Source organism: Kogia breviceps, chromosome 6, assembly GCF_026419965.1.
Source record: "Kogia breviceps isolate mKogBre1 chromosome 6, mKogBre1 haplotype 1, whole genome shotgun sequence".
Classification (NCBI taxonomy): domain Eukaryota; kingdom Metazoa; phylum Chordata; class Mammalia; order Artiodactyla; family Physeteridae; genus Kogia; species Kogia breviceps.
In genome coordinates this window covers 113928629-114072807 of record NC_081315.1, presented here as the reverse complement: position 1 = coordinate 114072807, position 144179 = coordinate 113928629, and the positions used below count along the sequence as shown (strand labels likewise).

The 144179-nt window shown below is 37.9% G+C and overlaps 1 protein-coding gene and 1 pseudogene across 3 annotated transcripts; both read left to right on the top strand.

The window, feature by feature from the left end:
* The first annotated feature begins 45053 nt into the window (after positions 1–45053).
* Positions 45054–128879, top strand: PPA2 (inorganic pyrophosphatase 2). Of its 3 annotated transcripts, XM_059067442.2 has the most exons (12): positions 45054–45273; positions 61664–61728; positions 65621–65665; positions 69989–70042; positions 71489–71608; positions 76486–76572; positions 83765–83891; positions 104113–104240; positions 105865–105950; positions 114449–114518; positions 127557–127593; positions 128666–128879. In XM_059067442.2, the coding sequence occupies exons 1-12, from the start codon at positions 45093–45095 to the stop codon at positions 128692–128694; spliced, it is 1029 nt and encodes a 342-aa protein (XP_058923425.1). In that variant the 5' UTR covers positions 45054–45092; the 3' UTR covers positions 128695–128879. The 3 variants fall into 3 exon arrangements, with proteins under 3 accessions (XP_058923425.1, XP_058923426.1, XP_066892535.1); XM_059067443.2 differs by lacking the exon at positions 76486–76572 and having other exon boundaries at positions 45068–45273; XM_067036434.1 differs by lacking the exon at positions 65621–65665 and having other exon boundaries at positions 45093–45273.
* On the top strand, positions 50863–52139 carry LOC131758871 (26S proteasome regulatory subunit 8 pseudogene; annotated as a pseudogene).
* Positions 128880–144179: the final 15300 nt, after the last annotated feature.

Genomic DNA, 144179 nt, shown 5'->3' with positions numbered 1-144179 from the left:
TTTCTGACTTACTTCACTCTGTATGACAGACTCTAGGTCCATCCACCTCACTGCAAATAACTCAATTTTGTTTCTTTTTATGGCTGAGTAATATTCCATTGTACATATGTGCCACATCTTCTTTATCCATTCATCTGTCGATGGACACTGAGGTTGATTCCATGTCCTGGCTACTGTAAATAGAGCTGCAATGAACATTGTGGTACATGACTCTTTTTGAGTGATGGTTTTCTCAGAGCATATGCCCAGTAGTGGGATTTCTGGGTCATATGGTAGTTCTGTTTGTAGTTTTTTAAGGAACCTCCATTCTGTTCTCCATAGTGGCTGTATCAATTTACATTCCTACCAACAGTGCAAGAGGGTTTCCTTTTCTCCACACCCTCTCTAGCATTTACTGTTTGTAGATTTTTTGATGATGGCTATTCTGACTGGTGTGAGGTGTTACCTCACTGTAGTTTTGATTTGCATTTCTCTAATGATTAGTGATGTTGAGCATCCTTTCATGTGTTTGTTGGCAATCTGTATATCTTCTTTGGAGAAATGTCTATTTAGGTCTTCTGCCCATTTTTGGATTGGGTTGTTTGTTTTTTCATATTGAGCTGCATGAGCTGCTTGTAAATTTTGGAGATTAACTCTTTGTCAGTTGCTTCATTTGCAAATATTTTCTCCCATTCTGAGAGTTGTCTTTTCATCTTATTTATGGTTTCCTTTGCTGTACAAAAGCTTTTAAGTTGCATTAGGTACCATTTCTTTATTTTTGTTTTTATTTGCGTTTCCCTAGGAGGTGGGTCAAAAAGGATCTTGCTGTGATTTATGTCATAGTGTTCTGCCTATGTTTTCCTCTAAGAGTTTTATAGTTTCTGGCCTTACATTTAGGTCTTTAATTCATTTTGTGTTTATTTTTGTGTATGGTGTTATGGAGTGTTCTAATTTCATTCTTTCACATGTAGTTTTCCAGTTTTCCCAGCACAAATTATTGAAGAGGTTGTCTTTTCTCCATTGTATGTTCTTGACTCTTTTATCAAAAATAAGGTAACCATATGTGCGTGGGTTTATCTCTGGGCTTTCTATCCTGTTCCATTGATCTATATTTCTGGTTTTTTGCCAGTACCATACTGTCTTGATTACTGTAACTTTGTAGTATAGTCTCAAGTCCAGGAGACTGATTCCTCCAGCTCCATTTTTCTTTCTCAGGATTGCTTTAGCTATTTGGGGTCTTTTGTGCTTCCAAACAAATTGTGAAATTTTTTGTTCTAGTTCTGTGAAAAATGCCATTTGTAGTTTGATAGGAATTGCAATGAATCTGTAGATTGCTTTGAGTACTATAGTCATTTTCTCAATGTTGATTCTTCCAATCCAAGAACATGGAATATCTGTCCGTCTGTTTGGATCATCTTTAATTTCTTTCATCAGTGTCTTATAGTTTTCTGCATCCAGGTCTTTTGTCTCTTTAGGTAGGTTTATTCCTAGGTATCTTATTCTTTTGTTGCAATGGTAAATGGGAGTGTTTACTTAAATTCTCTTTCAGATTTTTCATCATTAGTGTATAGTAATGCAAGAGATTTCTGTGCATTAATTTTGTATCCTGCTACTTTACCAAATTCATTGATTACCTCTAGTAGTTTTCTGGTAGCATCTTTAGGATTCTCTATGTATAGTATCATGTCATCTGCAAACAGTGACAACTTTACTTCTTTTCTGATTTGGATCTCTTTTATTTCTTTTTATTCTCTGATTGCTCTGGCTAAAACTTCCAAAACTATGTTGAATAATAGTGATGAGAGTGGACAACCTTGTCTTGTTCCTGATCTTAGAGGAAATGGTTTCAGTTTTTCACCATTGAGAATGATGTTGGCTGTGGGTTTGTCATATATGGGCTTTATTATGTTGAGTTTACTTCTCTCTGTGCCTACTTTCTGGAGGGTTTTTATCATAAATACCTGTTGAATTTTGTCGAAAGCTTTTTCTTCCATCTATTGAGATGATCATATGGTTTTTCACCTTCAATTTGTTAATATGGTGTATCACACTGATTGCGTATAGTGAAGAGTCCTTGCATTCCTGGGATAAACCCCACTTGATCATGGTGTATGATCCTTTTAATGTGCTGTTGGATTTTGTTTGTTTTGTTGACGATTTTTGCATCTATGTTCATTAGTGATATTGGCCTGTAGTTTTCTTTCTTTGTGACATCTTTGTCTGGTTTTGGTGTCAGTGTGATGGTGGCCTCGTAAAACGAGTTTGGGAGTGTTCCTCCTTTTGCTTTATTTTGGAAGAGTTTGAGAAGGATAGGTGTTAGCTCTTCTCTAAATGTTTGATAGAATTCACCTGTGAAGCCATCTGGTCCTGGGCTTTTGTTTTTTGGAAGATTTTTAATCACAATCTCAATTTCAGTGCTTGTGATTGGTCTGTTTATATTTTCTATTTCTTCCTGGTTCAGTCTCGGAAGGTTGTGCTTTTCTAAGAATTTGTCCATCTCTTCCAGGTTGTCCATTTTATTGGCATATAGTTGCTTGGAGTAATCTCTCATGATCCTTTGTATTTCTGCAGTGTTAGTTGTTATTTCTCCTTTTTCATTTCTAATTCTATTGATTTGAGTCCTCTCCCTTTTTTTCTTGATGAGTCTGGCTAATGGTTTATCAGTTTTGTTTATCTTCTCAAAGAACCAGCTTTTAGTTTTATTGATCTTTGCTATCATTTCCTTAATTTTGTTTTCATTTATTTCTGATCTGATCTTTATTATTTCTTTTCTTCTGCTAACTTTGGGGTTTTTTGGTTCTTCTTTCTCTGATTGCTTTAGGTGTAAGGTTAGGTTGTTTATTTGAGATGTTTCTTGTTTCTTGAGGTAGGATTGTATTGCTATAAATTTCCGTCTTAGAACTGCTTTTGCAGCATCCCATTGGTTTTGGGTCATCATGTATTCATTGTCATTTGTTTCTATGTATTTTCTGATTTCCTGCTTGATTTCTTCAGTGATGTCTTGGTTATTAAGTAGTGTATTGTTTAGCCTCCATGTGTTTGTATTTTTTGACAGATATTTTCCTGTAATTGATATCTAGTCTCATAGCCTTGTGATTGGAAAAGATACTTGATACAATTTCAGTTTTCTTAAATTTACCAAGACTTGATTTGTAACCCAAGATATGATCTATCCTGGAGAATGTTCCATGAGCACTTGAGAAGAAAGTGCATTCTGTTGTTTTTGGATGGAATATCCTATAAATATCAATTAAGTCCTTCTTGTTTAATGTATCACTGAAAGCTTGTGTTTCCTTATTTATTTTCATTTTGGATGATCCATTGGTGAAAGTGGGGTGTTGAAGTCCCCTACTTTGATTGTGTTACTGTCTATTTCCCCTTTTATGGCTGTTAGCATTTGCCTTATGTATTGAGGTGCTCCTATGTTGTGTGCATAAATATTTACTATTGTTATATCTTCTTAGATTGATCCCTTGATCATTATGTAGTGTCCTACTTTGTCTCTTGTAATAGCCTTTAAAGTCTATTTTGTCTGATATGAGAATTGCTACTCCAGCTTTCTTTTGATTTCCATTTGCATGGAATATCTTTTTCCACCCCCTCACTTTCAGTCTGTGTGTATCCCTAGGTCAAAGTGGCTCTTTTGTAGACAGCGTATGTACGGGTCTTGTTTTTGTATCCATTCAGCCAGTCTATGTCTTTTGGTGGAAGCATTTAATCCATCTACATTTAAGGTAATTATCGATATGTATGTTCCTATTACCATTTTCTTATGTTTTGGGCTTGTTATTATATCTTTCCTTCTCTCGTGTTTCCTGCCTGGAGAAGTTCCTTTAGCATTTGTTGCAAAGCTGGTTTGGTGGTGCTGAATTCTCTTAACTTTTGCTTGTCTGTAAAGGTTTTAGTTTCTCCGTCAAATCTGAATGACATCCTTGCTGGATAAAGTAATCTTGGTTGTAGGTTTTTCCATTTTATCACTTTAGTTATGTCTTGCCACGCCTCTCTGGCTTGCAGAGTTTCTGCTGAAAGATCAGCTGTTAACCTATGGGGATTCCCTTGTATGTTATTTGTTGCTTTTCCCTTGCTGCTTTTAATATTTTTTCTTTGTATTTAATTTTTGATAGTTTGATTAATATGTGTCTTGGCATGTTTCTCCTTTGATTTTTCCTGTATGAGACTCTCTACGCTTCCTAGATTTGATTGACTATTTCCTTTTCCATATTAGGGAAGTTTTCAACTATAATCTCTTCAAAGATTTTCTCAGTCCCTTTCTTTTCTTCTTCTTGTCTTAGGACCCCTGTAATTTGCATGTTGGCGTGTTTAATTTTGTCCCAGAGGTCTCTGAGACTGTCCTCAGTTCTTTTCATTCTTTTTTCTTTCTTCTGCTCTGCAGTAGTTATTTCCACTATTTTATCTTTCAGGTCAGTTCTCCGTTCTTCTGCCTCAGTTATTCTGCTATTGATTCCTTCTAGATAATTTTTAATTTCATTTATTGTGTTGTTCATCATTGTTTGTTTGCTCTTTAGTTCTTTTAGGTCCTTGTTAAACGTTTCCTGTATTTTCTCCATTTTATTTGCAAGATTTTGGATCATCTTCACTACCATTACTCTGAATTCTTTTCCAGGTAGACTGCCTATTTCCTTTCATTTGTTTGGTCTGGTGGGTTTTTACCTTGCTCCTTCATCTGCTCTGTTTCTCTGTCTTCTCATTTTGCTTAACTTACTGTGTTTTGGGGTCTCCTTTGTGCAGGCTGCTGCTTCATATTTCCTGTTGTTTCTGGTGTCTGCCCCCAGTGGCTAAGGTTGGTCAGTGGATTGTGTAGGCTTCCTGGTGGAGAGGACTAGTGCTTGTGTTCTGGTGGAGGAGGCTGGAGTTTGTCTTTCTTGTGGGCAGGACCACGTCTGGTGGTGTGTTTTGGGATGTCTGTGAGCTTATTATGATTTTCGTCAGCCTCTCTGCTAATGGGTGGAGTTGTGTTCCTGTCTTGCTAGTTGTCTGGCTTAGGGTGTCCAGCACTGTATCTTGCTGGTTGTTGAATGGAGCTGGAACTTAGCATTGAGATGGAGATCTCTGGGAGAGCTTTTGCCGTTTGATGTTACGTTGAGCTGGGAAGTCTCTGGTGGACCAGTGTACTGAACTCAGCTCTCCCACTTCAGAGGCACAGGTCTGACACCTGACCGGAACACCAAGACCCTTTTGGGAAGTCTGAGGTCTTCTGCCAGCGTTCAGTAGGTGTTCTGTAGGAGTTGTTCCACATGTAGATTTATTTCTGATGTATTTTGGGGGAGAAAGGTGATCTCCACGTCTTACTCTTCCACCATCTTGAAGGTCTCCCTCCATTATGCCAATTTTAAATGAAGGAATAGAAGTTCAGAAAGTTAACTAAGTCAACCAAAGATACCTAGCTTCTGAGTGGTAGGAATGAGATTGAAATGCAAAGCACTGAACAACTCAACTGACATTTCTCACTGCAGATATCCACCTGCCTTCTTGATATATCTTTTTGAAGTCTTACAGGCATCTTAAATTGGACTGGACAAAATAGAGCTTTGGCTTTCTCTTCCTGTCCTCCTAATTCACTTCCCCACAGATTTTCCCAGTCTCAATTATGGTATCACACTCTCTGTCCAGTTGCTCAGGCTTCAAACTTAAGAGCCATCCTTGATTTCTTCTAATTCATCTAATTCATTGGTAGGATCTACAAGTTCTATGTCCAAAACATATCCTGCCATTAATAATGTTCAACTATCATTTTTTACCCCAACTATGGCAACCGCCTCTAAATTGGTCTTCTAACAGAAGAAATCTTTAAGTAGGGACGTCAGGTGCTGCTGAGAACTCTTGCTTCCTTAACAGTTCATCCTGCACACAGAAGCCAAAGTGGAGTTTCTAAAGTGTGATTCATACCCTGCCATACCTCAGTTTAAAATCACCCAAGGCCTTCTCTTTAGGACCAGAAAAAAATCCACTGTCATTGCAGTGCCCATGCGCTCATTCCCCTGCTCTCCACTCTCCCCTTCATTCCCTACTCTGAGCCAGGTTGGCTTTTCTGACTCTTAGACAGTCAGCTCCTTTCCATCTCAGGGTTTTGACATCAGCTTTTCCTTTTCCACACATCTTCCTCCTACTCATCATTCAAGTAACAATCAAAATGTAACGACAAAGAAGTGACTGTCTTAGTTAAAGCAACACCTTCACTCACTCTGAATGGCGTTTCCACATTTTATCTTCTTCTTAGTGCTATCACTTCTTGAAATCCCAAGAGATTAAAGTCTCATTGAAGACCTAGACTCTGTTTTACACACATTAATATTTCATGCCCATAATGGTACCTGTGTATATTGGTGTTTAATAAATATTATTTGATTGACTGAATGAATGGGTTATTTTCATCCTAAGGTAGCATTTCAGAAATGATGAACAAACTAGTGAAACAATAGAATATTCTCTTTCTAAATACAGGCATATGAACGTATTGCAAGTTCGGTTTCAGACCATCTCTATAAACCAAATATCGTAATAAAGCAAGTCACATGAATTTTTCGGTCTCCTAATGTATATAAAAGTTATGTTTACACTATGTTGTAGTATATTAAATGTGAAATAGCATTATGTCTAAATAAACAATGTACATACCTTAATTTTAAAATACTTTATTGCTAAAACATGATAACCATCATCTGAATCTTCAGCAAGTCATCATCTTTTTGCTGGGGGAGAGTCTTTTATTGATGTTGATGACTGCTGACTGATCAGAGTGGTGGTTGCTAAAGAGAGGGTGGCTGTGGAAATTTCTTAAAATAAGACAATGATGAAGGTTGCAACATTGATTGACTTCCTTTCATGAGCGATTTCTCTGTAGAATGCAATGCTGTTTGATAGCATTTTACACACAGTAGAATTTCTTTCAATATTGTAGTCAATCCTCTGAAACCCCTGGTGCTGATTTATCAACTAAGTTTATGTAGTGTTCTAAATCCTTTCTTATCATTTCAACAATCTTCACAGCACCTTCACCAGGAGTAGATTCCATCTGAAGAAACCACTTTTTTTGCTCATGCATAAGAAGCAACTCCTCATCTGTTCAAGTTTTATCATGAGATTGTAGCAATTCAGTCACATTTTCAGGCTCCGCTTCTATTTCTCTTGATGTTTCCACCACATCTGCAGTTCCTTCCTCCCTGGAAGTCTTGAAACCCTCAAAGTCATCCATGAAGGTTAACATCAACTTCTTCCAAACTCCTGTTAGTGTTGATATTTTGACCTCTTCCCATGAATCATGAATGTTCTTAATGGCATCTAAAATAGCGAATCCTTTCCAAAATGTTTTAAATTTACGTTGTCCAGATCCATCAGAGGAGTTGCTATCTATGTCAGCTATGGCCTTATGAAATGTATTTCCTAAATAATAAGACTTAAAAGTTGAAATTACTCCTTGATCCGTGGGCTGCAGAATGTATGTTGTGTTAGCAGCATGAAAACAACCTTAATCTCATTGTACATCTCCATCAGAGTTTTTGGGTGACCAAGTACATTGTCAATGAGCAGTAACAGTGAGCCCCCAAACAATTATAATAGTAACATCAAAGATCACTGATCACAAATCACCAAAAAAAATACAATAATAATGAAAAAGTTGGAAATATTGCAAGAATTACCAAAATATGACAAAGAGACATGAAGTAAGCACATGCTGTTGGAAAAATGGTGCTGATAGACTTGGTTGATGCAGTGTTGCCACAAACCTTTGATTTGTAGAGAACACAGTATCTACAAAGAGCAGTAAAGTGAAACATAATAAAATGCGGTATCCCTGTAATGGTAAATAATAAGAAAATCTTTGTTAAACTAAAATCTGTGGGTATTACACTTAGATTGCCTGTGATTGTTCAAAAGTAGGAAAAAATGTGGGGATACATTGTGATGTATTGCTCAAGTTAGTACTTAGATTGTAACCATATAATACTGTATCTTACAGTAAAGACCCACAGTCAAGAACAAATCACAACTATACAGCAATTTTTAGTAATTGAAAGGTCAGAATCTTTCATTTTATTTCAAAGTCAGAACCAAAAACACCAAGACTGATAATTCCTGAAATTATTCTTTGGAATTCCAAGAGAAATACTATGTACATACAATAATTTACTAAATTTAGTAATTTCCACTCTTTGTTCTCATAAGAGGTTAGGCTGAGCAAAGAGTCACCAATTTTATTATTTTATTGAATAGAAATTTTAAAAATGGAAATTGTTGCAGCAATTGCTGCTGTTATGAATTAAGCCAGCTCTTATTTTTAACAGACTCTCTAGATTTCTGAGACACTTTCCTAATCTGGATACATCATACTCTCTCCCTGTCTTCTCTATCATGCTGGTTTTCACAGCAGTTTTTGTTAACTAAGCAAACTTGGGTTCACTTGCCCAATGCACAGCAAAGCCAATCTACTGATACCAGATTGCAGTGAAGGAAAGTATAGCATTAATTACAAGGCAACAAATGTGAGGCCAAGGAAGGAGAATGGGCAGCTCATGCTAAAGGATCCAAACTTCTGGATGGCTTTCAGAGAAGGGTTTTTAAAGGCAAAGTGAGGGAGAGGGTCGCAGGGTGACTGATCAACCCATGCACATTATTCATATTGGTTGATGGTGAGGTAACTCAGTGGTAGCTCAGGAGTCAACATCAACAACCTTCTGGTTCCAACCGGTCTGGGGTCTGTGTGCTGGTGTTTAGCATGCAGTTAATTTCTTCCACCTGGCAGGGGCTTTAGTATATGCAAAACAACTCAAGGTTAGGGTTCAGGATATTCTCTATAGCCCTTGAGGGGGAACGAAAGGTCCTTGACTTTGTTTTATGGCTAAACTATTATTATTTTGTCTTGCTTGACTATTTTCCTTTGTTTCTCCATTTTCTCACTTCTCTGATTAAATTTGTTCTTTGGAACTCAGGGAAGGCCTAGGATGCTGAAGATTTTTTACAAACAAGGGGCAGGGGACACCAGTGAGAGGTGTCTGTCCCTGGGAAGACCCCTCAGGCTCCTGCTCGTTTTCACTTCTCATAGTGGAAACACAATATAGTGTTTGGGAGTGGTAGGAAATGAGACCAGAGGGGCAACACTGGGACCAAGTCTTGAGGCTGAAGGATCTAACTATGCTGAGGAGCTTGGACTTTATTGTGAGAGTTAATGTTTTGGAAAAGAAAAGGAGGAAAAGAAAAAGAAGAGAAGGGGAAGAATGGAAAAGGGACTCTTGTTTGTCTGATAATGCATTCTAAGTGCTATCTAATTTCTCTTCCTCTTTTTGCTGCCAAACTTCTCAGATGAGTCCTCTATACTGAGACCTATATAATAGGATGTCAAAGTAGGATAGTTGCTATTTTCTCAGCTTTAGTTGAGGCTCTAAACTTGAGAACAAAATGTTTTATTATCCACAAATTATAAAAAGAGGTGACTAAAAAGAGACAGCCTAAAAATTAATCAGGTAAATTCATCCTTAGCCTACATTGAAGATACTTTATGGAGAGGCTTGAAAATTAATAGAAATGGGTGAGTAGAACTTCCTTAGTGAGAGAATCATGAGAGACTGAATATATAAATGAAGTGACTAGATCATATATGTCAAAAGAACTCTCACCCACATCCTCTGCAGCAACCAGCCGGGAAAGCCATACCACAACCTCTGTAGCAATCAGCCAGAACAGTTAGGACTTGATCCGTGACTGCCAGCTTCCTAATTTTTGACCTTACTTCCAACTCAGAACCAGCCAGAAAAAAAAAAGCCAAATATGCCCCTCAAACCCATCACATAAGATGCTCTGCTTCTAGTTAGAGCTCCTCTGGCTTCCCCATACCAACAATCTCCAGTCAGAGCAAACCTGAAGGCATTCCTCTTTCTATACTCCGGAGCTTTCCTACTCCCCTGCCTGCCTTTGATTCTCTGCTAAATGCAAGTGCTGGTGATGACTTCCTTATTACAAAAGGCTCTGAACAAATAGCCTCAGTTCTCATTAAGGTGGTCTTTATTTACTTTCAGAGTGCTATGACATTTCTCCTCCACTCTGCCTGGGGGACAGGACAGTGGTGCTTCCCCCTTACCTATAGCCAAAGACTCAGGGACCAACATGCTATTCAGTTCCAACAAGTGTCTAAAGGGGAGGCTGGTTGAAGGGACCTGTGATGGCTGAAGAAAAAAGGCACAGCTATGATGACACAATCTGGTAGGGCAGGGATGCATACAGATATCATATAGACCAGGTGTGGATCACTTGGGCTATCTTGAAAGGGACCGTCCCCAGATGACTTCCTGGGAAAGTGAGTTGATCCCAACAGAAGGTGTCTTAAAAACCCACAAAAGCACCCAGTGAGAGAAATCATCAACTTTTTGATGGACCAAATGGCAAAAACCATACAAGCAAAATAACACTGTTGCTATCTTTATTTCTTTTCCCTCCTGCAACACCATCTTTAGAAAATCTGTGTGTAGAATAGTGAGTAGGAGAGGAAGTAATGAAATTTTCTTTTACCCTCAAATTTGATTATTTCAAATAGTATTTTTATTGGAATATTATTTCTTTATGCCAACACTTTTTTTTTTTTTTTTTTTTTTTGCCGAGGCTTCTGAAAGAGTTGCTGAGAAAACTACCCTGCCTCTCCTCTGCCGTGGGCCGTGACACTTTTCTTGGTTAAATTATGAGTAAAGAAGTTTTCCATAAAATATTAAAAGCTTAATATTAGAGATAAATTTGACGAGTCTGCTTTCTCCCATTGTGTTGTTCTAATGCAATTAAACAATGCATTGTAAATTGGCTTTGAGGAGACCACAAATTAATTGGCAATTTTGAACAAAGCCCTGTGATTGCTCATCAGGCCACTGCTATACCTACCCATTAACCTCTACTGACTCCAGAAGAGAGAGAAGAAAAAAACAAAAACCAAAAAGCTTCACTGGCCTTCCATCGGGAACTTTAGATCAGGGAGCCCTACAATGCTTCTCATCTCACTGACCTGACATCACCACCCCAAAGACAGGCCTCTCTGCACTTCATCCTGAATTCATGCCCCCATTCTTGTCTTTCCAACCACTCAGTGGGCTGTGAATAAGAGCTGTGGTAAAGAGTAGGAAATGCTGGCAGTGAGGGGAGAGGTTCTATTTTCCATAGAGTAATCAGGGGTGGCCTCACTGGAAAGGTGATAATTGAACAGAAAACTTCAAGAATTCAGAGAATAAGTCATGTGGATGGGGGCGAGGTGGGGAGGATGATAATATTTAAGTCAGAGCAAGTGCGCAGGATATGAGGACATAGGCTTGAGGATTCTAGCAATAGCAACAGACAAACATCACTGGAATGAAGTAAGTGAGACAGGTATTATGAAGAAAAAAGAGCTAATGAAGTAAGAGGTAGTGTGTGTATGGGAGTGGTGGGGATTGTACCATATAGGGCTTTGTAGGGCATTGCGAGCACTTTGGCTCTTATTCTGTGTGAGATGAGAAGCCAGTGGAGGATGTTGAACAGAGGAGTGATTTCTCTCGTTCAGAGAGAAAGGATGACTCTTGCTGTTCTCCTGATAGAGGAGCAGTGGTGGGTAAGGACTGATGAAGAGGAGACTATTATAACAATACAGCAAGAACTGGGTGGTGGCTGGATCAGGGTAGGTAGTGACAAGGGGTTGAAGTATGCATATATGTTGATACAAGCACTAGGATTTGCTGGAGGATTGAATATGGGGAATGGGAAGGAAAAAAAGGAATCAAAGATGATTCCAAAGTATTGTCTTAGGCAACTGGTGGGCTATTTACTGAGAAAGAACTGAGAACACGTGGGGGGTGAAGTAGGAGTCGGTAGTTGGCAGTCCATATGGGGGGTAGAAACAAAGAGCTAACATTCACAATAAGGAGGTAGAGACACTGCCCAAAGGTTCAGGAAGGATCCATACGGTACATGCTTTTAAGCTATGTTTTAATATATGGATGAGGTTTTCACAGAGGAGAAAGAAAGAAGAGTATCCTGTTTCTTAAGCCAGAAGAACCAAGGCAAAGGAAATGGGAAAACATGGGCCATTATTTGGAACCGTGATCATTGTGGTTTGGTTGGAACATATGATACACATAGGAAATTGCAGAGAAATAGATTTGGGAAAGCGGAATGGAGCAAGATGGTGATGGCCTTGCATTCTTAGTTTAGGAGTTTGGACTTGACTTGCTAGGCAACTAGGATATGCTGCAGAATTTTAAGCAAAGGAGGAAAATGACAATATTAATTTCCACTTTAAGATGTCAGTGGAATGTGGGATGGATTGGGGGGGCAGGTGAGGGAATGGAGTTGAAAGCAGGAAAGTAATGAAGCTGTTGTGATGGAGTTTCTATTTGCCCTTCCAGGTTCACTCTCTATCCTTCTTCAACCTGTATTGTGCCCCTGGAGTCTGACTGTTACAGACTATTTATACAGGCTACCTTTACCCTCTAATTTGTGATTAATTTGTCCAATAGGAAACACAGCAGGAGAAAAGAGAGCAGGTGTAGAGTGAGAACAGAGTGACTGTTATCCAGAGTCACTCACTCCCTGCCGTGCGTGTCTGCTTGAAGACACAACTCCTATCAGGAGGCCCTATTCTACAGCAACCTGTGGTCCAAAAACTTCTCTCTTCCTTTTTAAAAAAAATTTTTATTGAAATATAGTTGATTTACAATGTTGTGTTGGTTTCAGTACAGAAAAGTGATTCAGTTATACATACATATGTACAAATATCTATTCTTTTTCAGATTCTTTTGCATTATAGGTTATTACAAGATATTGAATATCGTTCCCTGTGCTATACAGTAGGACCTTGTTGGTCATCTATTTTATATATGGTGATGTGTATATTTTAATCCCAAACTCCTAATTTATCCCTCCCCCCCACACCTTTCCCCTTTGGTAACCATAAGGTTGTTTTCTAAGTCTGTGAGTCTATTTCTGTTTTGTAAATAAGTTCATATGTGTCATTTTTTTAGATTCCATATGTGATATCATATGATATTTGTCTTTCTCTGTCTGACTTACTTCACTCAGTATGATAATCTCTAGTTGCATCCATGCTGCTGCAAATGGCATTATTTCATTCTTCTTTATGGCTGAGTAATATCCTGTTGTGTATATATACCACCTCTTCCTGCCATTCATTTGCCACTAAAACTGTAACTGTGTGCCACAGAAAAAACTCCAATCATGGTATTTACTTTTTAAAAAAATGACATCCAGGGCTAGTGTAGTACTTTTGTGGTCATGCGGTATCTTGGATTGTATAATTCTTCACCACACTAGCACTGGCTACCATATGGCTCTGGGAACACTGCCCACCACTCCCATTCTACAGGCAGCAGGATGGAGAACAAAAGGGGTCCACTTCCCAACAACTTCAAGAAGTCTTCCAGGAAGTCTCCTTCAACGCTTTTGTTTCCATCTCTTTGGCCAAACTTCATCACGTGGCTCTGCCTACCTACAAGTGAGACCGGGAAATGATTTTTCTAGCTGGGCACGTTGCAGCTCTGAATAAATTTGGAGTTTGTTCATTAAGAAAGAAGAAGAAAATGGTATTATATAGGTAATTACAAGCCTCATTTCTGGTTAAATAATCCAGAAAAATAGAATAGGTAACAAGGGCCAGAGAATGTGTTGAGAGAAAGAGGAAGTAGTGATGGATACTGTGAGAGATGTACAAGATGTTAATGTTGGAATGGCCCTGATTAACATCCTCTTTATTTGACAATATTTTACTTAAGCCCTTTGATCGAATAAAATATTATTTATCTGAATACACAACTCTCTAAAACCTTCTTGTTGATGCCTTTTATAGAGTATAACCAAGAAAAAAGAAATGGACTTAAGTCTGAAGAGAAGTGAATAGAAAACAAAAGAATATTGGCAATTTCCATTACTACAACTTTGGTAATGTTAAGTAATTCTGGAGCCATATCAAAGACACAATGGCAGAATTTCCTTTGACCTAAATAACCTCCTGAAAATAAAGTGGTCACAAAATTAAAACTGTTGAATTATGATCATCACACACATACTTTTTGCAAAGCATGCCACTCAAAAGGAGCAAAGTTCAGTGTTACTGATAAACATGAACAACTGTTGATGTGTCAAAGGTCTAAACCTGTGGGACATAAGCTTCCTTGATGAGCTGAATCTTAGGAAAAGTAATAACTTAATTTTGTCTCCCAAACTTTAATTAACACACAACATGTTCCAAGATCTTACTTTTTTTATTAGTCTGTAGAAAGTATAGAAGAACTGTATTTCTTCTCTCTCTGAGAGTTTATATTCCTTGAGATATGAAACTGTACCTCTGAAAGCTGTGTGCATTTTATGTACAATATATTTGCAACACATTTTTCTTTCCAAAGTCCTCATGGTTGAGTTAATCACTAACAGAACATTGGTCTGAATGTCATTATATAGAAAAAAATTCCCACCTTTAAATACATTGTAATTTATGCAGTTGTTCTTGATTTCCAAACTAAGAAACAAATTTAGAACTATGTGAAAAATGTAAACTGAATTTTTCATTGAAATATATATGTTAACACCATCATGGTGACCGTCTTTTGGAATGAAGTGATAAACATATATTCTAATTTAGTCCAGCAAGTGCTAGATTTGATATTGGGAATCTTACATCTGTTCTTCCCAAGGAAACCCACTGTCTCTTAAATTTTATCACCATTAACTTGTCATTTGCTAAATATAAGCTAATCACATTGTGCTTCATTTGTAAAAAACTAATGAACATTCTAGGGTGGGGGGAAGGGATAGTTAGGGAGTTTGGGATTGACATGTACCCTCTGCTATAGTTAAGATGCATAACCAATGAGGATCTACTATAGAGCACAGGGAACTCTGCTCAATGTTATGTGGCAACCTGGATGGGAGGTGAGTTTGGGGGAGAATGGATACATATATATGTATGGCTGAGTCGTTTTGCTGTGCACCTGAAACTATCACAACATTGATAATCGGCTATACTCCAATATAAAATAAAGAGTTAAAAAAAATTAACATTCTACCTTGTCTTCCCTTTGCTATCCATCATGCTCTGTGGAGCCATTAGAAAATATACATTTATGAAACACGTCATGGCTTGTAAACCTAAAATTCTGTTTGTAATTCAATTCCCTCTCCACAGTTTACCTTGTGTTATTTATTTAACCAATATTTACCAGATTCAAAAATTTTTAAGACTTTTCCTAACTAGCCATGTCAGGCTCTGTGCTAGGAGCTAGGTGTTTAACCTTGAGCTTTATGTATTGATTAGCTCTCTATAAATTTGTTGTTGATTATATGTCTTTTGATGCCCAGGAGTTTTGTCTATGGAGAGGAACAACCAAAAGTATTTTTACTTCATTTGATTTTCCGCTTACTAAATTCATAATTTTACTTACTAGACTCATATATTCATATTGATGGTAAATTTGGTTAACTAAATTTACTTTAAAAAGATAAACAGCAATTCCATATTAAGCATGACTGAACACCTTAAACAGCAAATAGAATATGTATAAATACAAGAATTATACAACTTATTATTACATATACCTTTACATGTATTCTAAAATAGTAACATTATAAGGTTGGTTAACATCTTCAATATTCCTAGTGTTGTTGTATAATATTTTTACTCTACTTAATTTGATATCTGCCTAAGGTTTTAGTAATACTATGTTTAAATAGTATTTCCAGGGGTGGTAAATCTTTCCTGATTAAAAAAAGAAAAAAAAAACTTTTCCTAACTAGCCATGGTCACAGGATCTAGGTTATCAATCAGTTGATTATTGGATGGAGAATTTGGATATAGAATTTAGCTGTTTCTCTCAAGCAGATTAAAAATCAAGATAATTACTATCAGGCTATTTCCTTTTATGGTTAAGTTTTGCAACCATTTGTCTTTCTTATAAAGGATGTATTTTGAAACTTAGTAATTTCATCTATGTCTTGTCATCATAATATATTGACCTCGTCTGTTAACATTATTACAACATTTTTTATTCCTGAACTAGTATCTTATTATCATTTGTAGAACCACATAACAGTTTCATCTCTTAAGAGATGCAAGAACAGGAACATACATTTCTCTTTAAGACATTTTGCTAATTCAAATAATTTTGAACACTCCTACTTTGTTATAATGTGCTCATTACTATTAGAACCATTTTCTACTTGATATTACATAGAGCACAGGGAACTCTGCTATGAGGGCTGATTAGTTCTCCCTGTTATTAATATAATATATTTTATGGACCATGTAAAAATTGTCAAACTCTTTGCTAAAGTTATTGTACCATTTTACGTTTCCTGCAGCAATGTATGAGAATTTAACTCACATCCTCTCCAGTACTTAAAGTGGTCAGACTTTTTAATTTTAGCCATTTACTGGGTATTGTAGTGGTACTTAACTGTGGTTTTCATTTGCATTTTCCTGATGACTAATGACATTAAGCATCTTTTCATGTGTTCATTAGTTATTTGTATATCTTCTGTTTTAACGTATTAGTTCATGTTTATTGGGTTGTTGTTCAATTTACTATCAATAAGTTGCAAAAGTTCTTTATTTCAAATTCACATCTTTGTCAAAAACATGTAACATGAATATATTCTTCACTCTGTGGCTTACCTTTTCATTCTCTTGACAATGTTTATCAAAGAGCCAACAATTTTTTGTGTGTGAACACCAATTAATCAATTTTTTGTGTCTCATGCCATCCCAGAGTAAAAAACATTTGTTCCTATGTTTTCTACTAAAATTTTAAAGTTTTATTTCTTAAGTTTAAGTGTATGTTTAAGTCTAATTTTGACATTTGGTATGAAGTAAGGGTCCAGGCTCATTTTTTTTTCATATGTATATCCAACTGTTTGGGCACCATTTTTTAAAAGACTGTCCTTTCCCCTTTCAATTACCTTAATACCTTTGTTGAAAACCAAATGGTCATATATATGTGGGTCTATTTCCGAACTTTCCATTCTGTTCCATTGATCTGTGTGTCTGTTCTTTCACCAATAGCTCACCTTTGGTTAATTTTTTAAATAATAAATCTTAGAGTCCAATGGTATATGTCCTCTAACTTTGTTCTTCCTTTACAAAATTACTTGATTATTCTAGGTCTTTTGCATGTCCATACAGATTTTATAATCAGTGTGTCAGTTGCTGCCAAAACAACATGTTGGGATTTGATTTGGATTAGTTTAATCTATAAATTAATCTAGATACTGGGAGAATTGCCATTTTAACAGTGTTGGATCTTCCTCCATGAACATCATACATTCCTCCATTTATTCAGGTCTTTTAAAATTTCTCTCTGCAATGTTCTGTGGTTTTCAGTAAACATATATGCAAACACATATTTTGTTATATTTTTTCCCTAAAAATGTCATGATTTTTGATACTATTGTAATGGAAATGTTTTATGATTTATATTTCCAATTGTTTGTTGTCAATATATAGAAATGTAATTGATTTTTGCATGTTAGCTCTGATTTGGGGACCTTGCTAAAGTCACTCATTAGCAAGTAATTTTTTTTTTAGATTCTTTAAGATTTTGTATGTATATGATCAGTTTTCTTATAAATAGAGTTTTGATTTCTTTCTTTGCAATCTCTATGGTTTTTGTTTCTTTTCTTGCTTAATGCACTGGCTAGGATCTCCAGTAAATGTTGAAAAGGAGTAGAGAGGGACTTCCCTGGTGGTCCAGTGGTTAAGACTCCGTGCTCCCAATGCAGGGGCCCCAGGGGTCAATCCCTGGTCAGGGAACTAGATCCCGCATGCCACAACTAAAGATCCCATGAGCCGCAACTAAGACCTGGTGCAGCCAAATAAATAAATAAATATTTTTTTAAAAAAGAAAGAAAGAAAAGGAATAGAGAAAGTGGAGACATTCTTGTCATGTTCCTGATCTTCAAGGGAAAGTGTTGAATCTTCATTGATGCCCTTTATCAGGTTGAGAAAGTTTCCTCAGCTCAGTGAGATCTCTGTGCTTTACTTGTGATCTCCATATCAGTACAGCCAAGTGGAATGTCTTCAGGCAAAAAGCCAGGTAATTCTAGGGCTCATCTCATTTGTTTCTCTTCTATATCAGCGATAATAGTTCTACTGTTCCTGTTATCCCATGTCTGAAAACACTTTTTCTTATATTTTATCCAGTTTTCTAGTTATTTATTGTGGGCTGGCAAATCTGGTCTGGGTTATTACATTATGGTGCCACATTCAGGGGAGATAGATAAACATCCATATATTAATACTCTCTGTTTATTTAAATCAATAAAATTAAAACAGTTCTGTATATATATATATATATATATATATATATATTTTTTTTTTTTTGTGGTACTTGGACCTCTCCCATTGCGGAGCACGGGCTCCGGACACGCAGGCTCAGCAGCCATGACACGCAGGCTCAGTGGCCATGGTTCACGGGCCCAGCCGCTCCGCGGCATGTGGGATCTTCCTGCACCGGGGCACAAACCCGTGTCCCCTGCATCGGCAGGCAGACTCTCAACCACTGTGCTACCAGGGAAGCCCAGCTCTGTATATTCATAATTTTTGTTGTGACTTTTATTATACACTTCAATTAATTTTTTAACTTTTTGTTTTTAAAATTTTTTATAGACATATAGTTGATTTACAATATTATATTAGTTTTGGGTATACAGCATAGTGATTCAAAATTTTTATAGATTATATGCCATTTAAAGTTATAAAATAATGGCTATATTTCCCTGTGCTATACAGTATAAGAATATCCTTGTTGCTTATCTATTTTATATATAGTAGTTTGTATCTCTTAGTCCCCTACCCCTATCTTGCCCCTCCCTTCCTTCTTTCTCCCCACTTGTATACACCAGTTTGTTTTCTATATTTGTGAGTCTGTTTCTCTTTTGTTATATACATTCATTTCTTTTACTTTTAGATTCCACATATAAGTGATAACATACAGTATTTGTCTTTCTCTGTCTGACTTATTTCACTAAGCAAAATACTCTCTAGGTCCATCCACGTTGTTGCAAATGGCAGAATTTCATTCTTTTTAATGGCTGAGTAATATTCCATTGTGAGTGAGTGTGTGTGTGTGTGTGTGTGTGTGTGTGTGTGTGTGTGTGTGCGCGCACGTAGCACATCTTCTTTATCCACATGTCTGTTGATGGACACTTGTGTTGCTTCTATGTCTTGGCTGTTGTAAACTATGCTGCTATGAATATTGGGGTTCATGTATCTTTTTGCATTAGTGTTTTCAATTTTTTTCCAGATATATAGCCAGGAATGGAATTTCTGGATAATACGGTAGTTTTAGTTTTAGTTTTTTGAGGAATCTCCATACTGTTTTCCATAGTGGCTGCACCAGTTTACATTCCCACCAACTATATACAAGGGTTCCTTTTTTCTATATCCTCGTCAACATTTGTTATTTGTAGACTTTTTATTATGGCCATTCTGACTCGTGCGAGGTGATATCTCACTATGGTTTTGATTTGCATTTCTCTAATAATTAGTGACGTTGAGCATCTTTTCATGAGCCTGAACTTCAAATAATTTTTAGCTTTTGAATATCTATTCAATTTATTATAAATTGAAGGCTTTTGAGTAACTCAATCTCTTCAGTTAAACCTAATGATAAACAGAATAATCCTACAATGCATAGAACAACCCCTATGTAAAGACAAAGAATTAAATTCCAGGAAGTTCTGGGTTATCCTCCTGATGGGCTGACTAAGCTTTGGTAACACTGGAGAAAGTCCTCAGAAAGAAAAGCCAAGAGACCAGAATCCTGAGATAGAAAGCTGTTAGTTTATAGGAAAAGTGTCCCATATAGCTTGTTAACCCAATGGTTCTGTCTCAATAGCTTCCTCTAAAGTCGAACTTCCATGCAGCTTGGGACTGTGTCTTCTTCTTGTCTGGATTCCAGCAGTTCTAAGCACAGTGCTTTACACCCTGTAGTGCCCAGTACTTTTTACTGAAAGAAATTGCAAAACTTTATAATGCATAGTAAAGCATTATTTTACAAGAAAACAAATTTTAAATGAATTGCATAATCAAATTTTCCCTTTTCGTAATTTAGATGATAAAAATTAATATTTTCAGTCAGTCATCCACATAACATTTACTGGGCACTTCCTATAGGGCAACAGGTATTTGTCCATTATGACAGAAGTTGCCTCAAAGTATCTATTCTCCCCTTCTTTTTGGCAATAGAACCCTGTAATTTTTGCTTGCACGTCGTTATTTAGCTAAAAGACTGTATTTCAGCCTCCTTTGCATCTAAGTATGTTAATTTGACTTAGTTCTGGCCTATAAAATCTCTGCAGAGATTCTGTGGAAATTCTAGGAAGTCTCCGTAAAAGAGAGAGCATGTACCATTCTTCTTTTTCTTCCCCAATCTTCTTCCTGTCTTTGATGCAGAAGCTCTCCTAGCAATTTTAGGCCATTAAGACAAGGGTCATATCCTGAGGATGGTAGAGTCATGCACAGGAAAGAGCCTAATGACTGCAGAGAATCACTAAACGATTAGTGTGAATTGCCTGACTCTAGACTGCATTTACTGAAGAAAGTAAAATTCACTTTTGATTAAGCCATTGTTATTTAAGTTTTTCTATTATATGCATACGAATTAAATTGCAGCCAATTCAATTTGAAAAAAATATTTGACTATTCTACCTTTGCTGATCTTTTATGAGACTGTATTAATCTGATTTTTCACTGTGATAGTACTGTATAACAGATAGCCCTCAATATCTCAGTGGCTTAAAACAGCAAAGACTTTTCTTGCTTATGAATTGGCATGTGGGCTGCTATTCATCTGATCTTGGACATGACGATGGTTGGCTGGGCTTGCCTGGACTCTAGACTCCAGCTGTGCTCCACATGTCATCATCTGGGTCCAGTGGCTGCCTATCTATTTCTAATGATGCAATGGCAGAAGTGCAAGAGGATAAACCAAATCAGGCAAACACATTTAAAGTTTAAGCTAGTATTTTATTGGCAAGTCACATAGCCAAGCTCAACGTCAATGTGATGGAAGAATATGCTTCCACCTACTCTACTGAGAGGAATTACAATGACACCTGGTCATGGTGTGTGGATGAATAATTTTTCAACAGGAAGAGAGTAAAGAATCTGTTATGGAGAACGTGGAAAAGTTATAGAGATCTTGGAAAAGTTACTTTGACCTCTCTGTGTCTCAGTTTTTTCATTTGTGAAACAAAGTGTCAGGTTAGATGACCTATACCCTTTAGTTTTAACGGTTTGTGGCCATAATTCTAGATCATCTTGTTTTCTTCCTGGTTCTTGGGAGACAGAGATATACCAAAGCATAATACTAAAGAAGACATTTTATTTAAGTATAGATTAGGGTTATTGAACTTTAATATAAATGAAGGAACATAAAGCAGATATCAGCATGTATATCAGGGATTTTTCTCCGTGAAATATTTTGTCCTCTTCATCTCATCCTACCCTTAAAATAATAAAGGGTACAGTCCATATAAATGTTCAGATTCAGATGGTAAAGTTTTGTTATCAGAAGGTCATTAACATCACATATCTTGACGGTCATATCTGGCTTGAGGGTATGGATACGCTGAGAATCTTCTAAATTGGGACCAGAAGTGGAAGTCCATAGTGAGGAGGAATCACAACCTTTCTATGTTTTCTTTTTTGCTCACTGACAGAAGACTCTTTTCCTTTTTGAAATGACTGTTTAAAGAGTACTTAGTTCAGTTAAATCATAACAATAAGCTAGAAAGAATAGATGACATCTGAGCACAAATTAGCCCCCAAGTCATTCCCTAATGATTATGAATATTTTTTCTAATATTTAATGTTCTACTTTAACAGAAATTCTTAATGCAAAGACCACAGACACTTAGGTCAGTGAACAACCTAAAATTTTAAGCAAATTTATATATATTGTACACTTGGTGGGGGAAAGGGTCTATAGCTTTCATCAGATTCTGAAATGGGTCTGTGACTTAAAAAAGGACTGACCCCCATTGACACTAAAACAAGCCACAAACACCCCTGATTTCTCTCCTTTGGGCTTCTTTCTGGCATTAAGAATCATATATGGTCTTAAAATATTAAATTCATTCATTGTTAAATTTTTGTTGAGTCTGCTATGTGTCAGACTGTTTGAAGCATCAAGAATCTGGTGCCTAAATTTCTCCTCTGGGGATAGCAAGCCTTACAGCAAAGGGGCTGGTTTAAGTAACATGGGGAGATGCTGAAAGTTGCATGTCAAGTTTTTGATCTCACATCAACAGAAAGGAGAAAATCGCATTATAAATGTGCAAAAAGTTGAGAGGCTCCTGCAGGGAAACATAAGACAAGGTTTTATGGAACGTTGTTTGGAAAAATCAGTCGCATTTGGACCAACAGTATTAATCACTTGTGAACTATGGCTACTTACTCAGCCCTAAGTAGTCAGAATGAAGAGACCTAATTTTTATAAATATTGGTGGCTCCCCCTCCCTGCCTCTAGAAGTCTCCTGATTAGCAGAAAACAATGAGGGAGATAACATTCCTGGCTTTTAGACTGCAAAATCAAAGCAGAGCTGTTGGAAGGCACCGACCAGTTCATATTTGCGGAACTACATTTGATACAGATGTAATTCTATCCCTACCTCTCTCCACCTCCCTCATCCTCCCCCCCCTTCTACAAAATAAGTCCATATCCCCACAAGCAGAGTTGCAGAGACCGGGGACAAATAATTTCCTTTATCCTTGGTCAGTAGGCTCCTCAGACAGGCTTGGGGCTCTGGAAAGAGAATATAAACATTTATTTTCTTCCCACAGACACTCCTGGCTGAGAAACAAAAATCAAAAGATTGCTCAGATCTCTGAGGAGAAAAATGCATATCAATTAGGTTTGTTTAGGGTGATGATTGGTGTCTTGGTGCGTTTGGGCTACTGTAGCAAAATACCACAGACTGGGGGGCTTATAAACAACAGATATTTATCTCTCACAGTTCTGGAGTCTGGGAAGTCCAAGATCAAGGCACAGCAGGGTTGGGTTCTGGTGACAGCTCTCTTCCTGGTTCATAGCCAGTGCCTTCTCACTGTGTCCTCACATGGTGGGAGGGGATAGGGAGCTCTCTAGAGTCTTTTTTTTTTTTTTTTTTTTTTTTTTTTGCGGTACGCGGGCCTCTCACTGTTGTGGCCTCTCCCGTTGCGGAGCACAGGCTCCGGACGCGCAGGCTCAGCGGCCATGGCTCACGGGCCCAGCCGCTGCGCGGCATGTGGGATCTTCCCGGACCGGGGCACGAACCCGTGTCCCCTGCATCGGCAGGCGGACTCTCAACCACTGCGCCACCAGGGAAGCCCTGGAGTCTTTTTTTATTAGGTCATTAATCCCATTCATGAGGGCTCCACACTCATGACCTAATCACCGCCCAAAGGCCCCACTTCCTAATATCATCACATCAGGCATTAGGATTTCAACATATGAATTTAGGGGAGATACAGAAATCCAGATCACAGTGAACGAAAACTTTTGGAAGAGTGCACATCATCTTGAGAACTCTTCCAAGAAATTAAAGTCCGTAAACAATGAAGTGGTGAGAGGGCTGAAATGAAGAATGACTTCAACATTATTAAGGAGAAAAACTCAGAAGGCAAATCATTCTCCTCTTCTGAAACAAGTTGCTGATTATAGACAGAGGACCTTAGGATTTATGTTAGATTAGACAGTGCAGGTGGTCAGATATGTGGGTGTGACCCCTGACTTCACTAAGGCGAATAGGTGTGACGGGGAAAAAATTGCGGGTTCTGAATACTCTGAACCTTGACACTGCTTGTTTGACCCAATGACAGCCACTTGCTTTCTAGGAAGTCAGGACTCAATTGCAAGTGACAGAAGTGTAACTAAAGCTAGAGTAGTAAAGAGGATGTGTTGGCAGGGTACTGGTGAAGCTCCCAAAGCCAATATAAGATGAACAACCACCTTTTGGAAAGTCAGGGATTAGAGGAGCTCTAGGAATTTCAATAACTGGAACAAAGGGCTCAAATACTATTAAGGCTGCCTCTGTGCCCCCTTGTTTTTGCTGCTCATGTTTGCGGACATGTTTCTTCATACTGTGGAGTGGTGGGGTAAGACCCTGGACTCGCATATTTATTACTTACTGCTCCAGTTTTAACAATGTCAGGGAAGGACTCTGATTGGCCTGCTTGAGTCATGAGCCCATGTTTGGCTTCTTGTAACCCTGGAGACAAGATCACATAACTTGCATTGGACCCTATGCTAGAGTGGGAGTGGGGGACAGAAGAATCAGTCCCCCAGAGAAGAGGAGCATCAGAGACTGACAACTGGAAAGATCATTGTGAACCAGATCATCGCCCCAGATAATGTCTACTCCCTCTGTTTCCTGAAGGTCCTCTGTGAGTTTCTCTGACTGGAAGAAACTTACCTTTCCATGCTGATGTAATTCTAATACTCAGGAAGGGAGGGCAGAAAAAACTTTCAAGGTTCTAAATGAACAGCTGAAGATATAATCCCTACCTAAGCTGAGTTTCAGACTGTCCCCAGATTGGCTCTCAGAGAAAAGTCCTATCCAACTCCTAGTGAAAGGAGAAGGGCAGAAAAGTTGGGTCCTGGCTCACCAAAGTTCTGAATATTACATTATCTTCTCTTCACCCACCTCTTGGAGAGAACTAGGCAAGGTGACCAAGATTTCCTCAGGGGAAGGTGAGATTTAAAAACTGCTTGTTATTTATAACATCTGTTTTGCTAAGAGGGGAAAGGGGATAGGAGTGAAGTCTGATAATTTGAGGACCTTTGGTTTACTTGTTACTGTTTGGAGTATAGAAATTTATCACTTGGGAATTTTCCCCACAATTTTTTAAGTTGGAAAAAGTGCAAGTTTCTTTCTTTAATTTTTTTCTAAGTATGTTATGTAGAAAGATACGTCTTCTAGTATATGATCTGTTTTATTGCAATATGTATAATTTACCTTCTAAGTCATGTGTACAGAGAGCTTAGTGTGATTTATTTAAGTAGAATAGACACAAGACACTATTTGCTAATTTCATTTGTTTCTGTGATAAAAGGTACATCAGGTCTGTATTAGTCACGTTTCTCCAGAGAAACAGAACCAATAGGATCCAGACATATATAGAGAAATTTTTTATGAGGGACTGGCTCGTATGATTATGGAGGCTAAGAGATATCATGATCTGCCATCTGCAAGCTGGTGGTGTGGTTCCAGTATAAACCCAAAGACCTGAGAATTCTGAGGCTGATGGCTTAAGCCCCAGTCAGAATCGGAAGGCCCATTCAAAGGCAGGAGGAGATAAAGTCCCAGCTCAAGCAGAGAAAGCATATTCACCCTTCCTCTGCTTTTTTGTTCTATTCAGGTCTTCAGCAGATTTGTTGATGCCCAACTGCACTAGTGAGACCATCCTGTTTACCCCATCTACTGATTCAAATGTTAATCTCTTCCCGAAGTGCCTTCACAGACACATGGAGAAATAATGTTTTACCAGCTATCTGGTCATCTGTTAGCCCTAGTCAAGTTGATACGTAAAAGTTACTATCACAAGGCCTGTAAAGGGAATTTTAGCCAACAGTGTCTCAGAAAAAAAGAAAAATCCCAAGGTTTCACTGACGTGTCCAAATCATACATTATCAAGAAAGGTCTATTAACGTGCTATGTAACACTTGAGCGGAAGATGAATATCAGTAGAAACTAATATTAGGCTGCTTTGCAATCATGGGTTATAAATTAGGCATATGGATATTAGACGATGTGCTCAGTGATGATTATTGACAATGTTGAATCTTTCAAAAGATGCTAATATATGTTCTGCTTTTACCATAAACTAGCCACTGTGCCAAATGATTTGCATGTAAAGTAGCCATCGAAGGAATTCTTTTACCACTGCTCCCACCTTTTCTGGGTCTAGTGCCTCTTTATAATGGAATCTACTATTCTCCACTCTCTGCCATGTAGTATGTACAAGAGCTGCTGTCTTACAGACCATGCCCCTTGGCCACAGTTGGTTGGCTCAAGGTAGGTCCCCTGACTCAAGAACATCCAATTAGAGCCCATCACTGAGAATTCTGAATTTAGGGGCAGAGAGATTATGGCAGTGGGCAGCACAAAATCTCAAACTCAGGAGCAATTAGCAGCCATTGTTCTGTTTTCCAGAGAAGCTGGTAAGGAAGAAGAAAACTGATATGTCAAGAAAAATGATGGGGGGGGGGGGCTTCCCTGGTGGCGCAGTGGTTGAGAGTCCGCCTGCCGATGCAGGGGACACGGGTTCGTGCCCCGATCCGGGAAAATCCCACATTCTGCGGAGCGGCTGGGCCCGTGAGCCATGGCCGCTGAGCCTGCGCGTCCGGAGCCTGTGCTCCGCAAGGGGAGAGGCCACAACAGTGAGAGGCCCGCGTACCGCAAAAAAAAAAAAAAAAAAAGAAAAATGAGGGGGGGGAAATTTGGGTAGAGAACAAGAGTCCTGGACTTATTCAAAGACATGAGCTTCAATTGTTTTCAAGGCCCAGCTGCATCCTTGTGGCTCAGTTGTTCAATATTTCCTTCTACTGTATGAGATATCTTGTCAACTAATTTCCATCTTTGCTTAGATTAGTTTGAGTTGTAGTCCTGTTACTTGTAACAAAAGCATGGAACTAACACTGTGGATTATCTCATTTAATTCTCTCCATAATCCTTTGTGGTAGGTCCTATTCCCTTTTTATAGATGAGGAAACTGAGTTTAGAGAGGTTCAAATCTCGCCCAGGTTAAGCAGCTTGTGAACAGCATAGAAAGGAGTCACACCCCAGGTAACTCCAGACATACTTTCTAAAACACAGGATTAGTGAACTATGGCTTTACAGCCATAAGATAAGAAGGCTGATTTTTCAAAAAACAAATTAGACCTTACACATAATAGTACATATTTTTCTTTTTTGCTTGTCTTGAGAGGATATATGTTTTCCAAAAAAAGGTTGGTGTATCAATTAACCACTCCTGCAAAACAAATCACCCCAAAACTCAATGGTTTAAAACAACAATAATCAATTTTCCACGCTTCTGCTGGTAGGCAGATATACTCTGGAGAACCACAAAAACATGTGAGAGAAGGCATGGATACAGGGAGGGATAAAGAATTTGGAGTAGTTCATGCAATCTACCATGCAGACAGTTATCACAACTGTTCTGGATTTTCCAAGTGATAGTGTTCTGGTTAATTATTACTCTGGATTAGGAACTGAGAAAAGGTTCCTCATGCAGTTGCAGTCAGATGATGGCTAGGGTTGGAACAGATGGAGTGTTGAAGCTGATGGTGGCTGGCTGGGTATCTTGCTCTCATGGCCTGACCATATAGTCTTACTATAAGACTTCGTTTGGGTTCCTTACTGCATGGTGGCCTCAGGGCACATGGACTGCTTACTTTAAAGGCAAGACTTTAAGAGCAGATATTCTACCTCATAGCCTTGGAAGGCAATGTAACTTTACTTCTGCCACTGTATTCTATTAGTTACAAATGCATCACAGCTGGTCTGGATTCAAAGGAAGGATAATTCTCTATTTCAACTTCACTTCTTGACAGGGCAGCAGCAAGCTTCTAGAGCATGTGAGGTAACAGATATTGTTGGTGATTTTTATATTTTGGAATATATCATCTACCACAGGCATTATGATATAGCAGAAAATTGGACTTGTGCTGTACTTCTGGTTTGGCACTTGTTAGCCATGTAACTTTAGACATATTCTCTGATCTTCCAGTGCTGGCCAATAGTAAACATCACATAATATTTATCAAATGAATGAATGAATGACTTCAGCATTCAGTTTCTTCCCCTATATGGGATTAATAACACCTAAAGAAAGTCATAAAGAATAAATGAGATGAGAGACTTGAAGATGTTTTGAAAATTTGAAAGGACAACTGTCTATGGGTATTCTTGTCTTTTTTCTTCAGTGCCTATGACATTCTCTTTGGAATATTCTTTTTTTTTTTTTTTTTTTTTTTTTTTTTGTGGTACGCGGGCCTCTCACTGTCGTGGCCCCTCCCGTTGCGGAGCACAGGCTCCGGACGCACAGGCCCAGCGGCCATGGCTCACGGGCCCAGCCGCTCCGCGGCATGTGGGATCCTCCCGGACCGGGGCACGAACCCGCGTCCCCTGCATCAGCAGGCGGACTCTCAACCACTGCGCCACCAGGGAAGCCCTGGAATATTCTTAATAATGACAAATTTTTGTCCTCTGAATAATTTGGCTTTTGAAAAGAGTCATTTGAAGCAGGGAAAGGACTTATGATTTCAGTGAGTAATAGCTTTTGGGGGTCTAAAATGAGATATCATCATGGTATGATAAGACTGATATTTTCAAAGTAGCTGGTAACCTGGTCTGAATGACTTTTCTAAGAAGATGACTGAAAGTGTTTTAAGCAAAGGCAGGGGAATTGAAATAATCATATGATGGCTGCAAATAAGGAAAATGTTCATTTGAATGTTTGTTTAAAAATAGGATTAGGGCTTCCCTGGTGGCGCAGTGGTTGAGAGTCCGCCTGCCGATGCAGGGGACACGGGTTCGTGCCCCGGTCTGGGAAGATCCCACATGCCGCGGAGCGGCTGGCCCATGAGCCATGGCCGCTGAGCCTGCGCGTCTGGAGCCTGTGCTCCGCAACGGGAGAGGCCACAACAGTGAGAGGCCCATGCACGGCAAAAAAAAAAAAAAGAAAAAAAAAAAAAAGGATTAAAAGTTTATCATCATCACTCTTGTCCAGTGTCTGAGGAAAGACTCAAGCTTCCCTTCTAAGATGGCAAAATTTGAATTTTACTGGTGATCAGTTTTAAAAAAAAAGCCAATAGGAATTAAGTGAAATAATTGTATTTCCAGGTAAGGGCCAGCTGTAGATTTCCAAAAGTTACATAAAAAGCACCTTAGTTCAGCCACCTCTATATTCATCTTCTTAAGGTTAAATTACCTTGCTATTCTTACTTATATGTGTTCTTTTTATTTTTATAATCTTGGTGATAGTGAATGAGAAGTTACTTTTAAGTATTACTTCTGAAGGTTTTTTTTTTTTACTTACAAAACGCAAATTGTTTCTCAGTCACTAAAGCAAAAATAATTAATAAGAAGGAAAATGATTTCAGCAAATAGGGCTAATCAGTTACCAGCAGTTTATTTCTTAAAGACATATGGTAGTAGTTGGTTTTCTCTAGGGAAATCTTATGTATCCGTGATTAACGTGGATAGCACTATGCCATCAAAGTCAGCCAAGAAAAGTCAGAGCAGACTACTTAGGTAATTTTGATATTATTTTCACTTAGAGTAAAGTTAAAAAAAATGTTCTAAGAGAGAGAAAATGTAAAAGAAAAAGATTTTAAAATAAAATTATGTATACTAAATATTATTCTATATGTTATATATATTTTATAATAGGATAGATATATTTTATGTGCATATATAATAAAATTAGGTGAAAGCTTTTAAAAGTATATATACTAGGATCATGCAGTGGATTAACAGTCTAGCTGATTGCATTAGGTCCTAAAAAGATCACCAAAGAACATTGCATGCTCATTTCTTCTCAAACCTGAAAGGTAGTGAACAGCTATCAGAGATTTTTTGGTGGCTTATAGTCTGCTTGACTTTATGGGAAAGGTCTCCTCTTAACTTCAGTTACCCACTCCCCTTTGCCCTCTTTCAGATGAGGCCAAACTCAGTCCTAACCAGTTCAGACAGCCCACAGGCCATTTTTGACTGAGCCACTGGCTGGTCCAGAAGAGAAGGAGTTTTTTGGTTTTTGTGTTTGTGGTACGCGGGCCTCTCACTGTTGTGGCCTCTCCCATTGCGGAGCACAGGCTCCAGACACACAGGCTCAGCAGCCATGGCTCACGGGCCTATCCACTCCGCGGCATGTGAGATCTTCCCGGACCGGGACACGAACCCGTGTCCCCTGCATCGGCAGGCGGACTCGCAACCACTGCACCACCAGGGAAGCCCAAGGAGGATATTTTTGACATTAGCCTGAAAGAAAGTTATAAGCCCTGATTGGTCTTATTTGAGAAGGGCTGGGGAACACAGGACCCACGAATGGCTCTGATAAATGATGCTGGTTTCCACAGCATGAATAGGATGTATAATTGCTGCTGCCTTGTTCCAGGTCCTTAGAGAGTACAGATGCTAAACTCAAGTAGATCTCTCCTTGAGGGTCTTCTAATGTGAGACCCAGATGGGTCTGCAGAGTCATTTATTCCACAAAATTTATAACTCTGATTGTCTTTTAATTTAATTAAGTCATTCTTCTTTGTGTTAGAGGTATTAGTATTTATCTTGTTTGCAACGGAAAAGTCCTTTATCTTAAAGAATACAATGCTGTCTCTATGAGAAGAAAATTTTTTTAAGTAGCTTAGAAGGTAAGTCAAGAAAGATACAGTAGGGCTTGCCTGGTGGTGCAGTGGTTGAGAGTCCGCCTGCCGATGCGGGGGACGCGGGTTCGTGCCCCGGTCCGGGAAGATCCCATGTGCTGCGGAGCGGCTGGGCCCGTGAGCCATGGCCGCTGAGCCTGCGCGTCCGGAGCCTGTGCTCCACAACGGGAGAGGCCAAAACAGTGAGAGGCCCGCGTACCACACACACACACACACACACACACACACACACACAAAAAGATACAATAAACTAGCTTCAGAAGTATCTTCCGCAATTACAAAGTCTGTTCAAATGTGCTGCATCACACCAAGCACCACTGAGCAGATGTTACATAACTTTGATATTTTGTAACAAAAGAGATACTTTTTCAATAACAGGAAAATAACTGAAACCTGCTTAAACGTAGCGGTAGTTATTGGTTTTCCTAATTGAGAAGTTAAAAAGATATAACATTTAGTTTTTTTAAAAAGTGCACAATCATTTAAATTTTTTATGAATTGGTGCTCAAAGATATAGATCACTTCTGTTTTATGGCCTCCAAGTTATAGCCCCACTCATTTTCCTAACTTTTTTCCCCAGGTTACATTTTGCCTCATTCTTCCTCAGCTGCACAGTTCTTAGTTCCTTTCTTCCCCTCCATGTCCAGTCATCTTTGTCCTTCTTTCTCTCAGACTCTCCTGTCTTTCTGTGTGCTGGATTTGTTCTTTCTCCTCCACTCTGGAAATCTTTTCCTATTTCAGCTTCTCTATGTTTCCTGGAGAAAAAGACCACAGGAGAGCCTTGTGTTTTCCACCATTTCTGCTACCACTCCCACTGTTCCCATTGTTTCTTGCTTGGATTCTTCCATTGGCCTCCTAATCAGACCCCTAGATGCTATACTTGCACCCCTCTAGTTGATTGGCCACACTCCAACCAAGGAGATAGCTATAAAACAGATTGAATCACAGCATCCCCTGCTTAAAACACCTCATTCGGTTCCCACTGTATTTAAGATAAATTCCAAAATCTTTAAAATGACCCATAAGGCTCTACATGATCTGTTTACTACTCTCCTCTGTTACCCACCCACTGTGATCCATCCAGTGTGGACTGTTTTTCGTCCTATCTTCCTCCCTTGCTTTTTTTCTGCCTAATTTTTTTTTTGGTGGGGGGGAAGGAGAGGGAGTCAGAGTGATGGTGATTCTTAATGTCTTAGGCTTATTAAAAAAAAAAGAGAGAAGGAGAGAGAGATACTGTCCACATAGGGGTTGGATGAAGCTCTGAACATTGTTAGCTATTGGAGGGCTCAGAAAATGCTTACTATAGTGGGAGGCATTTCCTTTTGCTGCAAGATCATCTAAAGCCTTTTAAAAATACTAAAGTAATACGTGCTATTGTAACAACAACGACTACTACTACTGCTACTCAGAAATAAGCTTCAGAGATGTCTTTCCAGATTTTTCTCTGCATTTATTAACATATACAAACACGGGTAAGCTCTTTCTTGGACAAACAAGCAAAAATTATAACTTCTCACCCCAGGATAGCTGAACCTCAGAATAGAAGGCTAGAAATTGAGATATTTTTATGATGAACCCCTATAAAATTTTCTGCTTGCTTTTCCTGTGGACTGTAGAGACAGTTAAAGGAATCAGTCCATTTAACAGTTTAATTTTCCTCTTCCCCCTACCCCAACCTAGTGTGGAAATTCACCTTGGTTACTGCAAACTCTGATACACTGTCTAACAGGGATGCTCCTTCACCGGGGAAGGTGTATCACGTTGAGAGGGACCATCGTTTAGCATCAGTGTAACTAACCACGCCTTCAGCTACTATGGGTATTATCATCATTAAACTCTAGACCATGCAATGCAGGACAAAACAAAAAGGCTGCTCGTTCTAGTTTTCATTTTCCTTGTTGCTAACAATGGCTGAGCATGTTTTTATACATTTGTTGATAACTTGTGATGTTTCTGTGAATTGCCTACTTTTGTCTTCTATTCTGCTGGTTATTGAGTTGTCTTTTATTGATTTGTAAAAGCTCGTTATAATATTGAATATTGTGCTGGATGTGGAGATGTCCCTCCCCCCCGACCCTCCCCTTCAAGGAGGGGTTTGTTGCCTCAGCTGCAGAAAGTACTATTGGCAGAGAGCCTTCAGCTGTCAAGCCCTTCAGGGATGGCGTCAGCTGCAAAGCCACCTAGCTCAAAAGTCACACTCTCACCACAGTAGCTTACATCCAAAGACTGACGTGATGGGCGGAAGGTTATAAAGGTCCAGCCATTCTGGCCCACTAGGAGACAATCCAGACAGGCCAGTTTACCTCTAGATCTCCCTGTGTGGTCAGCCAGAGCTGTTTGGGTCTGTGTTGCAACTGGACTTTTCCCTTGGCCCAATCCTGAATACTTCCCCTGCCTTCACAGGGATTGACCCTAGGGCACTTCCTAATAAATATTATGTCTCAGGCTCTACTTCCTGGAGAATCTATCCTGCCAAAAATATATATTTCATATATTGTGGCAAATGTTTTCTCAGAAAATATTTTTCAGACAAATATTGCCTCAGGACCTTTGCACATTCTCTTCCCTACATCACTTTACCCTTGGCTCTCTCCTACTTGCCCTTTAGGTACCAACTAAAATGTCACATCCTTACCAAGGCCTTCCCTGATCTTCAGCCTAAATCAAGTCTCCCTATTATTTTCTGTCATAGCTTCCGATATTTTCCTTCATGGCACTTATCTCAGCTTTTAATCCTATTAATAGGTTTATGTGATTATTCGTTTATGCCCAAATTCTTCACCAGACTCTAAACACCATAAGGGCAATGATTTTCCTAGTTTTTCATCATTCTTCATCCAGTTACTATCATAGTTCCTGACACATGGTACATCTTTAGTAAATATTAGTTAATGAATGAAGGAGGGAGAGAAAGGACAAGTTCTCTTTCTAAAAACATTATTTTCAAATGAAGAAAACTCCTCAGCTACTGAATTTCTAATACAAGAATCATTAACTTAAATTATGAAACTCTTCTGCATTCTTTTATTAGGCCCTGAGATTCTTTTGTGGTGTAAGCATGAGGTTTGATGTAAATTAATCCTGTCCATATTTTCTTGCAATGGGTGACTTTAAATTTATTTCAAGGAATTGCCTTTGGAACCCAGGGTTCTTTTGAATCCAATCGGAAAACCGTTATTCCATATAATTAGAATAGCATAAAAGAGGAAAAAAATAAATAAGTTCTATGGTTAAGCCATTTAAAAGCAAAATTCATTCCCACTGCTCAAGGCCTAAAGGGAAAATCTAGAAAGAGGACAGAGAAAATGGGTTGTCTCATGAGATTTTGTTCAGGACCCATTATTACCAATTTAGTAGCTCACCCTTGAATTGGATTAGAGTATTACTATGATTACTAGATTTATAATATTACAAGGGATTTATAATGTGTCATTTGGAACTGAAATTTCTCATGATTATTTTAGCCTAGAAGCAGTAATAATACTTAATCAAGCAAAACTTTCTATTTCTTCATGCCATTTAACAATGTGTAGTTAAATCACATGTGATTCTTGTATGATGGATACATTTTATTACATCCAATTTAGTAAATAGCCAGAAAGACTGAAAGTTTAATACCGATGTATTCTGCACATCACTGGGACTTGGTTAAAAACAACTTGATTGTCTTCTACTCTATTTTTAAGAGGTGTATGGGCCTCAGGACCTGGACTTATTTTCACATATATATGATCATTCAGAAAAGAATTTCTACATGTTAACAACAGCAACTTTTTTTTTTTCAGACAAAGGGGAATAAAACTAATTTCTCATCTTTCAACCAATTATGTCTGTACTTGCTGGGTGAGTCTGCTTCTTGGGCCATTTGTTTCATCAAAACTTGGATCAGGGGCTTCCCTGGTGGTTCAGTGGTTGAGAGTCCGCCTGCCAATGCAGGGGACACGGGTTCGTGCCCTAGTCCGGGAAGATCCCACATGCCGCGGAGCGGCTGGGCCCGTGAGCCATGGCCGCTGGGCCTGCGCGTCCGGAGCCTGTGCTCCGCAACGGGAGAAGCATAGCAGTGAGAGGCCCGCGTACCGCAAAAAACAAACAAACTTGGATCAATATCTTTTGAAAAATAGGAAAGAAAAACGTAAAAAAAAAAAAAAAGGACAGACAGATGTCTCATTTGCTCTTCAGTCATGACAGTTTTAAAGAGGAATCCAATATAACAACATACATTTTTTTTCTTTGTCCTCTATTCTTCTAACCAGCTCTTCTTAACCACTTCTACCAAATTACTCCTAAGGGCAAAGGGGAGAGAATATATGCCCCTTCCCTTTACTAGATGTTTACCACCAGCAATTCTGAGGTAGAATTTAGGGGGTCAGTGAACTTGGATTTTTTAAAAAAGATTATGTCTTTATTTTCACTTACTTTAATTAAAATTTAGCATTTATAAATGCAGGCAACAAACTCTATAGTAATGTTAGTACTATACATGATTTTTGCTTCCAATAGAAATGGTATATAATTGTTATATTATTTTTCGGATATTGCAGATGTCTCTAAATATCATTTATGTCCATCACTACTTCAAAATTATGGTAGTTATTAGATCTATTTCACTTAATGCTTCTGTGAAGAAGCATGTATCTTATTAGATCATGATGATTTTTCTAAAATATTTTTGTAAATACATTTCAGTGTAATTGTTTTCCTGTTTAGCTATGTATTTTATTTTATGCATTTACAAACATCATTTGGGGAAGAGTTTCATAGGCCTCATAGGTGGCTAGTGGGGTCCACTGAACAAAAATGGTCAGGCACCTCTATAGCATTTATTTTCAAACTTATTAGACCTAACTTTTCCCTTTTATAAAAATTGAGGTAAAATTGGCATAATATACATTTAACCATTTTAAAGTATACAGTTCAGTGGCATCTCATGCAGACAAAATATTGTGCAACCATCACCTCTTTAGTTTTGAAATATTTTCATCACTACAGAAGAACACCACTTACCCTTTGAGTAATCACTCCCCATTCCTCCCTCCCCCAGTCTCCTGACAACCACTAATCTTTTTTCTGTCTCTAAGGATTTGCCTATTCTGGATATATCATATAAAAGGAATCATACAACACAAGACCTTTTGTGTCTGATGTCTTTCACTTAGCATCAATGCTTTTGATGTCCAACTCCTAGAATATTTCAGAACTTCATTGCTTTTTATGGCTGAATAATATCCATTTGTATGTATATACCACAACTTGTTTTTCCAACTCAACAACCAAAAGACAAATAACCTACTCAAACAATGGGTAATGAACTTGAATAGCCATTTTTCCAGAGATCTACAAATGGCCAAAAAAAAAAAACCCAAAAACAACCCACAGGGAAAGATGTTCAACTTCATGATCATTAAAGAAATACAAATAAAACCCACATGAGATACCACTACACACCCACTAGGATGGCTCTAATAATTTTTTAAAAAAACAAGAAATAATTTTGACAAGGATGTAGAAAAATAGGAATCCCTGTACGTTGCCGGTGGGAATGTAAAATGGTGCAATTGTTATGGAAAACAGCTTGGTGGTTCCTCAAAAAGTTAAATATAGAATTGCCATCTGACCCAGGAGAAATGAAAACATGCGTACACAGAAACTTACATAGGAATGTTTGCATCAGTGTTATCTGTAATAGCCAAAAGATGGAAATAATCTAAATGTCTATCAATGGGTGAATGGATAAACTAAACTTCCCTTTTAATAAGAAATCTTTTGTAACAGCATCTTTACTTTCTTGAAATGAAATTGATAAGAAAACTTATTACACTGATAATTTTCAAAAAATCAAGGTAATGCCTATCATATAAAAGAGACATAAAAGAAAAGTAGTTTGTAATAAAATTATGCATATTTCAATATGCAAACACTCAGGTACCAGTACTTGAGACTTATGAAGTAGTCCTATGTTTGCATCCACATATAGACTCACTGTGAATTAGGAGTTATAAGTGCAGACTGATGCAGTATTAGAGATTCAAATACCACAAACATATTAAAACAATGCAAAAAACACTTTGTGTTATATACAAAAGGACCTTAGTTTTTAGATGGAAATAATTTTGGAAAAAAAACCAGATTTTCAGATTTTGCACCTACTTGAATGTCCGATGGGAGTTTTGAGAGCAATGAAGGACATAGGACAATACTTTCCTGGGTAGGCCTATATAAGTGTTGTAGGATGGTCAGCATCCCTGGGCCCTATACACTAAATGGCAGTAACGCTCTTCAATCATTGTGACATCAGAAAACACCCTGACAATTTCAAAAATGCCTCCTTGGGGGCAGTACTACCCCTTTGAGAACATGTGACCCAAAGTTTACTCCCTGAATCGTGAAGTTTCTCTGAAGATTCATGTTTTATCCTGAAAATTGAACGCATATCTGCATTCTATGATACAGTATAAGTGTGCCTGTTTAAAAATATTTGTAACTCTCATGGATCTGAACTGCATGGAAGCCAGTCTCAGTATATTTCATCTTCCCTAAAACACTAACTTAACTCTGAAAGTGTTAATGCGTAATATAGACGTCCCTGTAACCTTCAAAGGACGTCTCAGGAAAGAGTTAACACTTCACCACATATGGCAAAACTTCTTTAAAATCCTTTTTAAGACTCTCTCCTCTTTTCACAAAGTTCCTCTGTCTCCCCCAGATGTCTATCCTTCAGCTTTTCCAGCCAGGCTGGTTTCAGAACTTTTCACAATCCTCTCTGAATATTTCACCTTAACACGCTCCACCAAACAGAACAAATATTAGACAATAAAAGCCAGTGGCCAAGTTTCCTGGTCCCTCCCTCCAAATGGACACAGACTCTGCAAGGAAGTTATGATCATATTTGACCTTTTATCACTTTACAGTAGAACAAGGAGTTCTGGCATTTGAGATTTTGTTTTAAAGGCTTCTGGGCTTTAGGAAAGGACCTACAGGAACACATGGGCCCTCTGATCTGCTCTCTGCACCCCTGGCTCCGGCTTCCTCCTAAAGTGGCCCTGATTCTGATTGTGCAAACAGCTGTGGAGTTGACAGCCCCAGTGCCTACCTCCAAGTAGCTGCTTAACAATTACAACAAACTGATGTGTTCTCAGGGACTCTTCTGCGAGTGTAGAGTTAGGAAAAGAACTTTGAAACAGTGTCACTTCAGAAAATAAAACTCACAATTTGCGGTTCGGCATCCTGATGTCTGAAAAACCAAAACTGAGGTTCAGAGTACCACGCTTTGCTTTTGGTCAGGTGGTTAGATGCGTCACACACAATGGAAATCTCTTTTTCACTTAAACCAAATATATAGGATAGTTGCTTTATTCAAGATACCCAGAGCTATGTCCTACTATTTAGATGTCTACAGGCACTATCTCCACTTTTTCATATTCTTCCCTCATCTCAGTCCAAACGGCTTCCTCCACCTTCACGGGATTATCAATGACCTCCTTGTCAAATATGAAGGTCAATTCTCGTAATAAAGCAGAATGAGAGAATCCAGAAGAGAGCATTAAATAAGACACTTTTTAATTAGAAATTAAAACTTTTAAAGAAAATCAAATATTTCAGTTGTTTCACCTGTAAAAGTGCAAGCAAGAAGAGTAGTAATTTTATGTTGTACACCCGAAACAATACCTCAATAAATGTTTAAATTAAAAATAGATTGAAAAATAAAAAGAGAAGAATAGCAATTTTACAAAAAGTGGCAAAAAAGTTCACTTACGATCTTTGCAAAAACTAAGTGAAAGAGTTTTAATGAAAAGAGAAGCCATTTTTAAAATAATAATCAAACTACTGTAATAAAAATTAGCTAATAAGTGAAATGTTAATAAGCACAATGAATACACAAATTCATGAAAAATATAATCGTAACTTAAAATTCTGGCTCTTGCCAGAGAAGACAAACATCTTTATGTAAATTATGTCAATTAATTTATAGTAATTAAGTCACAATTACAAGATCTGATCCAATTCAAACTAGTTAACCTCTCTCTGTTCCATGGCTACAGACAACATCCTCTGGTTATTAATGTTACCAAGATAGACAAGATTTTTTAAAATTGATGGAAACAAGCTTTTTTACTCACAAACATCGGAAAGCAGAAATCTTACCAAGATGACTCTATAGTCATCATGTGACTTTATAGAGAGAGGATAGTACTTACATCTACCTAGGCAGTGGTCAGGATTTTGATCAGCACCAGTGTCTGGAGGTAAGTGATACAGGGCTTTCCTATACGAGGGAACCACATTATTTCTATCCTGTTGCTCTGATGTATTCGATCTCCATTGCTGAGGTAAACTTCATCGTTCAAAATGACTGCTACGGCTCCAAGCATAGCATCTTCAATCTACCTGGCAAGAAAGAAGAAATAAAAGAAGGATGTATCCTTCTCTTAACAGCACATCCCAGAAACTGCATACACCACATGTACTTGCATCCCATTGAGCAGCACTTAGTTGACTGTCCATAACTAACTATAAACTAGCAGTCTTTTTTCAGGGCAGTCATAAGCCCAGATGAAAATTAGGAGCCATGCTACTACAGAAAAAATGGAAATTGAATATTGGAGAATAACCAGCAGTCTGCCATAAATGTCATTTTCTTTTCCTATATCCAACTTCCTTGGAAATGTCGGTGAAAGGTTTACATATTTCTACTCCAGTTGTGGACAAGTTTCACATTATTGGGCACGTGAGTTCTTTCAGCATCTCCAATTAGTTCATGACAGTTAAAATTAGGAGACTGGTCTACCCAAGTTCCCAAAAAGATCTCTAGGAGATATCACCACTAGTTAGTTAGACTCCCTACTTAGATCTTAGATCCTAAAATGTTTTTGTCAACAGTAGTGGCTTTGTAATGTGTCAACCTGGTGCGGCTAAAAACTATAAGGCAGACTCTCGCATAAAAAAGAGGCAAATTTCTTTTGTGCATATACCATGATGGTTGTATCATTTTACTGTTTCCTGACGTAGAAAAAAAGCTTAATTGTTCTTTTAACCTTTGAAATTCAGATGTTTCAACAAAACAAAATCCTGTTGAGACAAAATTGTGGGCTAATTTCTAATGATCTATATATTCTTAGAATGAGATCAAACATTCCAGGTGTCTGATTCTTAGACATATTATTGCTCCATAGCATTAAACACAATGACTTTCTTTTAAAAAAAAAAAAAAGAGAAATTGAGGTATAGTTAATGTAAAATATTATATAATTTTCAGTTGTACAACATAGTGATTCACAATCTTTAAAGGATATAGTCCATTTGTAGTTATTATGGACTATTGGCTATATTCCCTGTGTTGTACAGTACATCCTTGTAGCTTATTTATTTTATACATAGTAGTTTGCATCGCCTAATCCCCTACCCCTATCACGCCCTTCCCGCCTTCCCCCTTCCCGCTGGTAACCACAAGTTTGTTTTCTAGATCTGTGAGTTTCTTTTTTGCTATATTCACTAGTTGGTTGTATTTTTTAGACTCCACCTATAAGTGATATCATACAGTATTTGTCTTTCTCTGTCTGATTTATTTCACTTAGCGTAATGCCCTCCAAGTCCATCCACGTTGTTGCAAATGGCAAAATGGCATTCTTTTTTATGGCTGAGTAGTGTTAAACGATGCCTTTCTTTAGAAAATGATGAAGAGAAGAATTTTCCCCTGAGAATTCTTCCTCAAATTAACACCATAAAGTCTCCTAATACTTGTAGGTACCCATTGGGAGAATCCAGCATATAGTTCTAAGGGCCCTCTTGCCAATGGCTTTCTTTAACTCTGGCAACATATTTATTCGTAACTGCCAACAAGTTATGTGCATCCTGATTTGAGGAAACCGACAAAAATATTAAGCATTTTTAGATTATGAAATGTTTGCTTAAAATGAAATATTGATACTTGTTATTTTGTAAATTACATTTTAGAGTGTTACCTAGTTTATCTTGCATTCAGAAAAGTAAGTAAGGAATTTTATTAAATAAGTTTCCACTTATTGTTAATCATTTAAATCCTCATCTTTCACTCCCTACAATTTACTGAAATATTTAAGAATCAGAATTAAGAGTGTGTTATAGCAATAAGAAGAAATAATAGGTAAACCAGGTTAAAGTTCTTTAAAGATTTTAAATATGCATTTCTGAAGGTAATATTTATTACATAATATTTAATTATTTCAAATTTAGCCCAATGATGGGCTTGCATCACTGACATCCCCTGCTATTGTCAGGCAGCAAGTCTCAATTCTAGGAGTTTACAAGTTGGAGAGTAAAGACAAATACACACGAAACCATTAAATGACATTTCCAGAGTTTATATTGATAAAACACACCAGAGGTTCTTGAATAGAGAATTGATTCTATAAACTGATGGTTTAGGAAAACGTTTAGAATAGCATGCAGGAGGAGCCAGAATAGGGAATAGAAGACAAGGTGTGCCTGGATATTGACAATGACTCAAATATCAGGTGATAAGGACCCAGACGTTAGTTAGTCCTGGCCATGGATATAGAAAGGAATGTTGGATTCGAAAAAATTTACAAAATTTGATGCCTGATTGGAAGTAATGGAATAATGGGAGAAGAGTCAAAAAAAACCACTCAATTTTCTCTACAGAAGAAGACGAACAACAACAGCAACAAAAGAAAACACATGTGACGTTATTCTCAGATAAAAGGAAATAAAAGTGGGAGATTAACTTGCAGATAAAATGATAAATTTGCCTCAGGACATGTTGAGTTTGAAACAATGCAGACAACTCTTATTGAAGATGGAACTCTTTTCACGGGTTGGATTCTCTGAAGAGCAGACTTTGAGATCAAGTGTGGTATGTACAGGGTTGACTGGGTTGCACCCTTGGGACTGGTACGCGGAAGTGTAGGCAAGAAAGCGATACTGGGTAGAGGGACAAGTTGAGCTGTGATGCAGGCCCAGCAACAAGTTCAGCTGATCCTGCAGGACACCCTAGAGCTGAAAAGGCCAGTTAGATTCGCCCAGTGTAGGGTCCACATCATTGGCCTTTATAACCCAGTGATTGGATGGGCTTCCCTGGAGGGGGGCATGACTTGGACAAAGCAGCTAAGGCTGTTCCTGGAGAGGCTGACAGCCGAAGCCAATAGCCCTTCGTTAAAGGGGGCACATCCCAGTAACTCCCACAATTACGAAACTGTGGTGGAGATGAGAGTTGGAGCTAAAGCAAAGTTACTTAATTAGTGAATCCAGTTTTGTTTCTGCTTCTAACATTGGTAAACATAACACAAAATCCACCATGGTTGTAGTAGTCATTTTCTGAAATGCTGGATTATCCTAGCAGGAAATAGAAGAATTTTAGAACTGTGGAGTAGTCATTCATGTGTTGACTTTTATAAAAGCACGTATGTCTCTAAAATGAATGATTATCCTTACCTACAACATGATAAATAAGCAAATTAAAAAATTGCGAATTACCGTTGCTCATGCTTGCTAGCCAACAGCTAGCTTCGGGGGCTGGGCCATGAAGTACAGCAGTAGTCAATAAAAGGAATGAGAATTTTAAAACAATTCAGAACATTTTCTAATTTATCTGTTTAGGGACACATAGACTGATATTTCACTGGCTTTTTGAATACTTTATCTAAAGGGGTAACTTTAAAAATATTTTTATGTTACCAAACGTTTAAATTTTTGTCATATTATCAAATAAATGTTCAAAAATATTTTCCAGAGTTCATGTTCATCCACCACTATTTGTCAGCCACACTTTTTCCTTCTAAATACATGTCAAAGTTCTGTATCATTTCTCACTTAAATACTATTATTCTATTGAGAAATCTTAAGCAGACTGGCAGAAAATCTTTGCAAAACACACATCTAATAAAGGACTGGTATCTAAAACATGCAAAGAACTCTAAAAACTCAACAAAAAGAAAATAAGCAACCTCATTAAAAAATGTGGAAAAGATCTGAACAGATGCCTGACCAAAGATATACAGATGGCAAATAAGCATATGAAAAGACGTTCAACTTCATATGTCATTAGGGTATTGCAAATTAAAACAACAATGAGATACCACTGCACACCTATTAGAATGGCTAAAATTCAAAGCACTGACAACACCAAATTCTTCAAGAGTGGAAAGCACCAGGAACTCCCATGAATTGCTGATGGGAGTGGAAAAATGCTAAAACCACTTTGGAAGACAGTTTGGTGGTTCCTTATAAGACTAGACTACTCTTACCATATGATTCAGCAATCATGCTTCTTGGTACTTACCAAATGAATGAAAAACTATATCCACACAAAAACCTGCACATGGATGTTTATAGCAACTTTACTCAAAATTTCCAAAACTGAGAAGCAACTAAGATGTCCTTTAGTAGGTGAATGAATAAATAAATGGACTATTACTCAGTGCTCAAATGAAAAGAGCCATCAAGGCATGAAAAGACATGGAGGAACCTTAACTGCATGTTACTAAGTGAAAGAAGTCAATCTGAAAGGCTACATACTGTATATTCCAACTATATGAATTCTGGAAAAGATAGAACTAGGGAGAGAGTAAAAAGAGGAGTAGTTGCCTTGGTTTGGGGATGGGGGAGGGTTGAATAGGATACCAGTCCTTTATTAGATGTGTGTTTTGCAAAGATTTTCTGCTATGCTTGGAGCCATAGCAGTCATTTTGAACGATGAAGGTTACCTCAGCAATGGAGATCGAATACATCAGAGCAACAGGATAGAAATAATGTGGTTCCCTCGTATAGGAAAGCCCTGTATCACTTACCTCCAGACACTGGTGCTGATCAAAATCCTGACCACTGCCTAGGTAGATGTAAGTACTATCCTCTCTCTATAAAGTCACATGATGACTATAGAGTCATCTTAGTAAGATTTCTGCCTTCCGATGTTTGTGAGTAAAAAAGCTTGTTTCCATCAATTTTAAAAAATCTTGTCTATCTTGGTAACATTAATAACCAGAGGATGTTGTCTGTAGCCATGGAACAGAGAGAGGTTAACTAGTTTGAATTGGATCAGATCTTGTAATTGTGACTTAATTACTATAAATTAATTGACATAATTTACATAAAGATGTTTGTCTTCTCCGGCAAGAGCCAGAATTTTAAGTTACGATTATATTTTTCATGAATTTGTGTATTCATTGTGCTTATTAACATTTCACTTATTAGCTAATTTTTATTACAGTAGTTTGATTATTATTTTAAAAATGGCTTCTCTTTTCATTAAAACTCTTTCGCTTAGTTTTTGCAAAGATCGTAAGTGAACTTTTTTGCCACTTTTTGTAAAATTGCTATTCTTCTCTTTTTATTTTTCAATCTATTTTTAATCTAAACATTTATTGAGGTATTGTTTCAGGTGTACAACATAAAATTACTACTCTTCTTGCTTGCACTTTTACAGGTGAAACAACTGAAATATTTGGTTTTCTTTAGAAGTTTTAATTTCTAATTAAAAAGTGTCTTGGGCTTCCCTGGTGGCGCAGTCGTTGAGAGTCCGCCTGCCGATGCAGGGGACACGGGTTCGTGCCCCGGTCTGGGAAGATCCCACATGCCTCGGAGCGGCTGGGCCCGTGAGCCATGGCCGCTGAGCCTGCGCGTCCGGAGCCTGTGCTCCGCAATGGGAGAGGCCGCGACAGTGAGAGGCCCGTGTACCACAAAAAAAAAAAAAAAAAAAGTGTCTTAATGCTCTCTTCTGGATTCTCTCATTCTGCTTTATTACGAGAATTGACCTTCATATTTGACAAGGAGGTCATTGATAATCCCGTGAAAGTGGAGGAAGCCGTTTGGACTGAGATGAGGGAAGAATATGAAAAAGTGGAGATAGTGCCTGTAGAAGTTGTTTTCTAAGTTTTTCCGAAAAGCCGATGACCAGAATTTCATATGCTCATGAGAAAGATGTGGTAGAGAAGGAGTTCCAGGAACACTTTAACTCAACACAAAGGAGCCATTATCTGTGCAAGACATGATGGATCTTCCGTTCTTCAAAAATGCTAAATCTCAAGTCTTAAGTGCTTGTCACGTAGACAACCCAGTGGGCCGGTCAGGGTGAAATGGGGAATAAGATAAGCTCACAAACATATAGGCACAGTATCCAGTGCCATTGTAAGAATGAAAATGTAAGAAAAAGGAAGGATAAATCTCCTCTACTTGGGTTAAATAGAAAAAGGCTTCATGGAGGAGAAGGCATTTGAAGAAGTTACTGTTTTTTGGCTCTATAAGTCATTTCAAGGTCAAGTCCTCACAAGGAGGCCTGATCATTATGCCTCAAAGTGATGTTTTTACGTGCATGCATGCTTTTCTCCTACATTGGACAGGATCTAGAGCAGTGCTTGGGACAGAGTAATCATTCAATATTAAATCACTATAATAAAAACAATATTATGATAGTAAATACTGTCTGGATGAGCAAAGGAGTGAATGCATGTATGCATTAATAAGTGGCACTGAGCTCCTCAGGGGCTGTGGACCTTGTTTTGATTATCTCTGAACCCCGGTCTCGCTGCGTGTACCGTGTGTTATTACTGGCAATTCACCGGGCGCTCTAATTTCAAAGAGCAGTCTCTAGGGCCAGACTGGCTGGGGCGGGCTTTCAAGCCCCGGGCCGGGAGCGACGACTCCGGGCGGTAGGGGGCGCCGGCGTGCGGCCGGGCCGGTTCCCCGGCACCACCCGCGCGAAGCCGGACCCGGGTGTACGCCATGCGCGTGCTGCTGCCACTGCTGCGCACCAGCTGGGCCTGGTGCTTGGGCGCCCCGGCTGCCGCCGCCGCCCGCCTGCCGCGGGGAGCGAGCGCAGGGCCCGGGCCGCGCCGCGCCATGGCTTTTTACCGCACAGAGGAGCGCGGCCAGCCCCACTCTCCCGGTTACCGCCTCTTTTTCAGTAAGTAGCTCGCGGGGTTCCCACCGCGCGCCGCGCCGGAGGCTCGGGATGGGAGCGCGGCCTCCATCCCTCCTTCTTTCGGGCCCGCTGCGATCGCCGCGCGGTTCAGGTCACTTTCCCGCACGCGGGGGCCAGCGCCGAGCCATGGGAGCTGCCAGAGATGGGGGCGGTGGACTAAGTCCCCAAACGCGGAGCGCGGATACGCAGGACGGCCGGCTGGGCCGCGCCCGGGTCACCCTGGGCGCGGCTAACCGCCCTCCCCGAGTCGCGGGCGGAGCGCGTGGGAGCGCTCCCGGTCACCTGCTCCGGCCGGCAGCCGTTAGCCCAGCCCGCATCACTGTTCTGGGTTCGCGTTAGCTCCGAACGCGAGGAGCAGAGTCCACCAGTTAGCCGCCCTCCCCCTCCCCTCCTCCCCCTCCCCTCCTCCCCCTCCCCTCCTCCCCCTCCCCTCCTCCCCCTCCCCTCCTCCCCCTCCCCTCCTCCCCCTCCCCTCCTCCCCCTCCCCTCCTCCCCCTCCCCTCCTCCCCCTCCCCTCCTCCCCCTCCCCTCCTCCCCCTCCCCTCCTCCCCCTCCCCTCCTCCCCCTCCCCTCCTCCCCCTCCCCTCCTCCCCCTCCCCCTCCCCTCCTCCCCCTCCCCTCCTCCCCCTCCCCTCCTCCCCCTCCCCTCCTCCCCCTCCCCTCCTCCCCCTCCTCTCCTCCTCCTCCCCCTCCCCTCCTCCCCCTCCCCTCCTCCCCCTCCCCCTCCCCTCCTCCCCCTCCCCTCCTCCCCCTCCCCTCCTCCCCCTCCCCCGCCTCCCCTTCCTCCCCCTCCCCCTCCTGCCCCTCCCCTCCTCCCCTCCTCCCCCTCCCCCTCCCCTCCCCTCCTCCCCCTCCCCCTCCCCTCCCCTCCTCCCCCTCCCCCTCCCCTCCCCCTCCCGCTTCCCCTCCCTGTGGATGTAATAAAACTCCTGCCGAGGGCCGCCCGCGATTGGAGAGGCAGGCGGGACGTCGGAGATGCTGGGTCCAGTGGTTCTTTTTCAGGGCGGGGACTCTGATGAAGGATCTCCCAGCAACGTGAATTTATACTCTCGAGTTTGCACCTTGAATGCGATCCACGATCAAGAGCCTCTCTGGTTGCAAAGTAGCTCATTCTGCTCCACAAACTGAGCAAACCCAGAGGGCGAAGCGACTTGGGGCACTGACCTGGCCGACTAAGATGGGAAAACACCCAGATCTCCATCCATTATTCTCATTTTTCTTTGCACCCTGATATTTCACTGTAGGTTAGCTGTGATGTGAAGTAGCGAGGTTGGTTGAGTTGCTTTCATGCCTCACTGATTTCAGAGCCCCGAGGAAAGTAGTAGTACCTTTTTTTCTGTAAAGTCAACCTTGCCTTATCGCCCACCTATTAGGAACACCAGCTCTAGAGAATTTCAGATCTCAGCTCGAATCCTGGATTTGAACTCTGGGACCCTGGACGAGTTTCCTAACTTGCTGAACCTTAGTTCTTCTCGTCTATAAAATAGGGCTGTAAGACTTACATGGCATAGTGTATGCAAATGATTAGTCACCAGGTCTAGAATATAAATTCTGTTTTTAATAATACTTGTGATCATTATTGATACTTGTAATTTATGAAATGTTTATATGTATCCTATCTGAGCTTAGGGTCGAGGAGTATTTTATGGAAGAGAAAGCTGAATTTGCATAGTTTTGTGGTTATAATGCAGTTGATACTAAAATTCCCATTTTCTTCAGAATTGACTCCATATTCTTTTCCATCCTAATTTGGTTTGGTCAAGACTGATCAGGTAGAAAGGAACCATTAACAAGAAGACCCAAATTTCTGAACGGATTGTCCCAAAAGGTTACAAAGCGATGGTTTGAGGAACAGCTTTCCATAGAACGTGTTACAAAATGGCAGTTAGGTTTTTAAGTAGATAAAAGCTGTCTAACTCATAAAATGGTGAAAGTAATACAGTAATAAATGATTGACCAAAAAGTCAATAAATATTTATAAAGTGTGCTGGACACTGTTAGATGTGGCACTGAGGAAAGTTTAGTTATGGGCCCTGACCTCAAGAGATTGGTAATGTCAATATAATTAATTAAGGAAAGTATAAAAACACTAAAAAATTCAAATACAATTATTTGAATGTTGGCTGAGAAAAAATAGTCTTGAGGATCCTAGAGCATATGGTGTAACCCACTGAGCACTGACTTTGGCCTGGGGAGTCCTAGGCCTTGGTTCTCGCTCTGCTGTAACTCACTGTGTGCTGGTTGGCCAGGTGATGGCTTCATTTCTTACATGTTCAGTTTCTTTAGCTGTAAAATGAAGCAGTTGACCTACCAGTGATCTTAAAGGTCCTTCTTAGCGCTGATAGTCCTTGGAGACATTGGATGAATAATAGATACTCTTAACATTATCTATTGGGGCCGGGCCTCTATTAGGCATTTTTGAGGCTATATTGGCCTCTCGCTGTGGTTTGTTTCTTTAGCTGCAAGTGTATTTCAGACTCACGATTTTCTTTAACTGGAATGCCACAAATAAAATACATATGTATATTTTTTTCATTCAGTTGGAACAAATGACAGAAAAGAAGAAAAAAGGTTTTACTTTTTTCTTAAATGGGCAAAAATTGGAAGAAAGGAGCATGTGGTTTGGGGGAGGGGCCAGGTGGTGAGATAGTCATTGAAAGGTATTGTTGGGTTGAACAATTCCTGAACTAAACGCCAGATGGCATCCTTGGCCCAGGACTGTTTACTGCCTGCTGGAGGGGGTAGGACAAAGTGAAAGGAAGCCCCTTTAGGATTAAGGGGTAATGGGGAACAGTGAACAATTAGCTCTTTATAAAGATGGTCACAAATTGTATATTTTATACTCTGGCAGTATCTATGTGCAGCAGTATAGTACAGTTCTCTCCCTTCAAAGAAGAACATGAATATAGCACTGCTTGGCTGAAAACTATTATTTAGCCTTATTACAGTGGAATCATTTCCCACATTTCCAAATATATCCCAAGCCTCTGAAATACAAGTGCAGTTGGGAGGTAGACTTTTCGGCATTTCATTTCTGTAAATGGTTCTCTTTACCATCATTCAGAAGAATTAGAATAAATGATAGATGCAATACTTTTCTTTTCCTTTTAGTTGGTGTTGAACTTTGTGGGAACAGTATTGAAGTGAGACAGGGTGACAGAGGGGAAAAAACATCCTGGTGGGAATCAGGCTTCCTGGCCCTGTAATTAACTTTTTGTGTGGCATTGCATGAGTAATTGAACCTCTCTGTACCTCATTTTATTAAACCATGGAAAGAGGAGATTGGACTTGATCATTTCCAAACTGCTTACTTGAACACAAGCATCCCATGGTATGTTACTAGGTTTTCTTTAAAGGAAGAGCTTCATGGTTTAATAAATTAGCAAAACACTTCTCATTTTATCACCTTAGGGAGTCACAGTGTGCATATTAAAGTTGTTGGAAATTCTTATGTAAAGTAACTTGTCCCAAACTTTTGAATCCAAGAGCCCCTGTTTCTCAGAACATTTGTTGACATCTTAGTAACTCTAGAGTTTGTTGGAATTCTATTTGAAAAGCATTGGGTTCTAGACTAATAGTCAAAACACTTATGTTGTAGCCCTGGCTTGACTATTTTAGGCATCACTTGACATCCCTTAGCTCTGTTCCTCCATCTGTAAAATGGGGATAGCACTGATGATTTTATAGAATTGCTGTGGCAGTTAAATGAGACCATGTTTGTAAAGACTATCACTGTCTCACACATGGCGCATGGTTAATGTTTAATATGAATTATTTCTTTTTCCCTTTTGACTTTAAGACCAAAATTCTTGTTACATTTTGTGAAGGATGAGAACAGTGGGATGTGGATAGAATTGCATACTTTGAGTAAGTCCTGATTTATTAATTCCAAGTCTTATAGTTTTCATGGGTACCGACTTGCAGTCTTTTGAATTAGTTGTGAAATCATAAGGAAGTAAGACTTGTTCATATGGGACCAAAGACATAGCACTGCATGCCAATATTCTTTGGTAGTCTACATGTTTTTGTTTTGTTAATAACTTGAAAATTCATTATTTTAGATTTTTTAACTTTTCCGAAAGGATGAGGAGAAGCTACACTTTTCATAGTTTGGATTTTTTTTTTACTATGGGATAGGTGACTGGTTCACTTAGAGAAATAGTGCTATAGATAATTCAGGTTGCTTTTATTTAGTGTGAGACGAATCATGCAGTTCTTTAACAATGAATTTGTTTTATCATTTGTAGTAAGACTATGCTTATATTGAAATGACTATATATTTTGTTTTTTAAGTATATCATTTGAATAGTAGGAGGAATCGGCCATTGAATATACCACACATTTGGACTTAATAAAATTTACTGAATTACATGAAACATGTGTTTGAGTCTTAAATATGAGTTCCTGTAACTTTAAAAAAAAAATTTGGCCCACATCATAAAACTTGAATTGACACAGTAGATCATAATGGTTATTGTGTGGATATAGAAATGTTAGTTATATTTATTTGGTTTTTGTCATTGCTACAGCTTCCAATAAGAATCTCTATAAATGCTTTTAGTAATGATACGTAATAGTATGTGGGTACTTAGCATACATGTAACTGTTTGATGTGTATAACATATATAATCAGGTATAAGTTTTGCAATCCAGTTTCCTCACTTGCTAATACAAGTAATAAACTTTCATCCTGATACAACTTGCTGTTATAAGAGAAAAACATATAGATTACTTACAAAATGATAGAATAAAATCTCATTTGAGTCCAGTCGAAGGGAAATTTTGACACTATTTGGCAATGTCTAATGTATATTGATGGGCCTGATAGAATTCATTAGCTTATGTCTAGTCGGTATGTAGTCTGATTTTTGACAAAGTGAAATACCAAAACAAGATGGTAGGGTGACTACAATCATTTGTCTTATCTCCCTCCTCATAAATATCCTATTAAAGTGATAGTACATGGATAAAAAAGGATAACCCTGAAACAACAAATAAGAAGGAGCCATCAGAGCAGGTGATTTCAAGATATTTATAAAGGAAGAAAAGCAGATTGAGGTGTGGTTATTGATGAAGCAGCACGGAGGCAGTCCCAGCTGGAATCTATGTGCTGAGGGGGCTGTAGTTTCGGAAGAAGCTGAACTGCTTTGCAGAACCTTAGAGAGTTTGTGGACATGTTGATGTCAGATTGGAGAGAGAGTGAGACATGTGGAGCCTGACACAGGGGGAGCAGTTTACATTTTATTATGGAATAGCGCACGATGTTTACCACGCAGGCCCGGGGCTTAGGCGATGTGCTGGTTCCTTCCGCAGAAACTGAAGAAGGTGTTTGGAGGTCAGTAGCCCAACCTGATGGCGTTGCTGCTCAGCAGAGCTCTGGGCTCTGTGACATTTAGGGAACGCCCCAGTGTCACAGCCAGCTTCTTACCCACACATCTCCGAGGGAAGCTGGCCGTTCCACAAGCCTCTTTGCGTGCACATCAGTCTTTTCTAGCCTCTTATTAAATATAAACCAAATTGTCAGGGATCACTTTCAGCCAGGGTTTCATCCTCTGTCTGCCAAACTGCTTTGCCAAAAGGTGTCCTCGGCCTGGTGCCAAGGCGGCTGTGATGCCCGCGGTCTCCGCGGAAGAGGGGAGATGGCGCTTGATGGACCAGAGCAGACGGAGCTGGAAGAGGGGAAGGCAGGCAGTGGACTCCGCCAATATTATCTGTCCAAGATTGAAGAACTCCAGCTGATTGTGAATGATAAGAGCCAAAATCTCTGGAGGCTGCAGGCCCAGGGGAATGAGATTAATGCAAAAGTTCACCTGTTGAGGGAAGAGCTACAGCTGCTGCAGGAAAAGGGCTCCTATGTGGGGGAAGTAGTCCAGACCATGCATGAGAAGAAAGTGTTGGTTAAGGTACATCCTTTGTCGTAGACGTGGACAAGAACGTCGACATCAGTGATGTGACACCCAGTTGCCGGGTGGCTCTCAGAAATGACAGCTACACTCTGCACAAGATCCTACCCAACAAGGTAGACCCACTGGTGTCACTGATGATGGTGGAGGAGGTGCCAGATTCAACTTAAGAGATGATTGGTGGAGTGGACAAGCAGATCAAGGAGATCAAAGAAGTGACTGAGCTGCCTGTTAAGCATCCTGAACTCTTTGAAACGCTGGGCATCGCGCAGCCCAAGGGAGTCCTGCCGTAGGGACCCGCAGGCACTGGGAAGACACTGTTGGCCCGGGCTATGACTCATCATACAGACTATACCTTCATTCGGGCTCTGAATTGGTACGGAAATTCATTGCGGAAGGAGCAAGAATGGTGAGGGAGCTGTTTGTTATGGCCCGAGAACATGCTCCATCTATCGCCTTCATGGATGAAATTGACTCCATCGGCTCCTCCCTCACGGCTGGAGGGAGGCTCCAGGTGGGACAGTGAAGTCCAGCGCGCGAAGCTGGAGCTGCTCAACCAGCTGGATGGCTTCGAGGCCACCAAGAATATCAAGGTCATCATGGCGACAAACAGGATTGATATCCCGGGCTCGGCACTGCAACGCCCAGGGTGCATCGACAGAAAAATTGAATTCCCACCCTCGACAAGGAGGCCCGGCTGGATATTTTGAAGATCCATTCTTGGTAAATGAACCTGACCCGGGGGATCAACCTGAGAAAAATAGTACTGAGCTCACGCCAGGAGTGTCAGTGGCTGAAGTGAAGGGTGTGTGCACTGAAGCCAGCTTGTACTCAGTACGGGAGCGGGGAGTCCACGTCACCCAGGAGGACTTTGCGATGGCAGTAGCCAAGGTCATGCAAAAGGAGAGTGAGAAAAACATGTCCATCAAGAAGCTCTGGAAGTGAGGCAGGTATGCTTTGTGTGGATCCCTCAAAAAAAGCTCTGTAGGACAGGAAAAGAAAAAAAAAAAGGTGACCTCCATGTGGCAAATTTAATGATCAATTTCAAATTCTCATCTCATGTGAATTCTTAACAGTATTTTCACAATGAAGCCCTCTTTCTTCCTTAAAATGTTTTCTTTATCCTTCTGGGACGGTGCTTTTATCTTCTTTTGATGGCTTCTCCTTCAGCAGTCTCCCTTGCTGGATCCACTGATCTGAACTCTAACCTTTGAAAGGGCCCAGGACTCAGTTCTTAGCCCACTTATCTATCTGTTCTCTCTCTAGAGCAGGGGTTGGCAAGCCCTTTCTGAAAAGGGCCAGATAGTAAATAGTTTAGGCTTTGCAAAACCTGTGGTTTCTTACAACTACTTAACTCTGCATTGCAGGGCAAAAGCAACCAGAGAGTAAAAGTATGGGTATGGCTGTGTTCCAACAAAAGGTTATTTATAAAAATAACAACCGGCCATGTGCTGGCTTTGGCCCACGGTCTGGAGTTTCTGTTGTTGCTTTTGCTGTAGATGATCCCATCCAATCCTGTAGCTTGAGATACTATCTATGCCTCCCAGATGTGTAACATTAGCCGTAGTCTCTTCTTGAGCTCAAGATTTACAGATGCAGTAAATGTACTCTGTATTTCCACTGAAACGTCTAAGAAGCATCTCATTGTTAACGTACACAAAACAGAGCTCCTGGTCCCCTACCCCCACCCAACTATTTCTTTCTGTCTTCTCACCTATAAGCAGTAACTTAGGAATCACTGTTGTGGCCACCACTACTCTTAGCCCATATCTCGTTCATTAGTTTCTCCCTTCAGTCCACCTTTTGAAATGTATGCAGAAGACAATTCTCTCCACTCCCACCCTTGTCACTATATCCATGTCACCATTGTCTTCCACTTGACCAAGTGCAGTAGCCTCCTGATTCTTCACCTTGCCTCCACCATTGTCCCCTGAAGTCTGCTTTCCACCAGAAGTCATCTTGATTCTTCAAGATGTAAGTCTGATCATGCCCGGTTCTGCTCCTCGTATACAAGCTCCTGTGTGACCTGATACTGGGCTTCCCCTCTGAATTCATTGCTTCCCACTCTTCCTTTTGATCACTGTGCTCCAGCCATCCTGGCCTCCTGGATGCTTCTCAGACATGCCGTGCATATTCTTGCCTCTGAGCTTGCTCTGCATGCAGTGTTCCTGTCTAGATGTCTGCTTGACTCACGTCCTCACTTCATTCAGCTCTGTGCTGAAGTGTTTCCTATCAGAGAGCTCTTCCCTGGCATTTCCATATTTCTCTTTCTCCCTCTTTTCTTGCCCTGTACCTGCTAGAGTTAAAAACATCTTCATTGCTCCTATACATAGCCTCCCCCACCAGAATATAAGTTCCGTAAAAGCAAGGAATTTGTATACCTAGTACCTAAAACGGTGCGTGGTATACTGTATGTGTTCAGTAAATATTTACTGAATGAATGATTTTAAGAAAACCTTATAAGCTAAATGGGAAAAAAAAGTAGAAAGAAAACTTGAATTTTTCAAAGTTGCATGGGTGTCCTCTGAGATTTCAGAAGCGATGGCACCCATTAAGAAGGAAGAGGAGGCTACGAAGAGAAGGCAATCAAAGAACAAGAACTCTTGGAAATTAAAAATGTGATTGTTAAGACAAAGAAGTCAGTGGATGGTATAGTGGGTTGAATGGTGTTCTGTTGTTTTAAGCCACCAAGTGTGTGCTAATTTGGTATAGCAGTCCTAGAAGGCTGATACAGAGAAGTTAGAACATAAGGTAAAGAAATCTACCAGAAAGTAGAACAAAATGTCTGAGACAGCAAAAAAATGAGGAAGAAAGAAGAGACATAGAGATTTAATCTAGGAAGTCTAACATTTGGCTAATGTGAGTTCCAGAAAAAAAGAACAGACAAAATGAAGAGGAATTTTCAAAAGAATAGTGGAAGAGATCTAAGAATTTAAGTACCCAAGTGTTCTGAGTCCCAGAGATTTCTTGTGAAATCTCTGAAAACTGAAGCTTTTATAAAGAAGACCCTAAAAGTCCCTGGGGTTGGGATCGGGGGTGGGGAGGGAGAACAGGTCACCTGCAAAGGACTGAAAATCAAACCATACCTGACTTACCCAGCAGCGCTGACAGCTCAGCGACTGGAGTATTGCCTTTGAAATTCTGAGAAAATGACTTTCCTCCTAGAATTTACCCAGGCAACCATTAATCTAGGGTGAAGACTGAATCAAGACGTTTCAGACATTTAAGGACTTGGGAAATTTACCTCCCATGCGTCCTTTCTTACACAACACAAGTTAGGGATATGCTTCTGCAAAACATGTAAGTAAACCAAAAAAGGTGAATGCATGAGATCCAGAAAACAGATCTAAGCTGGAAACCAACAAAGCAGAGTCTAAAGGTGCCAAGAAAACTTCCAATCCAGATTGCAACAGGAAGGGAGCTACTTGGGTAAAGAGAGAATTCCATAGTTTTTATGGAAGCTTTGAGACATTTGAATAATTGATAGATATGATTATGACTGACAATGGAAGGAAGAAAATTAGAAACACAAGTCATAGAAGCTGAACAAGAAAGGAAATTTATTTATGACATTCTACCTGGCCAAAAATCAACACACAGACAATGTTTCTTAAACTTGCCTGACTGTATGAATTATTTGGGGGTGCTTGCTAATAATACAGATATCCAGATTTCTCTCCTTAAGATTCTGATTAGATACGGGGGCCCAGCGATCTGTTTAACAAGTAATTCAGGTTTTTCTTAATCTTAGGAAATATACTAACAGGAAAAGCATAGAAAACTCAGTGTGATTATAGAACATTTTATGAGCCTTGAAAAAATAAAAATGCAGAAGATAAAATTAGAAGAGAGAAGGATGAAGAAAGAGAGGTAAAAAGCCAGTTAGCTGAGTCAGGAAATACTGTATGTTTGGTGGAGCAAGGAATAAAGCTGTGAAGTATTAAGATTGGCCAATAGAGAATTTAAAGGGAAAGGTTGGGGTCAAATAAACTAAACTTAACCTCTCAGAGCTGAAATCAGTAGACAATATTCTAATATTAGAAATTAAAAACTAACCATGTAAATATATTATTTAGGGAGATGAAGATAACATCTAGATCTAAAGTAAGTTAAGGAGGCCTAGGTGGGTTGCTCTAGAGTGGAGCTGGATTGGAGAGAGGTGGGGACTTTTTTTAACCACGCACAGGCATTGCTTTGTTTAAACAACAACAAAATAGCAATTTATAAAAGTAAATTGGCAACGACTTGGTTTCAATCGTAAAGAAGCAACCAGTCTGAGCTACAGATAATGAAGTTCATACTTAAGATTTATCGCTAGTTTACTCTGAGGCTCTAAGAGAGGGCTATTTCTAATCTGTGCTTCAGTTGTATCTTTACAAGGTGATTACCACAGTGCTTGCTGCATGTACCGTGTCTCTCTGTCTAGGCCTCATAGGTATAATATGGGTTACCCTGTTCCTTTTATAGTTGATCAGGATAGGTAGTACAGGTTTCTCCACTATCCAGAAAGGGAGCAGTCCCATGAAACCATTCATAAGCCGAAATGGCATAAAGCAAAGAAGCAATACCTTAGGATACATCTTGCTAATGAATGCACAAAATAAATGGAGAGAAAGCACAGGTGCTCACAGACACAGTTCAAAGCTATGGCAGCTTGCTGCTGAGGTGATGAGTATAGTTCCCAGGGAAGGAGCTTGGCTGGGCCACTCTCACCGCTCAGGGGTGCTCGCTGCCTCTATAACAGCTGCTGAAAAACACACCGAGTGCTGTTTTCGATTTTTGCCTTCTTTTTGTAAAAGTGAAAATCCTCTTCGGATTTCTTTCTGTTAGCAAAAACAGATACTTATGTAGGTCTTTTGTAAAAGTGAAGTGGCGGTAGAGCAAACTTTCAAAAAGCAGGGGATACCTGTACCTATCTTTAAATCCACCTTTAGAGAATCTTAATACCCTTTAAGTGGAGCCTAATAGCATACTTACAGCACTGACTCTAGAAAACTTTTAATGGATTCTCATCCTTCCTTTGTGTGTTAGGTCAATGATTAGCTCTCTAATTGTGCCAAGAGGACTCCTTTGTTTTTAAATTTACAGGATGATGCTGATCCTGATAACATGTAGTACTCGCCCTATCTTATCTGTGGGCATTGCTCACGTTTTAGCACTTTTGTATTCTGGCATCTTACATAGTACTAAATTGTATCTTGCTTAATTGAAGAAAATTGAGAAAATTAAGTTTCAGAAAAATCGAGTGACTTAATCAAGCCCAGCAAATACATGGCAGATTCTTGGCCTCTGTATTCATTGCTCCTGTGCAAATTTATTGCACAAATTTATGTTGCTCATCAAAGCATTATGGTTATCAGATATCTAAGGCCCTATTTTATTTTCCCAGAAATTATTCTTTTTTTCTTTGGGCTTTCTCCCAGAAATTATTCTTTTTTTCTTTGGGCTTTCTCTGGTTGCGGCAAGTGGGGGCCCCTCTTCATTGCGGTGCGCGGGCCTCTCACTGTCGCGGCCTCCCTTGTTGCGGAGCACAGGCTCCAGACGCGCAGACTCAGTAATTGTGGCTCACGGGCCTAGTTGCTCCGCGGCATGTGGGATCTTCCCAGACCAGGGCTTGAACCCGTGTCCCCTGCATTGGCAGGCAGACTCTCAAACCACTGCGCCACCAGGGAAGCCCTATTATTATGTTTTTATTTAAACTATTTCATGATCCAAATGGCTTCTAGTAGCTTTGGTTATCTGAGTCAGGCCATTCACTTACATTTATATTCTTTTTACCTTCCAAAATGGCAGTTAGAAAACAATTTTAACGTATATATTGGCATTACCTTAGTGTTTGAATATATTTAGATCCCAATTTAAAGAAATAGATATCTAAGCACGCTGCTCACAGATCTTTAGATTTTAGTGATCACAGCCTAGTCTAGTCCTGTTTTTCTTCATACTTGAGTAGCATGTGCTCCTCTTAACATCTTAATAAGTTTGTTGGGGCTTGTCCCCAGTTAACGGGAGCTTTAGGGAAACTTAACACAAAATCAGCGTGCCAAAGGTATCATTTACTCTTAATTACAAAGGCAGCCTAGCTATTCTGTCAAGTTTCCTGTACTTCATTAATTTTAATAACAAACTTTCCTGGTTTGTACAACTTCCTGAATTCTTAGAGCTGAGATTATTGTTAATTTCCATCACAATGATAGGTTCCAAATGTAACAACTGAAGTAATATGCTAAAGGATTACATCTTTCTTCGCTTCAAAATTCTACCTTATCTTTGTAACTTAAAGTGGAGAAAAGGATCACAGATGGTTGATTGTTATTTGGAATAAGTGCTTCTATTTATATATTTATATGTTAATATACTATATTTTTCTTAACTGCCATCTTTTTTTTCTCCATATATATTACTTTAAAAGTTACATAGGATAAAATTCACTCCATTTTTTGGTGAACAGTTCTGAGTTTTAGTAGAAATATAGATTCATTTAAACATCATCACAATCATGATGCAGAACAGTCTATCACTCCCCAAAATTTCCTTGTGGCCCCTCTTTAAAGTCAACTCCAACCTCTACCCTCAACCTCTGGCAACCACTGGTCTGGTCTTTATCCCTATGGTTTTGCCTTTTCCAGATGTCATCTAAATGGAATTGTTTGAGTCTAGCTTCTTTTACTTAGCACATTACATTTTAGATTTTTTCATTTTCTTCTGTGTATCAATAGTTCACTCCTTTTTATTATGGACTAATATACTATTCTGTAAAGTGCCACTGTGTGGGTGTAACAGAGTTCATTTATCCATTTACCAGTTGGACATTTGGGTTACTTCCAGTTTTTGTGGTTATTGAGTAAAGCCACTATAAACATACACTTAGAAGTTTTTGTGCAAACATAAGTTTTCATTTTTTCCTCGTTAAGTACTTAATAGTAGGATTTCTGGGTCATATGTTTAACTTTATAAGAAACTGCCAAACTGTTTTCCAAAGTTGCTGTACCATTTTCATTTCCTACCACTAATTTTAATTAAAAATATGTAAATGTGACCCACTTAACTACCCTTGTTATTTATAGAAAAGTAAATAATCAAGCAACAAACTGATAATTTTGTTCTTTCTGTTCTTGTGTTGCTCATAGAAGACTTTAAAATCAGGCACAGAATTTGAAATTTGATGTGGTATGCAAAAGAGAAGATTTTTTTTTTTCAAGATGCATCCTTTTTAACTGATGGAGAAGACCTTTATAGATCATAGTGAGTTTTATACCCTTTGCCACTTGCGTGCTTTTTCTCATCTTTATCCTCCTTTGTGCACTGGGGTCCTTCATGAGTTACCTTGTTGCTAGGGTGGGAAAAGAAAAATTACAATAACAGCTTGTACAGGAAAATGAAATAGTAATAGAGGTATTTGCTCAGCAAATATTTACTGAATGCCTACTAAGTGCTGGAAACTTTTCTGGATGCTGGGGATCCAGTAGAGAGCATAACAGAGCAAACAACAACAAAATCTCCTTGCTTCAAGAACTTTAGTCTATCGGTAAGTGCGAAGGAGAACTCATACAGCACGAGAAGAGGAAATAAAATTTTGGTGGAGTGGAAGCCATTATTAAGTTATATACTTCTAATTTTATTGGGCCGAAGCCATGGCTTGTTTTTCGTTTTTTTGTTTAAATAAACTTTATTTTGGAATAGTTTTAGATCTGGCAAGGTTGCAACAGTAGTACAGAGTTCTAGTATATCTCTTACCATGTTTTCCCTAATGTTAACATCTTTCATTACCACTGTACATTTGTCAAAGCTAAGAAACCAACATTGGTACATTCCATTAACTCAACTCCACGTTTTATTTGGGTGTCACTGGTTTTTCCACTAATGTCATTTTTCTGTCCCATGATCCAATTCAGGGTATCACATTGCGTTTAGTCATTATATTTCCTTAGTCTCCTCTAATCTGACAACTTCTCAGTTGTTCCTTGTTTTTTGTTTTCTAATGACCTTGAAATTTATGAACAGTATTGGTTAGGTATTTTGTAGAATGTCCCTCAGTTTGGGTGTGTCTGATGTCTTTCTCACGATGAGACTGGAGCTCTGGGTTTGGGGGAAGAATACGACAGAAGTGAAGTACCCTTCTCATCATGGCATATCAGGAGGTACATGCTATGAACATGACTGGTGATATTAACCTTGATCACTTGGTTAAGGGTACTGCTTGTCAAGGGTTCTCCACTGAAATGTTTTTCCCCTTCCATACTCTATTCTTTGGAAGTGAGCCACTAAGTCCAGTCCACAGTCGGGGGGACAGGGTAAGCTTTACTTCTTGGAGGGGAGGACATCTACATGTATTGTTTAGAATTTTTCTGAAAGGAAGATTTGTCTCTTACCCCTCATTTATTTATTTATACAATCATTTATTTGTATTACTGTGGACTCATGTATATTTATCATGTACTTTGGGTTGTGATTCAATACAGGCATAACTTATTTTATTGCACTTAGTTGTACTTCGAAGATATTGTGTTATTTACAAATAGTTTTGTGGCAACACTGTGTTGTACAAGTCTGTTGGTGCCAATTCCCAATGGCATTTGCTCATTCGGTGTCTCTGTGTCACATTTTCATAGTTCTTGCAATATTTGTTATGGTGATATGTGATCAATGATCTTTGGTTTTACCAGTACGACTCACTGAAGGCTCAGATGATGGTTAGTGTTTTTTTAGCAATAAAGTATTTTTTAATTAAGGTATATATATTGTTTTTTAAGATATAATGTTATTGCACACTTAAAAGGCTACAGTGTAAATGTAAACATAACTTTTATATGCACTGTGAAACCAAAAATTTGTGTGACTTGCCTCATTGTGATATTCACTTTATTACAGTGGTCTGGAACCAAGCCCACAGTATCTCCAGGGTTTGCCCATACCCATTATTTATTTTGTCGCTCAACTTGTTCCAGCTTTGGCCTTTGGGGACTCTTTCAGGTTGGCTCCATTTCCCTTTGACATACCTCCAGCCTTTTGTTTTGAGCACTTGGTTGGTTTCTGGAGCTACAGGATATTCCAGGCTCATCTTGTGTATTCTTTGCCCCAGCCTTAGAATCAGCCCATTCTTCAAGAAGCCCTAGTTCTTTTCATTGGAGAATGGTAGTTAGAAGCCAAGATTTGGGTGCTAGGTGTACTCATTGCTACTGGAGTGTCAGCCAGTGCTCAATTTATTTATTAAGATATTTTTAAAGTCTAAATTTGAAAATTATACCAAAGAAGTTGCAGGCCAGAAGTACAACATACTCTGACTTAGGAAATTACAAAGTGAAAATTATCTATGGCTATATTAAGCCCAGCTTTTGGAAACATGCATTCCAACAAAAGTATGCATTGGGTTATTGTATTTTATTTAAATAATATATACTTTTAAAGGTATTTTATATATACATTTCAGTATGCAATGAGGATAAAATAGTTTGTTATTGAAATTTTTGTTTTAAGCTTACCTTCATATTAGCATCCTTATCACTTTGAGTGGAACAAATGATTCATTTCTTTTAGCTTGGTAGGACCTTTAATCCTTTGTTCATGTGAATTGTAGGTGGAAATTAGGAATTCTATTGCTAGGTTTCTCTTGGGAAAATTGACATCAGTTTTAAGTCCATTTCACTTACTAATCAGTCTCTTTTCGAAAGTAAGATTTTTCATATTTGGGGTTTTAGTCTAATTTAGACATTTTTTGCTTTGGATGTTTAAGCCACAGGAATAAGTAAATGGTTTCAGCAACCCAAATATGGTTGACTTGGTGTGTACAGCAGTCCCACTTGTCTGTGGTTTTGCTTTTCACAGTTTCAGTTACCCTTGGTCATATGTGGTCTGAAAATATTAAATGGAAAATTCCAGACGTAAATATTTCCTAAGTTTTAAATTGTGTGCCGCACTGTTCTGAGTAGTGTGATGAAATCTGGTGCTGTCCTGTTTTGTCCTGCCTTGTCCCTGTCCTGGGCATGAGTCATACCTTTGTCCAGCCGTAGTAGATATCTCGGTTGACAGACCCACTGCCCAGGCATCACAGAGCTTGTGTTCAGGTAACCCTTATTTTCCTTAATAATGGCTCCAAAGCGCAAGAGTAGTGATGCTGGTAATTCGGATATTCTCTTACTGTGCCTAGTTTATAAATTAAACTTTATCATAGGTATGTGTGTATAGGAAAAAAAAAAAAAAAACATATGTAGGGTTACTCTCCACAGCTTCAGGCATCCATTGGGGTCTTGGAATGTATTCCCCGAAGATAAGGGGGGACTACTGTTTTTCTCTTTGGTCATCAGATTGGAGCAAGTTTTAAAAGTTGAATTAAACTTTAAATTGGGAGTTAAAGTTAATTTTGAAAAAAAACTTGTTTAAAATTTAAAAGTGGGTAAGAGTATAATTGTTCTAAAGAACAAGATAGTCCATTGCTTTAATTCTGTGTTTTTGTTTATTTTCCTTTCCAGAGAATGTAGCTGGTCACTACATTTCCCCCTTTCATGATATTCCTCTGAAGGCGGACTCTGAAGAGGTATTGTTTTAACTTGTTTGGGGCATGAAAATATGTCCTTCTCGTATCACCGTAAAATGCTTTTTGGAAGCATCTTGAAAGGAAAGAATGTGGTCGGAAGCTGAGAAGGGCAATGGAGTTATCATAACAGGATTATAAGCCTCCTTCGTGAATTAGAATTTGGATAAGAATAGGATTTTTCCAGGAGGACTTGGGGAGAAAGAGATGTTAGTAGTTGATAAAGCTTAGAATTTGGTCAGAAATAAAGATTTAAGGTATAGAATTTAAGAGGTTAACAAGAGGCTTATTTTAAGTAGTAGTAACAGTAGTAGTAGAAGAAATAACATTTGTGAATTATTTTGTTTGCTAGCCACCATGTGAACCTATGCCATTTTATTTAATCCTTATGAGTTGCTATTATCATCTCTAAGGACACCAGAGCTGAAGGCATGTTATTGACTTGTCTAAGGTCACACAGCTGGTAAGTGCCAGAACCAGGTTTTGAACTAGCATTTCTGACCACGGAGTTCATGCTCTTTAACTCCTCTACGAGACAGATGCTAGAAAGATACAGTTGGGAAGATCGTAGTCTTTGAATAGTTATTCTTTTAGAACCTAAAATTACTTGACAGGTGTGAGGGTGGAAGGGATGTAAGTCAGGTCAGAGGGAGATCTGCTGCTGAAGGTGGAACTAAGAGGGGCTCGGAATACTGGAGCCTTCCGAGGATTCTCCTGAGTAGTTGGCGAGATGGCATAATTGGTGATGGATGTTAGTAGTCACCATGATGTCGGAAGTTCTTTTCTTAAAATCTGAGTAGTTACAATAATTGGCTGACTTCAGCTGTTAAGTGAGTAACAAGAACTATGTTCCTGGTTGAGATTCTGTGGGGCTGGTTAGTGGGGTGGGGTTTTCTAGAACTGTGGGGAGATCAGTGTGAGGGCAGAGGCCAGTGAAGAAGTGGGAAGCTGCTTCAGATGCAAGGCTGGTTTGACCTTTTTGGTGTTACCTCAGGGGCTGAATGTCAGGCATCATCCTAAAGTTCTGGAACTCTGGAGTAGGATTTATGCTGCCTTGCAGCCCTTCACAGGGCTGGACCGTCCATAACGGTGGCAGAGGGGAAAATCGTAGCAAAGATTTATTGAGTGTTCCTAGTGCTTAGCCAAGCACTGTGTCCACAGCTTGACTTGCATTATTTCAAAATGTCCTGGGCTACTATTATCATCCTTATTTTGTTAATGAGGTTAAGTACCTTGCTTATGGTCACAAATCTAGTTTGTTGTGGAGGTGAGATTTGAACTTAGATGCTCTAACTCCACAGACTGTATCTTTTTTTTTTTTTTTTTTTTTTAACATTTCTTCAGGCATTATTTTAAATGATAGGTTTGAGCTCAAGAAGACAATAGGTGATGGTGACTTGACATAGTAAAACAAAAAGCAAAAGGAAAGGTATTTTATTCTAAACTATTATTTACAAACACGTTTAAAACTATGGTCATTTCCTATAATGTCTGTAGAATTTTCTATAAATAATTTTCCCAGAAAGAGCGAGGAAAAGGGTGCTCGGCAGCAGGGTTAACCCTTTTCAACATAGCCTGTATCTTAACTGCTCTTGTGTAATGCTTCTAGCTCATTACTTCTGAGGAGTATTCAGCTACAGGACAAGGAGTCATGTAATCTGGAGAGAGAAAGAAACCAATGAGAGGGCAGAAAGAACTCCACAGTACTGTGTGTGTGTGTGTGAATGTGTGTATGTGTATGTGTGTGTGTCCATGTGTTTTGTTTTGTTTTGGCCAGTGAGCTATCCAACCTAGATATCTCACGTCTCCCCAAAATTCTCTTTGATTTTGGCCGAAAGTGCATGCATTCATCTATTTATTTATTCATAGACTTATTCATTCCGTAGACAGTTATTGCTTGCTTATTATGAGCCTGACAGTATTCCAAGCACTAGAGTTGCAGTGGTAAATAAAGTGAATATAGTTCCCACTCAGCCGGAGGAGACTAACAACCTGAAAATAAACAAGTCAATCAGATAATGTTATGTGCTCGAAAACTAGAATAGGGTAAGGAAGGTAGGAGTGACTGGTGGCTGCTGCTTCAGGTGTACTGTGACAAAATCTTTATACCTAATCACAATAACAATGATAATAATAATATTCGGAGGAATCAGGTAGTAGGTGGGGTGGAGGTGGAGTGGGCTTTAAACTTCCCAGTGGGTATACTACTCTGCCTAAGGAGGATGGGTTTTGGGGAACATGAATTTGGGGTTATGAAAAATTGAGGATAGGGCAGGACAAAGTATAACAGGCTATACCGGTGAATTCTGGGCCTTTTGGAGACTGGTATACACAGTGGTTATGTAAATAGGTTTCCCTGGTTCCCAGTCCTAATGGTTAGGATGGTTGCACCTTATACTTTGGGTGGTGGTATTTTAGGAACAGAAATTTTGTTTCCGGGCCGACTTGGAATAATTTTCTGTTAGTTTTTGTTTCCTCCACTAGTTGTTTTGGTGTGTAAAAGTTACATATAATGTGTGAGCATTTGTGAATGGCATAATTTTTCTTCTCAACCCACCACACACTCTTAATTTAAAAGTGCTTGATGGAGGCATAGTAATCACACCTTGGCGGAAATCGCAGGCAGGAGGCGCAGCCGAGTACTTTCATGGCTTGTTAGTCACGCTCCCTGGAGTTTCATTTCAATAGCGAAATGACTGTTTTAAGCATAGTCACTGGAAACGGCCAGTCTTTCCTCAAAGACTGAACAGAGCCTTTGCTTGTTTTATAAAAACTAGGGAAATATACTTGAAAGAGATTTAGCTTTTCTGATAATTTGTTTTATGAAACACTTTGATGCTCATGCACTGGGGATGCAAATGCTGAGAGAAAAATGAAGTGGGCATTTGGTGGATTCTCTGTTGAATCAGGTTTCTGGAAGCCTCTGTAGTGGAATGTTTATTCGATAGGCATATTTTCATTGCTCTGCAGTCAATGCAGCTGTATTCTTTCATGAAATATCACAGTCATAAATACGTTCTTTTTAAAATTGAAGTATAGTTGATTTACAGTGATTCAGGTGTACAGCAAAGTGATTCAGTTTTATATATATATACACACACACACATACAATATATATATTCTTTTTCAGATTCTTTTCCATTCTAGGTTATTAGAAGATATTGAATATAGTTCCCTGTGCTATAGAGTAGGTCCTTGTTGTTTATCTATTTTATGTATAGTAGTGTGTATCTGTTAATCCCAAATTCCCAAGTTATCCCTCCCCCTCTTTCCCCTTTGGTAACCATAAGTTTGTTTTCTATGTCTGTGAGTCTACTTCTGTTTTGTAAATGTTCTTTTGTATCATTTTTTTAGATGCCACATGTAAGTGATACCTTATGATATTTGTCTTTCTCTGTCTTACTTCACTTAGTATGATGATCTCTAGTTCCATCCATGTTGTTGCAAATGGTATTATTTCATTCTTTTTTATGGCTGAGTAACATTCCATTATATGTATATATACCACATCTTCTTTATTCATTCATCTGTTGATGGACATTTAGTTGCTTCCATGTCTTGGCTATTGTAAATAGTGCTGCTGTGAACATTGGGGTGCATGTATCTTTTCGAATTAGAGTTTTTGTCTTTTCCGTATATATGCCCAGGAATAGGATTGCTGGATCATATGGTAGCTCTATTTTTAGTTTTTTAAGTCACCTCCATACTGTCCTCCATATTGGCTGTATCAATTTACATTCCCACCAACAGTGTAGGATGGTTCCCACTTTTCCACACTCTCTCTAGCATTTATTATTTGTAGGCTTTATGATGATGGCCATTCTGACCAGTGTGAGGTGGTACCTCATTGTATTTTTGAATTGAATTTCTCTGATAACCATCTTTTCTTTTATAGGAAAATGGCATTCCTACAAAGAGAGCACGAAATGATGAATATGAGGTATATCTAAAGGTTTTTTTGTGTGTGTCTCACTTACATTGTCTTTTAAAGACCTTGTTGATAGTTTGCATTTGTAAAATGATTCTGAATTATTCTCCCTTGTAAAACTTTTGTGTGCATTCTGATGTTTTTCTTCTTCTAGTAACTCTTTAAGGCAACTAGGGATAATATTACCATTTTACTTTTTTTCCCTTGTGGTAAAATATACATAACATAACATTTAGCATTTTATTTATTGTACACTTTTTAAGTATACTTTAAGTGACATTAAGTACTTTAGCATGTTGTGCAACCATCACCACCATCCATCTCCAGAACTTTTTCATCTTCCCAGACTGAAACTCTGTACCCATTATGCAGAAGCTCTCCATTCCCGCCTCCATGCAGCCCATAACCACTAGTCTACTTTCTGTTTACGAATCTGACTATTCTAGATCCAGGAACAACTCTTTTGGGGGTAGAGAAGAAAAAAAACAAAGTTATACCAACTATATGCTAAAATAAATACATTCTAAATCAATCTTTCAAGTGTGTGACTGTCAAACTTTTAATATTCCTTGGCTTAGGATCAGAACATTTGACATATTTCTTGACTTAGGATCATCCCATTTCTTGCTGTTGATACCTTTTTATCTTGCTGTTTCCAGGAAGCTTTTCCTGCCACTTCCTTAGCCTTTCTTTTCCCTTTCTAACCTTACTGCTATCTAGTCTCTCATCTGGCTGAAACTTATGACCCCAGCCTTTGAATCCACTTCCAAACATAGCTGTGGGGCTGTTTAATTCCTGTCACCTTTGCCTGCCCTCCATCTTGTATTTTCCTAAACTGGAGTTTGTCAAAATGGTCCTAAACCATCTGCATTGGAACTGCTTAGGACCCTTGTTAAAATTTCTGATCCTGGTCCATTCCATATCTACTAAATGAGAATCTCTGCTTGCTGGGGACTGGCTAGTCTACATGTTTAACCAGTGTTCCAGGGCATCCTGTACACCTGAAGCTTGAGAACTATTGCTCTAGATGTTGGGTGAATAGACATTCAGGGGCTCAAGTCTTTATAGGTTCCTAGAGACTTTGAATGTTAAACTGGAAACAGTTGTTTCAGTGGGAGAAATGTATTCTGAGTACACACAGCCAACTTAACATTTAATTCTCAGTTACATAGTTTGTGTGTCAGAGACTACCTGATTTGAGGGTTTTTTTGTTTTTTTAAAATTCTCTTCTGTTTCCCCCACCCCCTAGGCCCTGGCAACCACTTTTCTACTCTCTTTATATGAATTCGGCTTTAAAAAATTTTTAAGATCCCACATATAAGTGATGCCATGCAGTGTTTGTCTTTCTCTTTCTGGCTTATTTCAGTGAGCATAATACCTTCCAGGTTCATCCATCCTGTCACAAAGGGCGAGATTTCCTTCTTATGGTTGAATAATATTCCCTTGTATGTATACAACATCTTTATTCATTCATTTGTTGACAGGCACTTAGGTTGTTTCCATGTCTTGACTATTGTGAATAATGCTGTAATGGGCATAGGAGTGTAAATAGCTCCTCGGTATCCTGTTTTCATTTTTTTTTTTTGGATATATATCCCAAAGTGGGATTTCTGGGTTATATGGTAGTTCTATTTTCAATTTTTTGAGGAACCTCCATACTGTTTTCCATCGAGGCTGCACCAATTTACATTCCCACCAACAGTACACAAGGGTTCCCTTTTCTCCATATCCTTGCCAATACTTGTTATTTCTTGTCTTTTTGATGATAGTCATTCTAACAGTCAATGAGCATCTATCTCATAGTGGTTTTGATTTGCATTTCCCTGATGGTTAGTGATGCTGGCCATCTGTATGTCTTCTTTGGAAAACTGTCTATTCAAGACCTGTGCCCATTTTTTAATCGGATTGGTTTTTTGCTATGGAGTTACATGATTTCTTTATATATTTTGTATATTAACCCCTTAACAGATTTATGACTTACTTTCTTCCATTCCATTGGTTGCCTTTTCATTTTGTTGATGGTTTTCTTTGCTGTGCAGAGCCTTTTAAGTTTAATGTATTCCCATTTATTTATTTTTGCTTTTGTTGCCTTTGCTTTTAGTGTCAAATCCAAAGTTTTTTTGATACTTTAAGAGAAAGAGGATAGAAGGGTGATTTCCTCTCATTTTTTCCCCCAAGTATATAAAATCTACTGACTGCTTTTTCATCTTTTTTTTTTTCCCTCTGCAATAAAAATAGAAGGGAAAAATAGAAAGAAAAGAGCTGAAGGAGGAAGTAAATGCCCCTGACCCATACTCAACTTTCTGAATTTGAAATGTGTCCCCTTGTATCTTTGTGATTTTTCTAATAAATTTCAGCAGGCCATTTTTGGTTTGTAATTAACACTAATCCTAGGATAACCCGACTAACACTGGCTTTAAAAAATTACAGGTCTTATGCATTTTAGCCAGAGAAAAGAAAAACAGGCTGGAAATACACTCCTGGTGATCAGGAACAAATGATGAGGCAGAGTGTAGTTTTCAGGCTAAAAATTCAAACCTGATCCATTGTTCTTTTGGCCTAATTCAAGTCTCTGTGAGTGCTTTTGGTAGGTGTCGTTGTGTAAAAGGATTGCCATTAGCTTTGTCTTCCCTGTCACCTCTTGAGTATTCATTTACATGCATTTGTTCTCTTATAGCCAGACTTCCAGGGATGAATAAATTATGTGAACATCTGTCATTTCCTTAGGTTTTTTCTTTTTAACAGCTACTTCAGACATATTTAAACAGGTGCTGGGGTACCTCATGAAAGAGCATGGAAAATGAAACATAACAGCAGGCCTGTGTATAAGGTTGCTAAGATAGGTATGAGACACACTTCTAAGGAGCAATTGTTGAGAATTCATTCTCAGCTTTGTTCCTTATCTCGTTATGAGAATGCAGTTTTGTCATTGGTAAATTTTAGTCTTATCTAGAAGAACTTAAAAACCATCATTATTTTTGTGGCTTGATTTATATTTAATTGTATAAATGGCATTCTTTGAATTAATAGCATTCATGTTTCACTAAGAAAGCCCCAGATATTGTTTAGCAGTGTTTTAAACCAGAGGTTCTCAACTCTGGCTGCATATGAAAATTGCTTGGAATGCTTTTAAAAATAAGCAGTGCCCTGGCTTCGCCTGAGAACCATTGAATTCAGATATGTAGGAGATGGGGCTCTAAAAATCTTCTTTTTTTTAATCAGTTACAGCTCTCCAGGTGATTTTGCTGTGTGGCACAGTTGAGAATAGAAGTATATTTAACCACTGCTTCTCAAATGATCTGTGGTGAAGGACAGTTTTTTTGTTTGTTTATTTCTAATCTGTTGTGAACTAATACTTTAAAAAAAATACAATCAAAATGAATTATTAGAAAAGTGTAATTCAAGTGCCAAATTTTTATTATTAGGTTCAACAGTCATAAAAAGTACTCTGTCAGATTGTTATAAATGTTTCTAAATGAACCAGTATCATTCAGATTACAGATTAGCCCTGGTCCATGACCACACTTGGAGTAGGACTGTTTTAAACCATTGCTTTGATAAGTTGTTGGTTACTGATATCAGAGTGGCATGCAAGTCAACTTCACCTGTAAGACTTTCTCTTTGTGAGGCCGTTACTGTAGGAAATTATTTTTGCTCATCACTGATGTAGAGTCTCCTTTGTTTTAAGTACTCTGCAAAGTTCAGAAATGCTAAAAAGAAGCAGTGGTCCTTTTATAACTCTAGGGAACCAGAGATCACTAGATATGCAAGCTAAACTTTAAAACTCTTTGTAAGCTTTATAACTACCTATACCAATAGCCTTAATTTTATATTATGATCATAATAACTTGGATTTAAATATTGTTTTATGATTTTAAAAATACTTCATAATTGTCTGTATTTTCATTTAAAATATGTAATTCATCTTCACAACAACCTTGTGTGGGGTGAGGAAGGAGATTATCACACTTACTTTGTAGACTGGAAAAGTGACACATTCAGCTCTCACTCCTATTTTAGCTGGAAAATAAAAATTGAAACAAGTTTCCTGGCTCCATTCTGGTTCTTTCACTACCCTGCAAAGGTATTTCCAGAAATATAGCAACTCCTAACACTGTACAGTAGTGGGCAAGTGACACGATCAGGTTTAAATTCTGTTGTGCTTTAAACAACTTCTCTAAGTTTTTAGAAGGAATTTAAGGCATAGGCAGACATGATGCAGACGCTCAACATTTTTTGTGGGAAGAAAACTAAAGCATTCTCATGCAGGAGATTGGTGAAAAGATAAAGGAAGGCAAAATTTTAAATTTTTTCTCTTGTTTTTTTAAATTGCAGAATTTGTTTAATATGGTTGTAGAAGTACCTCGGTGGACAAATGCTAAAATGGAGGTATGGATATATCCTATTCATATCAAATGGAAATGATAATAATGATATAAAAACTTGGTTTCAAGTTGTTTGCCATAATATTTTGAAATTGGGGTGGTTGACAAACTTCTTTACAGTTAAAGCAATGGAAAACATTCTTGTGAACTTATTTTGAATCTAATTTCAAAAAGGAAAATATTATTCAAAGCTGAATTTATACTTTAAAGAAAATGTTTTCCATTTTTGCCTCCCTAGTTTGTTATACACGTATTTATTTAATTTTCCTTGACTCCTCTGTCTTTGAAAATGACAAATATTTTCAAGATTTTCTTAAATAGATTCTGAGATGTATTTTGTTCATAGACACAACTGAAACATATTATTTGGGGCTGATGATAATTTTGGTTTCTAAGGACTTAATTTTCCTTTAGATTTTATTTTAGTCTACTAGGAATGAAAGCATTTTGCTGGCCAACTTGGTTTCTGAGCACTTTCTAAGAGCATCTGCTGTTCCCCTGGTTAGCTTTTTTTTTTTTTTTTTTAGTTTTTCCATGAGACATGAACCTATCAAGAACTTCCCTTTTGCTTTTCAGAATTTTATGATTTCATCTTCAGTTAGGTAAGATCCCTTATAGTTCCGAGTGAAATTTAATTTATGGTACTTAGTTTGTTTAGTTATTTAAGCCTTCTCCTACAACTTTGGATGTGATGGCAAGTATTATTTCAAGTGTTTAAGGATTGTTATGTCAGTATATATTTCTCAGATTTTATATTTGGAGGATTGTCAGTAACTTCACCAAGTCCTGGTAGTATTTTGTTGTTGTTGTTAATATTTTAATAGGAAAAAGTAAAAGATATTTGATTCTTCTTTTGTTCTTGCTTTAAATACAATGTTTTATCATTCTGGCTACTCTCTATCTCACTTGGGTATAGGATCAAGATTCTGTGAGATTCTGCCTAATTTAAGCAGTGTTTATTCATTTAAACATGGCTTCAGTTATTTTTTATTTACTTTATAAGATAGTTATTTTTTTTCTTTTTGCATGGTAATTTGGATATGTTTGATTGAAAGGTAACTTTGAAATGAAATCACTTGGTGAAAATCTGTAAGTTTACTTTATTATAAGATTGATGGTAGAAAGTCCGAGATTAGTAACAAAGAGGAAGTTGATTAATCCTTATCCTCTTGCCGTTTCAATAAGCTTTCTTATTTGTGTTAGACATAATGAGTTCATAAGTAATAGAGTGCCTAAAAATATAGTCTGATTTTTCCTTTCCAGACAATTTTTTGAATACAGAACAGTAAATTAGAAACAAGAACTGGCTTAATTTATTTTAAAGTGTATTTGATCAGTAAGTTGGATTATGAATACTTAGTCTGATAATGGCAGATTTAAAAAATGCTATTTGAATATAGGATTAATCGTTTCTTATTCCGCACCCCTCTTTTTTCCATGACCTGCCTAGATTGCCACGGAGGAGCCATTGAATCCCATTAAACAAGATGTAAAGGATGGCGAGCTTCGCTACGTGGCAAATATCTTTCCTCACAAGGGTTATATATGGAATTATGGTGCCCTCCCTCAGGTAGCATTTTTGTTATAATGGTAAAACTTCTCTGTCTTCTGAAAATATTGCCTTGTAAATCCCGTGAACTACTTGAATTTAAATTGGTTCTGAGGACATGTCAGTGTGAGAGATTTGTGAATATACATTTTTTAATGTGGAGTTTTATTGTACCAGTAAATTTTTTTTTCAAAGTATATATATGTCTGTACTCAAGTTCTTAGAGTTAGGTATATAGAACAATCACATTTGGCATTTTGAATGTTATTTCTTTTTCTGGGTTTGGCTATTAAGAGTCAGTGAAAAATGTTTTATCTCCTTTATCTGCAGTCATTTCTTTGGATATGACAAGTTATGCTTTTATATACATTCATATATGACAGCATGATTTTGTTTTTAAAATTTTAACAGATGAACCTTTTAAATTGTTACTGCTTTCAGAACTCATTGTGAATTGAATAAAGCAACTTAATTATATACTATTATGAATTTATAATTTTTAAGTGGGAAGCAATAGAAACAATGACTAAATAATGGTAAAGCAGCATTCCTATTGGAGAGTAACACTATTTGCTTGTCTTCCTTTCTCCTCCCTTTTTGTTTTCTTCTCATGTTTCCTCACTCCTGAGAAGTGGTAACTCCTTCCAGATAATTTAGTGAGTAAAACTCGGAATAGGCAGATTCAGAAGTCTAGGTTTGGGGACATAGAGAAGCATCTGCCTTTATGTTTATAAAAGCCATTAGAGCATCTGTCTATCTGAATATTTAATTGTGATTATTTAAATTTTATTTATTAATTTCAATCTTTTGCATGAAATTCCAAGATGCTTTTTGGAAAATATCTGAGAAAAGGAGGTCTTGCTTTATCCAACTCAGAAAAACAGCTGCCCATGTAGAATAAACATTCACAGGAAAAGAAAAAAGAAAAATGTTTTCTAAAGAGTCAGGCTGTCTTTGATGCAGTTAGACCACCCAAGTAGATACATTCTTGGTTAAAACAGGCATTTCTAACATGGTGTGCTAGGAATGAGGATGTCTGTTGAAACCAAGAAGGCAGGTTTTCCCAGGTGCCTAAGGAGACATCCTGTTTGACCTAGCAGTGAAAGGGCAAGAATATTTTTGTTAAGCTTGGGGGATAGGTCTGTACTAGAAGACATAGATGAGGGGAAGGCCAAAGAAGCCATTGAATTAGAGAAAGACAAAAACAGAGCCATAAAAAGTATGTATTTGTTTATTTCATTAAACATTTATTAAGGATTTATGTGCTAGGCTGTGTATTAGGTGTTGGGTAGACAAAGAAAAGTGAGAGATACATACGTATAAGGTCAAGGCAGCATAATAAGTGACTAAGAATGTTGACTTTGGAGCCAGCTTGCCACTTCCTAGTAATGTGACCTTCGGCAAGTTCCTTTGTCTTTCGCTACCTCACCCTCTTTATCTGTAAAATAGAGATGATGAAGTACCTACTGCACATGGTCCTGTTGAGGTTAAATGAGCTATTGCACGTTTATGTTAGAGTAGCGCCTAATAGATAGTGATCACATTATTATGACTGTTGGTACTTTTATTATTATGTGGTCTTCATATGGTCCCTTGGGGACGGGGTGATCATCAAATAAAACAGCAGTTACATTGGAGCATAATAGATGCTACCAACTCCTCTTTTGTAGTTTATCTATTTAAAGTCCTGACAAATTTTTGTGCACCTCTGGATAGGTTTGAATGTGCAAGATGCTCTTACTGCTATTATATTGGTCTGTTAGGTGCAGTGGTTCTTATATTAGAGCAGAGTTCGACTGCAGCTGGCTCTTTGCCCCCTGCCTTCACCACTGCCTACCGAAATTTCATATTCCACCTAGTATCCAAAATACCATTTTTCCCATAAGAGAACCTTTTAATGGTCTCCTATTGCTAAAAGGATAAAATAAAAAGTTCCTCACATGGCTCCTCGACCCTTCATGATGTGGCCCTGCTTCTCCAGCCTCGTTTTGCAGCCTTTGTCCTTCCTCACTTCCATCCCACCACAGCAGCTTCTTCAGTGTTTCGAGTGTCCCTTGGCGTTTCCACACCAGCCCTTCCTTCACAGAGCTGTTTATTCATTCTATACACATTTTTTGAGTATCCAACGTTTGCCAGGCCATGTTCTAAGTACTGGAGGTAAAGCAGTGATAAAAGGGACAAAAATTCTTCTGGGACTTTTATTCTGGGCAGAGAGACAGACAAAAAAAGAAAAAAAAGTAAAAATGTACAGTACCATCAGGTAGTGGTAAGCGTGTTAGAGAAAAATAAAGCAGGGAATGGGGCTGGGGTGTGTTGGGATTGTTGATTGTTGCAGTTTACACAGGGAGAAGACCTCAGTGAGGTGGTCTTATCTGGGGGGAGACCTGGAAGGTGGTTGTCTTAGTAAAGGCCTGAGGAAGTGAGGGCCATCCAGGGCCATCTAGGGGAATTCATCAAGAAACAAGTATAAAGGTCCCGAGGTAGAAGGAGGGCCTCGAGTGCCTGGGTAACAGAAAGGAGGCCAGTGTGGCTAGAATGGAAGTGAGGAAGAGGAAATAGACCTGTATTCTCTCTGCTGTTTTCAACCAGGGATCTTTACTATCTTTTTACACCCAAACTGTCGTTGTAGCACGTGTATGTATGTGTGTGTGAGTCTTCAGCAGAAGAATGTACTGTAGACTGCGTAGAAGTTAAACAACCAAACAAAAATAGCTACATAGATTCATGTTTATAAAAAGTTGAAATTAGGCCAGTTGTTGATGGGCAAGGTACTGTACCCAATATCTCTTTGCTTCCTTGTCGATGTTGAGACAGAGTGAGCCTGTTAAAATGAAAGCCAGCCCCTGGTTCCATTTATGTCTTTGATCCTCGTGTCTACCTTCTGCTCCCTCACCTCCACACTGGCCTTCTCGCGACTGCTCGGTACTCCAGGCACACTCCTGCCTCAGGCCATCACACTTACTGTGTCCTCCAGCCCAGGACACTCTTTCCCAGTGGTCACATGTCCTGCCTCCTTAAATGTTTGCTGATCAGTTACCTCCTTCATGGTGTCTGCCCAGAACATCCTTTACAGTTTTAACCCACGTACTCCCATTCCTCCTTCCATACTTTATTTTTTTTTCCCTTTTCCATTACACCTACCAACTTCTGACATGCTACATAATTTAGTTATCTATTATGTTTATTTTTAATATCTTTTAGCTAGGATGCAGTCTCCATTAGGGCAGGGATTCTGTCTGTTTTGTTCACTGATGTCTTCCAACTGCCCAGCTTAGTGTCTGGCACCAAGTAGGTGATCAATCAATATTTTGGGATGAATGAACCCGTGAATGCACGGTGTATGTTGCATGTGCTTCGTAGGCATGTGTGGGTAATTTGCTTTTGCTTTTCTTTTACGATTTGTCTTGTAACAGCAGGAAGTTTGTTCAGAGCAGTTACCAGGCCAACCACGCTTGGCAGAACATTTAAAAAGCAGAATACTGTTTAAGTAGCAGCCTCTCCATTTAGCTTGTAATCCATCTGTGTGCCCTCATTTCAGACCTTCATCTGCCTGGACTGTTTAACCCTAATAACTTCCCTTGTACCAGCAATAATGCCTTCCTCAAAGTCTGAGTTTGGACCAGGCAAGAATCATCTTTGTTTGTCTTCCCCCGATTGTTCGTATTTCCCACATATTATTCAAGTGTAATAACTTTCTGTGTAAATACTTAGAGGACCTGTCTGAATAATGGTGAAGGACTAGAATCACTAACTTCAAGGTTTCTTCAGTCTTAATGTAATATCATTGTATTTATTACTTCGAACTTCATTATACATTTGGTTCAATGACCCCAAGTTTCATTTAGTACCGCTTCTTAGCTTTATAGCCTGGGACCAGTGATTAAACGTCTCTAGGCCTATTTGTTCATCTGTATCAATATGCTATAATTATGATCAGAAGGAAAATACTAGAGTTTATCTAGGGTTTAGCTGTAAATAGGGTTCATTTTAAATTATCTATATAAAATTAGAGGAGCCAATCTTGGATAATCTGAAATTCTAGGTAACATTCTTGAGATGACACAGTCTCTGCACATCTTATAAATCTGAGAGAGATAATTTCAGGGAACTTGTACAGTTCCATTTAGAATCAGCTAATTATGGAGCTTTGGGGGAAGGATAGTGCCTAAGGGATATTTAAGCTTGATAACAAATTTCCGTTATGCTGTTCATTTATAAAAATACTCAGTGTATGTAGTTTATAGCCAACAGGGTATAATCTTTTCAGTAAACTAAAGAGTTGACATCTTTTCATGGTTTTGTCAAATTTTCGAGATTTGATGACAAAGGTAGAGGATTTTAAAAATGGAATGAAATGGGACAGAAATGGGTTTTTCTTTAGTAGATACTTGTTCTTTGGTTTATGAAGGGAAAACTGGGTTTGTTCTAGTAGAAGTTACTTAGAGTATAGGAAGTTTATTTTCAAACCTGGAAAGCCAGACCCAATGCTGTTCCATGTCAAAGGAAGCAGTGAGTAGTGGACGCAGCAGTCCAGACAGTTAGTGGAAACAAGGGCACAGACAATGGGAACATCTGAACTGAAGCTCTAAATAAAAGTGAGCATGAATTTAGACACTGACTAAACTTGGAAGAAGAGTGTGTTTGTAAATACCACCACCCACTTTCAGATGTGATTATACAGACAAATGAAAGACAGAAGGGAGGAAATAGTATGAATCTGTTTTAATTATTATGACGCTTAGGGATGTACTGGCATGTTGGCATTGAGCCTATTTAATTTCTGAGAATTTTCCCCTCGGATTATGGCTATCTGTAAAACTTCATGGACATGTGGAAAGATTAAGATACATTATAGAGAGTATTAACCCATACTCCACCCCCGCCCTTCTGTTTTTTAGACTTGGGAAGATCCCCATCGAAAAGATAAGAGCACAGACTGCTGTGGAGATAATGATCCTATTGATGTTTGTGAAATAGGCTCAAAGGTTTGTTTCATAGACTGTTATCCTAACATATGTTCAACTTTATTCATGCCATAAAATTTCAGTTCTCTTTGGAAGGCACCGATTCTTCAACTCTTCAAAGTTCTAGCCTATTTATCCCTCTGATATCAGTTCTTTTTTGTTTCTTTACTTCCTTCTCTTAAGCTAGGGGTTGGTAAACTATAGCTGGTGGCCAGTCAAATCCAGCTCGCCACCTGTTTTTATAAATGACACAGCTCCTGCCCTTCATTTACGTATGGTCTGCGGCTGCTTTTGCACCACAGCAGCAGTTAAGGAGTGTAGCAGAGACCGTACAGTCTGCAATGTGTAAATATTTGCTATCTGACCTTTTACGGAATAAGTTTGCTGAGTCCTCTCTTCATCGTCCTTGCCCATTATCCAGACAGGAAGCTCAACACTGATGAAAGCCAGCTGGCACTCTTTTTTTGTGCCCGTTTCCAGGCTGCCGGGTCCCACTGGGGACAAACAAAACCTGAGCTTTCATAGGTTACTGCTACCCATAGAATACTGTGTGTCTTTGCTCACATTCTTCCTTTTTCCTATTTTCTACTGCATTTATTGCCAATATTTATTGTTCTTTGCAGACATTAAACTCCTTGTACTTTGTTCTCACTCCCAGCAGAACATGTTGTCTTTAATTTTGTAGAGCTCGTAGAAAGCAGCATGTAGGAAGCCCCTAACTTTCCCCGTTAGAGTCCCAGACACCTGGGCCTGCAAGCACTCCTCCTTCCCTTCCTTCTGTTACTACGGGACCAGGCCTTCCCCCTGTGCTCTAGATCATGTCCCTTCTTGCCTCTTGAGTGACACTATTTTCTTAGCTCTTCTCTGTCCTGTATTTACAACTTCTCTTTCTTAATTGGCTTCCTCCCATATGCCTCCTCTCTTTTTCCTTTTCGTAGGAACACTTGTAAAAAAAAAAAAAAGAGTAAACACTGACCTCTATCTCCTCCTTCCCACTTAATCTTCAACCTATTTCAAAATTGTTTCCATCCCCCCATTATTTCAGTGGAACTGCTCTTACTAAGGTTACTGGTAACTTTCTTGTAGCTAAATCCAACCGGCCTGTTTCACAGGTTTTGTCTAACTTGAATGTACCTTAGTATTTTATACCTTTAACCTCATCTTCCTTCTTCAAACAGTCTCTCTGCTTGGCTTTGATTATATCATAATATCTTGGATATCCTCTAATTCTCATTCCTCCTGGGTTTCTTTCTTTTTTTTTTTTTTTTTTTTTTTTTTCCTCCTGGGTTTCTTTTGCAAACTCCTTTCTTCTGCCTGCTCCTTGAGCGTTGCTTCGCTTGAGGGTTGTGCCCTGGTTCACCTCTTCTTCACTTCGTGTGGAGACTCCCTTGGTGATCCAGTCCCAAACATTCATGGTTTTGCTCTCAAATTAATGTCCAGCTCAGACCTACGTTCTCAACTACCTACACCTACACTTGGGTGTCTCCCAGGCACCTCAAACTCATTGTGTCCGAAACTGAATTCATTGTTTCCCCCTGTCCACGTGAAGGGCGTCTCTCCCCCTTTCCTCCTCACCTCCAGGTTCTTGAGCCAGAAACTGAGCGGTCATCCCTGATCATCCTTTGCTTCTCTTTATCCTATTAGTCATGAAATACTGATTCTATGTTCTAAATGGCCTTTAAATCTTTCTTTCCATGATCTCTGCAGCCAACTTTGTCTAGTCCTTTCCTTGCTGAGTCTTATTTTCCCTCCTGATTCCAGATTCTTTTCCAGCTCTACTCTTTTTCAGTCCCTGTCCCCTCCTTTTCTGACTTCCTCTCCTGCCACTGTTCGTCTGCAGCTGTACCGAACTTCCAGTTCCTGTAATGTACCTGCCGTCACTCGTGTACAGGCCTTCACGCAAGCTATTCCCTTTATGTAGAATGGGACATCTCTTCCTTCACTTTATTTTACTTTCCCCTTCTTTTCACTTTACCTCCCCCTGCTCATCCTTCGGATCTCAGCTATAGCATCACTTCCTCTCAGATCTCCCGTTACCCTCCGTACACTAACATGCTTGCTCTTTGGTCTGTGCTTCCTCAGTACCAGTAGTGCTGTGTTTTTTGTCTAATTGTCTCCTCTGAGATGGCAGTGAGCTCTGTGAGGATGGGACTCACCATTACAGTGTGTAACTCAGTGCCTGGCACAGGGCGTGTGCTTAATGTAAGACGTTCCAAATGCAGTCATTACTTGAGTCATATTCTTCTAGCTGAGATTAAATCGGTTTTCTCTGGAAACTCATATTAGCACTTTTAGGCTTCCAGAATGTTATTCAGTGAGTAGTGTCCTCTGATTCTTTGTCACTTTGTTTATTTACTCTGTTCTTCTGTTACTCTTCTTTTTTCTTTCTTGTCTTCTTCCTCATTCTCCTTTCTTATTCCTCCTCCTTTCCTCCTCTTCTTCATCCTCTTCTTAGACTTTCTATTCCTTGTTTTCTTGCTTTTTCTCCTCCTATTCTTCCACTTCCTTCTTTTTTTCTTCCTTGTACTTTTATTCTCTTCCACCGCCCCCCACCCCGCCACCCCCGCCCCTGGCTTCTTTTCCTTCCCCCTGTCTCTTATACTCCTTTCCTGCAGGGGAGATTCTCAGCCAACTTAGATTTCTAGTTTACACCCAGAGAAGGACAAATAGGGGCTAGAGTTCATGCTTGTGTGACTCTACAATTCCTTTATCTCTCCAGCAGAAATATGGCCAAATTGTTTGCTTTATTTCAAATTTAAGCTATAGTTTACAAATTTATTTTTTGGCCTTTTTTCTCCAGAGGGGGTAGTGAAGTGTGTATAAAACGAATAGATTAGAAGGAAGAATATGAATATTTCAGTGAGTACCTCCTTTGTTCCAGATGCTGTGCTACATACTTTGGGTCACTTTCCTGTTTCTTATTTTATGATAAGAAGAGTCGCTAAATTAAATAACATTACATTGATGGAAAGGTTATATAGTAGAAAACACTAATTCTTTTTATTTTATTCAAGTATAGTTGATTTACAATATTTTGTGTTAATTTCTGCTGTACAGCAAAGTGATTCATCTATACATATATATACATTCTTTTTCATATTCTTTTCCATTATGGTTTATCACATATATTGAATATAGTTTCCAATGCTATGCAGTAGGACCTTGTTGTTTATCCTTTCTATATATAATAGCTTGCATCTGCTAATCCCCAAATCCCTATCCATCCCTCCCTACCACCCCTACCCCTTGGCAACCACAAGTCTGTTCTCTGTGTCTGTGAGTCTGTTTCTGTTTCATAGGTAAGTTCATTTGTGTCATATTTTAGATCCCACATATAACAGATCATATGGTATTTGTCTTTCTCTTTCTGACTTACTTCACTTAGTATGATAATCTCTAAGTCCATCCATGTTGTTGCAAAGGGCATTATTTTGTTCTTTTTTTTATGGCTGAGTAATATTTCATTGTATATACGTGCCACATCTTCTTTATCCATTCATCTGTCAGTGGACATTTAGGTTGCTTCCACGTCTTGGCTATTGTAAATAGTGCTGCCATGAACCTAGGGGTGCATGTATCTTTTGGAAATTACAGTTTCGTCTGGGTATATGCCCAGGAGTGGGATTGCTGGATCATGTGGCAACTCTATTTTTGGCTTTTTGAGGAACCTGCATACTGTTTTCCATAGTGGCTGCATCGACGAACATTCCCACCAACAATGTAGGAAGGTTCCTTAGGAAACTCTTATTCTGAAGGTGTAATCCTTGGGGCCACTCAGTTTATATTAAGTGCAGATTATTAAATTAATTTAAATCCTTATGCAGATATTAAGTGTAAGCGAAAAGATTAAATGAATGTATCTTGTTTTTCACAGATGTAAAAATTGGTCAGTGAGCACGTAATTAATGAGATTGGTCACTGGAAATCATGAAGATCTCGGTACCTGATAAATTGATTTGACTTAGCAACACTAAGTCATTATTGACAAAACAAGGGAATCTAAGAAAACTTGATATACAGGCTTTTAAATAAACATATCAAAGTCACTAAATATGTGGAATAAAGTTAAAGGTTTTAAATGTAAGTGATTTGTAACAAGGTATATACATCATTAATCTTGAAAGCATACTTTTGTATGCAGAGAGCAGTCCCTGGTTGACAGCCAGCAAGTTTAGGGGCACCTCAGTCCTACAATTGCAAAGAATTGCATTTAAATGGGTTCTTCCTTAGAACCTTCAGATCAGAGCCTAGCCTGGCCAACACCTTGATTTTGGCCTTGTCAGGCCATAAGCAGAGGATCTAGCTGTGGTGTGCCTAAACCCCTGACCCATGGAAACTGTGAGATAATGTACACTATTTTAAGCCTTTTGATTTATAATAACTTGTTACACTACGGTAAAAACCTAATACACAGGATAACAGGCTTTAAGCAGTTTTACTTTCCGTAGTTTTTTATATTGATTGGGTCCAGTTGAAGTTTTATCTCATTCTTCAAATTCTTAATCAGCACAGAAGTTTTGTTGTAGACCACTGTTAAATTCTGCTCATTCCAGGTTCCCAGGAGTTAGCAGTTGACAAGTGTGAGCAGATAAGTACAGGTAGAGCCCGGAGAGAAAACGTATTAAAATATCTGTGGAAGACCTCTTGTGTTCTAGTTCATGCATCTGTTGTTTCCTTTGCTCTTTATCTTTACATCAAGGAGTAAGTCATGTGATCTCCATTTTACTGTGGAGAAACCAAGTCCCAAAATATTGTGTGAAGTAGTTGGCCTCAGTCACCTCTAGGAATGGTGGAGGAAGAATTTGACCCCATATATTTGGGACTTAAAAATCCTATCTTTTGAAATATTTTTATAATAGCTAGAAAAGTCTGTAATAACCCTAGTCTGATTCTGCCTGAAATCTTTGAGGCATACCTACGTTCTTGTTTCAGAATGTCAACTCATTTTTGAAACATGGTCAACTGTATGATTCCCAAGGAATTAGTAACAGAATCTGCTGTGTACATTAATTTCCTCGCAGGGTAGACTGAGAGTTTTATAATGGAACTGAGGCAATAGGATTTCTCTTATATCCAAAGCAATTTATTCTTTTGGTTAATGAGGCCCGAAAAAATATTTTGTAAACATGAAGTAAGTACTTAATCGCCATCTAAATGATAGGCCTTTGTTGGGACTACGCTCCTTTATCTTGTGCTGGGCTGTGCCTGGCTAGTCCTTAAATCATCTATAAGGAACATCATAGAAGAAAGCCTCTTTTAACACCACATATGTAAATGGGCAAAGGAAAAGGAGCAGAGCCTTGGAAGTTGTTAATAGACTTAGAATCACAGATACAGAAATTTTTAAGTTAAGTTCTTTGAGAAGTGTTATTCATTTGGTATCTCACATTATGTGTTCTGAAAAATTTGTTGCATTTGCTTTAGACTGAATTGAATTGTGGGATATTCAGAAGAATTTTACCATTCGTTTTTAATCATCTTATCCTGAGTTTTTGGTTTGATTGAGAGAATTTCCTTTCCAGTTTTTAAAGTGTTATTGCAAGGCAGTGGTTTGTCTAATCCCTTTCTGTTGCTTATGAGGTCAGAGGGCATTTATCATTCTGATGAAACTTGATAATTCCCAGACATGCTTCCTGCTTGCCCTTGTAACCATAAAAGTCTCAAATCTGCTCTTATGTATGTATGAAATTTCAAAGTAAATTAATTCTTGTGAATAAAAATAAAACAATTTAGAAGGTGCCTTTAAAAACTATATATGATTCCCAGTAATTCTGATAGACACCCCTGTCACCAAAGTCTACTGCAGGCCCCTCAGCTTTGGCACTATTGACATTTTGGGTGGATGATACTGTAATAGGAGACTGTCCTATGAAGCATCCCTGGCCTCTTCCCTGCTAATATGCTAATAATACCCCCCAGTTGTGACAACCCAAAATGTCCCCAGGCATTGCCACATGTCCTCTAGAGGGCAAAATTGCCTCTGGCTGAGAAGCAGGGATGCAATTCATCACTGAGTTAACCAATGGAGCCACCTTTCATTGATGATTATGTGATAACTTTGAACATTTTTGTTTTATAAAGGACCTCCTGGCGTGAGGTGTGTAAGTCTCCCCAACAAGATTGTAAACCTTTAAGAAAGCAGATGCTTTCTTTTTGTATACATAGTGTCTGATATAGTGCTGGGTACTAAATAGAGCCTAAACATGTGAGAGTCTGGCTAATATAATTGTGCATATTCTCCTAAAAGTGGTATTTCAGTTTAGTTTATACAGTCACATTAATCTGTTGGATAAACTAATTTCACCTTCATGCAGATTTATATTAAGACTTCAGATTCATTTTGCAAATGTCCTGAAAGGATTTATTTGACTTTATGGTTTAAGATCTGTTTTTTTCTCTCAAATAATTTCAAGATACAACACTGACTTTCTTTTGCATACCTTGATTTCCAGATGTAAAGCTGAATTTTGAATCATGAAGGAATTATTCTGAAGCATGTGTTCAGATTTCAGCTTATAGTGAAATTCTATAGCCGACTAAACCTTTAAAAATAAAAGGCTACAGAAAGAATGCATGCATATAAACTTGGCATTGGCAACTTGAGGGAACCACTGAAATAACTTTCTTTAGTACAAGGAACATCTGATTCAACATCATGCTGTTTCTTGGTTTCACTTAAAATCTTTTTAAAGCATTTCATGAAACCTGCTTTGTCTCTGTCTTTAACATTTTAATAATTCTTTCATTGTCATTCATTATCTTAAGGCTGTATTCAGATATGATAAAAATTTACTTTTCACTAGTAACTGACAAATATAGTTTGCAAAAAAGGTACTATAAAGCAGTTTCAAAGGATTCTCATGTCTTTTTACCCCCAAGTTTCAAAGGATCCTCATGTCATTTTACCCCCAAGCAGCAGAAGCCAGATTTATATTATAACATGATATATACATGACTTTATTTTCTGCTTAGTATGAGTTTCTAGGCCTAGTACATTAAATTTTAAGATCTAGAAATAATTTCAGTTTCCAAAAAGGGATCAAGACATCTGTCCTAAGAAGGATATCATAAAAGGCTTTATGACTGTGTTTACAGTAATTTTAATTATTAAGTTTCAGTCTATAGTGCTTTTAATCTTTCATGTAGATTTTTATGATATATGAGTAAATTTCTCCAACGCCTGGCAAATGCTGAATTTCTTTTCTCTTGAAAGGTTCTTTCTCGTGGAGATGTTGTTCATGTGAAGATCCTTGGAATTTTGGCTCTGATTGATCAGGGTGAAACAGATTGGAAATTAATTGCTATCAATGTGAACGATCCTGAAGCCTCAAAGTTTCATGGTAAGTCTGTAACTTTCCAGAAACAGAAGTAAATCAGTGTGTCATCAGAATTCTTAGAATTTAAAAGAGGCTCATGTAAAACACAGTGTATATTTTGGGAGTTAAACTTACACGTTTTGTTTTTTAATTCTCTCTCCATGGACTGTAAAGGGCAATTCAATATGATTGTGTCTGAGTTATGTCGTACTGCTGGGAGGAGCAAGAGAAAGAAAAGGAGTGCAGACAGATAGACGATACTTCAGATTAAGAAAGTACAATCCATGGGTTCCCTTCCCCCTCACCTCCTTCCCTCCCGCCCTTCCTTCTTTTCTTTCTTAAATCTCTCTTTTATTCATTTGAGTAACAAGAAAAATAAAAAACAAAAAGGGGAGTGGAGTGTTCATCAAAGACATAAGCTGGTTTTATACCTAGTTTTTGTTCTGTCTTGTACAGGTGAAGGGAAAGATAACGGCCCTCTAACAAAATTTTGATGTCCCAGAAATTTAAGTCCCAGAAGTTTGGTACGATAAAGTGTTAACTTTCTTTGGAGTCTGACAGACCTCAGTTTGCGTTCTGGCTGTGCTACTTTCTACTTGAGTGACTTTGGATAGATCATTTAACCTTTCTGAATTTCAGTTTGCTCATCTAATAATGTAGGTAATTATACCTACTTGTGAGCTTGTTGGCAGTATAAGAGATGATTCACTTAAAGCATCTGGCTGTCATATGAAGTGTTGAGTATATGGCCACTATTATTATTCTCTGACCAATTTTTTCCCCTCGTTTTCTAACCTTTTTCCTTTCAGTTTCATCCTTATTTGGGATCCTGGTCTTTTCTAGACCTCAATTCTTATCTCAATTTGAAAATATACCATTTCTGAATTGACTGAAACTCATTAACACTTACATTTTAAACTCTCTTAATTTATGTGCATTTAAAACCTTTTCTTCACCATGGAGCAGGAAGGAGAAGTACAGAGAGGGAAACTCCTGATGCAGAAAACATACTTTGCAGACTTTCCAGTTTTACACAGAGCTACAGTAGCAAGAGGGATGTGTAAAAGCTGTTCTTAGGGATTTTTTTCCATTATAATTGTGCATGCTCAATTTAACGTAAGCATTACCACCGATCAACATTGCTTTTTGAAATGCACCAAAATGTAAGCATAGCTGCATTTAATAAAGGAAGTGTTTTCTTAAAAAAAAAACAAAGAAACAAAAATCTTTTCTGGCACATGGAACAAGAGAGATTTTATGCCATTCTTGCTTGTAATTGAGAAAGGGAGGGGTCTGATCGGGTGAAGTACATATTACCTTAGGGTCAAAACTAAAACATGAAAACTACAATTAAAATATGAGACTCAAGCCCATAAACCATATATTTTTCTTTAGCTATTTCATTATTTTACACTGGATTTCTTTATTATCGTATTTCTCACATATATATGTATGCATGTATGTATGTATACATATGTAACAAGAGTAAATCAATATCCAGTTTAAAAGTTTTTAATACATAAGCTGCTCCTCAGATGAGAACTGATAATGTAATGATGCAACAGCCAGCAAAAACAAACCGTTCAACGAATTCATTTGTGATGTGGCACACTAAAGTCACGAAACTCTCCTGAGGGACGTCCCTTTAAACTGGGGAGGCTGAGAGTCTAAGGGAACTAGTCTTTAGCTCAGTACTGTTGGAGATGTGATTTAACATCTCAAATTCCCTAACATGTGCCAAACACTGGTACCTGTCCTAGTACATATTATTATTCTTAATTTAGAAGAATCTCAAAGGATTTAAATAAATTGCCTAGGGACTTCCCTGGTGGCGCAGTGGTTAAGAATCCTCCTGCCAGTGCAGGGGACACGGGTTCAATCCCTGGTCCGGGAAGATCCCACATGCCGCGGAGCAGCTAAGCCCGTGCGCCACAACAACTGAGCCTGCGCCCTAGAGCCCGTGAGCCACGACTACTGAGCCCGCGTGCCTAGAGCCAGTGCTCTGCAAGAAGAGAAGCCACCACCATGAGAAGCCTGCACACCGCGAAGAAGAGTAGCCCCCGCTCGCCGCAACTAGAGAAAGCCTGTGCAGCAACGAAGACCCAACGCAGCCAAAAATGAATAAATAAAATTTTTAAATAAATAAATAAACAACTTGCCTAAGTTTGCACATTTAGTAAATAGTGGAACCATGATTTGAACTCATTTCGGTCTGATGAGAAAGTCCATTGTCCATCTACCGTGCTATACTGCACAATTCATATTTGTGTAATTTACAGTATTTTTAACTAGCAGTATTAAAACCAGATTGCATAGTGTAAGTACCTTACTCTTACAGTTTCCTAAGGGTTAGAATGAAAAAATAAAACTGTATTTTCACTTTTTTTCTGTTTATACCCCAAATGGAGATGGCTTGCACTTTGGGCATCCTCTTCTAAATTCTTGCTGTGTATGCTTATACAGAGAGACATGCAGAAATACTGAAACCATGACATGCAGAAATCTTGAAGCTTATTTTGGTTGAGATGAAATTATCAGACTAGAATAACTAAAATAAGAAATTATTGTTTTGAAAGGAAAAAAGGACTTTTTTTCCATTATACTAAAAGGGGACACATACATTATCTTCATCTTAAGAAATACAGCAGTGCTTCTTTAGAATAACTTTTTTAAATCTTAAAAGACTGGATGAGTAATTATTGACATATTTTGCTCTGAAATGGTAGCTGACATTGTGCTTTGTGTTTATGTCCAGAATGAATAAGGTATACAGGGGAAAATGGATTATTTACTTTAAGGATATTGGCATATTATTTACACTGAGTAATTCCAATACTTAAGTACTCTTATATATCTAGATTTTGTAAGATAAGTTCTGTAGTTTTAAGAGTTATAAGTGTTTTCTTTTGTGACTTCTCATTTCTTTTACCTGCACGTTACTGTACGTACTCCACATATTCCACGTTTCTTCTCTCCTCTTTTATTCGATAGAGACCCAAGACAAAAGATAGATGTAGGCACAGATTGAAAGGCTGAAGAGTCTGCAGTATAAATTTTTTTTAATCCTAAATCATGGAATACTAAGTAACCCTATGTAGCAGCTTTTATTTTTCATTGAAACTGAAGTCTGGTTTGTATCTATCATACCTCTCTAACATCACCCAGCTCTCCTCTGAAACGATTTCAGACAAAAGACAGAGTTTCTGTTGTCCTGCCGCTCAAGCAAATATGAATGGACAGAAATCATTCCTAACCTTAACGTTTTTTCTTCACTGCTTAGCGTGGTGTGTTGTCTGTGTTTTCATTAGCACCTGTAAAGGGGGGAATTGGAGGGGATGAGAACTGAAAGATGCTCACTAACCACAGGGGTTGAAAGCTTCCTGAATTTGTGAAGGAATTTTTACAAAATTAGTTTCTATGACTGGATTACAATATTTAATAGCATTATCTTGTATCATAAAAATTCATCTTCCAAAGGCACCTAACTTATAATTCAGGAGGAGCTTAAGTACTGTAAGCATATGGCTTATTTTATAGGATGTTACAGGTTAAAAATAGAACCTTGGCAAGGGTGAGGGGGCCTCAGAAATAAAGGAATCAGCTTCATGATTTTGAGATTAGAGGAAATGCCTCTGATAACAGTTTATGGTTTTACAGTACTAAGATAAAAATGTATATTTAGATGCATATGATTAAATAAATACTAGATAATAGATATTAAAAGTTTGGTACTATTCTCTATCTACTATAAATTTTTTTTTTTTTTTTTTTTTTTTTTTTTTGCTGTGCGCGGGCCTCTCACTGTTGTGGCCTCTCCCGTTGCGGAGCACAGGCTCCGGACGCGCAGGCTCAGCGGCCGTGGCTCACGGACCCAGCCGCTCCGCGGCATGTGGGATCTTCCCGGACCGGGGCACGAACCCGTATCCCCTGCATCGGCAGGCAGACTCTCAACCACTGCGCCACCAGGGAAGCCCTATCTACTATAAATCTTTAAAAATTAATCAACAGTATTTAATCTGAAACCAAGCAACTTTTAAACATTTTATTGTGTCCCTCCTACGTATACCTTCTAAAATCACAAACAGAAGACTTGGATGGCATTTTTTTAATTATAAAAAATAGTCATATATTTGGAAATAAAAACTCAGAAGTATAAAAAGGGAATATAAAATGAAAAGTAATGTTCTCCTTCCTACTTTTTCATCCCCACCCCCGTAGTCTGTCTTCTCATATCTTCTTCCCCGTATGTTTTTTGTTCTTAAGTGGTTGCTTCTGTTTTGTAATCAGTGTGCTCACACCTCTGTTTCTTTTCCCTGTTAACTGAAGTTGATGCTTTCAAAGATTAGGAATTTAACATCTTATACATCTCTCAATTTTGTTACCATATTTCTTCTTCTGTTATCTTAATAACTCTAGGTATTACACTTTGAGCTGTATTTATTGCTTCATTATGTTTGAAACGGTAACTCATGGCTGCCCAGTGTAAAACCAGGGCATTCAGGTTTCTGTACTTCTTTCCTTCTCTGCCCCTTACAACCCAGCTTCCCTCAGCTACACTATGAGTTCTACAGTGTAAACATTTGTAATGCGTAGGTTCTGTTCTTTAACCATAACTGTTTTTCATGTTTTGTCTCTTGAATCTGAAAGTTGAAAACTAATAAATAGCATTTAAAGTATGTGACTATCATTCACTTCATTTATCATACTGTTTATCGAATGACTGGTTTTAGACAGGCTGTATGTACCGTTGAGCATGCTGCATAGCTATTATCATGGGGTTTCTTTTCATTGCCTTTCTGGGTTATTAATTCATTGCCTTTCTGGGTTATTAGTTCTATTCTTTCTTAGATTCTTTGATGCCCTCTACTTTCCTTTCCTTTTTCATTGTTGGCTGGTGTACACTTTCCAAAAATTTTTACAGAAAATGCATGGGAGATTGATTTCATACATGTCGGAGTCCATACATGTCAGAAATGGTTTGTTTTGGTGGTCAACTTCTCCTTAAATAACTTTAAAATATCTAATGCAGTAACTTTAAATATAAATTACTGTGTATGAGTTGAAATTTCTATCACAAAGGAGTGATTTTTTAACAGTTTAAACATCTGTCATCTATACTTGGCATTTTTATTCAATAGGAAGAATTAAAAACATGTAGGGAACAGTAACTATCTGGAAATTCTTTAAAATTCTGTAGTTTTCTGAGGATGTGTGTAATACAGAATTTTATAGAGAAATTTTTTTATTATTTCCTATATATAATTGTTATTTAGACATTTAAAAATAAGTCCCTCCTATTAATTTCTACTACCTTAAGAAAAAGAAGCTGTTTTTGACATGGTCAGTACCTATGTTTCTTTTTTGAAAACAAAAAAGTATGTTTTAATTTATAGACAGTATGTTTTATCTATCTATATATTTTTTGGTGTATTAATTCAGACACATTTGTATTTCTGTAAGGAAGTTCTGGGGTTGTGGGGTTTTTTTAAGCAATTTTTATTACTCTTTAATTTTTATACATGTAGTTCTAGATGTATCATGCTTGAAGCGTGATACCAATATTTTTTAATTAATTTATTTATTTTTGGCTGTGTTGGGTCTCTGTTGCGGTGCGCAGGCTTTCTCTAGTTGCGTGAGCAGGGTCTACTCTTCCTTGCTGTGAGCGAGCTTCTCATTGCGGTGGCTTCTCTTGTTGCAGAGCATAGGCTCTAGGCACGCGGGCTCAGCAGTTGTGGCATGTGGGCTCAGTAGTTGTGGCTCGCGGGCTCTAGAGCGCAGGCTCAGTAGTTGTGGTGCACGGGCTTAGTTGCTCCACGGCATGTGGGATCTTCCTGCACCAGGGCTCGAACCCGTGTCCCCTGCATTGGCGGTTGTATTCTTAACCACTAAGCCACCAGGGAAGCCCTGTGGTTTTTTTTATTTGTTAGGAAATAACTTCTTTGAACCTAATGAACATGTAAAAACTTTGGTAGACTGTAATATCCTGTTTTAATGTTTATAGTTTTTTAAACTTTGACTTGACTGAACTAAAACTAGCCATTGCATCAGAGAATACATTTCAGTTGGAAAGAAACTGTGGTTGCTGGCTATATTTCTGTAATTTTAACATTATTATTTAAATCTTCAAGTTTTGCCTTCTGTAAGTGGAGTAGCAACTTTGAAAAATCTAAAAAACGTCTAAACAGCATTTGAAAACAAATTCCTCATATGCCCTGATAGAAAATTGGTCACTTTGGCTGGCTCATTAACACTTGGTGAGCACTAAGCCCATTTAATGCACTGTAATTAGGTTCCAGCCCCTAGTGCTCTTAATGGTTCCTTAATGACCTGAAAGAGTTAATAAGACTCCCAGGGCACCTCAATTATGACTAGAGAATGCCTTGGCTGTTAGGGATAATAGCGCTTGGTTCTGAAATAACCAAGTTCAGAGCTTTTTAAGCAGATGGAAATGCTAGGGCATATGTAATTTCTCTCTTGCTTAAATTATCCACCTTCTATAATATAGAGCTCCAGATATTCACCAAACAGATGTTTGAGCCTCTTCAGGACCGCCAAAGATGCCTAAGGCCCTTATGTCAGGAGAAGTAATGTCATAAGGAGGTAATTTAAGCCTAGAAGCTATGTCAACTTGCAGAGCAATGAAGATTTCTTTTGATTGGTATTAAATAAATGAAAACTATTGTCTGATGTCCTGTAATAAATATTGCCTGTGCAGTGATGTTAAAGTTTTCAAAAATTGAAAATCAGAACAATTATATTGATGTAGATACATTCTGGGATGAATAAATTACATGAGTAATAAGGGAATTATTTTAAATGAGGCAGCTGGGACTTTTTCAAAGGCCAGCATTGCACTTGTCCTGAAATTATCAGAATTCATACGTATTTCATATTTGTAGAATTTCAACTTGCATTTAAAGAAATTTGAAAGTCAAATAAAACTATGTCCTTTCTTTTATTTTCTTTCAAGTCAGGAACAAACACATGGAAACCAAATCTATTTGACTTACATTTTCATGTGCTAAATAAACAATTCTAGTGCCCCTGCAATTATTATTTTAAAAATAAGCCAAATTAATAAGGTATTTAATTTCCTCACTTCCTAAAACACAAGTTAACCTTATCATTTAGGGAAAAAATAGGGCACAGCATAGTAATCTTAAGGGAAAATATTCACATTAACCTTTGTAACCGGAAAGAATGGCGTTCCGTTTGCTTTCCTTTGCGTGTATTCTTTGGCACAGAAAGGGGCCGGCATGTCACCATTTGTCGTCCTAAAAGCTGTAACATTTCTGGAACAATTACTGTATGTCGAGGAACTATGCTGAGTGCTTCTTTTGGAATATCTGTTGAATGTTTACCTAAGTTCAAGCAAGATGTGCTAGTGTTCCCTTTTTAATTTCAGATTGGGAACCTGAGGCACTGGTGGTTGGGGGTGGGCGTTGGTCGGTGACTTCCCTAAAGGCTGCGGGAGCCACTGCATCGCATTGACGCTTGGAAAAGTCTTTGTGGCCTTGGACTACCTTGCTTTCTGGGAGCGCTGACCACTTGCTCTTCAATAGTTGAGGCATCAGTGGGATAATTGTGATTAGAAGTCCCAGTAAAAGATGGCTCTTTTGATCTTTATTCCTTTGATTTCATTAATAGGTGTGGCTTAATAGGCATGGGTGGGTAGGGATGGGGTGTGTGAGGAGGCAGTTGAGGAACGGGGACAAATCAAGGAAAATGTACTATAATTAAGAATAGAATTAAATTACTGGGAATCATTTGCCTCTTTTTTGAACCTTGACCTCTTCCAGTGTGTTTTCAGGCTTCAGTCATATTCCTACGATGTGAAGAGTAGAGGAGGCCTAAATTCTAAAATCCTCTCTTGTATGTATTAGTTATCTGACCTTGGGAAAGTCACATAACTGCTTTTATTTTTTTTTTTAATTTCTTTTTTCCCTCAACACATACTCCCAATACACAAATAAGCTTTTTCTTTTTTTTTTTTAAACAAATGTATTTATTATTTATTTATTTATTTAATTTTGGCTGAGTTGGGTCTTTGTTACTGCGCACGGGCTGTCTCTAGTTGCTGCGCACGGGCTTCTCATTGTGGTGGCTTCTCTTGTTGTGGAGCACAGGCTCTAGGACGTGCAGGCTTCAGTAGTTGTGGCTCGCGGGCTCAGTAGTTGTGGCTCGCAGGCTCTAGAGTGCAGGCTTAGTAGTTGTGGCTCACGGGCTTAATTGCTCAGCGCATGTAGGATCTTCCCGGACCAGGGATAGAACTGTGTCCCCTGCATTGGCAGGCGGATTCTTAACCACTGCGCCACCAGGGAAGTCCCTCACATAACCTCTTGAAGCTTTCTTCATCTCTAAAGTTGTGGGGTTGATCCTCTAATCAGTAAATGACCCCTATAGCTTTTCTTCTCTAACTTTTGGTTGTTTTAGGAATATTTCAATCCATTATTTAGACAGGCTAAAGCCTGTCTTCTTCTAAAATAGACCTAAATTATCTTCAGAGTTAGTGCTGGACTAAACGCAGTTTAAATTAAAGATCATGAGATAGATTTCTTGGGGACATTGGCACATTTTTAGGTACTTTAGGGAAGCTGTTAAGTGGTGGAGCTGAAACTTCAAAGTCCGGCTGACCCAAAGCCTAAGCTTTTAGCTACTTGGTTATGTGGTTCTAGTTAAAATTAGATTAGAAAACCATTTGGATTTCGGTGTTACAAGGCACCTGGATGGTTTTCATTTTATTGGTCATGTAAAATTTCTTGTGAAATGGTAATAAATATTTATATTTTGGGAAAGAAATCTACCAAGTCTTTTCCAAGAAGTTTTTCTGATACAGTACAAATAGGCTTCTATCTTTGTTTGGTTTTAAGTTATTTTGAAGTATATTTCCATTTTTCATGATGTTAACATATTTTTAGTATAGACGTTGATAAGAGTAGAATTTGTGGAAAAGGAGAATAGAGAAAGAAAAGGCAACTAAAATGAAGGATATTATTAGTCTGTGTGCTATTAAGCATAGATATGCAGAACAGTGTGGAAAACATGAGAACCTTTTAGGGATCCCATGTAAGAGTAGCTATTAAAACATTTCTCTGAGCTGTAACCTCTATTTGTGATGATAAAGTGAATATTATGGAACAGAACTGTTATTTCTTGTGAATGTTTATAAAATGTCGTTAAAAACGTTTGTTCTCACTTCCCACAGACTTTGTTTGGAGGCTGGTCTTGCACACATTTAGCTCTGTGAGAGCAGCATCTACAGCATTGGAACGAGAGCTTTGTGCATTTATGTCACTTCCTTTGGTGGCATCCCTTAGAATTGGAAACTCCTTTTTTACTTTTTTTTTTAACTCTCTTTGGTCAGAATTTCAAACATGAGCACATTTTCTAGTATCTCTTTTTTTCTTTTAAATAATATGGGCAAGGAGACATGGCATTACATTTGTGTTACTGTTTTTTATCTAAAAATAAAAGCAAAAGTCCTCAGCTGATTATATGCTTTCCTTACTTCCTGTTGTGGTCTGGTGGAGATAATGCCGGTGAAAACAGCATTTTCATTTTTTTTTTTTTCCTCTGGATCATTTTCATGGAAGTACAGGTGGTTCTCTATATGGGGATGTGGACAGGAAGTTAATGATGTGACTGTAAATACAGTCTGATAAATATCCCTGGGTGACCCTGATGGGTTCCGGCAAGTTGAAAACCATTCTGTTAATCTATTCTTCTTTGCTGGTTGGATTATCCAGTCTTGGAACTAGAAAAATTGATAACAATTTTGATATATGTTCAGTTAGGAGATGTAATCACCTAATCAAATTTGATGATGTTCTTTTCCCCACACATACCCCTGCCACCCCATATTTAAAGGTAGCGCAGGTGACCCTTGAACAATGCGGTGGTTAGGGGTGCGAACCTGGCACAGTCAGAAATCCACATGTAACTTTACAGTTGGCCCTCCATATCTGCAGTGCAGGCATCCTCAGATTCAGCCATCCATGGATCACTAGTACCGCAGTACACACATTGAAATGAATCCATGTATAAGTGGACCCGCACAGTTCAAACCCATGTTGTTCAAGGGTCAACTCTATATTGAGGTTACTCTATTCCCTTTAAGATCTTGAGCCAATTACTTAACCTCATGGAGTCCCAGTTTCCTAATTTACATAAAGGAAATAAATAATGCCTAATTTACAGGTTTTGAAGCTTCAATGACATACTCTTAGCCTTTAAAAGTTTTTTTTTTTTTTGGCCAGTCTAATAGATGAAAATGGTATTTTGTTTTAATTTTACATTTTTCTGCTTAATGCTTGGATGGAGCATCTTTTTCATATATTTATTGACTAGTTGTATCTTCCCTTCTGTGAATTGCCTATGCATGGTGCCCTCCATTTTTCTATTGAGTTGACGTATTCTTTTGATATTTGGGAGTTGCTTAGATATTTTGGATATTAATTCTTTATTATTTAGGTTGCAAATATTTTCTCCCTATCTTCAGAGAAGCTGTGTTGCCTTTTGTCTTACAGACATTTTAAATTCTGACATATTGCATTTTATCAATCATTTTTATATGTGACTTTAGCATTTTGATTCTTATGTAAGGATTTCCTACCCCATAGTCACAAAGTTGTTTTTCCTTATTTCTTTTTTATTCTTTTATGTTTTAATTTTTTTACACTTGGATCTTTAATCCATGTGGAATTTATTTTTTCCACATAAATAATTTTTTCATCACCTCTTAACAGAAAAATCTTTTCCCCCTTTTTTGAAATGTCTCCTTTATTGTTTATTGCATTCTTATTTATACAGATAGTATGCTTCTAGATTCTCTTTGGTGTCAGTGATCTACTTCTGTGCTTATGCCACATTATTTTAATTACAACAGCCTCATAATAAAACATATACAAGGCAAATCCTCCTTTTGTTCTACATTTTCCAAGGTGTTTGGTTTTTTTCTTAATGCATATATTCTTCTGGGCAAATTTTTGGAATTAATTGTCAGGGATTTCTGCTATCTTTAAAATATTAAATTTTGCAAGAATGAGTATGATATGTTTATATATTTCTCCAATTATTCAGGTTTTCTCATTTATCTTTTAGAAAATTGATGTAGATTTACTAATGAAGGTCTTACATTTTATGTTAGGTTTGTTTCTAGGTATTTAATTTTTCTACTACTAAAGCTTTGTTCAGTGTCTGGCATGTTATAGGTGCTTGGTAATTTTTTTTTAATTGATGAATAAATGAATGTACGCATATATATATTGATAAACAAAAAATGAATGTTTTGAGCAAAGTTTGAAAATACCTTCAAAATAGTGCAGTTTCACTTATTTTAAAGTGAGAAAACATTTGTACTTAAAATTTTAGCATTTTTAACAATTGTAGTTATGTTTCTTTGGAGTTACCTGTACATTGCTAAGGACAAGTATTATTTTGGTATTTTTATTTCTCTTGCATAATGCTGTAGGGATTCATGCATATTGTGTGTGATCAGTGTAGTTTGTTCTATTTTGTCGTTGAATAGTGTTCCATTGTGTAGATACACCGCAGTTTATCCATCCACCTGTTGACAGAAATTTGGGTTTTGAGTTTGGGGCTAATACAAATAAAGCTGCTATGAACATTCAAATATATAGGTCTTTGTGTGAACCCATGTTTTCATTTCTCTTGAGGAAATACCTAAGAATAGGGTTATAGGTCAGTGGGTAATTATATGCTAAACATTGTAAGAAACTGTCAAACTTTACTAAAGTGACTCTAGGTACCATTTTGCATTTACACCAGCTAGTTGTATGAGAGATACAGTTGGTCCCAGAACCTCCATCCATCCTTTGTGCTTTGGTTTCATATTGTCTTAAACAATAAAATGTCTTTTAAAAAAACTAAGAGGAAAAACACACACACACACGTATTCTATTATATTTACCCATGTTTTGCCATTTTTTTACCCATATATTTTATTGCTTCCTGAAGATCTGTAGTTTCCATCTGGTGTTATTTCCCTTCAACTTTAGCATTTTTTGTAGTGCAGTTCTTTTGGCGATGAATTCTCTCCATTTTCATTGATCTGTCTTTTCTTGCCTTTGTTTTGGAAGTATACTTTAACTGGAAATAGAATTTTGAGTTACAGGGGTTTTTTGTAAAGATTTTCCATTTTCTTTTGGCCTGCATTGTTTTTGATAAGTCAACAGTCAGTGTGTTGTTAACTTAGTATATAATATATTATTTTTCTTAGACTGTTTTAAAGGTTTTCTCCTCATTTTTGGATTTCAGCAATTTTTCTGTGATATGCTAAGGTGGTCGTTCCTTTATATTTATTTATCCTCCTTGGGATATCCTGAACTTTGCAGATCTGTAAGTTCGTTTTTGCCACATTTGGGAAATTACTTACCGTTATACTTTCACATTTTTTTCACCCCATATTTTTTAACCCTCATTCTGAGACTCATAACATATTTTAGACCACTTTAAAAATTATTATTATATAAATTTCAGGTGTACATCATTACAATTTGACATCTGTATTCACTACAAAGTGATCACCATGACAAGTCCAGTTGCCATCCACCACCAAACCATTGACCCTCTTCACTCACTTCACTCACCCCTCAACCCCTTCCCCTCTGGTAACCATTAACCTAAGCTCTGTATCTATGAGTTTGTTTTTGTTTGTTTTGTCTTGTTTAGATTCCACATGTCAGTGAAATTATACAGTATTTGTCTTTCTCCCTCAGACTTATTTACTTAGCATAATACCTTTGAGGTCCATCCATGTTGTTGCAAATGGCAGGATTTCATTCATTTTTATGGCCAAGTAGTATTCCATTATGTTTATATACCACATCTTCTTTATCCATTCATCTGTTGATGGACACTTGACTTGTTTCCATATCTTGGCTATTGTAAATAATGCTGCAGTGAACGTAGGGGTGTATATGTCTCTTCAAATTAGAGTTTTCATATTTTGGGGGTAAATACTCATAAGTGGATTAGCTAGATCATATGGCTTTTCTATTCTTAATTTTTTCAGAAATCTCCATACTGTTTTCCATAGTGCCTACACCAAATTACAGTCCTACCAACAGTGCACGAGGGCTCCCTTTTCTCTACATTCTCTTCAACATTTGTTACTTCTTGTCTTTTTGATGCTAGCCATTCTAACAGGTGTGAGGTGATATCTCATTGTGGCTTTGATTTGCATTTCCCTGATAATTAGTGATGTTGAACATGTTTTCATGTGCCTGTTGACCATCTGTATGTCTTCTTTGGGAAAATGTCTATTCAGATCCTCTGTCCAGTTTTGAATTGGGTTTGTTGTTGTTGAGTTTTATGAGTTCTTGATATATTTTGGATATTAGCCCATTATCAGATATATAAGTAGCAAATATCTTCTCCCATTCATTAGGTTGCCTTTTCATTTTGATGATGGTTTCCTTTGCTGCACAAAAAAGCTTTTTAGTTTGATGTAGTCCCATTTATTTATTTTTGCTTTTGTTTCCCTTGCCTTTGGAGTTAAATCCACAAAAACATCATTAAGGCTGATGTCAGTGAGGTTACAGCCTATGTTTTCCTCTAGGAAGTTTAAGATTTCGGGTGTTATTTTCAAGTATTTAATCCATTTCAAGTTAATTTTTGTGTATGCTGTATTTAGACCACTCTTAATGTCTCACAGGTCACTGAAACTCTCTTGTCTTTTCAGTCTTTCTTCCTTACTGTTCTTTAGACTCCATGATTTCTATTGATCTGACTTATACTTACCTGATTTATTTCTGCCATATCCAAGTTCTGCTATTAAATTCATGATTTTTCATTTCATATACTCCCTCATTTGTTTTTTTTTTTATTTGATAGTTTCATAGTTTTTATTCCTCAACTGAGATTTCCACATGTTCATGCATTGTGACCATATTTACCTGAACGTCCTTGAACATATTCATAATAACTACCTTAAAATCCTTGATTGTAGGGGTCCCCTCAGGATTGAGTTCTTTTGATTTTCTTTTGTACCAAGAAGTTATTTATTAGTAAGTAATAAGAGTGTGTTTTTCCTTTATTGTTTGTTTTTAATATCCAATATTTAATTATATCAAAAGTTGGGGGGACTGGGCATGGTTCTTTCTGGGTAGGCAAGAGAGTAATTTAAATTATTTAAAATATTTAATATTAATTAGAATATTGATATTATATTAATATTATAATATAATAATATCACTAAATATCTTAAAGATATTTATTATAGAATGTGTTATGATTTCCTCATGATTAAAATTTCTTAATTTTTTTTGTTTTTGGTAAATAATTACTTTTAAAGTTCATTGTGTCTTTGATAAGTCTCCAGAGTAAAAATATGTCATAGGTTAGATATTTCTTTCTCTCTCTCTCTCTCTCTCTCTCTTTCTTTCTCTATCATATGGCTATGTGTATAAAATGAGCCTTATCAACTGAATTTTTTTACCTCATTTACATCATTACTGTTTGCTTATTTAGCAAAAATAGAGTATTAAAGTGTGTTTAAATCTGAAATCTGGGTAAAATGGAAGTCTTGACAAATACCTGTGATTAGAATCTACTCCTGGTATAAGAGAATTTTTTTTATAATAAATATTAGAAAGAAAGTCAATTATCAAACCTTTTTTTTCTTAATAGATTACAGTTTGTGATATTCATTTACGTTTTAGAAACAAGTGAATTGGTTTATACTGAAAAGAAACTTGATTACATGTTGAAAGGTAGACAGTATCTCTAATGAAAGAAAAAGATAAGTCATAAAGATTGCTTTTAAAAAGTGAAAAGTGTTATGATCCTCTCACATCTACAGAGATAAAGTGGTAGGTTTTGACTAAGATATTTTAGCTTAATTTCTTTGCTTTTATACATTTCTAAATCAAAATTAGTTAAGACAAACTAAATTAAAATAGAGAGCTCTGGATTTTGAAAAGCCAAATTAAACTTTACATTTTGTTATACTGCATCTTTATTTTCTGTATTGCTTTTTACCTAGCATTTAATAAAGAAATTTACAAAATTTCCAATGGTTTTATATAGAACTATGGTTATTTATAAATCATGTATTTTTAGTTTTAATATAAAAATTCCCTTAAGGAGACTGTATATAATCTTCGTTAATTAAACTTTCAAATTTGGAAGCAGCTCTTTTATAAAGTAAATAATGGCTGTACACTTTGTCAGAAGTTATGACACCTTTTATGAAACTAAAAAATATAGGGTGATATATATTTAGGTGACTACATTTAGTCGTATTATAATTTAAAGTGCTACTTAATGTTACAGACTAGTCCTTTTTAACTCTTTGATACTTTAAATTTTACGTTAAGTCTGATCTTTACTGGGTTTTGTTGTTTTTAATTTTTTCTTTCACTGGTAATTCCTCTCAGTTCTGCTTTCTAATAATATCCAAAACTGACCATTTGTCACCACCTCCATACAACTACAATTATCAAAGCCCTCATCACATTTCGCCTCATATTGGATTTCCTGCTTCCACTTCTTCCTCTCCGTGGTCTTTTCCCTTCACGGCAGCTAGATTTCTTCATGAAACACGTACTCTGCCCAGAATCCTGTAGTGGCTTCTCATCGCAAAGCCAAGTCCCTAGTCTGGCCCTTAGACTCCTATGTGACTGCTTCTGTAATCTCATCTCCTCATACTCTTACTTCACCCTGCTCTAAACGCAGGGCTTGCTTAATTGTCTTCCTCAAACGTTTGACACACACTCGTACCTTAGAGTATTGACTGGCACAGTCTTCCTCCCAGGACTCTTCTGCCTATGTGAATAGGCAGAAGGAGTTCTGCTCCCACACTTCATCTAAGAATTTACTAAAATACTTTTTGTCAGAGGCTGTCCCTGATCTCTCATATCTAAAAATCCTCTTCCCAACCTCATTTGCAGATCAATCTACATGTTTAATTGTAAATTTTTACATCTTTGTCTCATCTTTAACTTACCCAGGCCTACTTTGACAGCAGATATTTTTAGCAATCTCTTTTATTGAATTCTTTTTTTTTTTTTTTTGTGGTACGCGGGCCTCTCACTGCTGTGGCCTCTCCCGTTGCGGGGCACAGGCTCCGGACGCGCAGGCTCCGGACGCGCAGGCTCAGCACCCATGGCTCACGGGCCCAGCCGCTCCGCGGCTTGTGGTATCTTCCCGGACCAGGGCACGAACCCGTGTCCCCTGCATCGGCAGGCAGACTCTCAACCACTGTGCTACCAAGGAAGCCCTATTGAATTCTTTTAAAAACATTCAAGTTACTTTCATAGAAACAAAATCTCATTTTTTTATACTGATAAAGTCACTGCCTTATATGATTTTATTAAATCTCATAATTATAACAACAGATACAGTTGGCATGAATGTTTTAGGAATAAACATACCTGCTTGCTAAGGCTAAAACTTAACTGGTGGGAGCCAAGTGTGGGCTTCATTCTAGAGCTGTCTACCAGACTCAGCAGACAGACCACTGTGGACATCAGGCAGAATATTTACGTAAGTGGAGAGTCTTTGTTAATCGTCTGGGGAATTGATCAAGTCGATCTTGATTAAGAGAGTTTAATTGTAGTTAAAAACTGAAACTGAAATAAGCTTAGCTTGATTATATAAAAGAGCTCTTCTAGATTATTCTAACTTTTATTGTTGGATTAGTTCATCTTGAAAATAAATTATATAATTATCTCTAGTAGAAACTTTTGTATAAAATTAATTCCAAGGGTGGAAATAAATGACAATTAGGGAATCACTGCTTTTCTTAAAATAACATATTATAAAAAATATATCTAATGAAAAAATTCTGGAGTTGGATAATAACGATGGTTGCGCAACATTGTGGAGGTACTTAATGCCCCTGAATCAAACACTTAAAAATGGTAAATTTTATGTTATGTATATTTTCCCGCAATAAAACCCCCCAAAAATACATCTACACATAAAAGCTAATATAAATAAACCTGTGACAAATTATTAATGTGCAATATAGAAGAAAAATCAGAATTCATGGAATTAGAGGGCTTGTATTTATATAATACTAGTTCTACCATGAATGAGTTGGCAACATTTTGACAAATCTTTTACATTTTCTTTTTTTAAAAATTAATTAATTAATTTTTGGTTGCATTGGGTCTTCGTTGCTGCACACGGGCTTTCTCAAGTTGCGGCGAGCAGGGGCTACTCTTCATTGTGGTGTGCGGGCTTCTCATTGTGGTGGCTTCTCTTGTTGTGCAGCATGAGCACTAGGCACGCGGGCTTCAGTAGTTGTGGCACATGGGCTCAGTAGTTGTGGCTCACAGGCTCTAGAGCGCAGGTCAGTAGTTGTGACTCACAGGCTTAGCTTCTCTGTGGCTTGTGGGATCTTCCCAGACCAGGGCTCGAACCCATGTCCCCTGCATTGGCCGGCAGATTCTTAACCACTGTGCCACCAGGGAAGTCCCTTTTACCTTTCCTTAGCTGTAGTTTTCTTAAGTTTAATGTGAATTTAGTTACTCCTCACAACTCTCGGGAGTTTTATGAGGAACAAATGAGGTTATTTATATAAAAATCTTTTATGAACTGTGTAAGTCAGTTTATAGACTTCAGGTGGAATTTTTCATATTTTTGGAAGAGTAATTCATTGAACTGACTGTTGGTATTGCATATAAGGTTTTGGCTTCAGGCATTTGCTATTGAGGTTTTAAAAATACTTAAATTGAATATTTAAAATGTATTTTTTTTTTGTGAAAATGCAGCTGTTTATTCCCCAGTGTTTAATTAATTGAGAATGGAAAAGTTTACCTTATATTTGGAGAGTTACACTTCTTATTGGCATTATTAAATGTTCAGGTTTTTTATTATATATATATATTTTTTTTTTTTTTTTTTTTTTTGCCGTACGCGGGCCTCTCACTGTTGTGGCCTCTCCCGTTGCGGAGCACAGGCTCCGGACGCGCAGGCTCAGCGGCCATGGCTCACCGGCCCAGCTGCTCCACGGCATGTGGGATCTTCCCGGACCGGGGCACGAACCCGTGTCCCCTGCATCGGCAGGCGGACTCTCAACCACTGCACCACCAGGGAAGCCCAGGTTTTTTATTATTGATGTCTTTTCTTAACAGGTTCCCTTCATAACTTCTGAAGGGAAAACGTTGCAAGCTGAGGTAGATACTGGATAACTTAGTTTTTCCTTTCTTATTTGAAATCAGTGTGTTAAAAAGCAATTATCAAAAAAAAAGTTTATGCAGTAGAACAGAAATGGTAGACTGGGCAAGTATAATGATGTCATAAATCAGATTTAAGTAATAGAAAATTATTTATTTTGAACATTGATTAAAGTGCATTTCTGGTTGCTCACCTTCAGTGGACTAAGAGATATTTTTTTCCTCTTGAGTAAGAAAACAGTGAGTTGGAAGAACTCAGTTAATTTACAGAGATTTGTTTTTGTAAAAATAGAGATAGGATGTAGGAAAATGGTCAATAGAAAGCTCACTTTAGAAAGAAGCTCTTTTTATAAGGTCAAGAGAAAAAATAATCAGAATTTAATTAGCTGAAATCTTTATTGAATGTTCCATTTGGGGCATAACAAAGAACTCTGTACCTAGGATACAGTGTATAATATTAAAAAGATGTGATCTTAATCTTTAGAATTCACTGTTTTAAACATCCTCCATCACTTACTTAACCTGTGTTCAGTTTCAAGTGATTCTTTTTTCCCTTAGTTAGTTGTAACATTTCTGCAGTTTGCTCCAGAATTACTTTAGATAGATGTGTAACCCATTGACATATTTTAAAAGTTTAGATTTGCGTGCCTTTAGGCCGCATACTCAGTCTTTTATTTGCCATAGTCTCTGCCATTTCTATGGTCTCTGCCTTACCACACTTATTTCACTTATGTGAAACACCTGGCCTTTGGAGACATATGTCACTCTTGCTAAACCTTTACCTAACAGGCACAAGGCAAGGATAAAAAGGAAAAGGATAATTCCTGTCTGTTCAACCCATGCCTGCTAGGTTCTTACCTTTTCCTGTCATGCCTAGTGAGTGGGGATTCCCACAAGGCTTGGATAAGCGTGTCTGAAACCAAGTGATCTTTAAATTATCCCTATGCCTGGTGTCATCTCCTGGTTTTAGTTATAGCTTTCTAATGCTCCAAGTGCTGCTAAGTCTGTTTGTCATTTGCCATAATATACTATGAATAAAGGACTATGCTAAATTTCCCTTAAGCCACAGTCTGGTGGAGAGTAAAGACGTCTAGTTTTATCTAGTTATTTCTCATACTTTTTGAATTGATATTTTTGGAAATGATACATTCCTTGGGCACCTCTTTTGGGGGAGGGGCCTATTACTAATACAGTAGTATTTCCAATTATATTTAAATGAATGTCTTCAAAATGTAATGGTTAAGGTGTTTACGTGGTAATAGAACTTAAAAATAAATCCTACAAATCATTGCTAATTTGAAATGAAAAACTCTGAACCGTCCAAGTATCACTCTGTTTAAAATTGCCCTGACCACATTCTCTGTCTTACTCTGATTTATTTTTCTTCATCAGACTTTTCACCACTTGAATTGTGTATTTGTGTCTTTATTTGTTGTCTGTCTCTTCCTACTATGTAAGCCTGTGAGCAGGGACTTGTTTCTGATTCCTGTTCTACTTCACTGCTTACAACAGTGTTGGATACATAATGAGAAACTTACTAAATATTTGGTGTAGGAGTGCATGAAACCCTTCTCATCCACCTGTAGTATGTTCTTTTCTGGGTGCTGCCCTCTCCATTCTACTGTCAGCACCCTTTGGCTTAGTACCTATAAAACACGGATCCTGACGTTGTACCTCTCCCTACTCGAAGCCCCCCACTGTCCTCAGAATGACATCAGTCCTTAAGTATATCTCACTTAATCTTCTCACTTTAATAGAGTTTGTTGTCTATCTGCCTGTTGTGGGGTTTTTTTTTTTTTTTTTAAATTAAACCTTTGAGCTCCTTGAGGAAAAGAACTTTGTTGTCTTCAACAAAGTTGAAGACTTTATCCCCTACTCCTTACATGGTATCTGAAGGTGCACAAGAAATGTTTGTAGAGTGAAGGAGTAACATTTTACATGGGAGAAAAAAAGGCAAGTCCGGAGGTGATACGATACATGCTGATGATTATGCTGCTAGTGAGCAGCAGGGTTGGACTGACTACCCTCAGGCCGGTGCTGTACCACTAATAGGAGTGGATTTTGATTTTTAACAAAAAGTATTTTTGTTTCTTCACTTACAGATATTGAAGATGTTAAGAAGTACAAACCTGGTTACTTAGAAGCTACGCTTAATTGGTTTAGATTTTATAAGATACCAGAGGGAAAACCAGAAAACCAGTTTGCTTTTAATGGAGAATTCAAGAACAAGGTGAAGTTGATAATCTTTATTTTAAAATGTGCCTGTGATACTTGTACAATATTTCTTTCACTTTGGGGGATTTCATACATGAACATTTGTATATAATATGATAACAAAAGTGCTTTTTACTGACTTTCATATTTAAGGACATTATTTTATCATTTTTATTTTTAAAAAAGTTTTAGGAGATCTCTAAGTAAATCAGTAAGGCTGATAAATACCTATATGCATCTGTTTATCTATCAATAAGTCCTTCATCTTAGAAAATGAAGGATTTCCATGATCGGTCTAAGTCTGCAAATTGTATATGAAGAAAAGCCTTCCATTTACTTATTCCAGAGGAGAGAAAGTTACTGACCATGAATGCAGATCCAAAGGGGCTTCCCTCCTAAGTGTTCATCCTACCATGGCAGAATTAAGGTACTTAACAATTAAGACAGCACTTGAATTATCTTACTGTCAGAGGATTTTTCTATTAGAAAACCACAAAGTTACCAGAAAGCGCCTCTAATATGACACATATGGAGGAAATAGACCAAAGAGTTAAAGTCAAAAACATGGACTATGTCTTTTAAACTTACTGCCACTATATAAATTTCACATTGTAAACCAACCTTTAAGTGGTACTAATAAATAAAGTATATTTTGCAGTTAAAGTAAGCCATGGTCGTGAAAACTTTAAAATTACAATAAGTATTTTGTTACACAAGAGTTTATTGCTGAACCCAGTATTTTTTAAAGGTACATTAAAAGAACCCTTAAGATCTTGAGGGCTTTGTCTAAGATTTTTAAATATAAATATAAAACTATTATTTTAGACTGTAATCTCTCACTTAAGGAAAATTAGGAACATTTTTTGGGAAAAATATAAAGAATTTTCTGCTTTGGAAAAATAAAGCAAGTTTTCCTTAGACGGTCTTACTAGATCTATATCTATTGTTGATTTTGCATTTTTAGACACTATATGAATTCATACTAAGAAAAAAAAAATAGAAAATGTTGAGGTTTACTACCTTCAGACAGTGGATAATCTAAAACCATTATGCAATTGGACTACTTACAGCTTTGATGACGATGAAATTAATAGGTATATGCTTATTTACAAGGAAGATACTGATAGTAGGCTAACCACTTGACATTCAACATCTTATTTATTCTTTCAACAACTCTATGATTTAAATCAGGGGTTGGCAAACTTTTTTGTGTAAAGGACCAGAAAGTAAATATTACAGACTTTGTAGGCCATATGGTCTCTGTCACAACTACTCAACTCTTCCATTGTAGCACTAACGCAGTCAGAGGCCATGCACAGATGAATAGGCATGACTGTTCTCAATAAAAACTTTATTTACAAAAACACATGGTGAGCTGGATTTGGCTCACAGGCCCAAGTTTGCCAACCCTTGATTGAGATGATCTTCATTACATTGCATATTATAGATGAAGAAATTAATACAATGAGATTAAGTAATCTGCATAAAGTCACACAGCTGGTAAATAATGATGTGAGAATTTATACTCAGGTTTGCCTGACTACAGAGCTCATGTTCTTAATAATTAACTGTCATACTATGACTAGTTCCATGTTAGTATAATGATGTGATTGCTGTGTCTGTTTTTGGTTTTTAACTAGGCTTTTGCTCTTGAAGTTATTAAATCTACTCATGAATGTTGGAAAGCATTGCTTATGGAGAAGTGTGCTGGAGGGTCTATAAATTGGTAAGAACTTGTCTTTTCTATGTAGAGTTATTTTATTACTAACTGGTACTAAAGAGCCATATGATACTGCTCAGATCTGATTTTTTTTTTTTTAAGAGAATTGAAATGTTTTTTCATTTAAAAAATGTTTACAGAGCACCTATTTGAAAGGCATTACCAAGTGCTGGGCACTATGAAATTGGGAATTGACATGACCCCTTTTCCCAAGGAATTTATAGTTTAGTGGGGTATACTGTCAAGTAAAGAGGCATTTAATTGTAATGCACCGTGAATATATGCAAAGGTGGATTTTCAGCGACTTTTCAACATGTAGACGTATGATTAATATATGTAATAAGTACCACATCATTTCTTGGTAAGAACAGTTAAAAGCCTTCTTATCCAACATGATCTGGGTCACCAGCTAATTGATTAAGGGGAATCAAACAATAGTAACGTATATAACTCAAGCGTTTTATTTTACTTTAAAACATTTAAGTGTACATTCATTTATCAATCTGTGGATATAGGCCTAAGACCTTTTCTGTATAGATTACATATAGATTATATATAGCCTAACTTAATATATAATAGAAAGTAAAGATCAAATCCTGTAATCTTTAAACTCCTTACACTTAAAAACCCTTATAAATTTTTAGGGTTCTTTTCTAACCTTTTACAGTTGTCTTATCACACCTAATTTGATACCAAGTTTTTATAGTGATTCACCTTTATGGAGGCTTTTTAGAGTCTGGATAGTGTGTACAGCCTCAGTGGTTTTAGAGCCTACTTGGTGTTCATAGAAACAGTTCTCTTTCCATACTCCCTTCATTGATGGGCATAATTACAGCTTTAATTATGAAATTGTAATACCAAAGACCACTGACATAAAAAAAGTTTGGAAACAAAAACAACTGACTGTTGGTAAGCCTAACTAGGAGGCAAAAAGTACACAGTCTTTCTGGAGAGCAGAGTCCTACCCATCTTCATTGTCCTCTTTGAATCGGGAGAAAGTGGGAAGTCATTTACTCTTCAGCAAATACTGATTGAGGGTCTACTGCCAAGTACTGTGCCGATATAGTAGGGTTGCTGCTGTGAATACAATAAATATAGAGTCCCTGTCCTTCTGGGGCAAAAAGTCTGGGAATCAAGAGAGACATTAAAGAAGTCATTAGAATAAAGTAATATAGAGTAAAGAATTAGGCAGTCTCAAGGAATATTTCATCCAAGTCGTCAGAGGCTCATCTTGCAAATGCTTGGGTATTATAGCTTCCGATTCTGTTTCTCTTGAGTCTAGAGAAACACTGTGGACTCCATCTTCTCCTCCCATTTTTCTTACCTCTTATGTATTGATAGAATACTCTTTTTTTTTTCAACATAGTCTTAAAATTTAGGTAATTGTTTCTAACATAAATAGTACAACTTACTAACAAGAAAACTGGGTGTAATAAAATGTCATCTAGCCCTCACTATCCTAGTAACTAATAGACTGAATTCTTCTTTATGGTCAAATATTCTAAGTCAGATATTAATGTGATGGGCTCCTCTAAAAAGAGGGGCCTCTGATTGTCCAAAGAGGTATTTGCTTGCTGTTTGCTTTCCTCTTCTTCCTCATGGTACTTTCAGGAAAGCTTTTGCAGTCTTTAACGGGACTTGTATGGTTCCCAGGTTTCCTGGGCTGCACAGCTAGAGAGCATCTCTGGTTAGATTTTCTATAGCTTGATAGCATTCCTTCTATGCTGACTCTAATTATCTTTACTGTGAAGGTAACTTTATTTCTATGCTCTGTGGAGTCATTTTGCTGTAGCCTCCTAGGTAATGATAAGAATTACATTAACAATAAGAATTGACATTTATTGAACTCTAGTAGTTTTCAGGTTCTAAGAGTTTTATATGTATTATCTAATTAATATTCACCAGAACCCTATAAGATGTGTATCATTATTATATCCATTTTACATATGAGGAAATTGAGGCCATGTAGAGATTGTGACCTATCGAAAGTCTCACTGTGTGATGGATTTAAGCCAGACTTCAAACCTACTCTCTCAACAGCTTTATTCTTCCTCTTTGTTTTCAAAGAATACAACAAAGTTAATTTTTTAAGCTTGAAAATTTTTAGGATATAAGTTTCTGGTTATAAATTTTATACATCTAGATAATTTCAAGTCAAAATATTCAGAATTTTAACTCATTTTTGTCCATATTTTCTTTATTTTTTTGTCACTACTTGATTTGTAAAATATACTTATATTAATAAAATTTTTCTTTCCTTTGTCTTTACCTAATGAATTGCTTCTCTCTCTCAGTTCCTTACAATGTACTCTGTTATTGATTACCAAACCATCCCGCCTTCCTTTTTAACCTGTTCTCCCCACGCAAATCAGTTTAGGTCTGAACTGAAGACATTATCACAGCAGTTCTCTCAAACAACGTATAGTACAGCACAGTTACCCAGGCAAACCATTAGAAAATTCAAATGCGTTGTCCTTTTCTTTAAACCTGGTGAATTAGGATCTCTGAAGAGTAGGGTCTAAGCATCTGTATGTTTTAAAAGCTCCCTGGCTTCTGATGAACTTCTCTGCTTAGAACTATTAAATCCAAACTTCTCTTAGAAGAACAAACAAGGCCTTCCAGGATTTGGCACTTGCTACCCGTCCAGCCTCATTTTCCGTCACTTTTTGCCTCTTTTTTCATGTTCCAACGACTTAGAGCCACTCGTCACTCCTCACAAACACCATGTTCTTATTGACCTCTGGGCCATACTCATTTTGTTTCCCTTTGCCATGATTTTCTTCTCACTTCTTGAAATGGCTGACTTACATATCTTTTAAGACTTGGTTTTGACTTTGCTTTCTCTAGGAAACTTTCCCTCATCCTAGCCTTCTGCTTGCTAAGGTGCCATTGCACTCTATTCCTTGCCCTTCTGTGTAGTCCTATCACTGCATTTATTAATTAACTCCTTGTTTTATGAGTTTGTCTTCTCCTCTAGAGTATAAGTTCCTCAAAAGTAGGTGAATAAAAATGTTGTATTCATCTTTATATTCCTTATCCCTGACATGTAGTAGCCACTCAATAAATACTTGTTGGACTAATTGCTGAATAATATTTTAAAGCCAACAAATAGATGTTTTTTTAAAAATAAATTTATGTATTTACTTATTTATTTATTTTTTGACTGCCTTGGGTCTTTGTTGCTGCACGCGTGCTTTCTCTAGTTGTGACGAGCGGGGCTACTCTTTGTTGCAGTGCACGGGCTTCTCATTGCAGTGGCTTCTCTTGTGGCAGAACATGGGCTCTAGGCGCACGGGTTTCAGTAGTTGTGGCACACGGGCTCGGTAGTTGTGGCGCACAGGCTTAGTTGCTCCGCGTTACGTGGGATCTTCCTGGACCAGGGCTCAAACCCGTGTCCCCTTCATTGGCAGGCAGATTCTTAACCCCTACTATGCCACCAGGGAAGTCCCTAGATGTTGTGTTTTAAATCCAGTAGTGACTCTACTGTTTCCAGGAGCCCTGCATTTATTAAATTATTTAATTGATAATCCTCTTTATCACAATAGGTTTTGTCAGTGTTATTTTTATTCCTTTTCCCCACTGCCTAATGTTTACTCTGGAAGCCACGTATTTTTTTTTAGCAGGGATAATTTTGTTATTTCTGTTTTTACCAAAAACAACTTTAAATTCTTTGTAGGAGAAATACAGTTTTTTACCATTTGGGTTTACTCTTCAACTCCTCTCACACTTTCTTCATCATGGTTTATGTATCTACCTTATTTTTAAGAAATCAGAACTGCACTGTTCATTTCACCCATTAATTTTATTTCACTAATCATTTCCGATCCATTCGTCTTACAGATTTTTCAAGTTTTGACTGATTCTCAACTTTCCTTCTAATTATAAAACTGCTTTAATTTCTTTACTCATAAATCGTTTTGCCTTGCAACTACTCTCCTGTTTAACATATTCTTTACAGTACTGTCAGAATTATCTTTGAAAAATACAGATGTGATTGTCATTTTTACACTTAAAATCTTCTTGTGACTCCCTTCAATTAATAGGATCTAATCCAGCTCTTCTACATGTTAAGCAATGTGTCTAAACTGACTTTTCCAGCCTCCTGTTCATCTCCTCCGATTTCATTGTCTTTCCTCCATGAATGCCTGCTCATTCTTCAGGAAGCAGTTTAGATGTCACCTCTGCAAAGTATTTTTATTTCTTTTGGGCAAAATTAACTATACCCTCACCTGTGCTCTCATATCACTGCTCTTTCACACCTCTAGGTAGAACTTGGAGTGTTTTATTACTTTTTTTATGTTCTAAATTGAGTTTGTACTTTAGCCCTAGTGACAGGACTTGGCATATAGTAGGTAGTTTAACCATGCTTACTAAATGAAAAAAATATATATAAATATATATGAAGTTTTTCAAAATATGTATATATTTCAAATATATATATATTTTTCATATATATATTCTTCCAAATTGTTTATCTCTTGAAGTTGTTTCTTTTACCTTTCTAGAGGAAGGTGTATCTGATCCATATATGGATAGCTCCAGTTCTTTTAGCTTTGTATAGATTTACTTCAATGTCAGTTTTCTTTGACAAATTCTGGAGGTTATGGACTCAGATCATCATTCTTATCTCTTTAAATTTTCTCTCTCCTTTTTTCTTGAGTACTTTGCTTTAGAATGAAAAGCCTTGAGCAATCTGAATCCTGGGCACTGTCTTTAAGGATTCTCATGAGTGTGGTCCTTTGTCTGATTTGAAATTGTCTTGAAGAAAATAATCTTCTCTTTACTAAAATTTCATATTGCTGGCCCTATAAATTTCATCTTTTAGGTATCTATTATTTGCAGGTAATTTTCTATTTCTCTTTCTTTTTATTTAATCACTTATTTTGCTCTTTATGTAGCTATTAATATATCTTTATCATTTGTAAGTGAAATTTGGTTTGTTGCACATAGAAATTTTGGTATTGTTGATCTTTTGTTCTAATGTCATATCTGCTTATTTTGATCAGCAAGATTGTGTGTAGGGTACACAATGTTTATAAATTTAGAACAAAATATTTAATATCTTATTATAAAAAGGAAAGCAGCACATTCTTCCAAGTCAGTTTTTTTTTGTTGGTTTTTTTTTTTTTTTTTTTGCGGTACGCGGGCCTCTCACTGTTGTGGCCTCTCCCGTTGCGGAGCACAGACTCCGGATGCGCAGGCCCAGTGGCCATGGCTCACGGGCCTAGCCTCTCTGTGGCATGTGAGATCCTCCCGGACCAGGGTACAAACCCGTGTCCCCTGCATCGGCAGGTGGACTGTCAACCACTGCGCCACCAGGGAAGCCCCCCAGTCAGTATTTTTAATCTCATTTATAGTAGGCACCATCATCTTTCCTTTAAGTGGTTATACTGCTTCTTCTCTTGTATGCCATAGTCATAGTTGAAAGCTAGGAAGAACCCTAAATATTACAATGTTCATGGGGGCTCCATGGTTCAACATTGTATCCCCAGCATCTAGAAATGTCCCTAACACATGGCATTAGAATAATTTTTTGAATCAATAAATAATATGAGTCAGTGTTAACTATTTTTGTATAAGGGACAATTCAGATAAAATTAAAATGTTTCTTGATAGCATGCCTTTTATTACACCTTCAGACATTCAAGGTAAAAATCACTTCCTTAAATTCTGAGGAAAGTATACTGCAACTCAGATTGCATTCTTTATTAACTAAAAGGATATTAGTGAGGAGGATGGCACTGTTTGTAGAAATAAAATGCTATAAAAAAAGGCGGGGGGGCTATTGGAGAAATAGTAACAAGGGGCTTTGTAATCTCTCCTCTTTTATATTTTATATATAATTCAAGAATCTCCTAAGTCCATTTGTATATACCTTCCATTTAATTCTTGAAACAGCCATACTAATAATTTGTCCAAGGTGAAAAATGGCAGAGCTTGTTGGCTTCCTAGATTCTAGCTGGTTACTTGTCAAGATATATTACTGGGGATATTTTAAAAGTTACTCAGTTTTTTTTAATTTATAGAATATTTTAAAAGTTACTCAGGGGCTTCCCTGGTGGTGCAGTGGTTGAGAGTCCACCTTCCAATGCAGGGGACATGGGTTCGTGCCCCGGTCCGGGAAGATCCCACATGCCGTGTAGCGGCTGGGCCCCTGAGCCATGGCTGCTGAGCCTGCGCGTCTGGAGCCTGTGCTCCGCAATGGAAGAGGCCACAGCAGTGAGAGGCCTGCGTACCGCAAAAAAAAAAAAAAAAAAAAAAAAAAAAAGTTACTCAGTTTTTAAAATTTACAGTCCTGGCTTTAATATTTTCTTTCTTTTCTAATATTTCTGTTGATGGTTTTGCTTTGTTGTGGGAATAGAGGATTATTTTAGAGATAAGTTATCAGGTTTAACAGGTAAAAATAGAGGACACACCCTTAAATCTGAATTTCAGATTTTAATGTAAATGTCTCGTGGGACGTACTTATACTAAAAAAATAGTTTGCTTGGGACATACATATACTAAAAAATAATTTGCTGTTTATCTGAAGTTCAAATTTAACTGGGTGTTCTGTGTTCTATCTGACAACCCTATTTACAGGACTCCCTGTTCTCTCATCACCATTTTCCCAGAATTCCCAAGGAATGTTTCACTTTGGTGTAGTTTTAATGTTAAAAACATTGCGTGTAGCAGGGGCCCCCAACCCCCAGGCCACGGACCAGTACCTGTCCGTGGTCAGTTAGGAACTGGGCCGCACAGCAGGAAGTGAGCAGCGGGGGAGTGAGCGAAGCTTCATCTGTATTTACAGCCTCTCCCCATCGCTCGCGTTACCGCCTGAGCTCCGCCTCCTGTCAGCATTATGGTGAGCTGTATAATTATTTCTTATATATTACAAAGTAATAATAATAATAGAAATAAAGTGCACAATAAATGCAATGTGCTTGAATCATCCCCAAACCGTCCATCCCCACCCCCCCACCCCAATCCATGGAAAGATTGTCTTCCACAAAACCAGTCCCTGGTGCCAAAAAAGGTTGGGGACCGCTGGTGTATAGCATATTTAGTATTATACCATGTTTTCTTCAGAAGAGTAGCACTTAAGACTTTTCAGTGTCTGTTTTTTTGCCTTGTTCCTTTTAAATTTAGTTTTGACTTTCTTTAGAGAAACATCTAACTTATAAAGCCTTACCTTTTTCAGTTTTTAGCTTACTTAAACATGGGCTGTGAAGAAGAGAGTATAACATAGTTTAGTCTTAAAGATGATAATGCCACCTTTCATCAAACATCATCACTTATGCCAAGAATGAAAACAAATTCCACATTTTGAGTCTGGATAGAAAGGAGAATGACCACTTTCATAATTGCTATGTACCCAGTGTCTGATTATGGGCAGATGTAGCTGAAAAGATAAATAAATAACTAGGCAGATCTTTTATCATATATATCCCAGCATATTTCACAAAGCCATTGCCAAAATAAATGTGATAATGTACATCCCTTAGATCCACTTGGAGAGCACACATGCATGTGTGTGGGTGTGTGTGTGCATGTGTGTGTTTCATCTATTAATTATCTCCTTTAGGTAGCTGCTAATCACTTATTTCTTCAATTCTGAAAAATTAATTTGGCTTTAATGCCCTTCCGTACTACCTTTTTCTGTATCCATTTTAATCTGATTTCTTTGATGAAATTTTTAAAAATCAGACTTAATATGTTTGAGGGGAATGATGCATTTGCTTTCATCTAGGCGGTAAGAAATACGTGGTGGAGATAGCATGTTTGTGGAGATAGCACGCTAGTCCCCACTGTGTGGGAAGACTTTGGACTTTATAGAGCCTTTACTGGTCATGGGAGGAGCTGTGTCTGTGCCTTGCTAAACTTCCTTACTTGTACAAAAACTAAGTTTTCATGTTCCTGTGGTTTCCTCTCACCACCGTTAGCTTAGTCTTCCATACCTGTCTGAGAAAGAGATTCTACACCATCTTTCAGCAGCCAATTACAGTGTTTATCACCTCACTTAGAGGAAAATCCTTCCTCATGGTCGTCGCTCTGTGGGTCAAATTTGTTTTTTCTTTTCTTCAGTAAAGGTGAAGGGTAGTGGAATAGCCTTTTATATATACCAGGAGATTATTTAAATTTGTATACTATCATTTGTTTTTCTTTTTAATTCTGGAGAGTGCAATGCTATGGAGCACTTTATATTTATAACTTTGCATGAAAGAATGTACAAGACCCCAGTTGTCCTAATTTATATTCATCCAGGTCCTTTTTCAGGGTATCTTAATCACATTTCTGCAGTGCTCTAGCATTCTGCATTAGAAGGTCTCTTGTCTCCTTTTGAGTGAGTGAGAGACAGAGAGGGAGAGTGTGTGTATGTGTTATTATCCACTGAGATCCAAAGACTCGGTAACTGTTGGCTGGGATCATACACTCAAATGTAAAGTATTTGAGAGCTGGTTTTCTTTTTGGTAATTGCTCCTTTTTTATCCTGTTTAATAATAATATTCTCTTTTCCTCTCCAGCACAAATGTGCAGGTATGTGATAGCCCTTTCCATTGCTCTCAGGAGGAAGCAAGATCATTAGTTGAATCGGTAAGGAACAAATGTCCAAGGCATCCTTTATTCTTATAAATGTCATGGGGAAGTCTAGCAGAAATTCTGAAAAATCTAGCAATGAAACGTATCAAGCCTTTTGGGGAGCATAAAGTTTAAAAATAACATTAAAATTATTTTTTCATGCAGGGAATTTAGATTAAAAACCTTAAAACCTTTTAGTTGTATTTCTGTTTTCTAAAGTACATTAACCACTTAACTGATTTCATATGATACTATTTTTCACCAATTTATTGTTGTTTGAATGCATTTGCTCTCCTCTATACTGACCTGCTCCCATGAATTATCCACAATCCAGTGTCTAAATTGTGACTGGCTGCTGGCACAGGTGCATTTCGGCTCAAAAAAAATGAAATAAGTACATCCCTTTTCCTTTTTTTTTTTTTCCATTTAGTTTGGTTACCTCACAAGCTTTCCTTCTCTTAACTAAGAAGATATCCTCGGATTTTTACATGTCTTAGTGATAATGCTGCCTGGAGGCAACTGAATTTATTAGCAAAGTAATGCTTGATTTGGAAACCACTAAATAAGAAAATTCAAATTCAGATAATCAAGTAATGTTGCTGTGTAAAGTGTGTTCAGGAGCGATCTTAGGCTAGAAATCCCATTTATAAATTAAGGGTTTTGGGGTTTTTTTGTCTCTTAATTATCAGATAGAAATGAGTGAATTTAGATCTTTACTTAAGGAACAACAAAAATGTTTGCTCACAATGGCTGCTTTGAATTTTTTTTCCATTAATTAATCAGTTATTTAATCATTGCCTGCTACATGTGGTTAGAATCTAGGTGCTGGGGATGCAGTATTAAAAGACACAAAAACTTCTTTCCTCATATAGCTAACGTTCTAGTTGGGGTGATGGATGATAAATAAATACACAAGTGAAATATGTAGTGTTTGTGAATGCGATAAATGCTATGCTGAAAAATGAATGAGGGAAGAGGGGATAAAGTGCCAGGAGTGGGATGGGAGTTGTAATGATTGAAAAGTAGTAGGTAACAGCCCCACTGAGGGGAGAATGGACCTGAGTCAAGATTTGTAGAAGATAAGGGACTGAGCCAAGTGACTATCTAAAGGAAGAGAATTCCATGCTGCAGCCCAAAGGCCATGGGGCAAGTGGGTACCTGACATGTTCAAGAAATAACCGAGGAGCCACAGTGGCTGGTGGAGTAGAAAGAGTCTAAGGGAGAAAGGAGGAGATGAGATCAGAAATGCATGGATCTGGGGGTGAAAATGGAGGCAAATTATTATGAAAGACACTGTACAATACCCTTAGAGACTATTTTAAGAATTTCACTTCTTATTCTGAATAAGAAGGAACCATTGAGGGATTTAAGCAAAGGAGTGATATGAGCTGACTTAGATTTTATTTTAACAAGATCGCTCTGGCTGCATTGGTGAGAACGGGCTAGGGAAGCAAGGGAAGATGCAGGGGAGCCATGACAGTGATGCAGGCTACAATATCAGTGTATTTTCTTCAAGTTTTCAATATTATATCTGTGTCATTACATTCTGAACTTAGTTCTCATCAATACTTATTATTAATTCTTTAAGAAAAAAATTAAGGAAAACAAATTAAAAACTTGATTCACGTAGTCTCCCACTAATCTCAGATTAAGACTATTTCATTTATTTTAGTTTGGGTTTTATAAATGATAGATATAATAGATACTTGTCTTAAACTTAGCTGTAAGAATAAAGTTTCAATCTTACATCTTTTTTAAAAAGTTGTTTCCTAGCATATTAGTAGGAAAAGTCCTCTTGGAAAAAGATAATAATTGGAGAACATGGATATGATCTGGATAGTTTGATTTGGGGAACAGGATTAGAATTCAGAAACATTAACATCCAGCTTTAATTACATGGTTTGGTAGCTTTGTTGTGTTTCATAATAATGAAGAAGGTGCTATACTGATTTTTCACTGAGAAAACTATGGTAGAAAATCAAAATGCAGAGAAAGCAGTCCCTCGTCATCAGCTCAGGTGGAACTTACTGTATATGGGGTTTCACCATTAATAATTTGTAAGTCAAAGAATTGCTCTATTAGCAGCCTCATTAGTGATTCAGGAGCTCAGATTAGGTAACAATTTCTCCTGAAAATTTTATCAGCTTGTAATAATGAAATTCTTTGTAGTCAGAGCATTTTGACTTGGCATTTTATCTCTTTAGAACCACATTGAGATGTTTGAATCAGCATTACTTAGGTATATATTCCCAGATCTCTCTATTTTGCTATATATTGAATGTTGCACTGACTTCAAGGTACTGTCAGCTTCTGTTTGTCCTTTGCTTGCTCAGAATAACTTAAGACATTAAAGTCATCCATCAAACTTGATCATATTCAGACCACATCAATCCTGGGCCTGTATGGAAACAAGTTATAACCCCAAGGTTTATTAGTGGACTTAGAATAAGTGAGCTCATGCTAACAAGTTAATCAACTTAGGTAATATTATCTTAAGACAGATGTGTAGATGTTAAATGAGTCTGGAGACTTCCCTGGCGGTCCAGTGGTTAAGACTTTGCCTTCCAGTGCAGTGGGTATGGGTTCGATCCCTGATCGGGGAGCTAAGATCACACATGCCTCGTGGCCAAAAAACCCAAGAAAATAAATAAAACAGAAGCAATATTGTAACAAATTCAATAAAGACTTTAAAAATGGTCCACATCAAAAAAATCTTGAAAAAATAAAAAGATAGATAAATAAATGAGCCTGAAGTTATGCTTAAAACAAGGCCAGATAGTAATACAAGTTTTCACTTTCTAGATGTATATTCACAGAATATTCAGAATGATCGTTAATTAGGTGAGATTTTAGGATCAAGTAATTGGCTTTGGTGAACATATACTGTTTTTTTTTTTTTTTTGCGGTACACTGGCCTCTCACTATCGTGGCCTCTCCCGTTGCACAGCACAGGCTCCGGACGCGCAGGCTCAGCGGCCATGGCTCACGGGCCCAGCTGCTCTGCGGCGTGTGGGATCTTCCCAGACCGGGGCACAAACCCGTGTCCCCTGCATCGTCAGGAGGACTCTCAACCACTGCGCCACCAGGGAAGCCTGAACATATACTTTTTAAGTATACAAAGAAAAGAAATGGACTAAACTCTTGAGGGATTAGGAGAACGGTTGCAGGAAGCATATACTGGTGAACATATATTGATCAAAATACAATTAAGTGTAGTAGCATTGAAGCCTCCCCCCAAAATCATTAAGTAGTCACCCAACAATGTGTACAAATCAATTAAATTAGGAAAAATAGTGTCACCATAACCAAGAAAAATAAAATAAAAGCCAACACCCTGATGACTATTATTTGGATGCATTTTAGAAACAAAAGAGAAAATATCTACAGAAGTAATTTGTCAAACTTAGGTTAGAGATCTTAAGAAGGATAGCTGATCTGAGGAGGATAAGGAGAACTGAAATGGTCAGAAAGGTTATTGGATTTTGTTTATAAATACAGATGTTTGAATTATATACAATCATGAAAGGCATGGCTGTGTCAAAAACAAGGTTTGCTACTTAGATCTGAACACACTAGGGATCCACAGAGGCAGTTGGTTACTCTGGGCGTCTGGGCTACAGTGTGTGGCCACCAGCAACAGGAGGAACTCAGTGGTAGTTCAACCACAGGACCACCCAATTACAGTTTTTTGGATAGTGTCTTTTTTATAGCCAAAAAGGTAGGACTCTTTCCCAATTTTTGAAGGCTGTATGACCAGAAGTTGGAGCTTTATTTCAGGGAACAAGGTTCAGAGCCTTTATAGGGAACAAGGAATGTATGTTTGTGTGTGTGTGTGTGTGTGCACACATGAGTGTGCATGTGTGCATACACATGTAGTTTTCCTTTCAGATCTAATATCAGTTGATATTTAATGACAGTTGATTCTGGGATTTAAGATGCTAGTTTTAGGATCCTTTACTGTATGTAAAGTGTTATTTGGAAAATATATTGAGAAGATGGGAACAAAAGTTGCAAGCTTTATCTAATATATATAATTAGAAAATACATTGTTTTTTCTAGTACATGTGGACACTTCCAAAAATTGAGTATATGTTAGGCCACAAAGAGTTGGAAAAAATACCAAAGAGTTGAGGTAATGCAGACCATATTCTCTGTCAACAGTATAACAAAGTTACTAATTGGTTATAAAAATATTAAAAGAAAAACACCCCCAAATCTGTGTTGTTTGGAAAGTAAAAATACTTCTCAAGTCATGTCTCAAAAAAATGAATTATGAAAAATTATAAAATATTTAAAATTTGAAAGACAACTAAACCACTCTATGTCAAAACTTGCATGATGCAGCAAAAATAGTTTTTGAGAGAAATTAACTGTATACAGCAGAAATGAAGAAAGAAAATTGAGAGGCTAGACATTCAACTCAACAAGCACTCTGTTTTTTCTATCTTTTTACATTATAAGAAAGAAAATTATAAAGAATAGAGCAAATATTTAATGAAATGGAAAACAAGGAGATAATGAAAAGGATCAATTAAAATAAAAGCTGGGTTTTCTTCTTTAAATGCTAATAATATAGACAAACTTATTACAGAAAAGACAGTGAAATAGAGAAGCCATAAATAAAAATATCAAAAATTAAAATTAAGTCATTATTACAGACACAGGAGATATATAAGTAATCAGAAAGGAATACTCGGGACTTCCCTGGTAGTCCAGTGGTTAAGACTCCATGCTTCTACTACAGGGGGGACAGGGGGCATGAGTGAGTTCGATCCCTTTTCAGGAACTAAGATCCCACGTGCCACACAGTGTGGCCAAAAAAAATTAAAGAAAGGAATATTCTAAATTGCTTTTGGCAATACCTTTCTAAACAAAAATGAATTTACAATTTTTAAAAATGTATAAATTACAATGTCAAATCAAGAATAAACAGAAAACCCAAATAGACTTATCAACAGCTTAAAGGAATACTTAATTATGAAAATGACAATTTCTCCCATATTAATTAATGAAGTCAATCTATTTTTAATCAGAATTTCAGTAGGGTTTTCACTGAACTTGGTAAGATAATCCTAAAATGTATATGGAATATTAAAGGGCCAAGAATAACCTAGAAAAGACTGACAAATTTAAAGTTTTTTTTCAAGCTGTAAACAATTAAAGATACCACAAAATAAGTCAAAAGATAAGCCATTGATTGGGAGAAGATACTTGCATATAAGTGACAAAAGAATTAACAGCTTATTCAAATCAACAAGAAAAAAATAACCAGTAGGAAAAAAAATGGGCAAAAGTATGAATGGGCAACTCACAAGAGAGAATATTTAAATTGCTAGTAAACATGGGAAAATCTGCTGTGTTTCCCTAGTGATCAATGAAATCAAGTTAAGACATAGTGCAATTTCATAGTTATCAGATAGGCAAATGTTTACAAGTGTTTTTAAGCAAGTGGAGAATGGAGACCACTAGTACTTGTTGATATGCTTTATGGGAGTATAAATTAGTACAGCTACCTTGAAGAGCAATTAAGTGATTTCTAGTATAGTTGAAGATGCTTATAACCCACTACTCTGAAGTTAACCTTTCTAGATGTACATTCTATAGAGACACTAATACATACGTTTTTATGATCAGACATGGGAAAGTTGGAAACTGGACAAATGTCTATCAATAGAAAACTGGGTAAATAAACTGTAGTACATTTGTACAGTGGAATACTATACCACAGGTAAAATATGTGAATTAGAACTATATGACTCTACATGGATAAAACCTGAAAGTGCAGTGTTGGGTGAAAAAAGCATTTGCAGCAGGATATAGTATGCATTGTTGAAGTAAATTTTAAAACACCCAAAGCAGCACCATATATATATATATATATATATATATATATTTTTTTTTTTTTTTTTTTTTTTTTTTGTGGTACGCGGGCCTCTCACTGTTGTGGCCTCTCCCGTTGCGGAGCACAGGCTCCAGACGCACAGGCTCAGCGGCCATGGCTCACGGGCCCAGCCGCTCCGCGGCATGTGGGATCTTCCCAGACCGGGGCACGAACCCGTGTCCCCTACATCGGCAGGCAGACTCTCAACCACTGCGCCACCAGGGAAGCCCTAGCACCATATATTTTTAATGAATACAAACAGATACATTACTCACATTTTAGAAGCATAAATAAGAACAATAAACACCAGTTTCAGCATAGTGGTTAGGAGAAGTTACTTCTGAGAGGGAATAAAAATAAATAAGGTCTTTATTTTTGATGAGTTGGGAGAAATAGAGACTTCAGTTATAACTTTTCTGAAATAACAGTGTTAACTCTAAAAAAAAATCTAGAGAGTAGATATTTGTTATAATGGTCTCTTCATTTTCTGTGTGTTTGAAGTATTGATATTTCATAATTAAGAGAATTTGTATGCCCAGAAAAACAACACAGAAAATTAATGAAACCCAAAATTGACCTTTGAGACCAGAAAAACTGATAAACCCTTTAGCCAGAATGTTCAGGAAAGAAAAGAGAGAAAACAGATCTTTAATGTCAGGAATGAGACAAGTGGCATCACTGGTGATTTAGGAGCTATTAGGAGAACAATAGAGAAATATTGTGAAAAAACTGTATACCAGTTAATTTCACAAGTTGGATGGAATGAGCAGATTCCTTGAAATACATGAACTACCAAAACTCACTGAAGAAGAAATAGGCATAAACAACTTAAATTTGCACTTAAAAACCTTTCTGTAAATACAACTCTACAACTCTAGACCTTGGATCCCACTGCTTTTATTAAGCATTGTACTGAAGCTTCTAGCCAGTGCAGGAAGGCATTAAAAAGAAGGAAAAGGCATCCAGGTTATAAAGGAAGATGGCATGAATGTCTATATTAAATATTCCATAAAATCTAAAGCTACTAGAATAAGTGATTTGAGCAAGGTTGCAAGATATAAGCTCAATATACAATAAACAATTGTATTTTTATATATTAGGAACAAAAATTAACGAAAAATAAATACATTATTTATAATTGCTTCAAAAATATGAAACACTTAGGAATAAATCTGGAAAAAAAAATGTGAAGAACCTGTACCCTGAAAACTGTATTACATCGCCCATAGATATCAGAGAACTGAATAAATGGGAAGATGTATCATGTTCGTGGGTTGGAAGACTCAATATTGTTATGATGTCAGTTCTCAAACTGATCTATAGATTTAATGCAGTATCAATCAGATTGTAGTACACTTTTTTGTAGAAATTAACAAACTCATGTATGTGAATACTAAGGACCTAGAATAGACTCAACAACTGTGTAAAGAACAAAGTTGGAATACCAACTCTTCCTGATTTCCAGACATTTTATACAACTACAGTAATCAAAAGAATATAGTCATGGTGTAAAACTAGAGAAAGATCAGTTAAAACAAATCCAGAAATAGACCTACATATATGTGGACAGCTGATTTTCAAAGTAATAAGTTTTCAACAAATAGTGCCTGAACAGTTGGTTATTCCATACGGGGGCAGTTAACATCAGTATATACTGTGGCCACCTCTTTCATCCCTAAACTTTACCAGCAATCTCATAAACGCATGTTGGCGTTTACATAACCAGGCAAAGGCCTTTAGGTGAATCCATCATCAAAAGCGTCTGATGTGAGTCTGAGGCATTGTTATCGCTTAAAAGCAATAGCACTTAAAAAAATTCACACCAAAGCCATATTAACGTTTTTTTTTAGAGGCCCACAACAAAGATAATCAATAAAGCAGCTAGTTTAGAAGTGCACAGTTTGGGGTTCTGTGCTCTAATGGGAAACTACCAACTAATGAATATTTTAAAATAGTTTCAAATATGAAAAGTAATGACCAGAAGAAGAGTGTTACAGTTCATTATAGTGGTTGGATAGGACTTTTAACAGCATGCTTCTCAGATCGTTTCCTTTGGGCATGTACTTCATTCATCTCTGCTTAAAGCTATTGATGACAACAACAGTTTCCTTGCACATCTCAGAACAAGATGACAATCCTTGGCTTCTGGTTTTTGAAATCAAGCCAACTCAAAACTAAGTTCTGAAATCACTCTGGCTGGGATGCCCTCTTATTACCAGGGTTGCTTGGACCTCTTGGACTGCCTAGGCAAGAGACCCTTCCCTGTGTGGGCGCTCACTTTACATCTCCATCAAAGAGGACTGTGTTTCCCTTTAGAGTGGAACCTTTCTGTGGATGTGATTTTTTCTAATGAGGTCATGCTACAATATTTATGCCATACAGATTTGTTTTATTTGTGACTCTGAAAATGAACATCTTTGTGGCAGTTTGCTATTAAAAAATTTAAATAATGTATTTTCTTGATAAATCAGGATCTGATTCTAGTATATCTCCCTCTTGCTTTCCCTTTCTTTCCTCTTAAAAGCTTCACTGCATTACCACTCAAAGATAGACAAAGGAGATGGAAGTAAAATAATTTTTTTCAGCTACTAGCCAATTGTATACATTCTTGAAAGGAAGAGGAAGTAGATTAAACTAACAATAAACCTAAAATACTCTTACAGGGACTTCCCTAGTGGTCCAGTGGTTAAGACTCTGCACTCCCAGAGCAGGGGGCCGGGGTTCAATCCCTGGTCGGGGAACTAGATCCCGCATGCCACAACGAAGACCCAGCGCAGCCCAATAAATAAACAAAAAAATATTTTTTAAAAAATACTTTTACATTTTGTTTATGGATAACTAAGAATTGGTCAAGTTTTGTTGATTTATAAAGCAGAAATCAGAAAAGAAATGTGAAAATAAAATGAATATAGGATGAGGGAGATTAAGAGGTACAAACTTCCAGTTACAAAATAGATGAATCATGGGGATGAAGTGTACAGCAAGGGGAGTGTAGTCAATAATACTGTAAAATCTTTGTTTGGTGACAGATGGTAACCAGATTAATCGTGGTGATTATTTTGTAATGCATAGAAATACCGAATCACTATATTGTGCACCAGGAACTAACATAGTGTGGTAGGTCATTTATACTGCAACAAACAAACACACGCAGAAAAAGAGACCAGATTTGCTGTTACCAGAGCGGTGGGTGGGGGGAGGAAGAATTGAATGAAGGCAGTCAAAAGGTGCAAACTCCCAGTCATAAGTAACTACTAGAGATACACGGTAGAGTAGGATAAATACACTGTATGTTACACGTGAGAGTTAAGAGAGTAAAAGCCTGGGTGCTCATCACAAGGAAAAATGTGTTTTCTGTTTCTTTAATTTTGTATCTATATGAGATGATGGCTGTTCACTAAACTTAATATTGTGGTCATCATTTCATGATGTAAGTTAAATCATTATGCTGTACACCTTAAACTTATACAGTGCTGTATGTCAATTATATCTCAGTAAAACTGGAAGAAGAAAAAAAAAATGAATATAGAGTAACTGCCTTATAAACCATGGAAACATAATGTAGGGAGGGAATACCCAAGGTAATTTAGTTCAACTAAAACCCTACTGAACCTGAATGAAAAATCAGGAACTTTTTTCTCTTTAATTTTGAATCCTTATAATGAAGTAAAAGAACATCAATCCTCATATCATGTAGTAAAGCAAGCTTTTACGTTAGTTGACTGTGTCAAGTTTGTTAATTTGAACAAATGTAACCTGCAGGTGAAAATGCTTATAGGGACCTGATGGGGTTATCAGAATGAGTACAAAACAGTTGTTTAATAGTTCATATGCATTTAAAATACAGTTTACACATGAATAGGGACAGAACCGAGTAAGCCTTCTTTGGTTGATAAAAGAGGGGAATACTTTGGTAATAACACTAAATTTGTTTGAAAGAAATTAAAGATGCGAATATTCATGAGAAGTATTTTTGGAGTGGGAGAGGAGAGGAGATAACATTTTTAGAATGAGAGTATAAAGTAATACAGTTTCCTGGAGAATTTATCTTAGATGAGTAGAGGGTGCCCACATTCATCCCCTACTGAGAAATTAGGAGAAGTAAGTAACTGAAAATCCTTCTGTTTTTTACAAGGAAAAGGTAATGATGGTGACTTCTGAGAGTGAGGGTTGGGATTAGGTCACTTTAAAATGCTGCTCTGTGCGTTTCTTTGTTCTTCCATTTTCTGTAAGCAAGTGTAATGTTTAAGAATCAGGAAGTCGTTGACAGTAGGTGAAGAGTTAAATAGCTGATGTGTATCATGAACCCATTGTTTTCAAATTTAAATGTTGGTCTCTTCTGACATATGTTAATATGGAAAAATGTAAAAAAAAAACAAAAAAAACTTCCAGACTTTTCATTTATTTTATCTCTGTTAGATTTACCTGTGATGTTTGTTTTCTTTTATATGAGGCTTTGTACAGTCTGAATATATTCTACCAACCAAGAAATATATTTTAGGAATAAAGAAATAAAACATTCTGGGAATTATTTTTAAAATAAAATGTAATGATAAATGTTTTAGCTGGGGTAGTTTGTCCATTTCTTTTCTGTAATGCTTTTTAGGTTAATGAGAAGCTGCTCTATTATTCTATTTCATATATCATACATTTTCTTCCCCTGAAATGTTTGACAGCTCCAGCAAGAAGCAGCTGCTAATTTTAAGCAGGAAATCTAAACAGCTACCTTTCCAACAAACTCTGTAATAGGCATCCTGCACAATTTAAAGAGCATAAGAATTTCAAAGAATAAGCAAGTTATTCTGTTTTATAGTCTACTTAGAAAAACAGAGCCATGAAATCCCAAAGGCCTAATCTCAATTTTTATGTTGTAGTGTTACTTTCACACCCAGAATTATTTAAGTTCTGCCATCCTCAAAACCAACCATGTAAGCATTTTCTCTGTGCTAGGAAGCTGAATAGAATTTTCTTTCGTTTTTTTTTTTTTTTTTTTTTCTGAAGTACTTGGAAAAATCTCAAGGATGTTTCACATAAAATTTGTACAGAGGTCTTCTTTATTTACATTGTTATATCATCATTCTGTATGATAGAAAATATAACAAAGCATATTTGATTAACCTTTTTCTCAAAGAGTAGAAGGAAAAATAACTTTAACCCATTTATGATTCAGGGGAATGTATTAGCCAGCATTTTTCAGAGAAACAATCAGTAGGAGATAATATGAAGAGATTGTTAAGGCTTGGTGATTCCAAAATCTGCAGAAGGGGATGGCCGGCTGGAGACCCAGGAAGGCCAGGGATTCAGATGAATTCCAAAGGCAGTCTGCTGGAGAATTCCCTCATGCTTGGGGAGGCTGGTCTTTTTGTTCTGTTCAGGCCTTCAGCTGATTGAATGGGGCCCACTCACATTATGGAGGGCAATCTACTTTACCCAGAGTTCATCAATTTAAAAGTTAATCTCAACCAAAACCAACCTCCAAGTTGGCACATTAACTATCATAGAGAGTCTTTTAATATTGCTGAAATTTATATTTTCCTGCTAAGTTGTTCTTCAGGACTGTCCTTAGACCTAAGGAGGGCCCTGCTTTGGGTCCTTCTTTTTATTTTTTTATTTTATTTTTCTTTTTTTCTGTACACGGGCCTCTCACTGTTGTGGCCTCCCCCGTTGTGGAGCACAGGCTCCGGACGCGCAGGCGCAGCGGCCGTGGCTCACGGGCCCAGCCGCTCCGCGGCACGTGGGATCTTCCCGGACCAGGACACGAACCCGCGTCCCCTGCATCGGCAGGCGGACCCTCAACCACTGCGCCACCAGGGAAGCTCGGGTCCTTCTTTTTAGAGGGTCCTGCTTTGGCCCTCATCCAATCACGTCCCTCCTCACAGGGCAAGACCAAGGGACAAAGTTGTGCATTCACCAGGAGCCCAAGCCCCCATTCTAGACCACCTTTAGTTACTCAAGTCCCTGGAATTCCTTACCCAGATAGCTGCAAGCCTGTTTCCAGGGCCGACACGGGCATCTCCCCAAGTGTACGCTCATGACTGTGTGGGCTCTGCTCACCATGACTTCTTCTACAGGGGCCTGTGGGTGGCTGTTAGGAGGCAGGGGATACCTAGATGTGTGAGCTACCCTTGTGCAGGTAAGGCCCTCAACACAGAATGGAGCCTGGGGTAGCAGAAGCGGGGTGGGATGAAGGCCATGTGCCTCTTTTCCTTGCTCTGCTATGTTCAGGCAATCTCTAAGGTGTCCAGAATGCTAAACGAGAGCTTCCAAGTCAGTGCAAAGGTATATTTATCAAGATAGTAGGATGCAACAGTTTTTATAGTCACTTTGCTAGCTTGATTTCTAACCTTTAAATACTCAGGTGTATGATATATGGGTCTCCATTTGTACATTTGCCCCAGACCTCAAGTATCAGAGGCAGATCTTTCCTACTAAGGCTGAGCAAATTCAGAGAATTAGAAGTTGAATATTAAATTTGAAATCTGAAAAGTGTGTTATACAATCAGGGTGGTGGTTATACCTCAGGGCAAAGAGGTTATGATTGGGGAAGTGCCTGGCATGTTCCATTTCTCAACTTGGGTGTTGGTTACATAGATGCTTGTTCTGGTATCCTTGGGCTTTGTGCATTCTTCTCTGTAGAGAATGGATCTCTCTTTAAATTTTTTTTTAAACCTTTAAAAATGTATTATTCTTAATTAGGAAAAAATCTTGTACCTCAGAAAAACTTTTCAATCTTTCTACCACAGGTTATGTCTGTTCTAGGAATCTTGGCCCAGTCGTCAAAATAGAAAAATTAATTTAAACACTTTAGAAGACAGCTAAATACATTATATAATGTATCTCTGTGTGTGTGTACCTACGTACACATGTGTGCATTTATCTATGAATGTGTGTTTTGGATTTTTGTTCTCAAGGCCTCAGCCAAAGAAGCAACTGAAAGAAAAACCCCTCTCCTCTCTTCACATTTATGACAGAAAACTTTTTCAAGAATGCTTTTTTTTCTTATTTGACTCTTAAGTCTGTGGTTTGTTTATCTGAAAGAACAGGCAATAACAATAAAAGGCAAAGAGGAGTATTCATTTTTTTCTATAATTTCATGTTAAAAAAAAAAACGTTCTGGATATGGTTTCCACATCTAAATGTTCGTTATAACAGACTCCGTTCTTATCTTTCAGGTGTCATTTTCACTGAATAAAGGAAGTAATGAAGAAGGTATGGTATCTGCTGGTTCTTGAGGAGCTAGATATGTAAATTTATTCATTTACAGTAGTGGAGACCCCCCAAAATACAATTGATTAATTTAAAAATTATATAAACTAAGCAAAATACTTTTTTAGTCATTAAAATTTTCAGATGAAATCATTTATTTCCTAATTTCAGAAAATAAGGAACACATTTATTACTTTTAGGCCAGAAAGTAGTTTGATTGTGCAGTGACTGTTGGTGAAGTACTGTACTGAGGTTCCAGCTAGTTCTGATAAATTTTAAGCCTCCAAATGTCTGCTTTTGGGAGACTTTATTTATTATCTATCATCATTTTAATGAATCACTCATTTTAACTAAAGATCTTAAAATCAAAATTTATAGTAGGAGTAAAAATAGCATTTTTTAAAATTACCATTATTTGAAGCTGTTTTGAGAAACAAGTAAAAATGTTCTGTAGTAAAAATTTCAAAATACAAGCATGTGCATGTATCATTTGCCTTTTAAAATATTGCAAGGCTCTTTTGCCTTTTTGTTTTAATATGAAACTTTAGAAGAATATTCAACTTGCAAGTTTGGAGGAAAAATGAGAACTATTTACTATGAATCGAGTTATAAGATGTTTAGAAAGGAGCAAATGTGTAGACATGATCTCGTGGGAAAGCAAACTATATTCCTTATATGGGAAACTAACAGATTGTTTCTTTGCAATACTATCCCATTTTGGGTATTTGACAGACAGTCAGATTTTACAGTACAGTGTTCTCCTAGACCTTTCATGCCGTAGCTAGGACACTAGCTTCAGTACTATCCAATAAAGACTAAAGTGACCCAGTAAGATGTAGGAAATAAAGTGGGAAGACTCTAGAGTATAAGGCCTTAGCCAAATGAGAGAACTTAGGACGAGAGTTTAAAGGTGAGTGGCTTTAAATATAGAAAAGTGTCTTACTAAGTTCTGATTGTTTTTATCTGCCTAAATCTTTCAGAAAGGTCTAAATTAAATTTGTCTTATCCTCCTTTTCTCCCCCCCTCCCTCTCTACCCCTTCCCTAACACCCTGCTTCCCCCATTTTTAAACACAGATCAAGTATGGCACTTCCTTGGCAAGTGATGAGAACATTTGAAGTCCTGCCATCAGGATTCCAGTCTCTAAAAACTCCAAGACTCCATCTCCCCCAAGTGCTAGAAACAAGCAGATCTATGAGAATTTGCTAACTTCCTTTTGAAACTTCTTTTTTTTTTTTTTTCAAACTTTTTGAGATATGCAAAGTGTAAATAAACATTGAAATTTTTGAATTAGTCTCCTTTGGATATTTATTGATGTGAAAAGATGTTGTTGAATTTCATAGCAAAAATTTAGAAGCATTGAGTTTCACCAGTTCCAGTTTGCATGCCTGAAGGAACCCAATGATTTTATTAGCTTTTATTTCTGTGAGTTAATATAAAACTGCTAAATTTAGTAAGTTAATATGATTTTTATAGATATTATTGCTCTCATTTTCGTACCATATTATGTTTTTTGAGTCCATTGCTGGTGGAGACTTCCTTTAGCCAACCTTTGTCCTCTTAATAGTCCTGTGTAAATGTGTTTACATTTATTAAGGCTCTTTCCTACCATTTATTTTGTAGGTCCTAAACTCCATTTGCTTCTCATCAAGTCCGCTTAGTTTTACTTCTCATCTCTATGGTGATCACTCCCAAATCTACATAAGGAGCCCAGGTCTCTCTCCTGGGGTCTGTCTAGCGGACATCTCTTTAAATGCCTTGGATCCCTCGTGTCCAAAACTGAACTCATTATCTTCCCTTTTTCTTGAACAGCAGAATTAACATTCTCCTAGTTCCCCTGTCAGACCCTTGAAACCATATTGAATCTCCCTTCTCCTCTCTTTACTCGTGAAGGTCATCTAAATGTTTCTTTGCCCCTCCACTCCTTTGCACCCTTACTATGCAGGTTTCCCCCCTTATTTCTCCCTCTGCCTCATTCCCATTGCTCCAGCCCGATTTCATGCCCTCCTGCCTCCTAACCAAATTGTTATCCTACCTCTGGCTTTCCTTCCTGCACATCATCTTCCACATTGCCAGACAGTTATGTTCCTAAAACATGGAGAGTGCCTTGTTAGAGTTTTCTCAAAATGCCTTCAGTGGCTTTTCATATTCTTGAGAACAGAAATCAGGAATGCCATCTTTCAGCCAAGTCGTGTTACCCCTTCTCCAAGCACATCTTGTGTTTTTCACATTCCCAGTACTGTGCTTCTGTGGCCAGTTCTGTTCATGTTTTTTTCCTCCCCTTTTCTTTCTGTTACCATTATGAACACATTGCATTTACATAATTTGTTTTGTGGTTTACAAAGCACTGCTGTAATAGCATTTCTTGAGTGTCTGTTGCATGTTGGGCAGTGTTTTAAACGTCATGCATGCATATACCCTATAAGGTGGACATTGCCCACTTCACGTTGAGGCTCCGAGAATGATAACTCGCCAGAGGTCACAGAGATAGTAAGTTTCAGAGCCAGAATTAGGACTCATGACTACATGGCTCTAAATGCTATGGTGTTTTCACCCTGCTATGCATTCTGCTTCCCCCCTACAGCCTCCTTGTGATGTGGGCAAAGCTCAGAGCATGCCTATTTTACACATGAGGAAACAGGCACAGAGTTTGTCATTAGCCCAAGTGAAATAGTAATGTTCACTTGAGATGTCTTTGGGAATGTGTGAACCTCTTTGAGGGACATCAAAGAATGTAAGGAGAGAATGTGTGTTTAATTTTATATATTGATAGCTTAAGCTGTGAAAATAATAAAACTTACAGAAAGATACAGAGAACAACTATTATTTCAATTTAGTTGGCCCTTGAACAACGTGGGTTTGAACTGTGTGGGTCCATTTATCTGCAGGCTTTTGTCAATGATAAATACTGCAGCACTGCACGATCTGCTCTGCTACTTGGTTTAATGCGTGGATGCGAACCACAGAGGAACCGCATATACAGAGGACGAACTGTAAGTCATACACAAATTTTCGACTTCGGGGAGGGTCTGCACTGAATGATAAGCAAATTATGAAAGGATGGAGTAACGGCTTATGGCATGTGGCATATTAATCTCCTGTGAGTTGGAGAAGAAGCCATGTCTGGTGGGCCTCGTGTGGGGTAACTCACACCTCGTAGTTGGCTCCCCTCCTCCTACGGTCAGTAATACTTAGATGCTACCTAGTTAGTGAGCCTTGCTCACTACAGTACAGTTAATCACAGCTGTCTTCATAGTATATGATTTTACATAGTTATAATCTTAAATACATGATTTTGAATTTTAACTCTTTATTATAAGCATCTTTCTACATTGCTACGTAGTTATCAGTATGATTATGGTGACAGTTATGTTTCAGTGAGCATCTATTTCATAATTGTTTCAGAATGTCCTCCAGACTAGCTAATCTGATCTTTGCTAGCTCATTCCCGTGGAACAATGAACTTGAACACATACTTAGAAAGGAAACATCCTGTGAAAGAATAAAAATGAATCTTCGTTAAAAATCGCCTAAAACAAATTAGGAAACCAAAAGTGATCCATGGATGGGATTTTAGGTAACACCCACAGCTAGGTCCCATGGATATGAAAAATCAAAGGGGTCGACTGTCCCAAGATCCATTTTTCTCAAATGTGCTGTCTGAAATTTTTGTGAGCTTTTCTTTATTTTTCACATACAGACCAAATCATTTCTTACATGATACATTTAGTATCACTCCGTTGTTCTGCAGAAGAAACACACTGAATTTCATAAAATGCAGTTCTCCATCAAGGACTACATGCATTTTTAGCAGTTTGTGTACTCACTAATAGTAACATTTGATGATTTATTCCCAGGAGGGGGTTCACTGCCTTGTCATGACTAAAGCTGTTTCTTGTGACTGCTGATTAATCTTTATTACTTACTGCTTTATTATACACTGGATCACATCTTTAAGTTCTGGGTCAGGTATGTTCTTTTCATCCTTCTTTCTATATTCTGTCCAAGGTGATATCAGTGTTTGCCGGTGGGGTCTATGAAACACCTGCTCCAGAATCATTTAGAATGCTTCTTAAAATAGAGATTTCTGGCTTTCCCTAAAATCTACTAAATCAAAATTTCTGGGGTTGGGGCCATAAACTTGTTTTCCTTCCACCCCCATAAAGTTTTAAACCCATTGGTTTAGGTAGTTGAGGGGTAGATCATATTGAGAATTTCTTCATGTTAATATTCTGTTTGAGGTTATCTTCCCCCTAGAAAGAGAAGAAAGAAAACCAGATGTCTGCCTTCAGAGTGGACTCGTATATAATATTATCACTACTTCCTGTTAGAAAAAAAAATGAAAGGCAATAAAAGTTATATGAAGTTTAGTGTTAAATATTAAAAGTGTTCTGCATTTCAAATCAGAGAAAAAAATGTACACCTGATGAGAATCACTTGTGATTTCTAAGTTATCAACCTTACTAGATAAAGTGAGCCCATAATAATCGGTCACCCCCGCAGACCCACCCCTGGCTTCTGTCTTCCTAAGGCACCTTGAGAGAGAAGTGGCTGCTTCTCATGCGACAGCCTTGAAGAGATGGCTCTGCTCCGACGGGGTGGGGAAGAGAGCAGTGGCAGCAGAAGATGGAAGAGCTCTGAGGAACGTGTGAGCCCTTGTCACGCACAGGCCAGAGTCTCTGTGGCTGACCTGACATTTACCCTACTTAATCACCTGTTGGGGTCAGACTCCACTTCTCAGATCATTCCCCTCCTTAAAAAGAGCCAGGAACCCAGTGCAGCCAGGACAGAGGCATAAGCTCTTTTTTCCTTCAGTCAAAAAATATTGAGCTCTCTTTATGTCAGGCTGAACAATGCAGCTGTCAGTTCTTTCCTGAAGACCAAGACTCTCGAGATATCCTGGTACCCCAAGAGGGAAGCTGCTGGTGCTTCTTCTTCTCTGTTCAGATTCCCCAATACAGAAAGGGCTCTTTCCCCTTTTTAAAGTACCTGGTTGCAAAGGGTTGAATCACGCAGAAAGATGAAGAGGTTTGATTACATCAGTCTAGAATGCATTCCATTACCATGATTTTAATCAGCCAACCCTCTGTTTTTAGACATGCTTCCTCCTTTTTGCCATTTTAAACTTCATTCATTCAACAGTTATTTACCGACTGCCTATGTGTAAGTGGCAGGTACTGGTCCAAGTTTTTAGGATGTATCAGTGCAAAACTGACAAAAATCCCTGCCCTTGTGGACCTCGTATTTTGTGTGGGGAAGACAGATCATAGACATTGTAAGTAATTTCTCTAGCATGTAGGAGAGAAAGAGCAGGGAAAGGGGAAATCAGCAATCCCAGGGGTAGGAATGTGAATTGGAGTTTTAAACTGAGTAGGTCAAGACAGCCCTCCTGGAAAGATGACAGCTGGGCAAAAGGTTGAGAGAAACAGAGTGGGACCTTGTGGGTCTCTGGGGCAAAGGAAATACTCAGAACAAAGGCCCTAAGGTAGGAGTAGGACCAGTTTGGAGGAACAGCAAGGAGCCTGTGTGGCTGGAGGGGAAAGAGCGAAAGAAGAGTGACAGAGATGAGGTCCCAGAAGCAGAAGGGAGGGCATAGGTGGCCTTGTCAGCCCACACAAGGCTTGGCCTTATACCTTGATCAAGTGAGGGTATAAGGGAGGGTCCTGAGCAGAGGACTGCGGTAATGAAAATAGATTGTGCTGGGGCTGAGTGTGCGGGGGGAGAGTGTAGGGCAAGGATGGAAACAGGAAGGTTCCTTATGAGGTTTCTACAGTAATCAGATAAACTGTCAGAGATTTTCCTTCTTTGAGATCATTTTCTCAGTATAAATTCCATAAGAGGGCATCACAGACTAAGAACATTTTATGGGCAAATAAATTTTCATAAAGGTTATTCCAGTTATATTGCCACCCATAATATGTGAGACTTTTAATTTCTTCTTTCCTGTCCTTCCTCGGATAGGATATTTTGTTGTTGTTATTACTGTAATAGTTAATTATATATATACACATAACAGTTAATTGTATTATTAACTTTCCCTACATTTTTACTAGTTATTATGAATGTGATATTTATTTTCTTTGCCTGTTTATCTACTGGATCTTGATGTCTTTATCAAGTTGTATAATATCCTTATTTTCAGATGCAAAATTTGGATCCTGAAGGCTGGATCCAAGTTTAAAGAGATTAGCCCACATTCAGAAATCTAAACCTGGGCCCTAAAAATATTTATGCAGAGCTAACTAGGGATGCATGGGGTAGTTCTACTAATTTTCCTGGTTTGAGGCAGGACTAGCTATAGGACTGTCCTTGTTATGCTCCCTTATTAGTGCTTCCTGTTCTCTGTTAAAAGTAAAAAATGAAAGATAAATTCTTTTAAGTTAACACCTTAAGTGAAAAATGGATAAAATAGTACAACCAGTAGAGTTTTAAAAGAAATCGTGGAAGAATGCCAAACAATGAGTTTATCCAATTAAAGCATCTAAAACTGGATGGTAGACGTGCATCTGTGGTCCTTGACTAGGAGAATTTAGCAGTTGGCAAGATCAGGGATTACCATCCTAAAGCAAGGGTTCTCGCCGTCCGGGGAGTAGAACATGAATACTAGGATTCAGGCCAGAAGAGCACTGCTATCTATGCACAGGTGGACAGAACCAGCTCAGCCCCCAGTGAAATCTGCAAGTAGGCTTTGCTGTTCTTTCCTGTCTGAACCAACAGCCAGGCAGGCAGGGCCCCACGCTCAGGGCCCTCCTTGTGCCGGAGATGCCTGCAGGCTTGCAGTGAGTGAGGCAGGCAGATGTGGAACAGAACTCGGGCTGTTCACTCCAAGACTGATGCGCTTTCCACTGTGTCTCACTGCTTCTTGCACTCTTCCTTATCCTCCAAGTTCAGCTCAAAGACTGCCTTGTCTGCGAAACCTTTCCCACTCTTCACGTTGAAATCAATCATTTTCTCCTCGGGGAGGGGGTATGGCACTATTGATTTATTCCTCCATTACAGGATTTCGATCACTATAGCTTATATTAGAATTGTTCATATTGCCTCTACTACTGGATTATAAACTCACTGAGAGCGGAGACTGTGTCATGACAAGTTTAGCATTATTGTTTTACACATTAACAATTCGTGTTGGTTGTATTAAATTGATACTGCATCCTGTGAGGAAGACAGGTATTCTTTCTATTTTACTTATTACATTAACTGAAGTTTAGAGGTTCCTGGAAATCACAGGACTTCTGCATCTGAAGACAGTGTCCTATCACTGCATGGAAAGCATTTTGAGGGTATCTCTGCTCTATTCCAAAGCCATGTAAGATCTTTGAAATAAAAGAATCTATTCCTTTTAGGGATATCCAAAAGAGGAGATTTAACATATCTAGCCTACATACCAGTGCTTTTAATTTAACTTACTTTATTTTTAATGTGTATGGACCTGATCACTGTACTCAGAAAACTCATAAATCTTAAGGAATAAAATTAAGTATTAAATGTCTTTTTTTCTTTTTTTGCAAGCTGCGTAATTCTTGCTTCCTAAAATTCTACTCATCATTGATATTTTTCTTGAAAACCCTTCTATTTTACTGGGTTGGTTTTTGTTTGTTTGCTATGGAGCCCCTCAAATGAATATAGTAAACATCTCTCTAGTGTAAAAAAAACAAAACAAAACAACAAAAAACTGATACTTCACTTGTTATGAATTCCATATACTTTTTAATGCAGCCTAGAATACTTTGTGCTTTCTGAAAAAAATGACTAGTGTTACCCATTTTTATGTTCCCAAGTGAATCTAAAGGATATCCAGAAAATAAGATTCTCTGGGAAGGATTTTATCTATTATTTGTGTTTAAAACATTTTGAGAGTTCTTACATGAGATTCCTCTAATACCCCAGGGGAAAAAAGTTCAACTTATATAAAAAACAATACCTTAATTGTGAAAATACTGAGGCTGATCATCACATGTTTACTGATGCTCTTTTATGGAGTATGAGGCAAAAATAAACATGGAATACTTCAAAATAAAAATAGGCTCAGTGCTCAGAGGCCAAAATTCTTGTCCCAGAGTGGCTTCTTCATGGGTTTTTGGTTTAATTATTGATAATAACTTCCATGTTTGAAACTTGATCTTCTGAACTTGAAAGTAGAAGTAACATATTTTGGTTTTCAGATTAGGAACAGCACAAGAAGCACCATGATGGAAAACCTGAATAATCTCAAGAGTGGTAGAACAAATAAGATTAATATGCAGTGAGAAATGAGAAAAATGTAATCCATGTTGATCTAATATAAATAGTTCAGTTGATAAACTCATTAAAAAAAAAACCCCAAAACCCTAAAACTCCACTTAACTCTAAACTACTGTATATCAGGGAATATTTTCTCACAGAAAAGTTAGCTTTTCCTGCTCTTCCCACAATATCAAATGTCACTCCTCTGATTTCTCCTCTTATTTCATCTTTAAGAACAATTTGAAGATTTTAGAAGTTCTTGGTAGGCTTTCAAGCCATAATTTGATTTTTACCAGTATCCACCCCAGCCTCGACGCTTCTCCCCCTCACAAGTCCTATAAATATATTTTACAGTAGTATTCATGTTATCTGTAGAATATACCTAACCACTTACAAATAGATTTTTCTATAATTCAGAAATCAACCAAAAGCACAATAGGTATAGACTGTAGGTTGCTTTTCTGAATCTGAAGGGGTATTTAGAATATAGAATGTTTTGAACTAGAAAGAACCTTGCATGTAAGTTGAGGCAAGGAGGGCCCAGAGAGGTTAATGGCTAAAGCCACACAGCTACTGAGTAAGGGAGACTGACCTGAAACTAGATCTTCTGAATCGAAGCCTGTTTTCTTTTTGCTTTTGTTTTTGGTCATGCTTTCCTGTGTACTTTGTGGTCTTTAGAGTAGAAAGGTAATTTCTGCCCCCTTTCTGTGGTATGTATTGAAAAATAATTGGAAATTATTGGAATAATTTTAAAAATAATTAAAAAAAAATAATTGGAAATGAAGATACTGTCAACTGAAAAAAAAAAAAAAACACAATGTGAGAGTTGTGAGTTAAGTTTTATCTGGAGCAAAGTAAGGACTATAGCCCAGGAGACAGCATTTCAGATAGCTCTGGGAAATTGCTCCAAAGAGGCAGGGGGGAAGGTCAGCATTATCTCTGACGTTAGTGAAGGGGAGGGTATGTGCAGTCAAGCACACATGTTGGCAGAGGCTTGCTGCTAGCCACGAGGAGCAGGTGTCACCATTAATGATTTTGGTGCTTTTCTAGATACGAGGAGATGCAAGAATTGGGCTCATAAAATCTTCTCCTGAAAATATCTAACTCTCTGAAGACCTGTTCTGCCAGTTCTTCCCAGAGCACAGAGGGCCTCATTCCTGATCTCCACCCTGAACTCCTTTCAGGGGGTGTTGAAGGTCAACGGCTGCAGCAGCTCATGATTTGATGCTTGTAGAGGTAGATGGCAGGTGCCAATTTGTAGCTGGCAATATGCATCATTTTGCAATTCTTTGGTGTAAATTTTTCCCCAACTATTAGCTCTTTAAAATGTTTATGGTTATAATACAAAACAGTATTCTTTATGTGGGGATTTCCTTTTTGTAATAGAACTTCTTGGCAGGCTCTCCAACCACAGTTTGATTTTTACCACTGCCTAACCTAGTAATATTTCTTGTAAATATAACTATGAATTAAAGATCAAATGTAAGTCCTAGAATACAATGTATGGCTTAACATTTTACTTGTGATTGACTTACAACAACTTTTTGGGGCAAAATTGTGTTTAATTTTTGTGTGTGAGTCTGACAATATACTTTTTGCTCATCTTTGGTGTGTTTCCACTCTGTGGCTCTCAGCGTCCCATTCTGGGAACAAGAAGGAGATGAATGCAAACCTGTGGCTGTCTTCCCCTTAATGCTTATGTTAGACAATGAAAATGTGGATCAATCTTAAGTTTTTCATGACGTGTTAGTATGTTGAGCAAGTGGGAAGAACACAAACCAACTATGCTATTAAAAATACTCTTTGTATTTGCTAGCATCTGTTTGGGTGGATGTTTTTCCCGTGGTGGAAAACAAAAAGTGCAACAAATTAGGTTTGCCACTCCTTAGTGCTTTTTTCCAATGTGCACTGAATGAAAGATTTAAAACAGAGACAGAATTCCAGAGAAAACAGGTGGTATGAGAGCTGCACTTGATGTTGGCCAAATCCTCTGTGGCAGGGATTCACCCTCTCTAAGCAATTGTCCATCCCATGAAAGCTTTTTGCAATTGATTACAAGGAACATATTATGTGAGGAGTGTTGAGACTTGGCCTCAGGGTTGGACACTTGGGAGGACTGGGACAAAGGATTATGTGCTGATACCTATGTGTACATGAAAAATTATCCATTTTATAATGTAATTTCAAGTTAGATTAGTACTTATTTCTTGGAAAAAGGAGGTACTGTTTATACTCAGATGGCATTTGGCTTTCTACCTTCTTTTCTCCCCTTGGAGGGATGATCTAACTGGCAAACATGATTATACTTGACTGTGTGTGTGCATCCATGAGTATGGTTTAGGCAGTGCCTCTTGGAGAAAAAAGGGAGAAACAATGAGTCTTTGTTTATGGTCTTCACAAACGGAAATTTGGCAATTGCTTTACATAGGACATAAATCTTAGATGATCGGATCAGTGTAAAACTTCTGTTCCCAAGAAAATAGTTCACAAAAACAACTATCTTCCTGTAATTTGTGGAAATAGGAGTACAACAACTTAACATACAAGGAAATAAGGTTATCATCAGGTGGTGGGTGCCCCTTTGGCTTTGTACTGTCACAGAGAATGTGGTCAGTTTCTTGCTGGCTATTGGCATGGGGCCTCTCCAGCATGGCAGCTTGCTTCATCAAAGTGCCCAAGCTAAGAAGGTAATAGAGTCTCCCAGCAAGATGGCAGTCACAATATTCCATGAGCTAATCATGGGAGTGACTTTGCATCATCATGCTGTATTCTGTTGGTTAGAAGTAAGTCACCAGGTTTAGCCTACACGTGAGGGAAGGGACTAAACGTAAGAGTGGATACCAGGAGGCAAGGATTATTAGATACCATTTTAAAGTCTGCCTACCATAAGTAGTGGAAATTCAACATTGGACAATAGAAGGTTGTGTGTGAAGGGAGATCAGTATTGCCTGTTCCAAGGGAAATGGACTTGCACAAGATTTGTGAGGTTTACCTGAGTCAGATTTCCAGAAAAGTGGTGTTCTAGAAAATTGAGGCACCGTATAGAGAAAACTTGCCGCTAGAAATAGTAACAGAAGTCTTAAGGTGAGGGACATCCAGTCAAGGAGGTGACATCCATAGCTTAGGCCAACAGTCAGTAGTTAGTTATGTCCATCAAAAGCATTTTATGGGCTTCCCTGGTGGCGCAGTGGTTGAGAGTCCGCCTCCCGATGCAGGGGACGCGGGTTCGTGCCCCGGTCCGAGAAAATCCCACATGCCGCGGAGCGGCTGGGCCCGTGAGCCATGGCCGCTGAGCCTGCGCGTCTGGAGCCTGTGCTCCGCAACAGGAGAGGCCGCGGCAGTGAGAGGCCCGCATACCGGAAAAAAAAGGAAAAAAAGCATTTTATGCTTTGGAATTTTTGTAGGTGTCTAGTGAGTCATGGAAAACACAGAAAATACAAAGGAATGCATGATTTAAAGGGAAAATAAAACAAGCTAATACATTTAACTGCTAAAAAACAAAACAAAACAAACTGAACAACTACAGAGATTTTAAAATACAACTGTCAAGGAACATAACCCTGGAAGCGCTGATAGTGTGGGTTTCTCACAGGTGACTCCAGATTCCCAGGGGAGTTTCAGGACGCTGAGCAGCTGAAGGGGAAGGGAAGTGCCAGGGCTGTTTGTGTGGATGCACAAAGTGATTGGAGAGGAATTTGCAGGATAATGAGATATCAGGGATGTTAAGTAACAAACATGTTTCAGATGCAATCAGATAGTATGGCCTGGTTGTTAAAAGCTCTGAAATCAAACAGAAACTTGCTTCCTAGGGCCATTACTTGGTTCGCTGTGTGATCTTGGGCAAGTTACTTAATTTTTTTGAGCCTCTGTCTCCTTTTGCTATAAAATGGTTTTATCAATAGCATCTACCTCATGGGTTTGAGAATTAAATGCAATAATGTAGATGCCATTTAGTGGCACACAGTAAATGTCCACTAAATATTAACTATTACTATTATATAAATTTATGACTGCCCACAGAGGAGAGAGAAAGAGTTGAGAAAGGGTGATACAAGGTTTTGGCTAAGGATGCTGAAAGAATGCTGCTACCTTGCACTCACCCAGAGTGAAGGTTGAGGTGAAGGTGTCGTATCGTTTGGGTGGGATATGATGAGTTTTGGGCTTGTTAAATTTGAGGTGGCAGCATGTGACGATATTGAGCAAATCTTTATGTGCTCAGGTAAGAGGTTAAGTCTGGAGGTGACGATTAGAGCTAACATGTTCTTATGACCACTTAGTCATAGTCGATCAACCCTAGGTGAGCACTTGACCCTTTCCCTTGACTGGACCCACAGTCAAAATTGATTTATTCAAGACCCAAGCCTAAGCTGAGCCAATCAAGATCCTTTCTTAGAGATTTGGGACTGAGACCAAGACATTACAGCCCAGTCTTCCTGGTCTCTGCAATGAAAGAGATGTAAATTCAATCTGCACAAAGGAAAATGAAATAGACACAAAGAAAAAGAAAACAAAATAGACAAAAGAAACAAAAAAGCCACATGTTTTGAGTCCCTAATACCAGGTGTTCCTGAGGCTCAGCTTCATTATTGCCTGGGATCCTTAAATATGTTTTATATTTTTATGCTGGTTCAAGTTAGGTTTCTAATATTTGCTACTCCCAACCAATCCCAAGAAGCCACATGTAGGTGATAATTGCAGGTATTTATAGTGAATGAACTCTGAGGAAATGGGAAGAAACCGTGAAGGGAACAGTAAAGGTGCAGTGCAAGAAATGAGTGCAAAGCTAACCTAGTATTGTGGTAGCCATGGGAACCAGGGCAGGGATGGGGAGGGGTAGATGGACAGCCTCATCAAATCCTACAGAGTGGTCAAGGAGAATGAGATTGGAGGAATGGTCACTGACCTTAGTTTTTAATTTTAATTAAAGTTTTAAATTAAAATTTAATTTTTTTGAGTTACCACTGGTAACTTTAAAGATGTCTACCATTCTCAACAGATTAGCTATAATGAAATCTCTAAGTTCAAACCTTTTTGAAGCTCGGCAAATAGTGTTTCCTCCTTTATAAATCTTCTTAGCACACATGTTGAGTATGTCCGTATTTAATTTAGAATTGTTGGGTAAATGGATTGATTGAATTAAATCTACGTTGGTTATGGTTCAAAATGATCTGATCTTTAATGGCAAGGTTACTGATTAGGGCTGAGTTACTTAGTCTTGAGCTTAGGAATCAGCTCAGAAACAGCTGACAGTGACATCACTGTGGCCACTATAAAAGGCAGGAGAAGAGGGGTATTTCAGCCTGCTTCTGGATGGAGAGCTTCACAGAAGGGAGCAGTCCCCAGGTGGAAGAAGTTATGACCCAGAAGAATGGAGCTGATCAGAGACAGCCTTCTCTGAGAATCAAGAAAGACTCGGCACAGGTGCGTTGAGTACACTGGATCTTTTGGCAACTGAGTAACCGAGTAGCAAATTTTCTACCTTTTTAAACACTGAGACTTGACTTAAAATAAGAGTGAATCCCCTTATAAACGTAAGGCCAAGGGATGATCAGCATAAGCACTTTGAGAAACATAGGATACCTCTTTCTTTCCTCCTTTTGTTTTTTGTGCTATTATGTGGTTCCATGTCTGTGTGTTTGACAAGGAAGTTAACTGATTTGTTTTGAAGTGTGTGTGTGTGTGTGTGTGTGTGTGTGTGTGTGTGTGTGTGTTAGGATAATTAGTAGGGCTTTGCTTGCCCATATTTACATTTCTACAGGCCTAAATCACTGTGTTTTTTCCACTAGCCGAAAGAGGCACACAAGCCTTGTAGCAACACTGAGTGATGGTCTAGATGAGAAGAATTCAAGGGTGTCCACTAATAGTTCCAGAGGTACCTCAAATCTCTCTGAGTCTTAGCTGTGGTCAGAAGGGAGAAAACTCCATCTTAGATTTCTCTGTAACACATCTGGGACCTATCTGGACAGAAGATAGGGGCGCACAACTTTAAGTGCTCCTGGAAAGTATGAGTTACCATTGGAACTGCATGTCTCCTACTGACCTGCATTGCCCTCAGGGCAAAAGGCCTCATTGCCTTCATCCCCACCTTCTTCATCTGTTGCTTTGGGATCCTAAATTAAGTATGAAGAAAACTCCCAAAATCTTTTGCCAAGGAAGTGATGGGTGCATATTTACCCCCTACCAGGCAAGTGAAAAGCTGATAATATCCTAGAATCGGCTCTCCTGCTTTCAGTTGGGATTTTGCTTGCATATGGCCAGCGCTTGTCAGCACTCGTGTTAAGCGGGATGCCCATGAGCTTGTCACCTAAAAGCTAAGTAGTTACCAGATTGAGAATTGTTTAAAGAAGTAACTGAAAAAACTAAAAGTTTTTACCATCTAACATAGGTGATGTGGCCTTTCAAATGATAGTTGAAAAAATTAGCAGTACAGGGCTTTCCTGGTGGCGCAGTGGTTGGGAGCCCGCCTGCTGATGCAGGGGACAAGGGTTCGTGCCCCGGTCCGGGAAGATCCCACATGCCGCGGAGCGGCTGGGCCCGTGAGCCATGGCCGCTGAGCCTGCACGTCCGGAGCCTGTGCTCTGCAACGGGAGAGGCCACAACAGTGAGAGGCCCGCGTACCACAAAAAAAAAAAAAAAAAAAAAAAAAAGCAGTACACAAAAGTGCTTCCTGACAAGTTAGGTGAAGGGAAACTAAAGTAACATCTGTTATGACTAAAACTAGGTAAAAGGTATACATGTGTACAAACAGAACACATTTTTTTGTACTTTTTTTTACATAGACAAACTGAGGAGGGTCATTTATTAGAGTGCTGGGCATCGGAATGATTTTTTGAAATTCTTGTTGATGTTATAATATTATGACTGTAACAAATTTAGAGTAACCAAATTTGATGGATTTGTAGCAAGTGATGGTTTTCTGCTTGAACGACAATAAAAACGTCTTAACCTAAACCATGCACGTAGTCACTGAATCAAAGAGTGGTGGAAATCCAGATTCTTGCGAGCCCAGCAGTTATATGGAGTGACAGAGTGGGGAGGCCTCTCATCCCAGGAAGGGAGCCGAGGGAGCTCAGAAAGGGTAATAGGATCACTTAAGTGAGATTTCTTTCTCTATAAAGGAGGGCTAATAGCTAAACTCTGAAGCTGGGCTGTGCAGAAGTTACACAGGTAACTCTGGGTTCATGGCTAGTTAAGAGAAAAAATATGTGTCAATTTCTTCTGTGAAACAGTCCAGGAAGCTAAACAATAAGGATGTCTAGCGGTGATAAATTGTGCATAGAGAATTGACCAGAGGAAAATGAAACCTTTTCTTGAGAAGAGGTGGGTCTAACTTACTGGAGATATATGTGTTCTGCAAAAGCAATTAGAATTAGAGTCCTTGAGAGATGGCCAAGTCAGCTAGAAAGCAGGAAGTTTCACTTCCCTTGACTTAATGATGTAGATGAAAATATGGGCCCTCTATGCCTGTCTGTCTCCAATGAGCATTTGTTTTTGCATATTAAACTTTAAGAAGACACAGCAGTAACTCCTGAAATCACAAAGATTCTCGCTTAGTAGATTCAGATGGCTTTAACAGTCCACAATGTATGCTGAAATGGTTAGACCTAAATTAATCTAGTGGTGAAAAGCACAAACTCTGGAGTCACATGGACTTAGGCTTGAATTCCACTTTTTACTATCTGCATCATCCTGGGCAACATCTTGCTTAAACTCTCCGAATCTCAACAAAATGGGGATAAGAATACTCTCTTAGAGACCACTGTGTTGCATGGAATGAAATCTACTCAAGGTAATTTAAGAAAGGAGAAATAATTGTAAGGATCCAGGCTGTCTCATGAACCAAGGACAGGACAGGAAGTGTGGCGGACCTCATAAGCAAGTGAATCCAGGAACTGAAACATAGCCAGTCACCAGCGGGAGTTCTGAGTCAGTCAGTCTCTCTTAAAGACCAAACAGCCTTCATCTGCATCATTCTTCATTCTCCCCAAAGACTTGCAAATGGATCCAACATGGCCTCTCCATCAGACATTTATCTGTTCCAAGGTTCAACAGAGACCAACCTGGTTTATCTATATCCAACTGCAAATTTCTAACAGTATGAATTAGATTGGCACAGTCCACCTACTGTCAGGTGTTTGGCTCTGGTCTAGTCCAGTGTGACCTAGTGGATCAGGATCTTGTCATATGAAAACCAACCCCTTCCTGAAATGTGATGATAAGTGTGCAGGAGTAAAGAGAAAATGATAGACATCTCTAGGAATGAAACGAGGATCAAATGTGATCATGTATGTGAAGGATATAGAACAGTACCTGACAAGTAGCTCAACAAATGGAGTCTGTGAAATAAACACAGCTGATAGGCAA

Coding starts and splice junctions, on each gene's coding strand:
- PPA2 (XM_059067442.2), top strand. CDS start 45,093: ATGCGCGTGCTGCTGCCACTGCTGCGCACCAGCTGGGCCTGGTGCTTG. Junction 71,609..76,485: donor ATTATGGTGCCCTCCCTCAG/GTAGCATTTTTG, acceptor TCTGTTTTTTAG/ACTTGGGAAGATCCCCATCG. Junction 105,951..114,448: donor GCTGGAGGGTCTATAAATTG/GTAAGAACTTGT, acceptor TTTCCTCTCCAG/CACAAATGTGCAGGTATGTG.